Genomic DNA, 144,179 nt, shown 5'->3' on the forward strand with positions numbered 1-144,179 from the left:
TGGTTGGAAAAATCTGTGTTCATCTGTTGTAAGGTGATCCTTTCTAAACTTAAATGAATGTTTAAACCACCTTTTCCTGACAACCTAGTTGCCTGCTGGCAAGTGAATGATGGGTTTTGCCTGGGAAAACATTGGTTTATGCATGTTATGTCCAGAGGAAAACACAGTTAAGCCCTACCATATCATTAGCAATTTAAGGAGTACTGGCATGGGGCAGGGGAGGTTGGAGGACTGAAAAATCCTACAGAGAAAAACTGAACAGGTTGTTCCAGGTCAAATCTATTGACAAGTCAGGGCATTGCAAGAATACTGTTTACAATCTTCCTGAATACCTTTGATTTGGCTCTATTAAGCCTCCCTTGCATTACAGTTTCTACATAGCCTAGATAGCCTACATAGTTTCTACATATTTGTAGTAGATAAAATATGCTGTAGCAAAATGGATGTGCTGGTTAGAAATATCCAAGGCTGGTGTTAAAGAGAACTGCACGCTTTGAGCCTAACTCACTGAGAGTTTGTTGAGGAAGAGATGTTTGCTTTTTCTTGCATTTGAGTTTTTGGGATTGGTTTCACATGGGTGTGACTGACCAGTAAGCCCCTAAAATGGAATAAGACTGAGAGGAGATGGGCAAGGGTGATGTGCTTGTGAAGCTCAGGGAATGATGCAGGGTGTGATGGACCACAGCTGCTGCAAAGAAGATGACTTCATCACAATACCAAGGGGATCAGAGGGTGGCCTTTGTTTTAGATAAGCAGCTATCAACAGTTGAGTGGACTGTGTCCAGTTCTGGGCCGGGCACTTCAAGAAAGATGTTGAGGTGTTGGAGCGAGTCCAGAGGAGGGCGACCAAGCTGGTGAAGGGTCTGGAGGGTCTGACCTACAAGGTATGGCTGAGGGAGCTGGGGTTGTTTAGCCTGGAGAAGAGAAGGCTCAGAGGTGACCTTATTGCAGTCTACAACTACCTGAAGGGAGGTTTTAGTGAAGTGGGAGTCGGCCTCTTCTCCCGGGGAAATAGTGATAGGACAAGAGGACACAGCCTCAAGCTTCACCAGGGGAGGTTCAGGTTGGACATTAGGAAGAATTTCTTTTCAGAAAGGGTTATTAGACATTGGAATGGGCTGCCCAGGGAGGTGGTGGAGTCACCATCTCTGGATGTGTTTAAGAAAAGACTGGACATGGCACTTAGTGCCATGATCTAGTTGACAGGGTGGTGTCAGGGCAATGGCTGGACTCGATGATCCCTGAGGTCTCTTCCAACCTGGTTGATTCTGTGATTCTGTGTATCAACTGGTGGTGTAAATGAGTTCTTTAGAGTAACTGTCTGCCTGAGCTGGCCAGACCAGCGTGGGGAGAGTGAATACATGGGGACAACCGTGTATGGTGATGGTGAGGGATGCAACTGGGGACACTGTGCATGGTGATGGTGAGGATACGATAGGGACCGGTAATGTAAACCACACTGGTATTGTGATTGAACTGCGTATTGCAATTGCTATATTTTGCAAAGTGTGACTTACAATCATGTTGTGTTTTCAGTATACTTTATATCACTCGAAATCCGAAATGCCATGTGACATCAACCATCTTCAGGTAAGTAAATTTGGTATTAAGCATGACACTCTCCATCCATGGGATAGCTCCAAGGACCTGTTCCAAGTGTTGGACTGTGAGAAGGGGAACTGGGGGAGGGCATCTAGAAAGTCTGTCCTTCAAACAGCTCCACTCCTGGTCTGCGTCCTCCCTATCAAACTCTGTCCCAGTCCACAAGGCTGCTAAAGAATGTGTGGCAAAACCAGACAGCCCAGGCAGCAGCAGCTGCTGGTTTTCATCCCCCAGCTGAGCATGCAGTGGCCCTGCTGCACAGCAGCAGGTACAAAGCACTTCTGTGTCACCAACTCCCAGCTTTTCCAACTATGCTAGTTGCTGCAGACCAGTTACACACAAACAGGATAAAGTGGTAAACCCCTAACTCCTTGTGCCCTGACAGGACAGAGGGAGCAGAGAGGAGGTTACCCTGGCCCTTGGCAGCAGCTATTATTAATGCAAGAAAATCCAAAGTGATTGCTGCTGATAGCAGGAAGATACGCTCTATGCAGATGCTGAAGCAGACCAGTTCTCACCATTGTGAGCTTGCTTTTACCTCCATCAGTGCTTTGATGCCATTCTCTTAAGATGACAAGGCAGTTCCTTTATTTTCTACTCAGTGGAACAGCTCAGCCTCCTCATTACCTCTCCCCTCATTACCTCTCCTTCAAACAGTTTCTCTCTAGACCCACTTGTGTTTCTTCCCAAGTTTGAGTTCTGCTGTTACCAGATTCATCTTTCTCTGTTCTTCCCAAAATGTCATACTCCTAGGACTGAATCTCTACTCAGTACTCACAACAGGTGACATTCGTCCTGGTGTCATGCTTCTGGGTGCTTTTTGTCCATCTCTTCCACACCAACATAATCTCTAAGTGAACTATTTAATGTTTCTTTGTTGGGTTTTCTTTCCTCTTACTTGAAAGGTTACATCCTTTCCTCCCACTGGTCAGACCTTTTCCAGCCTTGGAAAATGGCCTTCCTTCACTTCAGTCAAAGCTTCATTGAAAAGGTTACTAGGTCCTAGTTTTCCCACAATAGTTTCCAAAGTCCAGAGCCTTTGCTAGAGACAGGAAAACCTCTGAAAACAGCATTCAATCCATATGTAGCAAATATAACCAAACCACTAACAAGCACAGAATTCCTGGATTATAGTATGTCAACTTTTTTCTCTTGACAGAAGAGAGTAAATCTGTACCTTGTTGCTGCTATTTTTACCTTTTGGCAAAGCTATCCTGTTAATTCAATAACATGCAAAACTCAGTATCTGTCATTCAAATAGTAACTAACTACTGTACAAACCTAGACAGAGGACCTCCCATTGCTAAAAGCAACAGGACTCAATAAGCTGCTGTCTAACTAGCTGTGAAACATTGTAGAGACAACAAAACACAGAATATGGACATTCACACTGGCTACCCAAGCAGCGAGAGCAAAAACTTTATTCATAAGTGGTAGTTTGTCTCAAACATAACACTGCCATTAAATGTGATGCCGTATCTAAAGCTGCTCCGAAGACGCAGCTATCCACACCACTTGTTGCATCACATCTTCAAAAAGGCATTTGTTTCCAGACAAGTAAAACCCAGCTGAAGATTTAATGTAATGTATTTCACATTAAATTCTAAGTAATAGAGCCAAAGTGTAAGGTTTTCCCCCTCCAAGCACAAACTGTTCAGTACTTGCCCAGCTTATGTTACTGAAAGAAAACTCCAATCCCATGCCTGTTACTCAGTGACTGAAATATAGTTTTTCTGCAAAGGTAACCATGTTTCACATTCAGTTCTTGATCAAGTGACAATGACCCAGTGTTTCCTTACTTTCAACACTGTATATATATGTGTGAGATATATATATGGGGGTCCATCTGACAGAGAAGGGGAAGACCATCTTGGGTCATAGGCTTGCCAAGATGGTGAAAAGGGCTTTAAACTAGAGTTGCCGAGTGAGAGGAACCTCGGTCCATCCCACTCCTACCAGTTTGATGTCAGGGCCAGCAACACATGCCCAGAGCCTGGAGAAGGGTGGCAGGTCAGCAGGAGAGCACCTGAAGAGCAGCACAAAGGAATTCCAGCCAGTAAGTCAGCTTCATTGGGGGCCCAACTGAAATGCCTCTATGCAAATGCAAGGAGCGTGGGGAACAAACAAGAGGAACTAGAGATGTGCGCATACCTGCAGGGCTATGATCTTATCGGCATCACTGAGAAGTGGTGGGACAGCTCCTATGACTGCAGTGTTGGAATGAAAGGATACAAGCTCTTCAGGAAGGACAGGCAGGGGAGATGATGAGGGGGTGTTGTGCTCTATGTCAATGAGCAGTCAGAGTGTATGGAGCTCTGCCTGGGACTGGAGGAGGAGCTGATGGATAGCTTATGGGTCAGGATTAAAGGGAAGGCAGGGACATATAGTGGGGGTCTGCTACACGCCACGTGACTAGGAAGACCAAGCAGATGAGGCCCTCTATAGACAGATAGGTGTAGCCTCACGTTCACAGGCCCTGGTCCTCCTGGGGGACTTCAACCACCCTGGTATCCCTTGGAAGAACAACACAGCAGGGCACAAGCAGTCCAGGAGGTTCCTGGAATACATGGATGATAACTTCCTTCTCCAAGTGACACAGGAGCCGAGGAGGAGAGGTGCCATGCTGCACCTTGTTCTCACCAACCAGGAGGGGCTGGTGGGGGATGTGAAGCTCAAGGACAGCCTTGGCTGCAGCGACCATGAAATGGTGGAGTTCAAGATCCATAGAGCACCAAGGAGGGCATGCAGCCAGCTCACCACCCTGGACTTCAGGAGAGTAGACTTTGGCCTCTTCAGGGACCTGCTTGGTAGAGTCCGTTGGGATAAAGCCCTGGAGGGAAGAGGGGCCGAAGAAAGCTGGTTAGTACTCAAGGACCACCTCCTCCAGGCTCAGGAGCAATGCATCCCGACAAAGAGGAAGGCAGGCAAAAATGCCAGGAGGCCTGCACAGATGAACAAGGAGCTTCTGGATAAACTCAGGCACAAGAAGGAAGCCTACAGAGGGTAGAAGCAAGGGCAGATGGCCTTAGAGGAATACAGGGAAATTGTCCAAGCAGCCAGGGACCAGGTTAGGAAAGCTAAAGCCCTGATAGAATTAAATCCAGCCGGAGACATCACAGGCAACATGAAAAGCTTCTATAGGGAAAATGTGGGCCCTCTTTGGAAGGAAACCTGGTACCTGGGATATGGAGAAGGCTGAGATACTCAATGTCTTTTTGTCTCAGTCTTCCCTAGCATGTGCTCTAGCCTCACCACCCAAGTTGCAGAAGGCAGAGGCAGGGACTGGAAGGATGAAGAACTGCCCACTGTAGGAGAAGATCAGGTCTGAGACCATCTAAGGAACCTCAAGGTACACAAGTCCAAGGGACCTGATGAGGTGCATCCACGGGTCCTGAGGGAACTGGTGAAGTTTCTAAGCCACTATCCACCATTTTTGAGAAGTTGTGGCAGTCTGGTGAAGTCCCCACTGACTGGAAAAGGGGAAACATAACCCCCATTTTTAAAAAGGGAAAAAAAAGGAAGACGCAGGGAACTACATGCCAGTCAGCCTCACCTCTGTGCCTGGCCAGATCATGGAGCAGATCCTCCTGGAAACTATGCTAAGGCTTATGGAAAACAAGGAGGGGATTGGTGACAGCCAGCATGACTTCACTCAGGGCAGATCATGCCTGACTGATTTGGTGGCCTTCTACAACAGGGTTACAGCGCTGGTGGATACAGAAAGAGCAACTGGTGTCATCTACCTGGATTTGTGCAAAGCATTTGATACTGTCCCACATGAAATCCTTGTCTCTAAATTGGTGAGAGATGGACTTGACAGATGGACCACTCGGTGGATAAGGAATTGGCTGGATGGTCGCACTCAAAGAGTTACGGTCTACAGCTTGATGTCCAAGTGGACACCAGTGACAAGTGGTGTTCCTCAGGGGTCGGTGTTGGGACTGGTCCCATTTAACATCTTTGTTGGCAACATGGACAATGGGATTGAGTGCACCCTCAGCAAGTTTGCCGATGACACCAAGCTGTGCAATGCAGTCGACATGCTGGAGGGCAGGGATGCCATCCAGAGGGACCTTCACAGACTTGAGAAGTGAGCCCGTGAGAACCGCATGAAGGTCAACAAGGCCAAGTGCAAGGTCCTGCATGTGGGTTGGGGCAATCCCAAGCACTGTGGGGAGAACAGATTGAGAGCAGCCCTGAGGAGAAGGACTTGGCCGTGATGGTTAACAAGAAGCTCAACATGAGTTGGCAATGTGAACTTGCAGCCCAGAAGGCCAACTGTATGCTGGGCTGCATCAAAAGCAGCGTGGCCAGCAGGTCAAGGGAGGTGATTCTGCCCCTTTGCTCTGCTCTCGTGAGACCCCACCTGGAGTACTGCATCCAGCTCTGGGGCGCCCAACGTAAGAAGGACATGGAGCTGTTGGAATGAGTCCAGAGGAGGGCCACAAAGATGATCAGAGGGCTGGAGCACCTCTCCTATGAAAACAAGCTGAGAGAGTTGGGGCTGTTCAGCCTGGAGAAGAGAAGGCTCCAGGGAGACTTTCTAGCAGCCTTCCAGTACCTGAAGGCGGCGTACAGGAAAGCAGGAGAGGGACTTTTTACAAGGGCATGTATGACAGGATGACAGGTGACGGTTTTAAACTGGAAGAGGGTAGATTTAGATTAGGTATTAGGAAGAAATTCTTTCCTGTGAGGGTGGTGAGACAGTGGCACAGGTTGCCCAGAGAAGTTGTGGCTGCCCCCTCCCTGGCCGTGTTTAAGGCCAGGTTGGATGAGGCTTTGAGCAACCTGGTCTAGTGGAAGGTGTCTCTACCCCTTGCAGGAGGGTTGGATCTAGATGATCTTTAAGGTCCCTTCCAACCCAAACCATTCTATGATTCTGTATTTTTTTTTATGCAGATGTGTGTGTATGCGCACAAATGCCTGGGACAGCTCTGAAGGAAAAAAAAAAAAAGGCTTGAACATTATGTAAGAATAATCTTAGCAACATAGGTGTAGTAGGGCTACAGTTTCTGGTTTTGGGCCCACAGGCTACGCATACTCTCAGCATACTAAGTGTAACCAGAGTTGAAAGCTCAATTCCTATGGGCTCAGTTGCCTAATGTTTCTATTTATCAGCTAAAGTTTTTTTTACCAGGGCTTTTTACTTTTGAGTTATTCTTTAGTATTCTTATATTAAGCACAGACATTCCTCTCCTCTTCCCTTTAAAGGCACTTTCATAGTAATATACTTCTGCCAATCCTATACCAGAGTACTACATATGATTCAAGTGGACTACACAGTTATCAACACTATCATATGTAAGTTACAGTTGTGGCAAGGTGAATTCCTTTCTTTCAAACTTACTGTGATTTACATTAATCTAAAACTCAAAGCTGAAATGCAGCAGTTTTTTCTTAGGCCACTCACTACAGTAATCCTAACAGCAGAGTGCATTGTAGTAGTGAATTACAGAGTAACATGACTAATATCTGCAACAGAATTTAATCTCTTCCTGAGATGCATGCCATGTTTTACCAGTGTTTCTGTATTTATTTACACCTGCTACCATTTGCTTTACATGAAGGAGTAAAGCTAAACCAGGACTGACTGTTAGCAGCAGACATGTGCTTAATGGATACAGCTATTTTGGTATCTTAAATAAGACAGATGACTGAGATTTAATAAGTTCTCTTTTCACAGCTAGGCAAAGGAATCTTATCACTGTCATCACTTACAATTAATAATTTCTTCTCTATGCTTAGGTACTATAAACTAGAGAAACTGTTAAGCCATACTCAAGTCTGACAGACTGAAAAAGAAAATTGTCACAGCTAGCTGCTCTAAGACACTTTTGGTTTAATGAGCTGTAACCAACTACACTAAACCTCATTCTCACAAAGTTCTGGGTTGGGTGGGTTGTCGTTTTTTTGGGGGGTTTGTTTGTTTGTTTTGACTTGGGTTTGTATTTTTTTTTTAATTAAACCATCTTAAAACAGTAAGTTTTTAAACAATCTGCTGACCAAATGCTGATAATACAGATATACTTTGACAAATCCTTTAACGCATTCCCCAAAGAACCTATTTGTCATTCTGTTTTGAAAAACAGATAAAAGAGCAGTAAACAGTAACTTTGCAGCAGCAGCAACCAGACTGAAAAATAAAACAATCCTTTCAGCCTTCCCAGAGAACAGTCAGAACTGAACCAACTGCATTACACCAGATTCAGCCCAGTAGCATAACAAGGTTTCAAATTTTTAGTAGAAAAAGGAAGGGTTGCTTTTAAGTATTTCACTGCTTTCCTTAGCAAAAATAGGTGTTAGTAAAAGAAGCTAAACCTTTAAGATACAACAGAAAACAGAGATGAGCCTTGCAAAGAAGCTCTCCACACCTATACATACACTCACCTTTACAAGCAAAAGCATAAATAAAATTTCAGACACATTCTTCCCTGTCCAATGGCATAAGGGGAACACGAAGGGAAGAACAAGCAAAAAAATTCCAAGATCCCATAGACAAAAATAACTTCTGTTCTACAGTCATGAAATTGCCATTTTTAGCAGAAACACCCGAACACCTATTAAAATAGCGCAGCAGTGATTTAAAGTAGTAGCTTGCTCCTACAAGGCAAGAGAGTAATTTATGTTATTTGATCCAGTTCAATTACTCAAAAAGCAGCAGCATGGCTTCCTCTAACACCAGCACTTCGTTTGCTTTTGCCCGTTCTTTCTACTACAGGCTGTCAGAGTATCTCCATGCCACAAAAATGAGCTCCTTGTGGAATCGTAAATCTCACGTTATAGCAAATTGTCATATAAGTAATTTAACAATGTAAGAAAAGTCCTTCGGGCAGCACTACTTTGCAGACTGTTTGGAGCATATAGAAAAGAGTCAGTAGTCTTCCTAGGATTATTACATCCTACTTGCGTAAAGCCTTACCACTGAGATAAGAGTTTCTTTAAGTTTCTGAATACTCTTAGAATACTCTTACAGCTTACTCCAAAGCAAAAGTTTTTTTGTTCAGGTCTCATCCACTATTTGCTCTCAAAGGAGACTGCTAAGAAGTAATTCAAAACAAAGTGAGGCAGACAACTGGGAAAAAAAGTAAGGTTTATATTCATCTGCTTTCCCAGTAAATTGAAAGAATGAGTTCAAGTTGAGCAGGAATTTGAAGACTCCTCTGAGGCTAACAGCTACTTCCAAAATGTCCAGTGTAGTTGTTCTCTCATTTCTTTCCCTCATCACTTCTGGCACCATTTCCTCGTTTCTCTCAGATACCCAAGAATGGCTCTGAGTGTCCCCTTTGATAGGGAACAAGTTAGGGTATGTGGCTCAAGTGAGGAAGTATGTTAAAGGTGCAAGGAAAGGACACCCCACCTCATCCCCACTGTCACACAAACGTCTTGCTAAGGCATGAAACATTTCAGTTTGTAGTTGCTCCTGCTAAAATGAAAAGCTTCCTTAACAGTTTAGTTGTGTCTTTAGCTCAAAATTCCTACTTTACTTCATCTTCACCATCTTCAAAGTAGTTGCAGATTATATCTTGTTACTGAAGCAAGACCTATGGTTAGCTACCAAAATCATCTGTACTACCTTAATTTTAAAGATCACTTCTGTTTAGAGAGATGTTCACTGTTTTGGGTGAGTAAGGTCTGCTGTTCAGGTTTGTGATTTCTTTTCAAACTACATCCAAATAGGAAAAACTTCAGTCTGGTACTCTGACTTGTGAAAATAATACCTCAAACCCAAACCAATGAGCACTTTCCTTTATTTGCCAAACTCTGAAGAACTGCAACTTGTGACTGTGTGAAATACACACTTCACTCAAAGAAACAGTGAAAGCAGCTTTCAGATGTACAGTGAAATAGAGTCTCAATTGCAGACCATGTTGTACACTTTACATTTCACCATGGTGTCATGGAGAACTTGATATAATCTTTATATACACATTTTTAAACACTGTACTCTTGAACTTCATTTGAAGCCTTGTAAGTGAAGTACTGTAAGCCTTCACACAGTTTTCACAAATGGAGGCAGACACTGGAACCTGTGACAGGATCCCAGTCCACCGGTATCTCCAGAACCCAACTCCATTAGCAGAGGGCGGCAATTATTCCACACCAAACACACAAACAGCTTTTCCAGTTGAAACAGACTTTCTTTATCCCCACCAGCATAAAACTGGTCTCTTCACAGCTACAGCAAAGCTACTTTGAGATACCACCATTCATGATGGTTCTTCAAGCTAAAGCTGGAAAATCCTCAGGATCATCAGGATTTGGAGCAACAACCTGCACCTATAAAGTAAGAAAGGCAACTTTATAAAAGTGAATGCATTTCAAAAGCATCTGACAGCTATGTATATGTATTTTACCCTGAAAAGGGTTCACTCTTCTATTCAAGTTAAATGCTTTGTACACATCACTATCACAGAAATGCTAAGCATTCATCTCAGAAATTACGACTACTATGATTTCTTCAGTGTGAACATATTTATAATGCTGATCTACTGCCTGGGGAGGACCAGAAGGTCACAAGTTCTGCAGCACTAAGTGAAGAAAAAAAAAAATTAAAGCCATCTCATCCAAAATACTGTCTGTTCTTAGAAGCAGCATTATCATCTTTTTACATTCTAAGGCTACGGCATGTGTACTGGATTGTAGTTTTAAACTGTATGCTCTGTTACAAAGAGCCTTTTTCATTCAGATGAAAGAAATGCATCAAATCACTTCCATATCATTCTATAAGTTCCCAACCTTAAAGCATTTTACTCATACTAGACAGAAGTAAACAGAGACCTTCAGTTAGTATGAAAAATGAAGACGTTATTTTTCAGTGCACAAATGCTTTTTTTTTTTAAAAAAAAAAAACAGTCAGTGGAAGGTTTTTTAATGGTTATATTGAACACTTATGTCATTCTGTAGGATGCTACAGAAGATTCTGTCTTCATCTGTACGATCCCAGATCTACTCATCTCACTCTCAATAATCAAAGTACTACTACTGTACTATACTGAAATTTTTTGTAAGGGACACAAGCCTTTCCTCATTTTAATTACTTCACAATTCATATCAAAACTCACTGCAGAAATAAATCTTCATTGCATCCTTTCCTCTAGTTACCACTACAGCAACTAGTAACCAGACCTTTTTAAATTTGTGTGTTGAGTTGCGAGCCTCAACTGGTACTTAGTTTTAAGTAGCACGATATGGGTCAGGAATGCAAAATAATCAGGCCAACATACTACAAGGCAGGAATTAGAAAAAAGTCTGTCACTACAGAAATCAATAATTCCACACAAAAGGGGGCGGGACACACACACCCCCTAACAACAACAACAACAAATCTCCAAGCAAACAACGACAAAAACCATGAAAACCATTACCACTACTTCTGGTTGAGGTCCTGTCTCCTCAACTCGTCTACCACGACCACGACCACCTCGTGCTCCTCTTGATCCACGGCCAGGGCGAGGAAGACTCCCAAAATTAATATCCAGCTGAGATGTTATGTCATTCACTGGTCTTCGAAAGATGTGAGAGTCATCTTCAAAGTCATCTTTTTGCAACTAAAAAGAAGATCTGGTTAAAGCCTATAGGTTCCATGTACAACCTTCTCCCCTCCCCAACACATACACACACGCACACTTGTATTACAGACTAAGCAGCAGATAAATCAAGATGACATCCGGAACAGAAGACAAGCCTTAACTTGCACAGCTTTTAACAGAGGCGAGGCAATTGTACCTTCCCAGATGCCTGGGATAGTTCTTTGTTGGCTCAGTGAGTCCTGGCAACAAAATCTTCTGTACCAGCTCCATAACACAAAAGAGGTTTTTCAGAAATATCATCTATAAGGTTTTCTAAGGGACTAGAGAATCAGGCTTAAGCTACTTACTCCTACAATTACCTTCAAGTAATGGTTAAAAGGCCATGGTAAAGCACAGTATTTGGCTATTAACCGATCCATTAATCTTTTTGTCTGCCGCTATGAGATTACTGTTAACTCTGTGTATTCCTCGTAGCTAGTGGACATAAGACTATTTCCCATCATAATTTTAATGTGCACTGTAGTAATGATAACATACATGTAAATTCACCCCATACAGGGATAAATCACTTATTTTATTCAATGGCTAATATAGGGATTTGACTTGTCCATGTTATGCAATTCCTGTACCTCCTATTCTGTGTTCATTTTGACAAGGTCCCTTGATACTGCCAGCCAAGAAACTTTACAGGAAAAAAAGAACAGAAACTTGCATGCACTCTTCACACACTTGCATCCTCTCTTCATCTTGTGAAAGCTATTATCCCCACTCCTACCACCACCTCCCTCAGAGAAGAAGGAGGGGATAAAGGCAACTGTGACCACCAAAAGCCATGCTGAAAAGGACACAGGCCACTTCAGTATTAGTGTCTGTCCCTGGAAGCGCTCAATGACCTAAAGTGATTAAGGCTTAAAAAGCTGCAAGTTTTGATGTTACTATTGTAACTAGACAAAGGATAATATGTGTATTCACATGTACATGCAGACATTAAGGATTACAATTCCATCATGCTAGACTACAACTACATGCACATACTTCTGTGACCCCCAAAATCTGAAATCTAAGTAAGCAAGAATCTGTGAAAGAAGCCTCCCCTCTCTCCCCAATCATATCAATAAACTAGAAGTTCTCCCTGAAATGTCAATCCCAGTAATATGGTGGAATAAAAGTTAGGGAAAAGGCTGGGGGGAAAGCACATTACTACAGAACAAGCTCTCCAGAGTTACTCCTAAGAAGCAGGACCTTAACACTGGAAAAAAATAAATTCATATATTCCAAGTGCAAAATGAAAGCTGGGATCCAGCACAGATGAGAAATAGGACACTTAGCATCCAGACTAACAGATGCCAAAACTTGAGTTTAATATATACATGCAAGTGTATACTGGCAAGTAAGCTGAACAGGACTCAAAGTTAGGATAACAAGTGTTTAGTAAACCAAGTTTCTCTAGCAGTATTACCACAAATCTACATAGGTGGCAGTGGCAAGGACACAGGTTTTATATTGTTAAGACTGAGCCATAAGGTACAACAACTTATTATGTGTTTGCATACAAAATAGGGGTGATGATCTGAGATAAGAAAATGAAGAGATGGTAAGTTTAAAGCAAGTTTCGGGGCACATATGTGATTACAGTAACAAAGCTTAGATACTGATTTCTAGTCTGTTCAGATTATATTAAAACTAGTCGAAAAAGAATAGAGACAGTTTCCTAACCATGGGCATAAAGCAGAGTTTACAGAATTCCTGAGGCAATGCTTACATCATCACTATATTTTGACTTGTGAATCACCACTGCTTTGGAAGGAACAGTGGATTCTGGCTTCCGGATGTTGAATTCAGGCTTTGGTCGATTCTGTTGCTGAAGATTTTTCCACTCATCTAACGTCATTTCTTGAACTACTTCTTCCATTGGCTCTCCTTCAGCAATTCTAAAGGTTTATAGTTGTAAAGTAAAAACCATTAGCTTGCAACATGCCAGGATGAACAAGAACACTGATCTCTAAAGTAAGGGTACTAAACAAAACATTTGGAATGTTTCTCATCAAATTACTATCCTCAATTTCCCTTACACATCAAGTTACTGTGGGAAGTAAGTTTTACATTAATGTAAGTTGGAAAACATACTTATCGCCTGTTTGAATTTAGTCATATGAACAAATGCTGTCTGCAGCCTCCTGTAGTAAGTTCTGGTATTTATCCAGTCTCATCCTAAGTTCAAGCACTTCAGATTCTAGACAAAACCAGTCTGTCTTTTGATCTGGCATATTCTCAGCACTACTGTTTAATAGTGAATCTACTCTTAGCAAATATAGCCATAGCAAATAAAATATACCGAACAGTTTTAAAACACCCCAATTGCATGGCTTTATTGACTTGTACTGCAGGATGACAATATTAGGTGGATTCACGTTTCAGTGCAGCTTTCAGTCATCAAAAAGACATGATGATCACACCATGGGATCTTCCAGGTAATTATTAACATTTCCTTTGCTAATTTCCCAAGTTGCTGCTTTGATTTCTTTTATCAGATGTAATGGCACACAAGCAGGAAGTCCTTATCACCTAGCAAAACCAGATTAATCCTAGTCCAGTTTTAATTTGTCACAAAATTCATAATGACGATACGCTCAAGGAAAACATATGGAGTACATCGGAGTCTGCCTTGCACATTTTTGAACTGTGAAGACATAAGTCCAAGGCTTTAACTGTATTCCCAAGACAAGATATATAAGACAAAGCTAAAGATTCTTCTCCACTCATCACTGTCTGACTACTCTTCTGCCACTTTTCTGATGCTGACCAAGACTGACTTGCCCAGGACCAGCAGCTATTACAGTACACTACAGGTGTACCTTTTAATGGTACTTGCAGAAAGCTATTCCCTACTAAGCAGCATCACGTGCAGGGAGCACAACCCGCTTCACCACCATAATTGTCTGCTGCAGAAACAAGCCAAATACTATGAACTACAGGAAAACCTGCACTGATTACTCCCAGACACTTGAGAAACGATTTCTCCCTTCTCCCACACAAAACTGCTATGCATTGCAATGGCAGTCAAAGTTGCTTAAGTATTTCCCTAACGTTGATTTTTCCAGAAAACCCTTTCATTAGGTCCCTTCTCGTAGGAGAACTATGGATTTGGTTTTCCTCACTCAATCAGTTTCAAGTCTTTCTCTACCAAACGCTGATGATTTTTCCAATGTAAATATACAATTAATTAGATGCAAGTGGGAAATTTATTTTATCATGGAAAGATGCAAAGTCAAACAGTCAGTGAATTGGGTTTTTTTGGGAGTGTTCTGTACATTTAGAACTAGCCTCTATGGGAACAGTTAGAACTAGCCTCTATGGGAACAGTTAGAACTAGCCTCTATGGGAACAGTTAGAACTAGCCTCTATGGGAACAGTTAGAACTAGCCTCTATGGGAACAGGCCTGCCCCCTCTTCCTACTTGATCTTGCAGAGAACCATTCTGTTTCTTGACAGTCAAAACTGTATCATATTTTCCTGAAGCACCCAGCATACGACAGGTAGAAGCAGAACTGAACAGTAAGAGAGGTCTTATTTTGGTTCTAGGATGAACACAGCTTTAAACACACTTCACAGAAAAAGTAAATAAAAAATATTTACTGTCCTATACTACATGCCTACCCTCTGACATGCCTTCATGCCCTGTTATTTTGAAAATTCCAGCTATATCAACCACAAGTTAAAGGCTGAAAGACTGTTAAGTAGTTTGTAGTTCCATACTGATTAAGAAAATCTGAAAGTATATTAGGAGGTCTGTTAAAAAAAGGTTAACTGGTTTACGGAGTTAAATAAAAAGGATACTGGTGAAAGATGCAGCTACTTCTGGAAAAACACCAACAGATACCATTCCATGTGTAAAAGCATTAAGAACCAACTGCACCCCAAACACTTCAATTTGTTGTCTTCAAGAGTAAGAAGCCAGATAATTGATCAAAAATTATCTGAAGCTTCAGTTTTGGGAATAGGTATTGGAAAAACAAAGACTAGTTGCAAGCACCCAGAGGAAGAAAACAAGAGAAAGTAAACTGATACAAAGTGGCTCTATTAAATTGGTTTAATTTCTTCCTAAGCCACTACTTCAGGACAGAATCAGTAAATCCTGTATCTGAACTTTAGGAAGTCTTTTGTCCTCCTCTCCCATTAAGTTTTCACCATGTTAGGTAGACATTGTTTCAGTCCTTGGCAAGAGCTGTAGAAAGACACAGAACTGGTTGCAACAAGTACTTGAGAAGCTGCTATCAATATTTTAATTTGCAAAAGCAAAACAAGCATTTAAGTGGAGCTCTAAGGCCAGCTCTGTGCAGTTATCTTCAGTGTAATACATAATACATTTACTGCATTTTCTATGGCACAAAGCTTGCCAAAGAACAGGGAAATAGCACAAGTTTTCAAGAATACTGAAGGACTGACCAGTGGTATGAGATGCTAAAGAGACCAAGTAAGTGACTTGAAAACAAACAACCAAAACAACCACCACCAGAAGTCCCAAGGACAAACAGAAATATGTCTCTCAGGCAAAAATACCAGTCTCCTAAACACAGAAAGAACCACTAGCAAGGCAGAAGTTCTGAAGGAGGGACCCCAACCTCCCAAACCGTGCAAGAGTATTGCGGGTAACACAGTCAAGCTGAACTTTAAATCCATGGCATTTGTCCTTTCTGCAATAGCACACTATTATAAGGAGACATGTCAACAGTTTTGTTTGGAACATATGTCGCTGCTGGTAGGGTGGAAAAAGGCCTGAACCAAGTAATGTCTTCCATGTGGGAACAGGTAGAAAGTCGAGAATAGAAATGCTAGAGAGATATGAGGTCTAGAATACATGATCTACATGGGAAGCCTTTAAACCGATGCTGAGGACAAAACATACATAACAGTAAAAAAGCCAGAAAACTTTGCATATCCATGATGTTCAGGCAGGACACTCAGGAGGAAAAAAAAAAAATACAGTAGTTTCATTCAGAGTATTAGAAAGACCATCAAGGGACACTGAAATCTCTATCAGTAGAGGACATTAAAACCAACTAAACAGGTATGAGAAGCGGCACAGCTATGGTTGGTTATAGCTTGGGTCAGCAAGACCCCTTTCAGATCTAAATTTCTATGATTGTAAGACAACACGAGGCCATGTCACTACACAGCAACTTGACCTCTCAAAAAAGCAGTCACTGGTATTGCTTTGAAAAGTACACATCTACGAAAAACAACCCCTTGCCTGTTCTGAAGGAAATATCGGCAGATTTACACTGCAAATGTTTATTTTTTCAATTGCAAAGTACAGTCTGATTTTTACTCCAAAGGACGGTTTCAGCTGCTATGTTATTAGCAGTACAAATTTGTTTTAGGATGCCGAGACTCCCACGGGGGACCTCCCCTTAATGAAGCACAGCAACAGGAACCTGCATATCACATTCTGGACAAAGACTTGATTGTAGGAGGTTATTCTGGGCACCAGCCCTGCATGGAAGTGCACTCTGTGCATTACTTTCTACCTTCTAACCTTATGCATTTTTAGTAACTGCTTCATGTGCATTTTCATTAATCAAGTTAACAAGCTCTTTGGCATATCCACAATCAATTACAAAATACTGCCAGACACCCGGGCACAGCCTCTGGACATGAACAAACTGAATTCACAATGCAAGTAGATACCAAAACACCAAATGGGAGCCTCCAGTAACGCTTCCTACTGCTTCAGTGTTTTTTCATGGATGACCATAACCCTTTAGCTACACCTTGTTTACTGTGTGTACCTTTCTTGCAGGAACTGCTTTACATGAACACATTAATATGCAGAAGAAACGCGAATGGAAAAGAATGGCATTCACCACAGTTGTTTAGCTGATAATTCTATCATTAACAATAATGGCTCTTTTTCAGATCAGTTTTTGTATTATTCAGCTGCACAAAGCAAATTTTTATTCAGCTTTATCAGCTGAATCTTTATCAGCTTCAGATTTATCAAGAAACCAATGACATGAATCTTTCCCGTTAAACATCATTTACAGGAGCATTACCACCAGTTACAGAAAAATTTAAAGTCAAACAAGGTAAGACAAAGCAACAACTGTACAAGTTAACCATCGAAGAAAAACACTGAATCGAATACTTATGAAGATCTGTCCTGGTCTACAGATAGCTTTATGTCATGATTAAAAACAAACAAAAAAACCCCAAAGAAGAGAGGTGAATAGCTCAGCAAACTCAAAGACAAATTTTGAAAGCTTCCTACTAAATGACCAGAAGAATACATAGCTCCACCAAAAAGGAAGAAACTCCTGTGTGAAGAAGTGGAAGCAAACCCCACAGAATAAATACTAACTCTGCGAATAGCTTTGATAGGAACTGATTAGACTATGTGTCATACTGACTAAAAATCTATTCATTTGAATCACCAGTCAACACCAGTGTGTCACATTGTTCAGACTGTGAAGACAAGTTCAACAGAAAGCAACTGTGAGGAAAGCTTATGCTGCTGTACTACTTCAATATTTTATACTTACTACTTGCAGCAAAAACCCCACAATTATTAGCCTGCAGTTTGGAATGCTATAAACAGAGACAGATATGGTTGATACACTCAAGGAAATTTGAAGATATGGAAAGAAATAACTTGATTTGTATTACAGAAGTATTAAAGAAACTGTTGTCCTGCAGTATTTTGCAAATGGAAGCTCCAGAACAGCAATGTGGACAGAGTCCTGAAGGCAAGACCCCTTAAGTTACAGAAGCCCATAGAAGTCTTTCCAGAGTTGCACTGAAATTAGCCAGTACCACATCAGGAAGCTATACAGTATCTCCACACAGATTATTCCCAGTTTCCAGGACTACTATTTTTTTTTTTTTTTCCACATGGAAACAGCTACAACAGAAAAGAGAATGAGAGAAGAAACAAACCCAAGTTTTCTATCTCTTCCTCAATACAAGCATACAACTGCAATAAAGCAGTAGAAGTGGATTCCTTGGAGTTGCTGCATTTAAGAGTCAAAACGAGAACCATCCTAGCAGTAGCTTAAGTGAACACACACCCCTGCACCCTCAATATTGAGGCTGTAGCAAAAGGAGAAGGTAGCCTAGCTAGAATCTTTTGCGGGTGTATGTTACCTGACAGAAGACAGCAACTCTGGAGAGCAGGAGCAACCTAAGCATACAAGACCTAAAAATACATCCTGAAGTCTGAAAACCACATCCCACCAGCTTTTGCTTTTAAGTAATAGAAGAACAACAAAAATCATTCCACCTTGTTAAGGTGTATGCAATACAACCATGCCTAATTACTTAGACACTATTCACACAATGTCTCCTCTTCTATTTTAAAATACATAAGAGTCACCAATCTGACAGTACCCCCAAAGTTAAGTGCAATGAGGTATATGTAATTCGCATTTTGTGTACAGATTTGTGAGTCTTCAGGACAATATTTACCGCACTGAAAAGAGTACATGATACAGAATTTTGTACTTGTAGGTTACTTGCATTTTTGAATCTTACAGATTTCAGTGGACTACTCCTAAACGAAGCTTTTTTTAAAAACATGAAGGGGACTGAAATCTCCAGAAAGGTTCACAGTCTGACTGAATACCTAGTGATCTCTGAGAAAGGGAAAAGAATTAAAAAGACAACTGGCAGATTCTGTCAGATGACTTTGTCGCTACATATGCTTCTCATGCCTTACGCTCTACAAGGAACTGATGCCAGGACACATCTACAAAGAGCTAGAATTTGAGTAAAAATAAATACAAGTCTGAAACAAGTAAAGGTACAAGCAGTTGACGAAAAAATCTGAATAATGTTCTCATATTTAGCTAACACAGTGCATTTTTGACAGTTTATCTACCCTTCCCATCTGATTTAGGTTAGTCTAGAAACAGTTTTCAAGAAATCCAATCACAGACATTCAATTTCAGAGACAGATTTCCCTATGTATACACACCTCTAGCTACATATTAAAAGCTAGTTTAAAATTAAAAGAATCAAAGCTATGTCAACTCAACTTCTTACAGGGTTATACAACCTGAACATATAAAACGGGTTTTGTAGTCTAGTCAGTTTCATAATTAAGAAATGAACCAACGCCAATAATAATTGGAGCTGCACCATTAGGTAAACATGGCTTTGTAGCAAGCTAATTTCTCATCAAAGCAGAAGAGAAGGCTGACGTATTGCACTGACCCTTTTCACTCATAGGAGATATTCACCATATGCTACTTCATTATTCTTTAAAGTTTCTTACTTCAACAAGATTGTCTGGTTACTTTTTCTTAAGCCAATGTTCATTTCCTGTAAAGTAAATTCTCACTGAACACTAATAAGAATGAAAGCCAGAGACAAGGGACAGATGTCTCTCTGAATTTCCCTACTTCTAAGTCTCACTGCAAGACCATTTCCAGCAAGTTTTTCAAGTTCTACAGAGGCCCTTCATGAATAGAAGACAACTGCATGGTATTAGTGATTGATGAATACTGACTTAAGAGAATTTTATCTCAGTGTATTTTAATTGTGTTTGTACAATTGCATAGGCACCCTGAATACCTTTTTCTCATAGAGAACTTCAAAAAGCAGGGTAATCTTTACAAATTAGCCGAGTTAAAAAGGTAACAGACAATATGTAGCTCCTCCTTAAATTATCACCAAATCTTAGGAACTTAAGCATCACTGGGCAATTAAATGCAATCTGCAGCTGTATAAACCAAGCTTTAGGCAGAATTGGGGATGCATTTTCTTAACTCACAAATACAGACAAAGCTTTTCTATTTTTAAATATGTGTACTAGCAAAACTTCAAAGTTCATATTTCAAGTGTGCCTCCCAACACAAGTATATCAGTAACAGTCAATTGTTTTCTTTGCATTTAGAAAGAAAATATTTTAGTCAGACTATACTTGTTTAGAGGCTCTCCTTCAGATGCCCCTGGCTGCTCAGCTGTTTCTGCAGTCTCTTCCACAGGAGCAGTCTGTTCCATCGCACTAAAAACAGTAAACAAAAAAAAAAAACAGTCTTCATGGGTCACACTGGAAAAAAACCTTACGGATCAATACACTTTTTTCCAGAATTCCTTGGGAGGGGAAAAAATAGACAAGAAAAACTATAAGCAGAAAGTGGACTTAAGAAGTGACTAATTGAGCTACTAACAAAATGAGAAGTACTAGGAAAATCCAACTTCCATGTACTTTTAATCAAAAAAGCAAAAACCATGCATGAAGACAAAATAATTCAGTCATAAATACTAATATCAGTACATCACTGATGTTTGGGTTTGCCTTTTTATTTCTTTGCAGCTATTAAAATGGTAAAATTCATACTCCAAGTCTGTATTTTCTGTAACATGGACATTAGTTCACTGTTAAACAACAGTGGTAGCATACTTACTTTCATTCCACTGATAGACATACATATTTAACATTAACACCGTCTAGCTTCGACTCATTATTAAGCACAATTAAGGCACAGACATGCTTTTAGAATTGTTTAGACAACTCCAATTTAATGTCACTTCTACCACATGCATCACATCACAAGAAAGCATTGATATCTCAAGTTTGTATCGTAAGTTCTGATGCTACTGAACTAAAAAATACTTAACTAGCAATAATGAATATAAGGTATCTTAAATTCCTCGTACTTATGAAGTTCACACAACCTCCCTGACATCCTACAGAAGCTAGTTTTGTGCTTTTGGTCAGCTAGTTTTGTGCTATCTGCTCAGAACTATGTTAACCTAGCTGATCCTTTGTTTTGAAAAGCCAGAGTACCTAACAGATCTTTTACTTTTAGTATGAAATATTATCGAGGAGAGAGAAGTTAGTACAACCTTTCAGAAAAACTTGGAATGCCAAGCTCCAAAATTATTACACATCAAGGCTGTATTTTTCAACCTTTTAGCCAGATTGCCTGAATTCACAATCTAAGTTTTAAACATAAAATTTTATTTTTAAAACAATTTTGTGAATGAATGTATACGTGGCCAAAGATGTTTGCTATATGTTCAAAGCACTGCCTTTTCTCTGTCCTTTATCAGACTTCAATTAAAGAGTTCTAGATGCATATGAGAACAAGAGCTACTGGAAAGAGTAGCATATTGCTAGGTGCAAAGAATGGACAAAAGCCGGTATTTCCAGTGTGCTTTTTGCAAATCTGAACAGAAACCAGAGAGAGGAACACAGAAGTGAACTGAAAATTTCCAGGGGTTTTTTTTTTTTTTAAATCTAACTGACTATTAATAAGCCATCACATTCTGTTACTGATCCTCCTATGCACTTTAAGATGTATTTCAGTGGTGGAGTCAGCTTAAATATTATTTACCTCCAGAGCCACAGTGAATTGTATTACAGCTTTGCAATTTAGACATGATACATAAAACGTGAGAAAAAAGAGACGTCACTTTAAGCCCACTAACAGAGTTTCAATTTTATCGGCATTTTGTAGCAATGCCATTAAATACCATTACGTGATTATTGAAGAAAGTCCTAACTCACTTCAGTTAAAAGACAACTTGGCCCCAGTCAAAAGATTTTGGCATTTTTAACTGAAGCAACATCACCAGGCCTTTGCTACAATTTAATCCCACCAACATGAAGGAGACAAGTTCAGAAAACTGTAGAACTATGTTCATCACAACAATTAATAGAAAGCAAGGCTTATAAAGCTCAAATTGGACATTAAACTCATGAACAGAAAATGATGCTCTAAGGCAGGCCATGGAAAATTATGATCTATGGTGGGCACAAGTATATGCTGTACCTTATATCATCTTTAACTGTTCCCCAGTTGCGAGCTCCACTTCCACCCTTCTTGTCAGCTGCTTTCACTACTCCCCTAGAGAGAGAAACAGAGTTCTGTGAGTTTAAGAGCTTTTTCTAATTAGGACCTCAAACTAAAACCAGTATTGACTTTTTTGCCAGCCATACTGGATATAGAAGAAGGGAACAGAATATCTGAGAGATATTTACAGTGCTTACTATTGTTTAGTCGTACACCAAGTAAGAAGCAGAATACTTACACTTTATCATTCCCACTTTGCCTTTCAAATTCCCGTTTTCCTGTTTGGTCAAAGCCATCAAAATTTCTATTTATTCCACCACCTCTTCCTCTACCTCGCATTCCACCTCTTCCTCTGCCACGACCTCTTATTGGCCTTTCACAGTCTAATCTTTCAAGTGGTCTAAAAAGAAGATTTCTAGTCAGATTTTTGTTCCTACAGAAGTTAACAAGGAGAAAAAAATTCATATGGTTGCATTTGTGCAGCTGTGAGAGACATCAGTATATGACAGCTACTGTAAAATTTTTAGAGTGCATCTTTACACAGCACAGTTGTATTAGTTTTGTCATTAAAAATGGACATAAACTGAACTCAGGGGGAATTATTACAGATAAGAGGAACAGAAAGTTCAGCTGTTTATTGATAACATTGAAAACATCAGAGAAGTTAAATAAAACACTAAAACTGTCAAATCTTCAGCAACCTTATCAGGCAATAGCTCTACTGTCTAAACCCAGATTTATATGCAACTGCTAAAAATTTCAGGGAACTTGTTAAATACTGACTATTGTGATGTAAATTAAGAACAGCCATGCTCTCGGTGTTAAAGGTTTAAGTGGAACTTTCTAGTACTTGCCAAGAAAGCAAAATTGATATGCATTCACTATCCAAGCAGTAAATAGTATGACAAAGGTTTATTTTCAGTTTGAACAGTAAGATTCATTCAACTTGGAACCTGCACCACATGTTCTGCAAAGCTTGGTACATGAGCTCAGAAATTAACATTTATGTTGCAGACTAGAGGTTACGTTTTCACACCTTTATACTTTTCAGTGTCACCTTATATTTCTAGCATTTAACAAAACCTCTCCAAATCAGTCTGCGAGGAAGCTGAAATTACAGCTCTGACAGGCATCAACTAAGTCATCTTGAAACAAATCTACACACTAATAATGCAACCATGTCTTCAGGTCACATCTGGCTACTAAGTCTGTTTTAAGGAGGTTAAGTCTTTCCCTTCCCACCCCTGTGCAGATCCTCCGTGAGGCACCTTACTTCTCCCTGGATGATACGTACCTTTCCACTGTGAATTCTGCTTGTCTTTCTGTTTCATAGGAACGGTATTCTCTGAAAGACTGTCTCCATTCAGTTCTGTCTTGTTTCACCTCTGCTCCTCTGTTATTGACTCCTTGCTGTTCCACCCGCTTAGGTGCTCGCTTCTGGCCTACACACACATATATAGATTAGTAACAGTCCAATAATAACCAAATTGCAGTTACCGAACTACCAACTGAGAGAAGTTGATTACACCTTACAGTCTTCTGCTTTACCCTCTCCAATCCCAAGTTCACCAAAATACTAAAATGTTGCCAGACACTGTTTTAAAGACATCTACTTACTTTCCCTTCTGTACTGATGAACCTGCCTCAGGCAAAACTACTCCAGGTGTTGACACAGCTCAGACATTTCCAGAAAAGACAGCCTAAAGAAAAATCTCATTTTGCTTACATTAAGTCACCGAAATGGAGAACAAAAACTGTTTCTCTCATGTTCTCTCAAACATTTTGGTAGTGTGCTACAGAAAAAGGCAGAGAAGCTTCAATGGAAGACATGAATTGCTGCAGGAGCAATGACGGTGAGGGCAAGAGGAGGACCGTTTAGAGACAGGCATTAGTTGTTGATCATGAGACAACACATCTCCTGCCAGATGAGCTGAATGTAGAAGTCTGAGCCTGCACCTCTACTTTAAGCTCATGGCTATGGTACCCAACAACCAGAAGAGAAGCACCTCCTTCTATTTCTGTTCTAGGCAGGAGAGGACAGTTCACCAACACTACAATTCACTGAGTTTAAGTAGCAGAAACCCAAGCAGTAAGTACAAAGGCTCCAACACCACTCAGATTCTAGAATGTCAACATATTCCAAGATAAAATGTATTTAAGCTTTGAGGTTTTGATTGGCCATTGTCAGGGCTAAGGTGGAGCAGGCTGAACAGGGTGAATGCAGAGAAACTGTGTATTAGAAGAGAGAATAAATTAAGGTTATCCACTTAACCCATATACATCTAGCAAAAGACTGAAGTTCATTATGTGCTTCTTTCCCCATTTTCTCAAATTCTGTGCTCTATTTAGGACAAAGTCCTCCAGAACCAAGCAAGCCTTCTGTCTGCTAGGCCCTTATACTTACACTACTGGCTGAAAAAGGCATTGGTTTAAGTCAATCAAGCAAGGAACTACAGAAACTCGGACCAACGGCTCTCAGGCCAACAAAACTGAGCTATTCCTTCCACAAGAAGCACCTGTGCAATGCTGTGCAAGTTACTGAACTCAGGTTAGTGGATGAGTGACAGTCCTGGCTACTGTGCCTCTGTTGCACATAAAAAGAAAAAAGCCTATTCTATGTCACAATATTAAGACACAAATTAATTCATAGTTCCACAGAAATGCCTGTATAAGATCTCTAATCAAAGCTTAGGTGGCAAGCATGAAGTCTGTAACATCATCTTTAAAAAGAAAACTTCAAAGAACTATCCATTCGGTGAATAAGGTAGAAGAGTGGTAAATAAAGCTTTTTGTTATGCAGTAAGGACAGTCGTATCTGTACACAAAAGACAGCTTTATTTGTACTGCAGAAGCAACCCTAGCTTTGGTTTTCTTTTAAACTACAACCACTTGACGTAACATATTCCAGTAATTCTCTCAAGATTTGCAGCTGCTCAATCTTTAGAGCAGCAATCATATTTGCATCCCAAAAATTACAATGTAATCTCTGGATAAAGGACAACTTATTTTAAAAGTTTGATTAAGCTTTTCAAATGAGGATGCTTTAATAAAAACCAAATTATAAATACAGAATTGTACATGCTGTTGGGAAACATGTCTGCTCTATGCACATCTCAACCACCAACTACACAAGTGTTAATTCCGAACTGGAATCTTGCTGTGGAAAAAGTGACTACTCATTTCTGACCTCATTTTTACTTATTTTGTTTGGATCTGAATGCACATCTGCAATACAAGAGTGCATTTTTATTTATTTTTGAGCCTCTCACTAGCTATCAGAAACATCAGTTATTCTGAACAAAATACAGCAAGACAAGAATGCAGTAGTCAGAGACCACCTTCCCTACGTACTTAGTGTTAACCTCAACTTCACCTTCAGATTCAGAGAGCTCCTCAAAACTAGTAAAGCAATGTCAAAAAAAAAAAAAAGAAGATGCAAAAGTTATTTTAAAAAGATGGTCTCTGGTCCTGTTACCCAATACCACTTAAAAGTACTTCAAAACAAGTCTTCTTGCCAGATATGTCAGTGTATTTATTACATGCCACTAGCACTGACCGTACTAGACAAAGCAGGCAGCTCTACTCTGATTTCAGGGCAAGGCTATGTCACTTTGATTCTAACAGGTGGCTATAATTACTGCAGATGGATTTTAAACACTAGAAATATTTGTGGCACTTATTACCTGTATAAAATCATTTTCAACTAGTTCGACAGACATGCAGCAGTGGATTAAAACAGTTTGCAGCAACTACACCTCTCTAATAAGCTAAGTGACCCTCAGGGCAGAAGCCTGTGACCTGCTTGCAAATCAGCACACCAGAACACCAGTACAACTTTCAGCTCTACATATAAGGGCAAACTGAACTGGATCTTGGCAGCAGTGATAGCATCAGCTATCCAATTTTAATCCTCTGCCATATGTCTGTCCCAATGCAGACTCATTTTTATTTAAGGAGCTGAAGGGCCACCTACCCTTTGGGGAAGGGAAAAAAAAAACAAAACAGAACATGAGCAATCTTGGGTAGCACTGCCATAATAGCTTTCACTTGAAAAGAACCGAGCTACGCTTTGAATGCTCATTAACCACCTCTCCCAGTACACCCCGATTTTGTCTGCACATATAGACTGGTGCACAGGTTTTCTTTAAAATCACGAAAAAAAGCTCTGGAGTTCTGTGGATCATCTACATGAGGTCTTACAAACATTGTGCTGAAAACTGAAGATAGCTCTTCCCAGTTGCCAAGTTTAGCCTATTTTTAAGGTTGCCTTCCTGAGTCTTACAGTTACATCTGCAACCTGTCTTCAGCTGAAGATGTTGCCCACTGTTCCCCACCTCACCACCGCTTCCCCAGGAGGTTATTGCAGCAGCTCAGTCTGTTGGCTGAGTTGCCTGTCACTTTACTTTCTAAATCGAGGAATCAGAAAAGAAATCTGATACTTAAACTGTTCCAACAGACCCAGCTTTTTTTTTTTTCCCAGAAGAAGCAGCTGAGCTACTATTAAAGAAAAAGACATCTGTAATACTAAGATTACCAGGTACTAGAACTAGATATTGCTCAAGAAAAAAAGCATAGTTTTACGAGCCATTGTTAAAACTCTAAATCATAGACAGCTAATGCAGTCAAGTAGTTTTCACTTCCCCTTCCCCCACAATAATACTCAACTATCAGTATTAGTTTTGTTTATACCGCAGCATTTAGATAGGAAGACTTTCTAGAAAAGTGTTTTTAACAAGCATGTATCACAGAACTAGCAACTGGGAAAGCAGAGATTTTATTTTTAAGACCTGCATTGCCTCGTTTCCCAGACACTGGTTATCTATGTATTAACAGACGGATTTAAAACAACGCAGCAAAATCTTGCTGCCTTTGCAGTGGTGTTGTCTAGTTCTCACCAAATTTCTATATCCATATCATCTGTCTCCAAGCAAGTGGGAAGAGATTGTTTTCTAGGTTTTGTGGGCTCTTCACTGGCCTCCCCTGAGACAGACTGCTCTCACCTTGTTTTTAGTTTTAAGGGAAAAAAAGTTTTTTGTACAGCAAACCTTGACTTTAGACAAAACATGACAATGAGCCCAGTTTGCAGCTGCTATCAGTGACGACAAGCTAGAGCAGAAATCTTGCTGTTTCCCCTATTTCCTTATGTGAGGAGCATGGTAGGTGAGGGTGGCAGCTGGCATGCAATTCCAAAGCCCAGGGAGGTTACCCCTGCAAAAAGCACCAAAACCTTGCACTCCGACCTAAAATCCAGCTGACAACACCGCATCATAGTGTTTTATGAATTCTCACAAGCCTGAGACCAACTCATCTCACCAAAATAGGTGACACCCAAACCCAGCGAGACAATTCCATCAATACTCTATTTCCACAAATGCAGCCTGGGATGAAGTGCCAAATGAAGAGTTATTTCTATTTTGCCCAAGTAGCACACACAGAACAGAGCAAAGTTTTGATTCAGTTATGATGAACATTAGAGCAACCATAGCAGCCAGATGAAAGACTTGTGTATCTTACAGTATGTATTTGAAGAAAGAAAAAAGCAACAGCAAAACACTTTCCACCTGGCAATCTACCCTTAAAGTTTTTCTGAATCAAAGACGGTAAGCATTGATTTATGGAGGACAGATCCACAGATGGGCTGCCATGTCTTTACCCAGACCGCTGTCCGAATAGATACATGCTTTGATATATCAATGTCACCCTACAGCAAGAAATGTGACAGGTCAATTACAGTCTCTGTAGAAAAAGCATTCTTTCTCCTTATTTCATGAAATCTGTCTGAAATTATATCCCCTTATTTCTGTAAAATAGGAAACAATAAATATTCTTTGCCTTTTCCAAGTCTCACCTGCAGTTCTAAATACACTCCTTTTGCATCCTCAGACACATCCCCTCAAAACAAAAACCTTAATTTAAATTTCTCCCAATATATAAATCATTCTGTAAGTTTCATCATGCATGTCACTCTAGTGTGCTTTTTCTACTTTTAACATCTGAGGTGACCAAAAGAGCAGACACACTTCAAGACATGGGAAGGTGAGATTCCTTCAAAGGCATAACAATTCCTTTTCTATTTTCCTTGCTACTGCTACTTCAGTGATTCCCAACACTGCTTCTCTCCTAGATAGCAACAGGAAATAGACCTGCTGTTCTACCCTTAACAGTCCCAAAGACTCCAAGCTCTCTTTCCTAAACTACAATAGTTTGAATTAGAAAAATCTTTCACATTGCAGTATAGCTTGCAACACTGCTCCCCACCTCAATCCATGTTCTCCCATATGTATTACTTTACACTTACTGATAATGAACTTCCTCTGTCATTTTATAGCTCATTTACAGTATGTAATTTCTGTCATTGCCTTGCAAGTCTTCTTTTACTGGGCTAAATAACCTTGTACCAGCAAACTTCAGTTATTTATCCCTCTCACAGCTCTGTTAGCACAGACTTCCCACCCACCTACAAACACACAAAATAAAAAATTTAAACTGTGCTTAAAATTTTTCATTTCAGACAAGTTTCAACTGCCTTGTAGATGTTAAAACAAAGCTAACAGCAGCACAATCACTGGTCCTAAATTCAAATCTCTCTTTCCCCTTATTCCAAGAGACCCTTCTTTCCTCTGCTTTCAGCTGAACAGCTCATTTTTAAATGAAAAAATCTGAGCATCAAGAAACAATTTAATGGGAGTTCAGAGGAGATGAAGTACAAAAACCAAACAGCAATACCGGTCCGGTTGGTCTGGAATGAAGGCAAGTGGAGAAATCACGCAGTAGTTCAAGATCTCTGTCATTAATTACGGCTGCATGCAAAGACAGTACTTCATTACCATCTCAGTAACACAATAATACCTATACATGGACAACTGATCTTCCTTTACAATAAAGCTGCATAACTGGAAATAGTAAGAGACAATTCACACTCTCAGGGACTTATTTTGCTATATTTCAGAGTATAGCAGATTTAAGACTGCAGAAAAAAATCTTACTTCCTCCCCTTTGCATGTGTGTGTCCATGTGATTTTAATTCCAAACTTCAAGCAACTAATTTTGTGAACTAAAGCATGGCTAATTACACGATTTGCAGAACAATACCACAGTATCCCAAAACACAAAAAAAGGCTTCAGCTATTGCATGCAACACATCAAAGAAAGACACATGGAGTTAGACTCTGTTCTGTGGTATTTTGTTTTCATGTGTGCCAGTACTCAACTACAGAATTGCCTACTGCAGCTTGCCTCTGGACAATCCTTGTGACTATGTAGCTGAAACAATGATATCAGAATAAATGATTTAAAAATAAGAAAATTGCAGTCGGTACAAGATAAAATTCCCCAGAAACTTCACGTGCCATATTAACACAGTAGCTAAAAACTCAAACATGCAGTATTCAGGAACTACATCTAAATGTTACACAAGTCATCAAATGTACACGAAAGAAGAAAACCTTTTAGAGGCATTAGCAACAAAGGTTTAGAGATTTCAACAGAACAGAGCTTATTACTGCATGATCAACAAATTTAATTTGCCTGGACCGGTAAAGAATGCAAGCTCTGCAACTGGGCCTTTTGAATAAAGAGCTGGCAAATGCAGTTTGGCCACTGTGCTAAGAATGAACTGAGTTAACATTAAGTGGTGCAATTGTAAGAGCTGCAATACGTACACAGTCTTTACCCAAATCCTCAGCATACAGTCTAAAAATCACAAAACAACACAGTCAGTAAAAGAGAAAAACAAATCATCATTAAGGTCAAAACTGTAGGTTTTGGTAGGCTATGAAATAGGAGTCCATTTTCTCCGCAAAGATTAAAAAATAGTCTCCTTACAGTTGTGTCAATTCATCATAAATAGTTTGGATTCTAAAGGTCAAAGCAGTGGATTATCTGGCAAAGTCCTCTCAGGAGGTTTGTTTCAAATTGAAGACATCTCCAGAAATTAAGTAAAAACTCCTCTGGAAAAGGCAGTGAAGAACTAAATAAAAAAAAAGTCAACTTACAGAGCTTTGTGAGGAAACCTTCCACTCTAACATCAAAATGTAAAACCAAAAGAAGCCTCTCAGACTTCTGTAAAACTTTTTATATATTGCAAGATCAAATACTAGGCTTGCTTCAAGTCCTTCTAAAGGTAAAGATTATTTTGCTCAGATTTAATATGCTCAAGAAATAAAACAATAATAAAACAAACAAGACTTTTTTGTAACCCAAACAAGCAAAAGACCCCAGTAATTAGATAAAACAGTTCACAGGAGGTCCAAAGGAGAGCCGTGAGGATGATCAAAGGGCTGGAAAGCCTGCCCTGTGAGGAAAGACTGAAGGAGCTAGGTCTCTTCTCCCTGGAGAAGAGAAGGCTCGGTGAGGGCCACATCACAGTATCTAGTACTTGAAGGGCAGCTACAAAGAGGATGGAGGCTCTCTCTTCACAAGGAGCTACATGAAGACGACATGGGGCAGCAGGTACAAGTCGCAGAAGGAGAGATTTCATCTCAGTATCAGAAAGAAACTAGTAACAATCATTCACTGGAACAACCTCCCCAGGGATGTGGTGGAGTCCCCATCACTGGAAGTTTTCAAGATGCAACTGGACAGAGTGCTAGATGATCTCTTCCAGGCTGCCTTTCCCAGGAAAGGCTGGACGAGACAGTCCTTCAAGATCCCTTCTAACCTGGGCTGTTCTGTGATGATTCAATGAACACTAGTACAATACAGGCTGAACTCTGTCGTTTCAACCATAATACCAGAATCTGATTCAGCTGTTCAGATGAGTCTAGATGCTTCTCTATGGTGTTTAATTCCTAATCAGTGAAATGAAATTAGAGGGAGTTATGCCAAAAATCTGTGGGGAAAAAAAGACTCATTAAGAAAGAGTGGAAACAACATTTTTAAGGTGTTTTTTTTTTTTCTCCAAGGAAAAGTTTAGTCATTAGTGTCATAATTTAGTAATTTTAGTTTCACAATTTAGTAATTTTAATCAATACTATTTGTTTCCCCAAACAGAGGTGCACTCTTCCAGCCATGTCTCCATCATTAGAAGCTTTACGCCAAATTGACCTGGTACAAGGACCTTCCTGAGTGGTTACTCATTCTCAACTGTTAAGCTGATAGTCCCCCGATTCTTTTACTGTATCCAGAAGTTTTCTGGCTGAATCCTGTATAACAAATCAACTTTGTAAGGCCCAAATAAAAAGCTGCTCTCCCCTTCAAAAAAAACCTAGATATTTTTCTCAATGCAGCACTTGCTTTATATTTGTGAGCTACACGATTGCTGTATTTGCCCTAACTCAGAGGGTGATCTCTGTCCTTCAGAGCAGCTTGCTAAAACAGCAAATCCAAAGGAGGAGCACACAGACAAGACCAAGTCTCAACTCTCTGCCCTGGTTTGGCATCCTGAGCACTATACATTTACAGCCCTTACTTCACAACAAGCCCAAGACATAAACATACAGCACACACAAAATCCAGCATAGCCACCTTCCTTGAAGAAGAAAGTATGCCATTTTTCAGAGCAAATAACTCTTAAGATACGTGTTAATTCACTTTCACAAAGGCTACTATAAGCCAGCAGTCTTTTCTCCATTTTAAATTAGCAGGAAATTATAACAAGGTGCACATGCCTGATGTCTCTATGAGAAACTAGGTTTCTTAATATCACGAAAACACAGAAAATAGTCAAAGACACTCCACAGGGTCACTGTATTACCACAGAACTACACTCAGAACCTGTATGCTTAAGATACCTATAGACAAGCAGGAGGTAAAGAAAGCTCTTCATGTACTTCCATGCTCCTGGCAGGTTACTGATAACCACCAGTTCTTGTTCAAGAACTTTTTAATCAAAACTTGAGATCCTGCTGTTCACTTATAATAGGCTCCTTTGCCTTCTGTTGATAACCACAGCAAAGTACCCTTTAAATAAAATAAGCCTGTTACTAGTGTGAATGTTGGTCTTACAGGCAGAGATCTGACAAAGTCACATAACAACCACAGAGGAACCTCAAAAGAAGAGTTTCACACAACTGTCCAAAGGGACAGTGTCACCTTGTTAAGATCATCCTCTACAAAGATGCTCATTAACTAGTGCATATGTGGCATTGAAAGAGTCTCTGCTCCACAAATTCAAATAATCACTTGTGGAACAGTGTAAGACTGGAAGTCTAAGCAATAGAATTGGTAGCACTGGCAACAATCTGATGGAGCAACAACCCCAATTCAAATGCCACACCTTCTTCTGGGGCATTAAAATACACAGTTCAATTACTGTGAATTTAACAGGAGCTTTTACTACAGGAAGAAATTAATATCTTAAGAATAGTTAATGTGTTAAACTTCATTGCCCACTGCAGGAGAATGGGAACTTAAAACAACTGAAGAGGGTAAAACCAGAGTCTTCTGTGCAGAGATTCTCAATATTTGGAAACCATCAGCCAGCTTTCATATACTTTAGATACTGAATCCTGCAACCTGATGCTCAATACCAGGTAAGTAGTAACAATCACACTCACAAAAACATCTTCAAATGCAAGGAGATATAGCTCAGCAAAGCCTTCAGCTACAAAGGACTGTGCCAGATTTTCGGATATAAAAGCCGACTGGCTCCCTATTCCCTCAAGCAACATTCAGTATCAAAACCAGCAGCTGACAAACAACCTAGACCATGCCTGAACTCCGTGCTAACGAGTTCACACAGAAAATAAGTTTTCATTCAAAGGTCTGGGCATCAATACAAGCTTAAGGCAAACTAAGAACAGATCCCCACACACGTTATAACCCTGAAGAAGGTGAAGTGCCAGAAAACTTACAGGTACCAAGAAAACAAGCCTGGAAGCATCAAGCACTGAAGGAAAATGGGCAGGGTGACAAGCAACAAAACGCAACAGGGATGCTAAACCAGCATGAAAACTACAGATGGAAGAAAAAAAAATACAGTGGAAGAGTTAATGCTCTTCCATTTGTCTCTTGGGACTATTTCTAAGTTTTCATTTACACGTTCAAAGGCGCGTTTCCCTTCCGAAGCCTCCGGCGTAGGCTGGGAGAGCTCCGCAAGACCGCGTCGGCAGCGCGCCCGAGCTCGGGCACCCGGAGCGCTGCTCCGGCTGTCACTTCTTTCCCCGAGGGGACTCTCAGGTACGCATTCACAGCGACAAAAACACCATAAACTGGGCTTTCTCCGCCCCGCTTTGACCCCGCTACCGAGCAGCGGCTGCCCGCCACAGCACGGCTGCCAAAAGGCAGGGCAGGCGCGGCGCCAGCGGCGAGCCACGCAGCGCCGCAGGGCCCAGGATGCCCGCACCGGCACCTCACTCCTCAGAGGCGCCGGCTGCCGGGCCGCTCACCCCGCGGGCCCGCCTCGAGCCGCCCCCCCACACCTCTCCCCGCTGAGGAGGCGCCGCCGACGTACCGGGTGGCAGCAGCCCGCCGGGCGCGGGGGGACTCCCGGGCTGCTTGCGCTCCCGCTGCGACTCCCTCTTGCCGACGCCCGCCCTGCCGCCGGGACCGGCTCTCCTGGCGGCTGCCGCCGCCTCGTCGCGCTTCTTGCGCTGCTGCTGGCGGCGCTCGGCCTCGCGCAGAATGTCGAAGGGGTCCGACTCGTCGTCCAGGAGCTGGTAGAAGCGGTTGGCGACGGCACAACCGAAGCTCTCCTGCATGATGGCAGCCACCTGGCTGCCCACCGTCCCCTTCATCATCGCCGCGGACGATCTCCGCCCCCGCGCTCCCGGGGCTGCCGCTGCTCAGGGCTGAACCACCGCGAACGGCGGCAGACAGAGGCAGCAACGGAGGCAGCGACAGCGCAGCGGCCGCCGCGCCGGCCCGGCTCGGCTCAGCTCAGCGCTGCCCAGACCGCCGCATCATTGCCGTTCCCCCATCCTTCGCCGAGCCGCCGGAGCCAACCAACCTTCGGAGACCCCAGCAACCCCCGGCACCGCCACCTATTAACGCCGCGTGACTAAATAATAGTGAGGGCGACCAACCAACTCCGGCTTTAGGGTCCGCCCCGCCCCTGACGTGCGGCTACGGCCAATCAGCGTGCAGCGCCAGCACACGCAATTATGTCAGTTCGACCTGTTTAATTATTCATGAGCTATGCATTATTGCAGAGCCGCGCGGCTGGCGGGGGCTGCGGGCGGCGCAGCAGCCCGGGCATCTGCGCTGTACTCGCCCGTGGGCTCTGTGGGCACAGTGGTGGCGACCGGCCGGCACACGCCCTATCTGTGTGCGTGTCTGGGCAGACTATTTAGTTACAGCTCGTGATCAGATGTCATCACACAACGGTGTCACCACGGGCCGCCTGATATAATCCACGTCCGCTAGCCAGTGACTTTAATGAAAGACGGAGTGTGCTGGCCTGGGAGCTCGCAGTGCAGCCCCGCTTTGGGTAGCCAGCACGCTTGCATAAACCAGCCTGGTATTCCCACAAAGTTTCCGAATTGCCCCTTTCTGCTGGCAGCTGCGGTGGCAGTATGTCGGCAGACCTCGGCCAGCACGCCCAGCAACGCTTCCAACCGCTGACAAACGCAACACCACAGGGAGACGTGTGGGTTCCACAGTCCAACTTGGAGAGCGGCTCTGTTCAGCAAAACCAGTGAACGAGGCTCCCGGGCCATGGCTGAGCCTCCACGACGCGAGGCTGCGTGTGCAGGCACCCCTCTGACTGTAGGAGCCGTGTCAGTCACGGCCGGCGATGACCAGAGCGAGCTGCAAGTCCTTTTACTATCTCTCAGGTTTATAAATATGACCAACAGTGCAAATGCTCCTGGAGACTCAACCAGGGGCCATTCACAGGGGACAGGCAGCTGCGCAGACAAAACATCCCTGCCCCCTCTATCAGCTACAGTAACCCCAAACACGTGCTCTAAAAACATCAGCCCAAAGAATGCAAATTGCAGTTGTGATTGCTGTGAGGCTACGTTTTTATCCTGATTGTTCATGGGAACCTAATTTCACTGTACATCCCACCTTGCTTTGAAATTGACGTTATCCCCAGTACAGGACCTTGAAACTAAATCAGGCTCCCGGGTGTGCTTCAAAAGCCAGAATTAGAGACAGCACTGGCAGCATAACAACCATCTCCTCCCTCTGTCCTGGAGTGCAGATGGGTCTGGGCACACCATCGTAAAACAAAATATGGCTCATCCTCTACACGTTAGTCCAAGCCCTGAACATAACCACTGCATCTCCCCTACTTTCACGTAGACCCACTTATGCATGGCATGCTTGGTACAGAATAAAACTAATGTCATTAGACTGTGCCCTTTCTAGCTTCATCCTCCTTCAAGACATCACAAAGTTTTGCAGCAATGGAAATAATGACAGCAACTAAGGGCTATTACCTGCTCACAAACAGCTTTACAAAATCCTGTCTGTCAAGTCAGATTTCTTAGGCTCTGACATGCTTTAAATTGAAGCAGGAAATTCAAACTCAGCAAAGAGACTATATTATCATTACTTCTGCACAGTTCTTAAATTGTAAAAAATAGCTGGCCATAATTAACAACAAAATAAAAATTCCTGAAGATATTTCCATGAACATGATACAGTAATAAAATACTGTACAAGAAATGTTTAGATCAACTGTGCCTACCACTGAATAGTTGCTTTATTTTGTAGAAAGATGAAACTACATGTATTTCCAGTGAAAAGAAGGAACTGGAAAGCTACTTTGTCCTGTTGTAGTCTGGAGAAACACATTACCACCACCACGTTACCACAACACGTCAACAATAAAACCACCAAATCTTTTGCAGGCCTTTGTGGAGCCTTTTGGTATCAATCGAAGCATCCACACCAGATTTCCTCAACAAACACTGTCTCCAGAAAGCTTTCTAGAAATTTTTGAAACAGGATTTTTATTTAAAACATTCTCAAGCTCGAATCAAAGCCTCCTGAAGTTATGCTGTATATTGAAGACAGCAGACAAAAAGGTGTCATTATTGACTGTAAAGACAAGGCGCTTGCATCTTTAAGAGGCATTTTGAAGGTCATAATATCTTTGGAAAGGGATGAATACGAGGAATTCAGAATTATTCAGTAAGATTAGATATTTGGTGTTTTGTGGAATCTGGCTTTGTTTTCCTGAAGTTTCAAAAGAGACAAAAAAAAGGTGTAACTTCTTGGAGAGATTTCAGTCATAGGCAAAAATAGCACTAGTTATATCTTGTCTTTGTCTGTATAATTCTGTTTTCTGAAATGAATGTAAACCTTTACAAAAAGTTCTTAGTTTTCTGATGCTCTGAGTTATCAATCAAAACAAAATTTCTGTAATATAGATTTCAAACCCCAAACTGATTAAAAGTCTTGCATGGCAGATTAATCTGTAATCTCTTCATTTGCAGCTTTTCACTATGTGCAGTCAGTGCATGATTGCCAAGTTACATACTTACACAAACAACGAGATGGACAAAGAAAACCTGACTTTTACAGTTGACATGAAACCAAACATTCGGCCTAGATTTTTACACTGACTAAGTAACAGTGATGGATTCGGTATGATTACGTGTTTGCATGCAAAGCCTGAATCTGACGTTTGCAGTGCTGAGCATGGGTGCCTAACCTGACACCAGATTACTCATCTTTCAGTCCAGATGACGGCTGCCTGCCAAAGGTGCTCCTCCATCCAGGTTCTCTCCACAAGTGGATTTTTCACACGCGCAGAACAGCAGCCCTACACAAGCTTCCCAAGCAGGTATAGATATGGAATATGGCATCTTTACCAAAAGACCCCTTGCTTCATTGGTTTTTAAAGGGCAAAGGTGTCTAATTACAGGAGACAGAGAATTGTGAATGGAGGCTGGTGTTCCTCTGACCTTTACGGGTAAGCTTTAATCACCAGCAAGGGGCATACTGTCCTTGACCTTTCCTACAGCCACTCTCTCATCCTCAGACATGAATCTCATCCTCTAGTGCCTAAATCTCCCCTACCTGGAGTAGAATAATCCCAAACCCACCACAGGGTTCAAGGTCCCACTCAGGGGGCAGGGCACCCAAACAGGTAGAGAGGGTAACACTGTGTCACATGGTGGATCTAGCCGTGACGTATGTTTTCCAGCAGTGTAATTCTACTGAATTCAATTGACTACATGAAGTTTTAAGATGAACATTGAAGAGCTATGCCACCGAAGATGGACCTGCTTATGGTGACTACTATTCTTCCATCACCTTCACAGGAAGACATGATAATTTATCTTTGTTATGGGCATGCTTACCTCATTCTGTTTCCTTCCCTCTGGAACATTCAGTAGCTCGCCTCAAGTGAGCTATTAACATGAGCAAGTTTATTGTCTTGATATATTGATTTGATATAAAACAAAACTTGGAAAATGTAATAATATAGATAAAGATATTATGACTATTGCTAAGTTATTATATAAATCCATATTACAACATATAATAAAGTTACTTGCAGTGTGGTTAAGTATTTGCTACTGTCTACCTAAAGGCCTTCACTGTCTCAAAGTTTTCTGGTTTGAACTTTGGAATCTCACTAGAAATGGTTGAAGCGTGCTTCAGAGAGACAACAGTACTTTCTTTTCTCTTCGTTTATCATGTATTTGTGTTCTGTTTCAGTTTGAGAAATATAGCATTTACCCACTTCAGAGAGTTAGTTCTTCTACTTTTTGTTTCTGGAAGAGTTCATTATCCTCAAGCTCCTGAATTGTGATGTCCTTCTTGAGTCTTAACTGGCCGGACAGAACACAGGTACTTTTTCCTGGTTTTCTGCTGAATTTGTGCTCCCTATCATTTCACTATTTATATATTATGTTGTGTGTAACAAAAGGTATGCTTTGTTGTAACAATAAGTAGGATTTGATCTGATTGTAGGTTGCATAATGTCTGTCTTGATCCTTTGCTTCTCAGAGAGAACTTTTTCTTGTTTCTATGCTAACACTAAAATATTAATGCTTTTATATATTGAGCTAGTAGCATAGCATAAAATACTATGAAGAGCAAACATATTTAATATTGTTAAGATACTATGGCTCAGATGATTACTTAAAACTGTTTTTACATAACATTACATGAACTATTAGCTTAATACACATGACTCTGTGTACTGAAAAGCCGTGTGTTTTAAGCCTTTTAGGCCACGTGCATTCTGTGTGCATTTCCTCTTCCAGCAGCAGCATCAGGACAGAGAGGTCACTTCTTTCTTTTTGGTCATTGTTATTACTGCATGAAACACTATTGTTCAGAGCAGCTAAAATATCAGAAGTGGCATCAGCTTACCTCTTCCTTCTCTTGTGGTGCCTCTATTAACAAAGATCTGTTATTTGGCATTAGAAAAATTTACAAGATGCATGCAAAGAAGTTAACCTGCTGTCAGGTCCTTGAATGTCATTACAAAATTTAATGTGTACACTGAGGTGATACAGGGTAAGTATGCAGATAGTCAGTTACTCGCAAGGCATTGCACAATTCACAGTGTCTACAATTTTATGTACCAAATCATAACATTAATTCCATTGGTCACTGGAGTTCCTCAGCAGCTACATGTACTACTTGAAGCATCAGCCGTGTAGTTTTGGAAAGTTATGAAGGCTATTCACAGTTTGGTTTTGGGATGCAATTGTTTTAATATGAGTAATTTTTTTGCCAAATAGATTTTAACATATCTTTCTGTATTTCCTCGCCTCTACGACATTGTTCTCTTACTGGAGCTTTCTTCCCCGGGGTATTTGAGGGCTGAAGGTTTTTAAGTGGGTGAGATCTAAGCAATGTGGAAACCTGTTTGCTCATTTTGGAAACAAAAGTCACAGACTGTAGTGTTTTCTTTCTGGCCTGGTAAGCATGGCCTGACCTGGCATAGTGGTGGTAGGACTTCAACATGTAGCACCGAGTTTGAGAAGCTGGAGTGTCATTACTATGAACAAGAATTTACCTGAGCAAAAATTAGTTTTTTTTTTAGTTAGTTTAAAAGGATAGTTGTGACAAACTGAACTGTAATTCATAATGAAAGGGCTGCCTGTCTCTGGATGGATACTTAATACTGCAGTCCAGTACTACAGTCTCTACATTGGAACAACTGATAGGAGTTTCCCATTATCCAGAGCAGGGTGAGTTAGTAGTCATACACTGCAAATTTGCTCTCCCCTGCACTTTCCTGTTCCCGTCAGCAGTGGTGGTTGCTAACGCTCCTACAAGGCAGCAGTCTGCAGCGTACAAACTGCAGTGAACAAAGCAGAACAGGGGAAAAAGCCTTCACCGTTTTTACAGCTTCATGGCTTCTCTGTGCTCGTGGGCTGCAGAACCAGACCGGGTCTCCGTTTCAAAGGATGTAGGCTGGAAATCTAGATTTTAAGGCACCGTTTAAGTAATCACAGTATAAATACCTGAACAGCTATACTAGATTGGGGGGCGGGGGGAAGGGTACGACCCACCCCTCAAACTGTAATATACCAAACTTTCTAACCTGCACAAACTTTTAATACCACGTGCCTAAAAAATCTCGTGAAACTCCCGACTCGCGGCCCGTGGGACACGGTAAGGCGGCGGCAGCGGCCCGGGGCAGCCCCCGCAGCCACCCGGCACATCTCCTATCCGCTTCTTACGCGATGCCGGCCGGGCGGCGGGGCCGGACAGCCCGCCAGGACAGCCCCGCGAGCCGCAGGGGCCCCGCCAGGCCGGGCTGCCGGCTGCGGAGCCCTGCCGGGGGTGGGGCACAGCCCCGGCACCGCGCCGCTGGCCACCGCGAGGGGGCGCTGCTGGAAGGGGCGTCTCTCCGCGCGCCCCCGCCGGCGCAACCGCCATAACGGCCGCGCCGCCGGCTCCACCCGCGTCCTCCCGCCTTACGAGTGCCGCGGTGACGGCGGCAGCACGTCACGGGGAGCCCCTCGCTGCCGCCAAGTGCGCTCCCAGCTCTGCCCGTCGCTGAGGGCAGAACCACGGTTGGGGAAGTGCGTTCCCCGCCGCAGGCAAGCGAAGCCGCCGCCGGCGGGCCCCGCGTCAGGGGGCGCCCCACCGCCGTGGCGGGCAGCGCTGTCCCGCGGGGCGGCCCCTTTAAACCGCGCACACGACGCGCCGCGAGCCGGGCGCGCCAAGTCCCCTGTGCTGCCGCGGCGATTGGCCCAGGCAGCCCGCCCACAGCCAGCGCGCGCCAAGCCTGCCCGGGCGCGCCAGTCCCGCCCCCCCCGCTGCGGCGGGCCAATCAGCGTCTCCTCCGAGGCAGGGAGCCGCGGCGGGGCGGGGCGGCCCCAGCGGCCCGCGAGCCCACTCAGTTTCGAATTCCGCCGGTGAGCCGGGCGCCTGTCCAATAGGGCGGCAGAAGCGAAGCCGCGTCCCTCTCGGACCCCGCCTCCGGGGGCGTGGCCGCTGGCTTCCCCGCCTCGTGGTTGGTCGGCGGGAACCGCCGCTCCGTGACGCTAGCGCCGGGTTGACGATTGGTTACGCCCAGGCGCGAAATGTAACGCGGGAAAAGCTGGGGCTCGGCCTGGGCTGTGGGTCCGGAGGGGTCGCGGCGGCAGCGGCTTCTCCTCAGGCATCGCCGGGATCGGGGCTGCCAGCGGGGCCGGCGCCGCTTCGGAAAGGTTCGGGGAGGCTGCGGTTGCTTCACCCCGGCCGTTGCTATGGCCGGGGGCCGCCGCTGACTTTGCGGATCCCCTTGGGGGTGGCCGCGGAGGGGGGGAGGCACCGAGACCCCGCCGGCAGCCGCCGTCTCCGGCGATGAGCGGCTGAGGCGGGCCCGGGCGGCGACAGGTGGCGGCGGCCGCGGGACCTCCGTGCCGCTCTACACCCCCCCGCCCCCATCCCGGGACGCGGGCTCGGACAGCGGGGCTGAGCCGCCGCGGAGCGCGCCCGCTCCCTCGCTCCCCTTCCCGCGCCAGCGCCCGCGAGGGATCGGTGATGGCGGAGCGGTTGCCGTCGGGCCCCCCAGTGATTTTTTGCCAGGACTCCCCGAAGCGCGTCCTGGTTTCAGTTATCAAAACCACCCCGCTCAAACCCTCCTTGAGGGGGGGTGGCGAAGATCCGGCGCCCGCCCCGCCCGTCCCCACTAGCCCCGGCTTCAGCGACTTCATGGTCTACCCCTGGCGCTGGGGCGAGAACGCCCACAACGTGACCCTCAGCCCCGGCGGCACCGCCGCGCCCTCGGGCCTCCCGCCGCCCCGCGGGGGAACGGGCAGAACCCCCGCTGGGGACGAGGAGGAAGCAAGGAGCCCGAGCAGCAGCGGCGGCAGGCACCGACACCTGAAGGTGAGTGCGGGGCCGGGGCGGGTGGCGCTGCAGTAGGGCAAGCGTGCGGGAGGGCGGCGGAGCTGTTAAAGGGTGACTCCGCGCCGCGCGCCCCTCCCTCGCCTCCGCCCGGAGATTTAAAGTGAAGTCACTTCCGGCAGCGGCGCGCGCGCCCAGGTGCCGGGCGGGGGAGGGCGCGGGGGGAGAGGCGGCAGCCGCCAGCTAGGGGGAGCGGCGCGGCGCCGGCGGGGCTCCTGCCCCTCCTCTCTCCCTCCTTCCCTCTCTCCCTTTAAAGTTTAAAAAAAAAAAAAAGTTGTCTTGTATTTTGCCAGTTCCTCCCCATTTCGCGGAGCGCACGTTAGAGCCTGAGGTTTCCCCACCCGCACCTGCCGGCCGCAGCCTGGCCGGTCAGAGGGAGCGAAGCAGCGGCTCGGCACGCCCGGTTCGGTGAACGCCTGAATGGCTCACGCCGTCCCGGCGCCGGCCCTCGGTCGCAGCCGTCACTTAAGCCCCCTCAGGGAAAGCTGCGGGGTTTAGATAAAGCGCGGAGGTGGGAACGTGGGGATCTCAGTTCCGTGATTACTTCAATGCAGGATGGGATAAGGCGCGGCCGGCCGAGAGCTGACACCGTCCGCGACCTGATCAATGAAGGAGAGCACTCTTCCAGCAGGATACGTTGCAATATCTGCAACAGGGTCTTTCCGCGAGAGAAATCGCTGCAGGCCCACAAACGAACTCATACCGGTGAGTAAAGGGAAGGGAGGAATAGCTGGTGTGAGCGGCTTAGGAAGCAGCGGGGAAGGAATTAAAAAAAACACAAACAAATACGGAAAAAAACAACAAACTCAACCTGTTAGTATTTTATTCCAACTGTTAAATTAAGTATTTCTTCCAACGCTTGTTAGTGCAATCAAAGCCTTTGTAACTGTGTTTGTCATGGGAAAGTGTAGCAGCAATTTGGGCTATATTAGTATAGGCAAATTGCATAAATATTTTACCGGCTGCTGTCACAGGCTTTGTAAGAGGGAGAACTTTTCTTGAGCTTGGTGCTCTGTACGTGCTAGCCCTTTTTATTCTGACTGCCTCTTCTCTGTGATGTTCCCTTCTTGCTGGTGTGTTTTTCACACAACAATTGAAGTTCAGCTATAAGAGGAGACAATGCCTTAAAAAGTGGCTGGAACTTGGGCAGTGTAACACCCTAGAAGTGTAGCTTCAATGCTGAGAAAAAGACTTCAAATACTTAAAATGTCTATCTAGTTATCTCTCCTAGAATTCGTGTTCTGGAGCAGAGGTGGTCACTCTAATTTACTGAACTGTATATAGAAGGCAACTCGCAGTTATGTCAAAATGTGGGATCAGCTCACTCAATACCCAGCTGAGCTTGAACTGAACAGGAGATGCTGTTTTTTTACATCAAGCAAATACCTTTTTTTTTTCCTTCATGTTCCAACAGGACTCTGTATTTGCAATAAAGTGTGAACTAATGTAGCTCGCAGTATGGACACAACCACCAATGCTCCCCCCCCAAACGCCCAAACCAACCAGACAAAACCCCAGAAAAACCTCGACTCCCATGGTCTCTTTTTCTGACTTAAGTCGCTACGACTAATCTAGATGCTAATATTAAACAACAGTTTCCTTGTGTTCTTCAGTCAAAAGATGCTTTTATTTCACTTGGTTATATTTAGTTGTTGAACTTGTATGAACTACTTAACTGAGCAGAGCTTACCCTCGTTGTTGTTCCTCTGACTTAGTAAGTCAGCATCATCCTTGTTTCGTCATCGTTCCTGAGGAGTGGTGGCATGCCTTTGCATAGTTGCATGCAGTAAGCTCCTGTTGAGGGAGGAGACATCTGCTATCTCTGTTCTTCTCATTGCAGTGTGCATGGGGAAGTCTTCCTTGATGACCGGCCTAAGAAAACTTTCTTAGCTTAAGTCTGGAATAGGTTTCTCTTGCGACCTGCATTTATCCATTACAACTTTTCTCAAATAGTCCTCCCTAATGAGATATTTATACAACTTTGTATGTTACTATACTGTTGACCTCAGTTATTTTACCCTAGTTCAGGCTATGTTAAGGATAAAATTTGTCTGGTTACAACTTGAATTATATTACTTGTCCATTTACTCATTTCACTTCATGTATTTCTTGCTCTGTAGATGCATAGTTTCATGGGACAAAGCTTATGTAGTGCTGTGCAAGAGGCTTACATCAGAAAATATGACAAGAAAAGATATAATTTTGATGTTTTTTTTTCCCTCTGAAAATAATCGTATTACCCAGTCACATTGAACATGTACTTCAAAATAAAGATCTGTTTGGGGTAAAAGTGGATCTCTGCAATTTGGTACACCAGGGGTTTTTTTAAGTAGGTGCAATCATCTGAGTGGGTAAAAGGAGAGCTTGCCTGTGTATGTCTCAAGCCAGGGATGACCACTGGATACTATAGTTCTTTTATATTCAGATTCATAAATCTGTTCTGTTGTTATTTTTAAGGTGAAAGGCCTTATTTGTGTGACTACCCAGATTGCGGGAAAGCCTTTGTTCAGAGTGGGCAGCTCAAAACTCACCAGCGTCTCCACACAGGGGAGAAACCTTTCGTCTGTTCAGAGAATGGTGAGCCATCAGAGAACAATTTGCAGTTTTCAGAACTAGGGTCAGTCTAGTACTGGAAATGTATGCATGTTCACATGGCAAAGATCCATAAAAGCTTCAGATTTTAATTTTGGAGGAGCTTCTAGGGAAAGGAGGAGCCATGCAGAATCTGCATAATCATGCGAATACTTATCTAAGGGTTGCATATGTTAGTATGTAAGTTAGCAGTAATTCTGTCAGTTGGTACTAATGTATAAAATGATGGGGCATGTTACGAACCTTGCAACTAGACCTTGCTGTTTTCAACCAAAGCTAGGGTTTTATGAGTGAGGAAGGTTGGATTCAGCAGCATCTTCATCCCACAGATGTGACGCTTACTCGTTGGTTGTTTTCCGTAATCTTCATTGTCCCTTTGTGTTTTTTAAGGCTGTTTAAGCAGATTCACGCATGCAAACCGTCATTGCCCCAAACATCCATATGCCCGACTGAAGAGGGAAGAGCTCACAGACAGGCTGAGTAAGAAGCAGACGGCTGACAATAAGGCTGTGGCTGAGTGGCTAGCAAAGTAAGTTCCCTCATGGTGTCTTTCTCTAAATACTTATCAGGGTGGTCTGAGAAAGCATTTTATTCCCAGGGGGGAAAAAAGCCCCAACAAAGCAAAACCAGATGTTCCTCCAGTACAAATCAGCCCGGCCTTGCCCTTACTTAAAGAAGTACAAACTCCTGGTCAGGACAAAACTTCTCATGAGACTTCTTTTTTTTTTTTTTTTTTTTTTTTTTGTGTTCCCCCCCAGCCCCCAGTTAAATGCTTCTCTTTGCTTGATCAACACCTGCTACCTTGTTAGCTGGTGCTACAGTCTTGCTGAATTTGCATCTGTATGAGAGGGAACAATTGTGTATGCCTACTGAGAAACACCTGCTAGTAACACCATGTGGAGGAGAAATCTGTTGCAGGTGTTCACTTGGGCACTTTACACTTACGATACTGAATAAAGGAGGTTTCTGACAGCTTGAATACTATCATATAAGGGCTGAAATATAAAGCCAAATGCAGTGCTTAGTTGGATGCAAGAAAGTACTTGGGAAGTTTTTGCCAGCTTTGAATTGTTGGTGTGCGAGTCAGTTTATTACTTTTTAAAAGCATTCCCCACATTTGATTTTTGTAGGTACTGGGAGACTAGAGAGCAGCGTGCTCCTGCTTTGAAAACTAAAACAATCCAGAAGACCGATCAGGAGCAGCAGGACCCAATGGAGTATCTTCAGTCTGATGAAGAGGAGGATGAAGAGAAAAACAGTGCTCACTCAGCTGCTCGCCGCCGCCGCCTCCAGGAACAGCGTGAACGCATGCATGGCGCGCTGGCTCTCATTGAGCTCGCAAACCTAGCTGTGGCACCGATGCGACAGTAGATAGGATCAGAGTCTGCCTTTAGAAAATGTACTTCTTGGTGGTACTTAACAAGTTAGATCCTGGGCATAAGCTAAGCACCTTATTTGCTTATCATAGGCTGCTATTCTGTAGAATTTATGAAGAATGTTGTTGCCTCATAACATGGGGTAAGAGAATTGCACTTTTTGTAAGGAAAAAGACAGATGTAAAGTTTCTAAGTATTTTGTAAATATAGGACTGCATAATGCAGGGTTGACAAATTTATGTGTTGTGGGGAGCTAGATTTTGCAAGGTTAACTCATTTATTTGAAGCAGTTTTCACAGGAAGCACTTTCTGAACAAAGTGTGATTAGCAGAATGGTACACGTGGCCAGAGAAGGCTGGCAAAAAGAAAAGTATTTATCTGACTATTTAAGCAAATTTATATTAAGTGGTAGCTCTGAAGATACTGTTAAGCAGCAATGAAACCGTGTTTTTCTAAGGTAACTGTATCTTTACCTAGTATCACTGAAGCAGAAGGCAAAGCTTAATTATCTCACCTTGCTGGGGGGGAAGAAACCGCTTCGTGCAGGAAACTTAAGATCGTTCAGGATCTTCACTGTGACTGCTCAAGGTATGACGCTTGACTTTGCTCTTTTACGTTTTCTGATTTGATTTTAGCAGAATCTCTTGGTAGCACTTGTTATTTCTAACGTGATGTTAGGAACTTTTGCACATTGTTGGGTTTATCTGAAAATGATTAGTCTTGCAAAGTCTAGACAAAGGTAAACAATTGGTAATATTTTTTTCAGATATTTTTGAACCCTGTAGTGATTTGGCACTTGATTTTGTTAATAAAGGGGGTATTTACAGGGTGGTATGGATTTGTAGTAAACTATTCTAGATCTCCTATTAGCAAACACTAAGTTTTAAAGTATTGCTTTTATATGATTATTAGCAAATAGAAGCCTCCGTACTTTCTGTGCATAAAGCCACCTTATTGCTTTACTTCAGGATAACATGCCAATTTTGTGTTCACTAACTGTAGGACAGCTATCAATTAAATACCGCAGAAAAGTATTCACTATACAACTAGAAAATAGGCTTCCAAAGATAGTTACAAGTGTGTTAACAGTGTGATTTCATGTATTTCCCAAATAAATGAAGTTACGGAATGCTGCCTAGTACTCAGATGCTGATATAAAATGTTTAGCAGGATATCTTGTCACTTCCTGAATGTTGTATACTTTCAAATAGCATTGTCTCATGGTGATCTTTTTCCATATTTTGCTTTGAAGGCAACCAGAGATTCCTAATATGCTAATGAAACTTTGTTTTCAGATTGGACTTTTTGTTGTGTGATTTTTTTTTTTTTTTTTTTTTTTGTTAAGCTACTGCTTGAGGGGATATTAATAATTCATATTTACTGACCTGCTTGCTTTAACTCCTTCTTGTTGAAGGTCAGGAAATTCAGATGAGAAGGGAAGCCACTTTCCCTCTCGCTTAAACAAGAGGTAGAAATCGTGTTTTTTTTCATTAAGCTACTGCTTTAGGGGATATTAATTCATATTTACTGATCTGCTTGCTTTAACTCCTTCCTCTTGTTGAAGGTCAGGAAATTCATCTGAGAAGGGAACCCACTTTCCCTCTCATTTAAAAAAGAGGAAGAAATCGTTTTTGTCAATCACTTGATATAGACTGACCAGATGTCTACAGCTGTTTCAGAAAAGTAGTGTGATTTTCCACCAGAAACTGCAACTGTTGGATTATGTTCTCTGATAATTGATAACCTGTTGTGGTTGAAAATCTCATTAACCCAGTTTGTTTAAATAATGTATTGATGCACTTAACTAAAGAGTAATTGAATAATTAAAAGTCTCTTTCATTGAATGTAAATAATTTTGCACCAGTGATACGGTTTAACTTGTGCTTTCAGCTACTAAATTTAGCTGACATCAGGCTCATTTGTTTTAAGTCTTTTAGGCTTAAAAATATGAAACATTGTACTTGTTCTAGGCTTCTTAGCCTGTGTGAAACTTGTCATTGGCATGTGTAGGTTTGGAGTTTCTCAAGTCAGTTACATGCTTTTGATTGTTCAGTTGGCTGCATGCAAATAGTCTGATCCCAAAATGAGCCCTGAGTGTAAATCTGTTGTACTTCTGAGTTATAGCTCAGAATTCCTCCCAAGTAGTATTTCATAGGGCACAATGCTGTAATTAGCAGCCAGTTGCAGATTACTTCATTAGGACTGATTTTTTTTTTTCCCTCCCCCCAGTCAGCTGTAATGCTTCAGGCAACTTGCAGAATATTTCTTAAAGTATGATAAGTACACTGAATTATACTTGGCTGTAGACAAAATTCAGACAGCTGAACCAGTTTTGTGTCATGACAACTTTTGGGTTTAATATCAAGTAAAAAAAAAAATTGAGGTGTGGAAGACTGCTTTTTGTTTTATTAAGAAGTGGTTACATACAAGAAATCGTAAAGCGTTCAATGCTTTGTAAAATTAAGTTGTAGGTTGGCATGATTGAACAGGAGAAGAGGGGATGTGCTGTCATTTTAATAGACGCTTTGAATAAAAACTTGGTTTAATTTTCGAGTCTGGTGTGTGCTGTTTGGCGTTTGTTCCATACTTGGGTTCCTCCTTGTTTCTGTAATCCCATCAGCCTGACGTGCAGCAGAGCACGAAAGTGTTTCTTTTCCCCGCCTGTTGAAATTTGACACACATTAACCACACAAAGCCAATTATTTAGCGCTTTTTTAGTCCGACACACCCGACAGAGCTCTTCTGAAGCCAAGGCCGGGCCTGTGGCAGCCGCTGCGGCTCTGGGCCGGCCGCTGCCTTCGGCTGCCCGGAGCCTCTCCCTTCCCTGAGGGCGAGTGCTCAGGGACGCTGAGCTCCCTTCCCCTGAGACACGCTGGTGCCGGGTGGCGGCAGAGGGTACCGGTGAGCCTCACGAGCGGCCCTGCTGGCGCGGCGGTCCCCGCAGGCGGCACGAGTCGTACCCCAAGCCCCGGCCGGCCGCGGTGAAGCGGGGCTGGCACGGCCGGTGTCTCAGGCCCTCGGGGGCCGGGCGGCAGCGCCCCCCGGCGGCGAGGCGTGGCGCGGCTGCGGGACCTCGCAGGCAGGGCCGCCGCGCCCGAGGTCCGCACAGCCGCCCGGCCCGCCCCGCCAGGGGGCGCCCTGCGGCCGCCGGCGGCCCCCGCCGCTCGGGGCCGCGGCGGGTCAGGCCGGGCCGAGCTGGGCCGGGGAGGTGGGACGGCGGCCCGGCCGGCCGCACTCGCGCAGCCCGGGGTGGGGCCCTGCCCGCCGCCGCTCCTCGCCGCCATGAGCGCGGGGGAGGCGGCGGGCGCCGCCGTGCCCTCGGTGCTGCCCAGGGTGCTCTCGGCCCTCTTCTACGGGACGTGCTCCTTCCTCATCGTGCTGGTCAACAAGGCGCTGCTCAGCGCCTACAGGTGAGGGCCGGTGGCGCGGGCCGGGCCGCGGCAGCGCGGGGCGGCGGGGCCTGTCCCGGCCCGACCCTGCGCTTTCCCCGGCGGGGGCGGGTTGTGCTTCGCTGCCGAAGCGGAGCGGGGCCGCACCGCCCGTCGCGGAAGCGTTTTCGCTAGGCTTAGCACAACGCAGGGGCGTCCCTGCAGCTGGGGCCCCACGGCAGTCAGCTGGCGCCTTTTAACACCGGAGATGTCGGGGGAAGTGCTGAGGCTGGGGTGCGCCTCTGTAGTTTCAGCCCAGCGCGTATCGCTTCTGCAGCACCACCCGACGGCAGAGTCCTTTGCAGGCGTATTTTTGAAGCACCCCTGTCTTTTCCTCGAAGGTCTTCCGTTATTCCCGGCATCGAGGCTGGCGTTTCGCGGGTCACACCAGCTCAGACCCTTCAGAGAAGCATCGTTTCCCATAACTGTTAGTGCCAAACAATCATGTTACCTTCCTGCCAGCACCTTTCTTTTCTGAGGTAGCCAAAACCAAAACGTGAACCTCAGAAAACCTCTTAATCAGAAAAACACTGAAGAACTACGTCTGTTGACCTGACGTGGGGGTGCCGTATGGAGTCATTGTCTTGTAGCTGTGGTCTTCTCACCGTTAATATTCTTTACTTAAAAGGTTTGCTCTGTTTTTGCTGTTTTTTAGTTCGTTAGGAACTAATAACAGAAAAGGAAACAAACCCAACAAAATGAAAGGAAAAAAGTAAAAAAAGGCAAAACTTGCTGCTATTTTCCAATGTTCAGTGCTATTTGAACACATCAGAGCTGTATATAACACCTCCCAGAAATGATACATGAGGCAAGTTGTGATTTTGTTTTATAGAGCTTTTCATCGTACAATCTGCAGCTCCCTGTAAGTCCCCAGCGTTATGTCTAGCACAACCATGAAAGACAGTCAAGGACAGCATGCCCATCAGTAAGCCTGCATTTTGTATAAAAGGTTTACAGCATTGCTGGGACTGTTTAGGGCTCTGCAAATCGAAAAAGTCTGGAGAAATCTGTGTAGTACAGATGAATGAAGTCTCCATATTTGTATTGTGTAGCTGTAAGTACAACACAGTTTAGGTGTCACATGATTATAAATGGAAGTCCTCTTTCTTCACCTCTTTTTTTTTCTTATTTTCCCGTTAATACCTCCGTTTCCCAGAATGACTTTTGCTACTGGCCGCTGCTAACCATTTGGCTATGTTAGGACTCCAGAGTCCTTATGGCCTTCCTGCTGCAGTTCAGAGCATTTCTTTCTTTTGCTAATACTGTGTTCCTGTCCCAGTGGTGCTCGTTTGAGATGTACATTTCTCAGCACACCGAGTAGTAGCATAGCAATTCTTGGTGGCTTCTGTGAGAAGCAGCCACAACTTCAAGGAGCCTTGATAATGGAAAATCACAAAGCTTGTTGAGAACATGGATCCTCCTTAGGCATTTGTTAGTGCAGGTATGCACAGAGAATGAAGTGGGGCTTATTTAGATTCCTTGGATGCAGGTTTGTGTGTGACCATCCCTGGCAGTGCAGTCCAGTCCAGCAAAATGCTGAGCGACTCCTGGGAAGCAGCAGGAGCTGTCACGTTCAAGGAGCTCCTAGACACCTAAGGCTTTTGGGCAGAGAGGATCCAGAGACTACTGGTAATGGCATAAAGCAGGCATTCATCGTAAATAACTTCTTTGCTTGTATTTTAATATGCATACAGAGAATTAGCAGTTACTGCCACACCTTTATTGGTTTAAACTTGATATAGATTTGGGGGAAAAAATGGAGGGGCTCAGGCTCTTCAGGTGTCCTGCTAAAGTTTCTACTTCCTTAACATTAAAGTATCCATGCTTTCAGCTAAAGCTAACTGAAAGGGTATGGTAGGAACGTGGCTGTTTTAGCAGACAATAGAAGTTTCTACAACATTTACCTAGGTACTTTAATTTCACAAAAACATATTGCTAGTGTGTTTGGGCTGTGGAGATAAGCTTCCAAGTTAGGGCAAGTACAAGAGATTCAACTTACTGTACCATCTCAGGAAGTGTAGTGTATGTGTGAGGCCACTCAAAAAATTATGCATTGTTAAGAGCTCTCCAAGTGTGTTACTTTCACCTACAAATATACCCAAAACAATTAGCTTATTAGAATTGATCGGCTGTGCAAATGTTCTATTTTTTGGACACATTTTATGTTTTGCAGCAGAAATAAGGTGTTAGGACTCCAATAACTGTAGCAGTTCCTGAGCTCTTCTGAAAGACTGGCCAGTCATTCACAATCCACATGCCTAGTTGTTGACTTTGATGCTAAATTTAAACTCTTCTTTTTTGTTGTTTTCTTTTCCTTGTTTGGTTGGTTTTCTTCTTTTCCCCCTTTCCTCGGTATTAAATATCTGTTTATGTGTTTCAGCTTCCCATCACCAGTGTTTCTTGGAATTGGACAGGTATGTTCAGAAGTAAAGCACACTAATATACTCATTATTTTGTAAGTTAAAATAATGTTAGCATAGAGATATATTTTAGGGGGCAAGTCTCTGTTAGACTGTACTGCTCGTCTTCTGGATTAGCTACACCATAAGGAAGAGTGATTTGTTTTAGTGAGATCAAGGAAATTTCAGCTCAAGTCAAAACTATTGCCTGGGAAGAGTCACACAAAGGACTGGAAATGGCATTTATTTCCCCTAGTAGAGTTTGGTAATTAAGAGATCTGGCCTTAAAAACTGCCAAGATTTGTTCTAACAAATGCATGGATCCTGTGAGAGTCCTTGAGTATTTGTGGATTATGTGCAGAGACATTGCCTCTATTTGTAGACAAACAGTGTATTTCCTCATAAATCTCTCCCTCCTTTCCCAGCAGTTTTCCAGTAGGACTGCCATGCAATTTTGGTTCTTTGTTGCCTTATTTGCCTGTGGGCAGTCTGCAGTACTGCAGCAGAAATATGGTTTTTGTTGTTGTTTTCTTCGTTAGTAGGCATCATAGTAAAAGAAAGTTCAAATGGTTGTGTATGTGGTCTGTAAAGAAGAACATGTGACTCTGCAGAGGGATGGTTGGGAAAGATGGAGCCTTGAAGCAAGTGTTGTTTAGGCAAATTCATTTAAAAGAGAGGATGTATTTTCTGCCAAGGTTACAAGCTAAGGGGTAGTGAGGAAGACGTGAAAACAGGGTACTGCAGGTCTGGTATCTGCTGTTTGCTGCTGAAGAGAGTAGAATGTCTAGTAAAGTCTGCTGTATGAGAGGGGGAGAGAAAGTGTTTCACACATCCAAACAGCTCAAGGAGACACACGTCATGTTTCAGTGGAAGCCAAAGACTAGAAAATGTGGCAATACTTCATGTTAAGGGCAGTTATATGGCCTTGTTTCTTTGCAGAACCTAAGACTAACTGGCATTTCCGTTTTTTTGTTGATGGATCCTTCCAAGATTTCCCTGAATGGTTTGTGAAGTGCATATAATACAGTATAATGCTTTAGTGTGTAGAACATTACTCCACTTGATTTTCTAGATGGACAATTAATGGATTTTTGTATAAGGAAAATTTAACATTTGTTTTTCCCTCCTGGGGCCAGCATTAACTCTTATGATGTCTGATTGCTTAGATAGTCTCCTTCATTCTGTCCCTATCTTTATTATTCATTCCTCATGTTGTCAACAGACTGATCAATACACAACCCCCGCCTCACATTACCAAAAACGCTGTAGGAGTGATTCTGCAGACTAAACGCTCTGAGTGAAAATAGCATGATTATTCTGGGATTGTCTCCTGTTTTATTTTTCCAGCTCCTTCTCAGCATGCATTGTTTCACAGAGTGCCACTACTTTTCTCTATAGCCAGTAAAACATATGTCTATATTGTACTTTTAAATCAATAGCAGGCAAAATTGGTAAGAATAAAGTTATTCCAGTTTATTCTTTGCATGCTGTGTTGTTCTTTTAAAAAGAATATGTAATACCTAGCATTTGTCAAATGCATATAAAGATTTTGTCTTTGAAGCAGTTCTTTCATTCATACATTACACTTTTGCTCTTACATGACTTCTTGTTTTTTCTTTTTGTTTAGATGGCAACCACTATACTTATCTTGTATGTGTCAAAATTAAATAAGATTGTTCACTTCCCTGATTTTGACAAAAGTATACCTGTGAAGGTAAGGATTAATATTAATAAGAAAATGTTATCTCTTGTAATGGCATTCTTTCTTATGGAGACAAGAAATGAAAGGAGAACAGAAAACAACTTTGCATTTGTTTGTCCAATGTGTTTATTTGTATCTTTGTTTCATTTAGTATTGGATTGGATCATTTTAATTTCACTGTGGTATTCTTGCTTTTTGTTTGCTGAGAAATCTGGTGCCATTTGGTTATGTATGGGAAAGCGTACTGTACAGCTGGATGAACTCTTTCAGATTCCTGAAGTATTTTTCTGGATGTATACAGCTCCCTGCGGGATCAATGGGAGATCTGCGTTTAAGAAAGAATTTTGATCACAGCGTGAAAGGCCGTTTGGAAATTTGAATGGGACATGTGATAAAACAATAGAAAAAGAATATGTGATAGACGGTAAACCCTAACAGCAATTGATTCCAAATGTAAGATTTATGCTCCATAGGAGGGGCTAAGATAATGCGCACCAAAGATAGTGTAGATAGGGGCTAGCTGCACCGTACAGGCCTTAAGTGTGTACGGTCTAAAGAGGCAAGATAGAGGGAATAGGAGAGAGGATCTTTTATTATCTCAGATTGGGAACTAGGATCTGAAGTGATTGTAGCAATGGTCCTTGTAGATTTTTGCATCCATGTGCAGTGTTGCTGGAGCTTTACTTTGATGCATAAACCTGCATATTTATGTCTTGTTGCAAGGTATTGGTCAGCGTTTGCTCAGAGATACAGACAAAGTTAACTCCCAGCTCTGCTGCAGAGCTCAGATATCATAGCGTTTCAGGCCAGCATCTTCATTGCAGAATCTTGTCTTAACTATCAGTATGAGATTTACTATGAATGTCTCACAGACCATTGGTGAATGCTGTTATTTTCTTAATACATGCTGAAATCATTGGCATTTCTGCATGCAGAAGTCTTGTAGGAATATCTATGGCATTGAGTATAAAATGGACAATCCTTATTTTTTCCAAAACATGAATGAAGAAGGTTTCCCAGTGGGTAGTTTTGAGTTCAGCATATAAACAGCTTGTTGAGACCTCAAAAGGTTTCTTCCCTTTGCACCCCTCCAGTCCCACTACACTCCTTCTCTGATGTGGCGTTCACTTTAAAATCAGCACAAGGGCATTAAAGAGTAGAGCACCCATTTTCTTTGTCCTAATAATGTCTATCCTTTGGAAGACTTTCCTGGATATGCTGGGAGCAGTCAACACTGCAGCATCCAGGACTTGCGTGTTGTTTGTAGTGCTGAATTTGACTAGTCACAGTGAATCAGCTGGATTGCTCATTGTTGATTTCTTTAATTTTTAAAGCACCCTTTGACTGACTATCCTTTTGACAACTTTTACTTTCATTGACACTAAGGTTATTGTTGCTTTTCACTCCTGGACTGGTTTATGTCCTCAGTGCTTTCAACTAGAGTTTTAAAGTAGCAAAGTGCTTATTTTAATGAGGAAGCTTTGGAGTTCCTGACCCTTTTTAAGTAAATGTTCCATTGATCTCTGATTTTGTGCTGGATGTTGTGATTTTGCCTTTACAATGGATGAAGTTCAGCGGAAAGGGAATGTAATGTCAGCTCTTTTTTCATGCTATGAATGAAGATAGTTTTCTAAATAAAAATCTGCAGAAGAGAGAGTGTATTACAAAATTTTTGCAGGCTTGTGTTGACAGGCTGAATATTTATTCTTACTTATACTCCTCTTACTTTATACTCCAGTTTACTTTTACTGTTACCTTCACTTAAAAGTTAACTTTAGTTAACTTTAGTTAACTTTCACTGTCCTGTTCTCTCTCCTCTGTGCTGTAAAAGAAAGACAGAATTTTTAACATTGATAAAATGCAGCCCATTCCTCTGTATGGTTTTCCAGCACATAGTGATTTGAGAAGACATAGCCTGTAACAAACACAGGGTCTCCTGAAGCGTGTATAGGCACAACAACAGCAGATACTACACACGTTAAGATCTGTTTTGTCTTTCTGCCATTTCAGCTCTGCTTGACTGATAGTGAATAGATGTACACACCACCTTTGTCCTCAGTGATTACTTTGGCTGGGTTTAATCTTCTGCAACTTTTCCCTAGTGGGAGAATAACAGTTTTGAACTGCAGCTGAATATTCTGTAGGGATCCCTGTCTTCTGGTACATTTTCTTAAGGCACTGTAGTTCTCTTATTGCTTCTCTGTATTGTGTTAGGGCCCATACGTTTCTGTGGGAGTCAGTCTCATTATGCTAGAAGCTGGAAATGGTAAAGTTTAATTTACCTCTAAATATATATCTTTCCTTCGTAGTATCTCGCATAGCATAATTTGTTAGGTAGATCTAAAATGATGTATCTTCCAGGCATACTACTGTATGTGGAATACCTAGAGAAGCATAGCATACTTACAGCATATTCATTCTTTTATTCCACCTGTTCTCTTGCTTATTTGATTACTGTTATTAGTATTACTTTTATACCTAAAATTCAAGTGTTATTATGACTATTAATCTAAGGATTACAGTACATAAAATAAGATTGATTAACATTTACACTAAATGGAGTCTGAGTCTCACTAGAGGTAGGTTGTGACTCTTCTAATGAAATCAGTGAGGCTGTGGTCATGAACGGTCACATGAATGAGAGCTGCAGATAGGTTTGCAGCATAGTTAACATTTTTTTTTCTTAAAAAAACCCTCTGCCTTGCTAAAAGTACCTCTGATATCATAGTTATTAAATTCTATCAAATAAAGTTTCTCAACTTCAAAACATAATAATCTGAGTTGTGCTTTCAATTTTATCACAGTTGTTTCCTCTGCCTCTGATTTATGTTGGAAACCACATAAGTGGATTATCAAGTACCAGCAAACTCAGGTACAGTAAATGGAAGTTATAAGTAGACTGGATTTTACCCTTTTCTTTTGTGGGGGTAAAACATAAACACATAAAAAAAGCATTAAGTAGGGACTTAAATGCATATGATGTCTGTCTGTCTGTCTAAACCTCTGATACTATTATGAAATTCTTACGGAAACATTTGATCTGCTTACATGTTGTCTGCTTCTTTTAAGGGGGGCTTAGCTAGGCATGTACTGACAGAAAATCACAATACTCCTTGTGACAATGAAAGTGCTTTCACTTTCCCATCATACCCAAGCATCCAGCTTTTCTTGTGTGTTATAACCCAGCTAGCTTGAAAGCTGTAAGAAAGGTGTTTTTGAAGGAAGAAGAATATGAAAAAGATTTGTACCATGATGTCGGTGCAGGTTACTCAGGACACACCAAGATATGGAAAAACTGCTGTGTAGTGGGGTGGTGGCAGTGGCGTAGCCCTGCTGAACACCAAGGGCAGGTTGTGGAGAGACTACTAAAGGGCTCACTGGCTCCTATATGCCCGTAAGCATAGATCCATGAAAGTTGTTTCCGTGCTAGTGACAAAAAGGTGTAAGCTATGTAGAGGACCTGCTGTAATGGATTGAATTTTCTGGTCAAATTTTCTATGGAAGAGGAGTGCGGAAGCATGATGGCTGCACCAGTATTGGAGGATACAGCACTACCATCGTGGTGGTTTTTTGTGTGTTATTACAGGCTCCTGAGGATTTGATAGTAAACTAAACCAAAACACAGAATTTTGCAGGTTTTCAGAATTTCATAACTTTGAAATGTTAAGCTCCTGATTCTGCAGCTGTTTGTTGTACACATTCAGAAGTTGTTCCACTGAAGTGACTGTTCAGGTAGACATAAGGACTTCAGCAGTACTGTCCCTAGTACCACTTCAGTCAATGTGAACATAGAAGTAATTTCAATCCTGTAAAAGTTTGATTCATGGGTTCTTCTTTGCCCCATTTCCCTAACTGTAATTTTAAAATAAAAAGTTTATTAGGTTATTTTAAGCATAAGTGCACCATCTCCTCCTCCTATGACTAACATACTTCTTTTAGATTTACCATTCATAACTGATTTTTATAACAGAAAAGTAAGAATGGCTGCAGTGTTTCTACCATTAACATTTTGTTACATTGCATTTTGTTACATTATGTGACATTTGTTTACCTTATGGAATTTTCCACCTTGTTTGAATTGTCTGTAAGGTGTAGGTGATCCCATGCATAACTGCAAAATGTCTGTTGTAAGTGATTAAACTCTGTGTTAAGATTTGTGTCATTTATTAATGCAGTTGCTAATAGTTATATTAAACAGAGGACTAATTGGTCCATATGGCTGTGCTGCCAGATTTCCAAAGTGTCAGATGCAAGTGTTTTCTCAAATTAATCAAAAACGTTTCCAACTGCATCACTCCCTGTAGACCAACAATATGTTGTTCAAAAGTAGCTGTTTGTTTAGTAGTTGCACCTGGTCCCACCTTTGATGTTTCTTGTACTTCCTCTGTTTCTTTGTCTTGTGGATTTATTTTAGGTTTTGAAAGTACAGCTTGTTTACTAAGCATGTTTGCTTTGTATTTTATTTCTGTTATATTTTTTCAGAGACAGGTTTATTTTGTGTCCTTTAAGTTTACAATAGAAATAGTTTTTACTTACCCTGCCTGTGGATTCTACAGGAAGAATTATTTAATAGGGGCTATGCTAGGTAAAAAATAGCTTTTATATTTCATTTCACTGATGCAGACGAGCCTTTTAGAAGGTAACCAGTTGCATTGTTTTACAAACTGGCAGATCTTGTTATTTTTCAATGATTTGATTGTCTAATCTGCCTCTAGTGTCAGACTGACTTTTTTTTGTGTATGCTGAGTGGCTGGGGATTTGGTTTGGTTGCTTATTGCTGGACTAATGGTTTCATCCTCTGCTTAGTAAAATTAGGTAAGAATTAGAACATTAAAATGCTATTAATCTGATGCCGTGCTTGGATTTTTTTTTTTTTTTTTTACAGTTTGCCAATGTTCACAGTGCTCAGGAAGTTTACCATTCCACTTACTTTACTGCTGGAAATCATCATACTTGGGTGATCTTTTTTTTTTTCATTTAAGATACCTTTATTTTAGATTGTATCAAATGGATTACTTGTGGCATCTCATCAGAATATTGAATGAGTGCTTTTTACTGAGAAATAGAGAAAACCAAAAAAAGTGGTTTTATGTGCCTTTTTTTTTGAAGACATGGGTACATGCGCTTTAGTGAATATAGGAAAAAAATTCAGCTTGCTCTCATTTACACAACTCATTCTCTTGACTTGCACAGGAATCAGGTAAGCAGAGCATGACTCAGACACGTCTTTTAGCGATTATGGTTTGTGTCTCATTTTGGAGGCCCCTAAGCTGCAAACTACTTCAAACAGACAGATCCTTACGTTTCAAAACAGTAAGCATAGTATGGCAGTCTGCTTATGTAGAGTAGCTTTCTGGGTCAAGTCTAAAAACATACCAGTTTAATGAAGCAAAATGGTATCTAGCAGTGTGCTGTCAGATCAGAAAACCCCTTAATTATAGATGCATCAGTTATTTTTAATGAGAAATTAAGAAGCGTATGCTCTTGCAGCTTGGGATCACTAGTTTCAGTTGTACCAATTTGGAAGAACAAGAATATAAATACGTCATACTTTGCCACCATCATAGTTCTATCCAGATGACTTGCACTTGGTTAAGGCGAGGTCGTAAGGGGAAGAGCGGCTTGCTGAAGCTGAACCCAGGCAACGTGAGAGTGATGGTCAGGGGAAAAGCTTTTCAAAAAGCCTCCAGGTAGACTGGCATCTCCTTTTGGCTGAAGCAGCAGTTGATCAATGTCATTCATATTTGGAGATGCTCCAGGATTCTTTTCTAGTTACAAGTTCTCACAGGGAAAGCAGAACTTGCTGTCTTCTCCGGTTGGCCTGAGGCCTCCCGCAAGCAAGTGAGGAAAATGTGAGTCAGTGAGATTGTCATCAGTTCTCAGCTGGACTACAGCAATGTTGTGTATGAGTGCAAGCAACATCCTAACCTAAGGGAAGCTTAAGAGCACAACGCTGTATTTGTACAGACTGCTGCAGTCTGTTTCCTCAGGGCTGAAAATGAAAGGACTTCAGAGAGTCTATGCTGGCTTACCTCAGGATTTGAAAAGTAGTCAAGGTTTAGGTTGTTACTGTTGAGATTCGTTATGATCAAAGCCTAACATATCTAGAGACTGCACACAGCTTTGTTGTTGGGACAGTTGTCCTCATCTGCTCTCCTTTGACACACAGGATTTCTCCGAGAGCATTGCACATTTTGCTTTGATGGACCTTTTCTCACAGGCCAGCTCAGAGCTAAGGGCTGGCCTGAGAGAATGACTAGGGGAATGTCTGTAAGGCACATTGCAGTATGGTGCAAAAATACTTAAGACATTTCTAAATAAAGTAATACAGGTATAAGAAGCAGGATAGTTTTACGGTATGCTTTTCCCTACTCTGTGGCAGTGCTGATGTAGATGTGCTGAAGAATATAATATGCTTCTGTGCTTTCCCCTCCAAGTACAAGGTTTCAGTTTGACTTGAAAATAAGTATCTATTTGAAAAATAGCCCAGATAGTGTGCTGTACAGCATCTTCCCCAAGAAAGATGAGATGAAAAACTACAGAGAGATCTGTAGCGATTTTCCTTTATTGAATTACTGGAAGACACTGAAATATGTCCATTATTAGTACCAATACACAGTAAATTACAGTTTGTTCCAGCACTGTTGCTTCAAACCTTTAATCTTTACTCTTAAAATTATCTAGTAGCAAAATGCTCACCATGCTTTTTCAATCTCTGTTCTCAGGGCCAAAGTCTGACACCGTGGCACATAGTCAATGACATTGCTTCTGTAAGGTTATGAAGGCTGCGCCCTGTTGTTAAATGTTCTGTGATTACTAATTGCTTTGAAACTTTTCAGGCGGACAGCCATTTAATCTCCGCTTCAAATAATGAAAATGTGAACTGTCTAATTTTTGTCTACAGGAAACGATACCCACTGAGTATTATAGTCAGCGTATCTGCCATCATTCTTGGGGCTTTCATAGCAGCTGGGTAAGATTTTAATTTGTTATACAAAGTCATGAGGGACAACAGGAAGACTTTCTTCCGGTTAAGTGCCAAGTAAACCTAAGTTGAGATCAGTTACTCTGAATTAAGTTGATTTGGAAAATCTCTCTACTGACATCATTGGGAGATGCAGGAATACAAAAGGAAAAATTTAACTCCAGCTGGAAGTATTTGGGTGTTTCTTTTTTTCCCCCTGGGTTTTCCATGTTTGCAGGATTGTAAATGAAGCAAGTTAAAACTGTGTGAGGAATGCTGCTTTTATTTCATAGTATCAGTATATTTTAATAATCTTAGGAAATAGGTTCTTGTTCTGGGTAGAAAGACTGATCTTTTGGTTGTCAAATATTGTTTTGAGTTACGCAACATTATTTTTTTAATCACTTTTAACAAGTTCAAATGTGAGATTAAGTTCACAAAGCACTCTTATGTTAATCTCCGCTGTTTTTTTTCTGTTTGGATATTCTTTTACTTAACTGGAAAGGTAATGTTATTTTTTGTTTCTTGGCTTTGATGTGTATAAAGGTAAATAATTTCCATGTGATGTGACTTGGACAGAGCCATGTCCTGTTAAATGAATTACCCTATATCCATGAGGTAACTCGTCAAAACAGAAAGGATGACAATATGTCTGGTCTGACTGTAAAAAACAAGTTGTTATACTTTATTCCCTAGCTACGTTCTGTGTTAAAAGAAATAGATAAGTATACTCAGTAATAATTGGACAGGTTGTCAGAATTGAGACAGATGGAATTTTTCACAGAATGAAAACTGAACATTTCCTGCCACTTCCACACTGACTTCTGGGAACTCTGATGACTCACTCATTTGTGAGGGTCCTGCTACTGGAGAAATGTAAAGTACCTTGACTTATAAAGAAGGCTTAAAGCAAAACCTGTGACTTGCTGGAGTTCTCAGGATTTGTATTTCCTCATTTATGATACTGCAGGTACTATGTAGGTAAACAAGGTAGTGCGATGCATTGTATACTGTTTGCTTATTTACAATATAATATTTCTTTCCCAGGTCTGATCTGTCTTTTAATCTGGAGGGCTACACATTTGTATTGCTAAATGATATCTTCACAGCAGCAAATGGAGTTTACACAAAGCAGAAAATTGATCCAAAGGTAACTGTGGGGTGATTAGGTTGAATTTAACATAATGACAATGTGGTAACAGGGGCTTACTTCTTATATGACATTATGAACATACAGTTATGAACTAATAAATAGTTTAATTTGCTTTCGTATTTCAGTTGATATATGTATCCTTAATACAGAACACCCTGGGAAAAACTTGTTAGTAATATCTCAGGCCAGGCTTAGATAAACTGTATTTTATTTTTTCCCAGGTCTTTTAGGCAGAGTTTGTAGTGGCTTTAAAATGTTGGTTTTGGCTAAAAAATAAAATAAATCAAACCCAAAAGCAAATTGTTTACCTGTAAACTTGATATATGTATCTAAGGAAGATGACTTTTTGACTAGGAACACACTTTAAGTGAGATTTATGTAAAATAAACTTGTGGGTAGGAACAGAGACTTCACCAGTTTGAGTCAATAACAACTGATATATTTTTTGGCTATCTAAAAGCAGGTCCACAGGAAACCCAAGTACACCAAAGAATGAGGCCATACCTTGATACATTATACTTTGTGTAAACATAAAACAGACTGCCCTTCAAATACAGTGCCATGAAAACATACCAAGCCATAGCAAAGAGCGGTCTTGGAGATGCTGGACAGAGGTTTTGTCACTGACTTTTGTTGGTCAGTCTGTACAGTGGAAATATATATTTTTTTAATAATCTCCAGAGTCACATCAAATCCAGACTCCATATTTTGCTTTATGAGCAGCACTTAACAGCCTCACAGGTTTCTGCAGAATACGGAGTTTCATTTTAAAGCAAGAGACAAGCTGGAGAGATTTGCTACATAGCATGGCTGAATCTGGAGGAGGGGAAGGCAGCTTTTTCACTGCCCTAATCTTCTGCCTTTGTGTCAAGCAAGTTAACCAACAGGATATATGGCATCCCTCGAGTTTCTTGAAGTTACATCAGTTACCAGTGATCACAGATGCCCCATCTAGGAGTCAGGCTTCATTAGTTTTCCTGCTGTGCTGGCCCCAGGGATCCACCCTGCCCTGTGCTTTTGTGGTTGATTTGCAGTGGATGGAAGGGTAATCCCTTGACCAGGCAGAGACTTATCTGCAGTCTAAGACAAAAACAGTTCTGGACCAGTGCCTTGGGAATTTTCTGACTAGCTAGTGTTGTATAGAAACTTTTCAAGGTATAGCAGAGCAGTAATATTCTGCTGAACATACAAAGTGACTGAAATGGAAACAGTTCAGTACTAAACACTGAATCCAATGATCGCAAGCTTGTATTTTAAATGGAAGTGTATTACGTTTTGTCTGCTCATTGACAATAATGTCAGAAGTTTTGCCAGAGTAATATTCAGTATTCTGCTCCCAAATGGCTTGTAATTCCAAACACCGTGTTTCATTTTTCACAGGAGTTGGGAAAATATGGTGTCCTCTTCTATAATGCTTGTTTCATGGTGGTTCCAACACTTATTATTAGCTTTTCTACTGGAGACTTTCAGCAGGTAAGGAGCAATATTCCATATCTCAGGCTGGTAACTGTATTTTGTTCAATTTTTTCAGTTGGGGGGTGGGTAGGGGTTTTTGTTTGTTCTTTTTTTTTTAAAGAGGTAATCCTACTTCCATGTTAGTGACTAGTATCTGAAATACGTGACTTGAACTTCCCTTCACAGGTAAGAACCTGTAATTATTCACTCTGAGGAGAAGCTGAAGCTATATGATAGCCCTTGTATGAGTCTGTTTAAAAACTAATGTGTGACTAGGACTCTCAGCTAGAGCAATTTGTTGGGAATCCAGCCGCACTGTGTGATTTACCACATGCTCTGAAATGAGATTGCGAATACCAAAACCAGACAATTTCCAGTCCTTCTCTCATTCTGATGCACAGAACAGATTCCTGTTTAGTCTCAGTCTAGTTTAGTAACCTGTATTTTACATTCTTGTAGAATGATAGGCAGACTCTCCATAGCTAATAGTAATACAGTATAATACTGTAGGCAGTATGTCCTGGCATGTAAAGTATCAGACCAGGAGGTTTGTGTTGTTTTTCTGTCTGCCTCACAGACTTGCTGAGTTGCCTTTTTGTTACTAGTAAAATGAGTCTAGAGACTCTTATTCCCTTTTGGAAATATTTGAGATATGCCACTGAAAATTGTTACAGAACTTGTGGGTGTCATAAATCATTCCAGTGTCCTTTGTTGTATGTTGTTGTGCCCTGGACTCACATGATTCTGTCATTGTGTTCTTACAAGTCTGCTTTAAGTGGAAAAATTGTCATTCCCTGAAAAATGATGGCTTTAGATCCGCTCTGAGTGTGAAATCTCTTCTTGTGATGTCAGTCCAATATGACCTTGTACCCATTTAGGAAAATGCTACTGATGTCCTTCTTGGCAGACTTACTGGTGGCCAAGTTTGTGTAGCTGTAAGGTTTCAACTGCTTTCCCAGCAGTCATGGCTGGAGGCTGGAAGAACTGGGCAGGGGAGTTTGTCTTGTTGCTAGATCTGTTCCTTGGCAAAAATAAAGAGCACATTGTGCCCACATGTTGATTTGGCACAAACAATTTAATGCTCAAATTACCTGAAAAAAAAAAAATATCAGAGAAATGCATAGTGCCTATTTTGCATATGCATCAGCTTGGTCACTTAATATTAAAAGTCCCATTAAATGATGTGGATAGCTAGTGTCAACATGATGCACAGAGATTAAATCTCAGAAAAAATGTAGAAAATGGAAAAATACTGGTGAAAAGTCAACAAATCGTTGTAGATAACACCTGTATTTAGCAGATTTTCAGGCCACAGAAGTTGGCTTGCTTTTACCCTAGCAGAGATTTTTGCCTTGATCCATCACAGACAATGCACAGCATGTACCTTTTGCCAGTCAAAATATCAGTACCCTGTCTATGTGATAGGGAGATTGCTTCTGCTCCTCTAGCTTTTTCCAGAGCGGTAGCTGCCACATCTTGTAGAGACTACAGTGTGCGAGTGTCCCAGTTATTCATCTCTCCTTCACCAGCTGGATGAGTAGGACAGGAAAGCATAATGCAGTGGAAGAGAAATGAAGCCCCAGAGTGTGTCTTCGTAACGCTTCACAATTTGTTGTTGCACACCAGCACAATTCTAGCAGGGCAGAGCTGCCCAAGATCCCTCTAATTTATTACCTGAGGTGCTGGAAGCTCAGCTAGACACAGCTCAGCATGGACTAACAGCCTTTGCCCTGTTTCTCAGGGGTGTGTTCAGCCTTTGCTGAGTTTTGTGCTGATACTTTAAACTAGGTGACTTTAAACTGACCAGATTAAAATGAGTTGTATCGTGGAGTTACTAGAGATGGAAATGTTTCATGTGACATGTTTCTTAGTGACTGCTGTGTGGCACTGAGTGCTTGTTTGTTCCACATCACTAAAGAGCAGACTTCAAAGTGATGATTTAGCCTTTTCATTTACCTTCATTGATGGGAGACCTTAGTAATGCTTATTTAATCTACTTTTGAGCTCAAAAATGCAGGCTTAGACCTTGAAAGCTGTTCATGAATGAATCTATGGTATAAAATAGATTTCAAGGAGATTATTTATTTATTTGCTTTTCTCTCTGTCTGATATAAATACTATTTATTGTATAATATTAATCACAATGTTGGTATCTGTATCAATAAATGTAAAAATACAGATTCTCTGTGTCGTGTTTGTATTCATTGCTTTCAGTGTGTAATTTTTTATCTGCACTACTATATATGTTACAAGAATGTGTCTAGGTATCTTGGGTGCTGTCATCCTGTTGTCTCTGAAGTTAAATGCATCACTGTTTCCTGTAGTAATATAAAAATTTTGTAGTTATAATATAAATCAAATATATTTTGTGATTTTGTACATTTGTGTATTAACTGTATTTTATGTGTTTATAGTTGATTATATAGCACATAGTTCTCCCTCTCTTTTTTTTTTTTTTATAGGCAACACATTTCCAGCACTGGACAAATTTTTTATTTGTCTTTCAATTTCTTCTTTCCTGCTTGTTGGGGTAAGGACACAGGGCAATCAAGTAAGACGTTTTAATGACAGTTTTTCAAATTGCAAATCTCAAATGTAAGACTCAGTAATAAGTTATTTTAAAATTCAAAGAAAAAATATTTTTCCCCTAGGCTTCTGTCTTGTCTTTTAATTATTTCTAATAGTGTAAATAACTGTTTCAGTACTATGTTGTTGACTTCACAAGTACAGTGGACAACAACATGACATTTAACTTTTTACTTTCTTTACTCAGTATCTCTCTGCTGGCCGTCTCTTCTGATTATCTAGCTTCTTTCCAGTTAATAGAAAGTAAGCTGTTTAGTATAGGAACCATTTCAGTGTGTTTGTTCTTTCATGTACCTGGAAAAGTATGGGAGACTCAAAAGTAATGAAACAATGGTTTGTTCCTGTTGGAACTGCAGAGTCAAAGCGAGAATAAAAAAGTGAGTTGGATCTTGTTCTGCTCTTTCACACGTCACCAACCAAGGGGTCAAGCTAACTTCAAATACTGACGTTTAAAAAGCGCAGAAAATAAGGATGACTCTGCTAGAGCTCAAGTGGCACATTTTAACACGTATTTTGAGTGCTCTGTATATGCACATTGTTAACTTAAAACACAGATCCACAGTATCTTTTTTTAGGGTTTGTAACAGGTAGAATTGAAGATCCTAGCAAAATACTGATCCAGAAAATGTTGAACATTTCAAAGTGTTGCTAAACTTCTGAGCTCCCTGGAAGGAATTTATAACATTTTCTCCTTTGCTTTATTTAGGTTTCTCTTGATGTATTCTACTGTCCTATGCAGTCATTACAATTCTGCGCTTACAACAACAGTAGTTGGTGCCATCAAGGTGAGTTATGGAGAAGAGGGAGAAGAGGGAGATGAGAATGCTCAAATAGACAGGGAAGAGCATTGACTCAGCAGTGATCCTGATTATGCTTTGAGCTTGGAACTCAAAATGATGGCTAATACTGAGACACTGTTTGTGCCATACATTTTGGAGATCCACACAACAAAGTGACCTTGTTTTCTTCCACTGAAGCTTAGGTATACTCTAGAAAGCAATGTGAGTATTGATTTATTTTTATTTTTCCTACATCAGAAACTTGAACCACTTTTAATTAAAAGAGGTACATTTAACCACATCTCATCAGGCACTGTCACCTGCGTCTGTTCCTTATCAAGTTACTGCGAGTTAGTGAAGGTAGCCTGGTGCAAATCCGTTGCAAACTGGTACAGACCAACCCACTTTCACTTTGGGTTGAACAAGTTTCTGTTGCTGCTAATAGACAGGGCATTAATAGGTATAGAATAATGGCTAAGCTGTAGTAAGTAGTTTATTGCTTTATGGTTAACTGCTTCTGTCTCTGTGTGAGAACTTGTATTCTAGCTGAATGGACTATTTCATATTGGTTTGTATAAATTCTGGTCAATTTGATCAACATCAAAACATGCCTATCTTAAAAACTGAACTTGGTGTCCTTACAGTACATTTTGTCTAACCCAGTTTAATTTAAAACCAGTGCAACTTCCTTTGTGTTGATAAGGCCAGCATGTCTGAGCAGGGAAGATCACTGTCTGAATAAGCACCTTTTTGTAGGCCAGCTTGGAGAGAAGCATGGAGCTGTAAGCTGGAAGAGTTTTAACAAAAGATAAATCTTGTGCAATTGTGAGCCACACAACTCTCAGGATCCAAACTAGCTTAGGCACAGGAATAACAGTCCTCAGGGTGCTCCCTTTCATGGGTGACTAAGGAAAACAATACCTCCTCCATAGCAAAATCTGCAAAAAGAAGATGGTATTTCTTTTTCTACAATTTTTTTTTCTGAAAGCTGGCAAGATTAGTCTTGTAGTTTTCATTCTGTTGTTCTGAAAGTGTTCTTTTAAATTTTATGTGTCTGCATTGAACCATTAAAATGGAGCAACACTATTTCTATTTTCTGAGTAATAATTAGTCTTTGAGACATTTTGAGCAGCTCTAAAGTTGAGAAGCACTTTATGGTGCAGTAGTCCCCAGTAGAAATTTGTAGAAATGATGTCATTGTCCAGGCTAACTGCTAAAACATTTGAAACCAACAAAGTGTTCGTAAAATGATCACACGGTTCTATAGCTTTCCTTCTGTCTATAGGGGACAATTTTCCCCAAACTTGATGGGGGCAGGGTGAGGGGTAGAATCTTTAACTTTAAGGTGTGCCTGCCTTGAACTTGAGCCAGCTGCTTTCAATGCACATTTAGTTGGCAAAGTAGGGAGTTAACCCTTTTAAAGCAATAGTAAAGAGCTTTTGGTGTAACTTTAAAGCATATTTTTTATGCTAGAGAACCCAAAACCTGCTTTGAAGAAATAGGATTTGAAATGAGCCTTCCAAAGATTAAAAAGAAGTATATTTTCAGAAGGTGGCCATAGCTCCATTTTACTTAACATCAAATAGCTATTTTTATTTTCTTCTTTTTCCTTTTTTGTCCCAGAAAGTCACGGTGCATTGCATGCATTTAGAAAACATATTGATTTTGTTGTTCTGTTTCGCTGTTGCATTACTGATAAGGTTGACATCCCATGAAACTAATTTAAACGCTGATTTTAGAGTGGCCAGCAACAGAGTAGAGCTTTTCCTTAGAAAAATAAATTAATTGATATCATTTATGTTGGCGATGAAAACTGACTTCAATAAATGTATGACTTTTGTTTCCTTTCAGAATATATCCATTGCTTACATCGGAATGTTGATTGGTGGAGATTACATATTCTCTGTGTTAAACTTTATAGGGCTAAATATTTGGTGAGTGGAGCTTGAATAGCATTTATTTGTTAAAGCTGAAGATTTCTCAGTGAGATACAGTTTTATGTTTTGTTTAATTTGGCCCACTTGGGTGATGCAGTTTTGAAACTCCTGGCCTGAGGATGCACTGCCTCAGGATGTAAAGTTCATTACAATTAGTTATGTCTTTTCATGTCTGTTTTCAGATACTGAATCTTACTATGGTAACATCTTAACTATGGAAACATACCTGCAGTTTTACTATGCGGGGTTGAGTCCATTCTTTTTTTATCAGCAACAGTTCTGAGCTGCGAGGCTTCCAAGTGAAAGCCAAGTGGTGTGGGAAGTGAGAACACTGACTGAATGAGTTGGGCCTGTTGGATATGAGCTATGACTTGTGAGTTGTTACTTCTTGTGTTTGGATGAACTGTTACATCTGTTTGTATGAATCTGTTGGAGGAACTGATAATTTATCTTTGTCTACTTAGGGTTCATTTCTCAGATAGCTTGCATAACTCTGAGGCACTCCTAATTTAGGCTAGCTGGCATTCTTTAATCCTTTGGAAGGAAAGGTACATACCAATAAAATGTTATATACGCATCAGGTATCTCTGACACCTCTGTTCATTCTCTTTTCTTTAGTATGGCAGGAGGACTGAGATACTCATTTTTAACCTTAAGAGGAAACAGCAAGCCTACACAGCCTGGGGATGAAGAGAACACACTTCCTGAGTCAAAGAGTTAGCGAAAATGCCTGCCTTGAAAGAGAGTGAAGATGCAAGTTTGTTTAGCATTGCTGAGAACTTAAATAAGTACATACTGTCACATATTTGAAACAAGAAAGAAAAATCTACCTCAGTTGCCACAGATGTGCACGAAACTAATTGGTTCAGAAATATTCTTGCACACCATGTTTTTTACTAGTTTAATTTTAGCTTTTTTTTCAGCAGAAGCTGATTTATTAGAAGGAATGCCACGAGCAAATCTCAAATTGAAAATTTCTTCCTTTACCTGTACTTCGGTGCTATTTGTTCTGTTTCAGTGTCTGCGAGTGCTCTCTGAGGCAAAACTGTCTGTAAAGATCATGAGCCTTGATTCACCATTGCCTTATACCATATGCAATCTTTGATATCTGTGAAGAGATGAAGGTTGCTAGTGATTCAGGATGATTTCATGTACACATTTGCTTTTGTGTAAGTGACTGTAGAACGTGTGGGGCAAAGAGGAGAAATGTCCCAAGATTGTTCCCCGTGTAAGCGTTGACTGAAGAATTCAGGATATGGCCTAGTGTGTTAGGTATACATTGTGTACACATTCTGTCTCAGTCTTTTCCTCATCCTCAATAACATCATGGTGTTCTGCTGCAATTGTCACTGTTGTTATAAGTGTACCCTCACAACTTTGCTGCAGGATCAAGGAGAGAAGGAAATGGAAAGAAGATTTTTTATATTCAAAAAGTTTTTTTGTGTGTGAGCCAGTACCGAACAGGTAATTAGGAGAGATAACAAAGGTATTTTTGTTTAGGTACATTTGTCTTTTTATATCACAGTCCCCTCCTCTGATGTGTTGTCTATAATTACCTTTTAATGCTGCAGAGAAGTGATAAACTACAAGAGGGGAAACTGATTGATATGTGGAAGACTAACTTGTGTTTAAATGAAGAGAAAATATCAGTGTCTTTTTGTGTCTTACATATGCAGTGAAAGCCTGCCTGGTACTAGTTTACGCTTAAAATTCAGAATAAGGAATCATAACAAGCCCAAGGGGTTACTACAGTGGGCACGGCTGGTCCAGTGCTTAAAAAAAAAGGTCTGAAATCTGATTGATTGTGTTATTATCTGGGACAATAATGGCACCTTTCTGTATCTTTATTTCCTTCCCTGAAAATACAGTTGATAATGCTTACCTGTGTCTCTGAGGTTATAATAGAGTTAATATTTGAAAACGCCGTAGAAGCATTGCAGCACTGGAGGACAGCAGAGTAATTAATGTTGTTGAAGTTTTCAACTCCCTGCAAGCATGAGCCAAGATTTTTTAAAATAATCAAATCAAAAGAAGCTTTTGGAAGACCATGACATGGAACCAGGGTGATCTAATGACGTTTTATCCCTGCTTGAATTAAAATACAGCTAAATCTGTAAAGCATTACTGTTGTGTGTAACATGTGAATGACCAGACTAGATTAGATCTAAGAAACATGTGAGTAGGTCACACCAGAAGCTTCGGGGAATGACTGGGCTGCCTACTGCCTGCGTGGATTTGAATGGCAAGGGGAGTAGTGACTGCAGGTACTAGAAGTGAAATTTAAGGGCACAGTCAAAGTGGAAACAGAAGTCTGGGCTATCCAGTTTCTGACAGCTGGCTAAGACATGTGAATTTCATTTTCTGCCTATTGAAGAACTGGGAAGGGAAGAGGTTGCTGCAAATATTATAGGGAGATCTTCCGGTTTTTAAAGATTTCTTTTATCCTTAAAAAGCCTTCGATATTTTTGGGTGTGTGCTTTTATAGGACTCCTTTTTCTCCAGATATCTCTGCCTCCAGAATCCTAATTGTTGAACCTCATCTCTCTGGAGTGGGATAAGGCATTGGAAGATTTTCATTAATTACGACAAGATTGTGAGAGCCATTTGATTGCAATATGAATGGACATATAATAATGGCACCTGCAAAATATGATGTAGTTCCTACAAAGGAACAGCTAGTGTATGCATTTAATTCATTAATATTTTGCTATACCTTTTATAAATAAAGAGATGCAGATTATAGTTTTAACAAGTTTTTCATTTTTTGTGTGGATGGACATGTAAAATGCTTTTAAGCATACATGGATAGCATGAATATTTGCTTTCTGTATGATCACCTGCTATACTGTACTTGAAGTAGTTTCATTAGTTCATTCTGTACTGTAGTGGAAGTGATTTTATTTAATTAATTGTTCATGTCATGTTTTTGAAGTATTTCAGACTTAGACTTCTCACCTACAATACAGATGTGATTCCCAAAGTCTTTGTGATAGTATTACTCAGAATAATTTAAAATATAAATTTAGGGATAACCAAAAGTAAGTATTATCTAGAAGAACTTGCAAGTGCTTGCATCCTTTCACAAAGCAACTCAGCTTCAGTCACTTAGTATTTTCCTCTGTATCTTCACAGATAACGTTGATTTCAGTAAATTTGCTGGTCGAAACTCTGAGAATATGGGCTCAACCAGGCACAACTCTCATGTTATGGAAATGGCTATTTCATTCAGAACCTCAGTAATTGTGTCTTTCAGTTAATAAAGTAATTTTAAACTCATTTCTCTTAGGGTACATCTGTAGATAGTCCTAACCTTACTTTTGAAATATTAAAACAGTTGTAAAACTAGATGACTTAATTGCTGTGTGAAGCTTCATTTTCTTTTCTTTTGGAAAAATAGTGAATATTGTTAGAGGAAATATTAGTCTTCAGAATACATATTGAAAAGAATTATTAAGTAGGCTAGTTTTGAGAAATACTGGATTGACTTCTGAAAGTCACATTCCTTCACAGAAGTGCCTTGTGGTTACATGCTGCTACATGAACATGCTGCTCTGAAGCTGTGCTTCAGTACCAATTACCTCTGAGGCAGCTCTAACTCCTTCATATGCTGCCAGTATCTCTTTTTCAGTTGGGGTGTAATTGGCCTCAGAGCCCTTGTATCCTCGACTCCAAAATCCTAGGGGTCGACCTCGAGTCTCCCCTGGCACTTTCTGCCAGAGGCTCCAGGTAGGACCATTGTCCCCAGCTGAGGTGTAGAGCACATTTTTAACATCTTGTCCCATACGGACTGGTCCTATGCTGCTACATGAACATGCTGCTACAAGCTACAGAACTTGATTTTTAGAAGTCAGTCCAATATTTTTAAAACTTTTTTAAGTTCTACAGGTGGCAAAGTGTATCTGCAAAGGAACATACAAAGAAACTTAAAAATGGTAACTATTAGAAAGGAATATTGTACTGTACATTGATCTGTTCATACTTTTAATTTTATAGGGATTGCTTAGCAGCGGGCTAGCTGTAATGCAATGAGATAAAGAGTGAAAAAGTACAATGGTCACCCAAAGAAGCTTTCTACCTGTACAATGTGTAAGGTTCTTGCAATGATTCCTGTGAAAGTCAGAGAAGCAATGCCTCAGGATAAAAACAGACTGGGCTGGATGAACAGTTCCCCACATTCATAAGAATTTATTATTTTTCCTCTCAGTATCTCGGCCTGATTTACAAGTATTAGGTCCATGAAGTACTGTAACCATATCTCAGACTCATTACCAGCCTCCAGAAAAGAAAATGTCAAGGGAGCATGGGCAGAACTGGAAGTACAAAAGAAAAGACTGGCAGCTATGGAAGTCTGCATTATTACTCCATAGTCGAATAGAAGTGTGTTTGTTTCTTTTTCATTTCAAGGAGGTATTCAGCATCATTCTTGCATATGAAGAACACAATGCAACTTGTTCATATTTAAAGCATTCCTTGAATAGTGAGTGATTCTTTGTGGAATTTGTGATGGTATGAAAATATTTTTTGAAATTTAATATTCAGATCTTTTTTTATCTGACTGGCCTTACTTATGGGGTAAAACGAGGTGTTATGGTATAGAAGACAGTAATTACACTGAAATTTTAAGAGGAAACTGGGTTGTTAAGCTGAGACAGTAATGATTTTTATATCTTCTTGTAACAGATGCACTTAGTGTTACATTCCTTGTGATTCAGACATTATCTTACTCTGTAATATGTCTGCATATTGTCATTTTCTGACTGAAGGTGTCAGAACCCTTAAGGTTTTGATACATGTCCTCAACTTTAATACTAGTTCAGACATACTTTGTTCAGAAAAGCTGAAAGTCCTATTCCCTTGTTAATAGATCACTGCACTTGTTCATGCCATAATTACACCATTTGTAAAATAGGCATAATGATATTAATCTCATTTCAGAAAGCTCTTTGAAAAATTACGTAATATTGCTTTCTCTGTATGGAAATAATCAGGTGACTGTAGTAACCTTTCATTATTTTGTCTTCTAATTTGTAGATAAATCTGTTTTTCTGGCCTCCACAGAAGTTCGGTGTGAACTTGCCCTGGAAGCGTCTGGGCTAGAGTTTAACTCTTCAGCACCCTGAGAAGTAGTGCTGATGTGTGTTATCCCCAAGGTTTGGAGTATTCTTATCCAGGGTTTTGTTTTAGACTCATCTTTAGTCTCTAGGAATCCCAAACAATGACAATAATTTTTTTTTTTTTCTTTTTGTTCTTGGGTGGTTTCCAGAAAAGGAGTGAAACCTTTTCTCTAAAGCAAGCACGGGAAATCATTGTTTCGTTCGGATTTTTTCAGTAGTTTACAAATCTGGGTGTAATGTAGAGATGTTATTCTAATCTAAACCTTGGACATTCCTTGGAAAAAGAAAATCACGTGATTTGATTAGGCTTCTCACTTCTCTGCCAGTGCTCAGAGACTAGCAGCGTGCTGGAAAGAGGCATTTTCCAGGGAGAGAGCAACTGATTCATAGTAGCTCACTGCCTTCGCTTGCTATGGAAGCGTTCCAGCATCAGCTACTCACTGTTATTGGGGGTCTGATCTGTTTCTGTACTCTGGTAAAATGCATCAGATTTATGAAATATGTTTTCCCACATATCTGGAGTGCTTTGCCTCAGACGTTCTTTCGGTCGCTGGGAGAATGGGCAGGTAAAGGAAACTTCCTCACCTCCTTCTTGTTGTAATTGCGTGATGGATTGTTACATTGCTAATCATGAGAGGCTTTCCTTGCATTTCCTTACCCTGTCCCTTCAGAACAAAACACAGGCTCCACTAGGTGTGGTTTGCTTAATCTCTTTTTGTTTTCTCCTAGTAACTTTGGTTTTATGAGCCTGAAGGTTTTGTGTACTTGGGGGGAACAGAAAATAGTCAAACTGGTAACAGCTCATGCACCTGGTGTATAGATGTGAAGTCTCTCTCCATTCCTACTGCTGATGCGTTTTCTCTACTACAAATGCTTTAGTTTTAACAGGATTTCCTATATCCTCAGTTTCCTGATAATGTGAAGCAACTAGTTTATGTCTAGCATATGGTCTCCACTCTTCAAAGCAACTTTTCTTTGTTCCTGGTGACTTAGCTGCATTCTGGTGTTTCTGAATTGGTGAGCTATCCTTAATGGCATAATTAACAAGCCAAATCTACTGTAGCCTAAAAACTTCAAAGGCTGCAACTTGGCAGTACTTTTTTAAAGATACTACATGTTCTCATAAAAAACCAGAAATGTTTAATAAACACCTTCTTCCTACTGATCGTTGTTTTTCTTAAGCTCCTTATATTATCAGTTTTAAGCAAGAATGAACAGGTACTACAGTGTCTGAGTTCCTCAGCCACAGATGTCACTGATGGTAGCAACTTGTTAAGAAGTGATCCCAACAGTAGTCTTGTGCTTCATTCCTTTCCCCCACATTGAAGACTTGATGTGTCTGCATTGAGTACATGTTTAATAAGCACATCTCACAGTGGATTAACAAGAAATGAAATCCCCCTTTGCAGAAGACCTGCCTGACTACCAGCTGCTTCTAAAGCAATACGTAGGTCTCACTTTGATTTAAGTGAGGCAAGGACGTAGGTTCTGTTCCTGAGGCGAGGAGCAGCATGTGGAACTTTCTGTGTGAAATCCTTGTTTCCACTGAGGGCTGAGAGACTTGTTTCCTTCAGTGGACCTCTTATGCCTTTTATCAATATAAAGTGTTCGGGGCCCACTAAAATCCATAAGGCTTGGATGATTTGCTGTATCATATGGCACATGAGATCCTGAAAATCATGAAAATTGAAGTTGGGAGTTGGAAGCTTGTTTTCCAGCAGACTCTTGCTTTTCATCTGCAGGTCTGCTAGAGAGCTAAAGATTCCCTGCTGCTTCACTGAGGGGTCTCTCTTCTCTGTGCAATGAGAGACTAGTTGCTCTTCTGTTGGCAATGAACCTAACCAATCAAAATCACCTTGCTTCCCCAGTGTCTCTTGCAATTTAGAACTCCTTAATCCACATTTTTTAGATCCTGACTAACTTTCAACTTTGCTCCGACAACTAACCAGGTTTACATTGGAATTGCTTTAATGCTTTCTTACTTTACTTATTTCTTCTTTATTTCTAAGGTGATAAGGATTTTTTTTTCTATAATTCCTCTTTAGTATTTGTTTCTGTAACATTTACAGTTCAGGGTGCTTTACAAATGCTGAAGCTTGTTTACTTTCCCAGAGACACTACATCTAAAGGTAAAATGAATAGAACACCTCTGAAGGAAGAATGTTTTACAGGTGGTGATAAGTTTGCTGTGATGTTTCCTTACAGATTTCATGTGTGAGAAAGTGTTATATCAGCTTCAGTCACCAGTTTGTCCTTATCGCTTACCGTTCTGCCACCAGCATATAAGTGAAAGACTTGCAAAGCAAAACTTGTAAAAATATATATATGGAAGAAGATTCTACCACGTCTTAGGCAATTGACTTGTTGCTGAGTGTCTTCCCACTGAAAATGAGAGTAATAACTACCTACTGCATCAGATAGATAGGTTACTGTGTGGAGGGATTTGCTTTAAAGACAAAATGTGCTAAATGAAGTAACAAAAATATGAAAAAGGCAGAAGGAAATAAATTTTTAAAAATATTGATTCTGTGCTTTAATAGAAGCATTTAGGCTGCAATGTTGAGGAAACACGGATGATGAAGGTTAAAGAATTTGAGAAAGAACAAGCTAAAGCAGAGCTACAAATGTAATCCCGATTCTTTTTTTTACTTCCTCCAGTGGTCACGGGAGCAGGAGATGGGCTTGGAAAAGCATATTCCTTTGAGGTAAGATAGATGACTTACCCTTAAGTTTATTTTAACAAAATGGCAATTGCTACCCCTTCATCAGTCTCTGCAAGTTAGTAAAATTATTCTAGGATTCAAAGCCACTGTGATAACAATGGTACTAATCCTTCTCCTCTGTATGTACAGAATAACATTAATCAAGTTTTGAAAGAAAACTCGTACTGCATTTCAGAGCAAAGTCATTCATGCTTCAGTGGTCTTGTTAGTCCAAGGACATAAAATGGAAACACTGAGTAATCCAGAAGATTTCATATTGTCTGTCCAGGGTAGGAAGTCACCTATGTTGTCCCTTTTCACCCAGTTTCACAGCTAATCTGCTTTTTGCCTTTCAGTGAGGTGGTCCAGCATAAACCATACAAAATGTAATTTTCGACCCTTTACACTTGCAAACACATTTTAAAAGATGTATCTCAAACAACAAATAAAGGAGAAATCTGTGTAAATGAATATAAATTACAAGTTATAGAAATTATAAGGAAACCTAATGGTTTAATTAAGAATTGGTAGCTCTAGAGTCTGCAGGAGGAGAGAGGAGCTCTGTGCTGGCCCTGTAGTGCTGCTGTGCAGAGTCACTACAGAAGTCCCTCTCTATTTGCCTGTGCTAATGAGCACTGAAGGCAAGGTGGCCTTGTACTGTCTTGTACCAGCCTTGCTATTGGTGATAGTGACTGAACAGTAGATTTCCTCTTTGATGTCTTCATTCAAAACTGGCTCCCTTTCTAGAAGCTAAACAGCAATGGAACATGAGTTGTTGGCTTCAGAGCTGAAGTGACTAGGTGAAAATTAGCAGCCTGTAATATACAAGAGTTTAGATGTGATGCCTTCTGCTCATAAATTATAAAATATATCTCACAGAAAAGGAAAATGAGTTTGCTTTTGAATTAATTTACAGGATTTTTAAGCTAGTCTTTTTAAGTTTATGCATTGTTTTAAGCACCTACCTGATGATTTTCATTACTGGGAGTGGCAATGCAATAACTACTTTTGAAAGTGCATTGAATGTAGGAAGCCCAAAGACAAATACCTGCTATTATAGTTTAACATTTGGCATAGTTGTGGTAAAGACCACAAGCCCTTCTGTGGGAAAGAAGGGAAAACGTTGCCTTCTGTCTGCTTACTGGGTTGCTGTAGTAAGCAGACGGGAAAGCAAAGGGGAAAGGTCTGATGAATACTTAGATCAGGAGGGAATGGGACAGGATCAAGACAGGGAGAGGAAACATCAGAAATGCTTAAACATTTATTTAACACCACACCTCTAGGTGTAGTCATGTGCACCTGCAGCTTGCTGAACTAACTTCGTGTGTGAGCACCTGGTGATGTTTTATCCATGTGAAAGCTGCAGGCACCTGCGAATGTCTAGATCAGAGCCTCTGTCATTGTTCTGCTTCCTTTGTGCTATATGGGTTATGCAAGGGTAAATACCCTTTAAAGGGCCAGTTATAGCATGCAAATGGCTGCTCTACATCATGAGAAAAAATAAAACAGCTACTGTGTTTATGTTTTTTTTTAACTTGGCTGGAACTGTCTAGATTGTGTGGGACATTTGTTCATTATTTTTGGCTTTTGTGGGATGACTGAGAGCCATCTTTATCCATTCTTAGATGTACCTTCCTCCCCAGGTGGTCCCTTTGATCAAAGCTGTGCTCAGCTACTGCTCTGTGGGGCAGATCCCAAGCGCACACCACATGAGCTCATAGCTTGGCATGTCATCTTGCTGGCTGAGGTCGAAGCACACGCTTGTGTGTGGCTTGTGGATAAATAAATCTGACCCTGCTGTTTTAATGTCTGTGTACCTTTGGAGTTTCTGGCTCAGCACTATTGTCTTGCTCGTCTGGCGTTAGGGTACAAAATTCTCTGATGTTCTTCTGGCATATGTACTGCTAGTCTTATAGGCTGATGTGAAGGCAAGCCTTGCTTGATGGCCACAGTGTCTCTTCTTCTAGGGTTTGAGCTCTGGTATTAGGTGATGAATCTGACATCCTGAGCTCAGGCACGGGCTGGTAATGAATCACTAACTAATGTAAGTTCTTCACACATATTGGTAGTATATGGTATAGGAGATTAAGGAGAACAATTCTTCTGTTTTGGAAAGCTAGTGTGATGTGGCTTTCCCTGTTTGGTGTTTTATGTGGAAATCCCAGTAGGTGGTTCATTGGGTAAAACCCAGCAAACTGAGGTCCAGGGAAAGATTACAATGTTTACTGGTTCAGTACTCTTGTTTCCAAGATTTATGGCTAAATACAGGTCCCTGCAAAGTCTGTTAAGTTCAAAAGCAGACTGGGGCTGCGTGAAGAGCCTGGCAGCTGTGAGGTCTCAGAATACTTCTTTGTTGATGCCAGGACACAGATTTTTCAGAGCAAATTATTTTCCCTTTTGTTTTCTGAGCTTGTGTTGAGAGGCAAGCACACACACAGCTTGTCCTCTTCTGCATGAAAGTCCAGGCTTCCATGAAGTGTCTGTATTTCTAGCACATCAGGGTGATTTTGAACAACTGACCTTCTTGAGCATAAAGACCCCAACCTTTGAACTGACTGCTATGATATCCGAGTACTGGGATTTTGGATCTCGTTTGCTATACTTATTTCAAAAGCCAGGTTTCTGTTAGATTTGGTCCATTAGTTCTTGGGCTGATGGGGTGTAGACTTACCAGACTTAAAACAAAGAAAAAAAAGTCATCTGTGAGTGTGCTGCTAGGCTGTCACGTCTCTACTCATCGGTTAGCATTTCAGGTACTGGGGCAGTCTCATTTTTTCTGTTTTTCTGATGTAATAACTATGGATGTGCTTTAGCATCTGTTACTGGCTTACCACCTCAGTCATTCTGGGTTTGTGGACGAGGCCATGCCATACTCTGAGACTTACGGTTTAGCCTCTGCACACTTCCCATCTGATGCCAGGGCACAAGCAGGATGTTGGTAGCTCACATAGTCACCATTTTTGTTATTCTTAATAGTTCATAACTCTCTTATAAGTCAGGCCAGTGCCTGTGTCTAAATCAATGTTTTAGCAGACCATTTTGAGACACACACTGCATTCATTTATTAATACAACATTTTCTCAAATCTTAAACCTTTGTTTCATTTCCTGAAATTGTGCATAGTATTACCACCAATATAATACAAGCTAAATATGATCTGAGTTTTCCTGCTCCAGTTACTTATGTAGTTTAATTTCTCCACTTGGTCCTGGATTTATTCGTGGAAATACTGCTATTCTACTTGAGTTGCATAGGTGCAGAGCTAGCAGAAAGCTTGCAGAATCCCTCTGCCCTGTTGTCTCAGTCCTGGTCTGCTGGACCAAAAAGGGTTGAAAGATTTGAATCATAGAGACCTTACAGGTCCGAAGCCAGGCAAGGAAAGAAAAGGTGTGAAACATTAAGGCCATATCAGCACAATCCTGGAGAAGAGAGAAGAATCTCTTTTGTAATAGGTGGATTACAGATTCCATGAAGCATTGTTAGGCATTTTTAATTATTATATCTAATGTTCTGTGTAAAGTATAACCAATTTGTCAGTGTAACTGTAGTAGTTACATGCGTGGTTTGAATCTAACACCTGTGTCTTGCCTTTCGTGAAGCTTTATTTTTTAAAAATTCACCTCAGACTGAGCTGCAAAAATGTGCTAGAAAATGCAGAGTGACTCTATACTAATATAATGTTGGTTTAAACTTTTTAACAACAAGTTTGTGAGATTCCAGAGTGCAGATCCTGCTTGATCTTTCTTCTTTATTAGCTTCATTTCTAAATGCTAGGTTGTCGTAATTCGTTATGCTCAGAGTCGATGCTAATCTTACATTTTAGCAGTTTGAGAAGTTCAGGAGCATTTTAGTCCTTTGCCACTGGGAGTCAGGATTTGCTAACACAAGGAGCTTCAGATTACAGTGCTGGGAGCCAGTGCTTATTCTTAACCGTGAGGGGAACTACCATCCTCTAACGTCAAAGCCTTTTTATTTTAGGAGAATGCTTTGTGCTTCATTAGGAAAATGAAGACGTCTACACTAAAATTTGCCTTTATTTGGAATGCAATAGTGTTAAAATTGATTTAAACTTTGCTGTGGATGGCCAGTGAATTCTTTTCTAAGCACAGTTCCTTCTGTTTGCTTGAGGGTGCATTTGAACCTGATGATAGTTACAATGTCCTATGAAAACTATTTCTGAAAAGGAGGCATGCTTTCTGTGTGGGTGAGGAAACAAAAAAGTGTAGTCGGGTGTGTAGGCTCTTTTGCCTTGTGAAATGGCTGCTACAGCCTTATACTTCTGGTTAGTCTGGTATGCAGCTGCAAGGGAGAGTCATCTCACCTGATGGTTAATAATTTTATAATATTGCCACAAACGTGCTTTTAGCTGAAATACAATGCGATCTTAGCAATAGGAATAATTTTTTTCTTAGGTTTTAGGAGGGATTTTTCTACCAAATGAAATGCAGAGGTACAGCTGAGATGATATTGAGATTCCTAGTAAAGCAGAACTTTGTTTTTATTCTGTATATGACATGGCTGATATTTGGGTTTAGTCTGAAGGCACAAAAAATAAAATAATCCCCATCTGAACACCTCCAAATGGCAGAAAGGAGCAAATGACCATGGAAACGGAGACCATGTCTCCGATTGGAAACAGCTTGAGTCGAGCTCATTGTGGACAAAGGGAAATCTGCCAGTGTGTAGGCAATTAGAGTTCTCTTCCTGAGAACTTAAAATGAAGCCTTAAAATAGGCTTTCAAAACTCACAAGTGTCTAAGTCTGTGCAGATCTCTTTGGAGCACCTGTCAATTACGTGAGAAGGTCTCCAAAAGAACAGGATTGTGAGCATGGTCTTTGTGTGGAAAATGCAAATGGTTGTGCCTGATACATCTAATAGACGGTCTGCCCCTGATACTCTTGATGCAGCTAATTTTTGAACAAAGGTCCTTATTCCTTAACATTCTCTGCATTGTTTCAGAAGAGCCCAACAGGACAAACTGTTTCCCTCAAATAAGTTTAAGGAGAAAGCATTGCAGGGAGTCAGCTATGGAAATGAATGGGTCTTCAGTGTGTAGTCTTCACCTGTTAGTTTCTTCTTCTAAGCAAACCTGGTACTTTCAGATAACGTTGGCTTTATCTTCTGTGCTGACTAATTTAGCTCTCTTTCTCCTTGCTCTCATGGGCATTTTTCTAGTTTCAGCTTTATCTTTCCTTTCTTTATGCACACAACTCCGTTCATCTTCCACTTGTTAATAACTTAATTTCACAAGCTGGAGCCATGTTTCTCTCTCAGGCTTTGCCTAAAGCTCTTTAACTAATGGGAATGGGAGGCCTTGGGAAAACAGGAGAAAACCATTCTCTCTTTGTTCTGCATTTGTTCTGCACGTGGTAATACCAAACTGCCTATAAATGGACTGCTGCGTTAAATAGTGTTCGCAGCTATAAACTTCAACTGTTGCCAACATCTTTGTGGATGTACATTTTTGTAACTGCATTTGAATTTATATGCATGGACTTCACTTTTTTCCTTGGGTTTTGTTTGGTTTTTTTTTTTTAGTTTGTCTCTAATGAAAAAAACACAATTTATCCATCTGACTTGCATTAGATTTTATTTCTATTAAAAAAATAAGAATAAAGTCCAAATCCTTTCAAACTCTTGAAACTTCAATTCAATATGCTTAATCTACTTCCTCAGGATAAAAAAATGTAAGGGTGGAAGGTGATATTGTGAAATGACCAGGAAGACATCAACATATTTGGCCTCCCAAATCAAAGTCGGAAAAAAAATGTGTTTCTGGGTAATGTCACGTTGCTTTCACTCCCTACAGACTTTTGTTTGTTTGAAATTGGCTCAGATTATTTGTTTTTGTTCATATTATTGGGGTTTGATTTTTGTCCAGTATATTTTTTTTGTAAGGGTCCAAGATTATACGGCGAAGGAGATGTTTTGGAAGACTGTTAGAAGCCTGAGTATTGTTTGGCCTGGTTTTAGTACGTGTTGTTTTCCCATTAGGTGGCAGGTGAATGAAAGCAATTTTAAAAAATCCATGATTGTTTTTATTGCAAAAATGGAAAAATTGTAAAGATTCTTGTCACCTTTTTTCTAACAACTTTTATATTCCTCTTGTAGCTGGCAAAACGTGGATTAAATGTAGTTATGATAAGCAGAACTCTTGAAAAACTGCAGAGAGTAGCCTCTGAAGTTGGTAAGTGTTTGTCTTAAACTTATCTTCCTGTTTAGCAGGCTGGCTTTACAGGGATCTGGAGGTCTGTTTCCTTGGTATAGTATCTAGTACAGTAGGGCCTCAGATATTGCAACAGATATAGCCCCAGGTATTGCACTACAAATAATTTCTGGTATTACTATGGTGCTTGAACACTTCTGGTCACGGATCACTTTAAAAATACATGCTATAATTCAAACAGTGCAATAGGCTGGATTAAAAAAGTGAGTGCGTGTTTTTACTGGCTTCAGCTGCTGTTAAAATCCGTAAATACAGGCAAAGGAGATATAATTCTAGAGTTGTCAGAGGAATCTATGAAACAGTTTATGCTTGGGATAGAAAGGTTACCTTTAGGCTAGTTCTTGGAACATAGCAGAGGAGTGAAAATGAAATCAATGTACCTTTTTTTAAGGTTTTCAAGTTAAATTTGGCTTTTGATAAAGCAGTTAAATAGCATGACTTTAGAATTAATGTTCTCTTTCTTTTCTTCAAAGGAAATTAGCCATTTGCTGTGGGGAATGGCTTGTTAAATATGTTAAGAATGACAGGTTCTCTTTAGGAGTCAAATGGGTTTATATCCTCCATTTACTTTAAAAATTGCTGTAAACAAGGTTATTCTTCCCACTGTCTCTTTTTCTACTCATGGCTTCTATCCACCAGATTACTTGACTCACAGGTTCCTGTGTTAAGCATGTGTCCCTCCAAGACTACACCTCTGTCATAAAGACTTGCCTTTAAGCAGGCTTGGCATCTGGCTCCAACAGAGTATCGGGCCCAGGAACCTTATCTGCAGGGAGAGCAGTGCATCTCTCAAGGATGTGGCAGAGTTGAAGTGGGTGAAAAAGCCTGTGACTTCTGAAGCTGCAGCTACTGGAATTGAGGATTAGACTCTGAAATTTTCTGTTCAATTTCCCTCACTTTTTTTCCAGGGATAGGCTTGTTTTCCCTTGGGAAGCAGAGGGTATCAGAGGAGGAAAGCACCAACTCCCTGAATAGTCTCTATAAACAGCAGTATCCATGAGGCCAATGTGACTATGGCCTATACTAGCCCCTCATAAGCAAACAGCCATAAAAAATTAACTTCTGTGGGAATTAGGCCAGCTCTGGTGTCATTGTTGCATTTCTTTGCAGCTAAATGTTAATGAGTTAAAACAATAGAAAGCTGGGGAAAAAAAAGGCTAAGGAGTTTTTATCATTTCTTTGCATTGTAAATTATAATCAGAAGGAATCAGAATCAGCGGTGGATTGAGAACTGGCTGAATGTCAGAGCTCAGAGGGTTGTGATCAGCAGTGCAGAGTCTAGTTGGAGGCCTGTAGCTAGCAGTGTTCCCAAGGGTCAGCACTGGGTCCAGTCTTGTTTAACTTATTCATCAATGACCTGGATGAAGGGACAGAGTGTACCCTCAGCAAGTTTGCTGACGACACAGAACTGGGAGGAGTGACCAGTACACCAGAAGGCTGTACTGCCATTCAGTGGGACCTGGACAGGCTGGAGAGTTGGGTGGAGAGGAACCTCATGAAGTTCAACAAAGGCAAGTGTAGGGTCCTGCACCTAGGGAGGAATAACCCTATGCACCGGTACAGGTTGGGGGTTGACCTGCTGGGAAGAAGCTCTGCAGAGAAGGACCTGGGAGTTCTGGTAGACAACGAGTTCACCATGAGCCAGCAACGTGCCCATGTGGCCAAGATGGCCAATGGTATCCTGGAGTGCATGAGGGAGAGTGTGGCCAGCAGGTCAAGGGAGGTTATCCTCCCCCTCTACACTGCCCTAGTGAGGCCACACCTTGAGTCCTGTGTCCAGTTCGGGGCCTTCCAGTTCAAGAAAGACAAGGAACTATTGGAAGAGAGTCCAGAGGAGGGCTACGAAGATGATCAGAGGACGGGAGCATCTCTCTTACGAGGAAAGGCTGAGGGAGCTGGGTCTGTTTAGCCTGGAGAAGAGTGAGGGGGGATCTTATCAATACTTACAAATACCTTAGGGGAGGGTGTCAAGAGGATGGGGCCAGAGTCTTCTCAGTGGTGCCCAGTGACAGGACAAGGGGCAATGGACACAAACTGAAACATGGGAGGTTCCATGTAAATATGAGAAAAAACTTCTTTCCTTTGAGGGTGCCAGAGCACTGGAACAGGCTGCCCAGGGAGGTTGTGGAGTCTCCTTCTCTGGAGATATTCAAACCCCGCCTGGACGCAACCCTGTGCAACGTGCTCTAGCGGAACCTGCTTTGGCAGGGGGTTGGACTAGATGATCTCCAGAGGTGCCTTCCAACCCCAAACATTCTGTGATTCATTCTGTGATTCTGTGAAAGAATGAAAACAGTAAGATTCCGGAGACTAACATAGCTAAGTAAAGAAGTGATAGAGCCCAGAAACATAACATAGTGTAGATTCCTTTGCACTATAATTAGGCCATTAACAGGCCCCCTTCCTAATTGAGGCTGTACTGTGCTGAGTTATGTAGCAATGTGTAAAGAAGGACTTGCCCTGTCCTGAAAGGTACTGCTGAGGTAGCCTACAAAGACTCTTATGCCTTGTGCAAAAGCGACCTGTGACTTTTCGCAGGTCAGGAAGGCTCCCTCGCTGCAGCAGCACTATCCATGTAATCCAAGGTGCAGGGAGGTGGATGGTGTGAGCCCAGGAGCTCAGCCTACGCCCATCAGGTTTTCGTGCCATGTTCAGCTGGGTTGTGGTCATAAAGAGGTTTCCCAAAGCTTGCTGAAATTGGTGGCAAATCCCAGTGAGATCTTTCCATTGGTTTTAGTGGATTTTGGCTGAAGCCCAGAGTGACTCCTGTGTTACTTGCTGTGTCAGGTTGGAAATGACTACATAAAAACAAGTAGATGGCACAAACAAAAGGAAGGAGAGGAAGATACAGTGATGAAAAGCATGGAGTATCTGATCTGGAGACCACGAAAATCATCAGGGAGTTCTGGATGTGGGCTTATGTTAAAGCTTAGGAAATGTTCCACTGATTCCAATTTGCAGACTCAGGCTTTACTGTAATTAAGCTAAGCTGTCATTGGGAAGGAAGAAAAGTTAAACTTACTGTGATTTTATGTGAGTAAATAAAGAACAGGAACTAAAAATGATGCAGAAACTTAACCAGAATGTTTTTACTGTTTTCTAGATTTTATAATTCTCACTGACTTTTTCTTTCTAAACTGCTTGAACAAGCAGTGTCTCGCTCCAAGCAGTTATCATTACCCTGACCTAACATGCAAGGAGATTAAGGCACAGAAAGATAGACAAAAAGTTTGTTGTAAACTGCATAAATTCGTTGTAGGACTGGACACATTACTCACGTTTCCTTTTTCTTAACAGCTACACCATATACCTTTTTCCAATCTGTTGGGACACCATAATTAGAAGACTTACCTTCCTTTTCAAGCTGACAATATTATTTGCCTAATCTTACTGTCACATTCAGTTTGGATACTGAATAATGTAAATGAAAGGAGCCTGAAGTGTGGATAATTCCACAGACCTCAGTGTCTGGCTTTCAAACAGTCCCATGGGCCACAGGTATGTCTGTGAACAGCTCTCAGAGCTGTAGCAGGCAGAAATCCACCATAAGAAAAACATTTATCTAAAGAAGCACTGGAATTGAAAGCCAGATTTCTGTCCACTTGGACAGGAAATCTCTTTTGGAATGAGATAAAAGATAATAAAGTAAGCCTTGTGGACAGCAGACAGAGAGGACCATTACACCAGGTATACTGTTCATTTAACACATTTAATACTGTGGTTGTGAAACATTGATCAAACCATAAAACCAGGAGATTAGAAATGATGGAATGCTACTAACTGCACTCCTTTTTTATTTCTTCTGCCTCCACTTCCTAAGTAAGCTGTACAGACAGAGCTAGGTCCTGACTGAAAAGTTATACTTTAGGATCTATTTCTATGACCAAGGTCTGTACTGTTTAGGTGTACAAACAAAAGCCACTTCTGTAAGACATAATAATGATTCACAACAAGGGTGTGGTTTTTTGGGTTTTAGTTGTTTTGGGTTTTTGGGCTTTTTTTGAGAAGAAACAAATCTGTATTTAAGGAAAGATAAGGTGTGTGATCCTCGGAAAGCACTAGAAAATACAGCCACACCAGTTTAGACTAGCTGAGCATGCAGTTCATGAATTTGGGTTTGGTGAAATCATGCCTGTTAGTACAGAATAAAGCAGTGAACATAAAAATCACCCCACAGAACTGGCAAGAACCAAATGTGTCTTGCTCCCACTAAGACCTTTAAAGGTGCTAATTCATTTAGCTGTCCCCCCTGCTGCAGGTTCAGTTTCTAGTCTGGTCTACTGTGTCCTCTGCCCCTTGTACTTCCAGAGGACAGCTCTCCCTCTGAGAGCTAAGCAAGTAACAAGCTGAGATCACTGACTAGCATAAACCAACTTACTTGGCACACCCTTCCTTCATCCTCAAAGGCTGTTAAAAATGCCTGTTGTATCTTATTGATCACTGGAGGTAAAGCATTCTTGCTCAGGGCTGTTTTCCCCAATATGTGCTACGACACAACAGAGCACTTCAGGGCCTTGACTGGTGTTCTGAGTGCTCTGCTAACTAGTAGCAATTGCCATGCTTTTTTTAGTTCACTGAGTTTCTGTTCTCTGGTATCATCTTTTGCAGTTCTGCTCTTACACACGTTCTTTTTGTTTCTTCTCTATTTTCCTGTCTTTTCTGAAACTGAGTTATATTTCTGAGGAGATACGTTTTGCCAAAAGACTTCCAAAATGTAGCCAGAACTTGTGCTTTATAATCTAACAGAATTTTTTATATTTCTCCCCAGTCCTAAATCTTTTCAAAATCTCTTTCTGTTGTTAAAATAACTTCTCATTTTGCTCTCCTCTCTGCAAATTTCCACTGAATATGAATGCCGTCTTAGCCTGAGTGCTTCTCTCTTCATATTCAAATGTTGCTATAGTACTTCCAGAGAGTCTCCTCTTTCTACAAAGATCAGTTCTTGTGTCAGGCATTCATTTTGCTACCTCAGGTTTTCAGAAGATCTTCATAACTCTCTAGACAGAAAAGGAGAGTTTCTGACAGACTGCATGTCCTAACCAACTTCGTGCTTTGTCCTGATTTATTCTCCTCTTGGTAAATTTCAAAAGGCAGCAATTATCCTATCTGACAAGTGGGATTCCCATGTGATCTGAAGTCAGAAGGAGTTAGAAGTATCCTTCTTAATGATAAATTTTATAACACATCAGATTAAACAACTCTGCTCAAGTTCTTAATTTTCCTTAAATTAGTTTTCTCTTTATTTTTAAAAAAGACAATAACCTGTCCTGATGTTTGAAAACCTAAGCTTTTTGCTTCTGGCATACTTAGGACTTTTAAAAAGAGTTGGAATGGCTTGTGTCTTCAAAGACTGTCATAAATCTTTGTCACAGAGAGGGAGAGCCATAAGAAACATTGGAAATTATTTTTTGGCTCTCTCCTTTGCAGAATTGTTGCTTTTTCTGAAGAGCTATCCCTGGACAATTCATTTAACAGCATGATAGTTTTATTGGTTTTTAATATATTGTTTTATTCTCAAATGAGACAGAGGAAAGCCATCTGGAGTACTTGCTTGTTGGCTGACAGTACTGATTGCAGCAGTACAGTTCTGTACAGACAAGGGGATGCAGAGAAAGTCCAAATGGTTTTGTTTGATCCTCATTTTTATTTTGCTCTAGTTTTTGCTGCCCTTCTCATTGCCCACAAGAAAGATGGCCACAACATCACTACAGTTTTTAAGACCATCTCATTTTGTTTATAGAGCTCTTCAATCAGAAGGTCACTGTAGGTGTCTGCTCCAGCTGTTGCTCTGTTCTTTCCCTTCACTGCATTTACACTCACAATGTCCTTTTCTTTATAGTTGTACCACTCCCCCAGCCGGGGATCACTGGGGGGTCATTTGCCACTAGAGTTGCTTTTATAGGTTGAAGGTTCAAAGGGTGTTTCGTCCCTTTCATACACACAACTGCAGCTTGGAAAGAGGGCAAGAAAAAAGGCACTCCTTCCTCCTTTCTTATGTCATGGAGACAGATGTCCTCTAAAATTGCACACAAGGCACAGCCTGCGTGTCAGATCTGGAGTCAGAGCATCTGCTGTTTCCTCAGACCACTTGTGTTACTTGCGTAGCGTGAAGTGGTTGAGACTTGTGGTGTGGTGAAAGGCAAGAAGGCAACAACTGGGAACAACTTCCTCTCACCTCCAATGCAGGCCCTGTTTGCTGAAAACTGGCCTGCTGGACCCAGAGCCAGATCTCTGCCAGCCTTGCGCTCCTGCAGGAGCTGGTGCAAGGCCTCCTCCTAAATTCTGAATGTACACAAGGGGCGAGGCAAGGTTTCTGGTAGAAATTAGTGAGTCTGATTCCTATTCAAGGCAATGCTCCCTGGTGCCCGTATGATAAAATCAGGCTCCAAAGAACCAGAGACAGTTTCCCAAACACAACCAAAATCAGACTTTCTGCCGTCCGTGTGCACCTGAATTCCTGCCACTTGCAGAGAGTCTGCAATCCAGTCGTCTACTGACATTTCCAAGCTTTGCTTGTCACTTTTTGAGCAAACTTCATCTGGATTTCAGGTTGCCCATAAAACTTGAAAGCAGGTTTAGTAGCAAGAATTTACAATGTGAACATCTAGTTAGAAGAAACCTTACTGGGCCCCTTTGAAGGAGAACCTTGCCTTTAAAATGAGTAAATAAGAGCCTCTACCTCTTTTCCTCATGAAACTTCATTGAAAATATGAACAGCAATAAATCAACTGCTGAGAAAAATGGTAATGTACAGCTGGGCTCCACTCCTGCAAAGCAATGACACTGGAAAAATCATACCCATTTCCCTTTCCCTTCTGTGTAAATTGACCTTGTAAAATTTAAGCTATACCCTCCCTTAAATGCCTTTTAGTCCTGCAAAATCCCGGGGAAGGTTCAGTCTACGGGAGTGCAACTGTCAAAACAGGAGAGGAATTGTTTGAAAATAATGCAGAAAATACTGCATCACATCCAGCCCTGTTTTCCCCTCCTCTTACATAAAAAGATAAGCTCTGCTTATTAAAATGTTCATCTTGTACATGAAAACACTTTAAAACAATTCTGCAAAACTATGCTTATGTAGAGGACCTGGCACTCATATTCACTTGTCTAATGTATGCTGACAGTGTTCATTTATAAATATTACGATAACCACTGGAAGAAGTCCTTTGTTGTTTATTTATGCGGTATTTTTCTTACTGAAGGACAAAAAGGTGTTTAGATTTTTTGAGGGAACTTCCATTGATTTCAGGGCATAAATTCATCCTGTATTTGCCAGGCAATTTCCTTGCAGACAATGGGTACAGTGAGAGTGTTTTACTTGTGTTTTGATCTTTCTTAAAGCAAGAAAGCTGAAACAATTGCTCACTGTACAGCAGACATTACTAAATGAGACATCTTATTGTTTCTCTTATTACTTACTTACAGCTCTCCCTCTCTCTGAGTATATGCAAAGGGGCTTTCTATTTTTTTTCTTTTCTTAATTACAGAGCAGGCCACAGGGCAAAAGGTGAAGGTTATACAAGCTGATTTCACCAAAAATTCAGTATACGAGAACATAGAAAAAAGTCTGCAAGGCTTGGATATTGGTGTTCTGGGTGAGTCACTGAGGTCTGTTAATTGAAGAGTATTTTATGGCTGCAATGTATTAGACAGAGAATTGTATAAATGATGTGTCATAACATGTTGTTAGCCAACACTTAAAACCAAGCATACAGCTGCCTAATGCATTTGAGCATTAGTTATCATGAAGAAGTTTTAAAAGTGAATTAGATTCTCCAAAGGCTTCCTGTTTCTCTGTACAGTGGCTTCTTTACTGTAAAACCTCTTCTGCCGCTTTATAAGCAGCATCCAGCTTGTGGGGTGATGTTTTCCCTGTTTGGCCTCAAGGAATTAATTTTCACTATTGGTTGTTTTACAGCTGTGTGCAATTCTTATATTCAATCTGAAATGAGCCTGTGGCTAACACTAATTGGTACAATCCACACAGCAACAATGAAAACGTAGGTTTTGGGAAAGTTTTGTTTTTAAAAAAAAAGAAAACCATCCTTTTAATAGTGAAACAAATGAAACAACAAAACACAAGCAAAGAAACAAAACCCCAAAGTGTAGCAACAGCTGGTTTTCTGTAAGTCAGTACTGTATCAGTACCAATGACTTCAGTGAGAACAAGACTCGGTGCTAAACAGCGTTTCTCTTCACATAGAGCTCAAAAGCTTCTGAGTCTCAAGGAGAAGCCGTTTGTTTAACTAGCTGAACTATGCACTTTGTCTAGATTTGGTTGTTATCATTATGTTTCCTTTGATTAGTTAACAATGTTGGAATGCTTCATAATCCTCTTCCGTGCCGTTTCCTTAATGGACCAGACGTAGATGAGGTAGGATTACTCTGTGGGTTTCTACTGCCAATATAACAATGAGGAACTGTAATTCCACTTAACAAGGGACAGATTCTGCCTCTGCTACAATCAGCATGTATTGAACTGTTCAGTTGAGTGGGAAAAGAACTGGGCCTGAAGGAGCATATTTTGATTCATTTTTAATGCTCAGAAGAGCTTGCAAAAGAAAAAGAATGGTAGATTTCAGCTAAATTGCATCAAGCACTCAGCAGTAGAGGGGAGAGCGCAGCTGGTCTGGTTGTGGCAGGGATCAGCAGCCCTCGCTGCTCACATATAATGTAATGGGGTCCAGTCTGGGCACAGCCACAGCTGGAGTGTTGGGTTCTTGTTAGTGTTATGAAAACTTTTCTTTGGAACACCGTTGCTTAAGTATATGAAAAAAATGAAAACATAATCCTCATTTAAACACAGTTTACTTTTTGGGGAGAATTAACTTACACATGTAGAATAGTTTGACAGGATTAAGGATGTGATCAACGTTTTCATTGCCTTTTTTTTATTTACCTCTGATGTATTAGCCATGAAAAAAACCTGAGTTTCTAAATTTATTTCTTGTTAGCACCTGTCTCAGGAACAATTCAGTCTATATATCATCATCTACTACAAATCAGAGATCCCCACGCAGGCTGCTTCCCTCAGAGCTGCAGCCGCATGATGGCACCTCTGCTGCTGCTACTACTTGTGTTTGCTTCCTGGTCGTGGGAGGATATCTCTCCATGGCAGTGCTTTTGCTGCACAGACAGCCTACCCTTGTTACTGACAGCCACTTGGTCTCAGCCTGACACCTCTGTAATTTGCCGTCTGTTTGCACCCCGCCTGGTTTGGGGGTGCCCTCTCTGCCTGGACAGCAGCCTGCCGGGTTTCACCACGTGCAAAGACAGGGCTGGGCAAAACAGAGGGCACAGAGTCAAAGGGCTGCAAAGCAGGTTTGAACGCCATGTTTAAAGTAAAAGGAATCAGGGTTCACCTGCCTTTGAGTACCTCAACTCATAGGCACAGTCAGTGACAACCGGACGCAAGCAAAGCAGCTCTAGAAGCAACTGCCATGCTAGAAAGCTTTTCAGTTGGAATTGCTAGCTTTGTCACCTAGATAAGCTACAAACTCTCTGAAGTTAACTATGAACTTACTGCTTTCTTGCTTCCTGCAGAACCTCGTCAACTGCAACATTATTTCTGTTACAAAGGTATGTGACATACTCGCATCTATGTTACATTTGTAATTAATTTATTGGCAAAAAATCAGTCCCAAACAAGAGCAACAAACTAGTTTTCCTGTGTATTTTCATTTAATTTATCTGCAGACAGTAATTTTCAGCAGGAACGCCAGCATTATTTTAAGGACCCCATCTGTTTCTGCTGCCTATGAAATATTTTGATCAGAGCTGGCTGGAAATGTTTTAACACACTTGCTTGGTTGAGACCCATTGTTACACTGCAGCTGAAACATTTTGCAAAAACATGTTGGTTTTGGTAAACGGATTTGTTTCAGAATTAAAATCTTCAGGATAGGAAGATCTGCAGTTTTGACTTTTTGTACTGTATGTGCATTTTTGACACAATTCTGTTCTGTAAAAACATTTTTGTATCAGTGCAGGACAGAAACTTAAGGAGTTGACTCCCAGTTCTGTACTGTTACCTCTTGGTGTTAACTTTGGTTGGCTCCTTCCCTTACAAGAACAGTTAGTATTTCATGCTTTCCGCCTCTGATCAAGATTTGTATTGCTCTGCTGTTTGCAAGCAGCATGTTAGCATGAACAAGAGCAGAACAAGTGATTTGTAGTTCATCTCAACCTTGGCTAATGTCTCTCTAAAGATGACCTGAAAATTATCAACACGTGTTTGTCTTTCTTTGGCTAGCAAACTCCATCCCAAATTTGTACTGCTGCTTAACGACTTCAAATTTGACAGGCTTGAGAGCTGGGCCTGTGCAAAACGCATGAAGTTCAACAAGGCTAACTGCAAGGTCCTGCATGTGGGTCAGGGCAATCCCAAGCACAAATACAGGCTGGGTGGAGAATGGATTGAGAGCATCCCTGAGGAGAAGGACTTGGCGGTGGTGGTTGATGAGAAGCTCAACATGAGCCAGCAGTGTGCGCTTGCAGCCCAGAAGGCCAACTGTATGCTGGGCTGCATCAAAAGCAGCATGGCCAACAGGTCGAGGGAGGTGATTCTGCCCCTTTACTCTGCTCTCGTGAGACCCCACCTGGAGTACTGCATTCAGCTCTGGGGCCCCCAACATAAGAAGGACATGGAGCTGTTGGAGTGAGTCCAGAGGAGGGCCAGGAAGATGATCAGAGGGCTGGAGCACCTCTCCTATGAAGACAGGCTGAGAGAGCTGGGGCTGTTCAGCCTGGAGAAGAGAAGGCTCCGGGGAGACCTCATACAGCCTTACAGTACCTGAAGGGGGTCTACAGGAAAGTGGGAGAGGGGCTTTTTACAAGGGCAAGTAGTGACAGGACGAGGGGGAATGGTTTCAAACTGAAAGAAGGTAGATTTAGATTAGATATTAGGAAGAAATTCTTGACTGTGAGGGTGGTGAGACACTGGAACAGGTTTCCCAGAGAAGTTGTGGCTGCCCCCTCCCTGGCAGTGTTCAAGGCCAGGTTGGATGAGGCTTTGAGCAACCTGGTCTAGAGGAAAGGTGTCCCTGCCTGTGGCAGGGGGGTTGGAACTAGATGATCTTTAAGGTCCCTTCCAACCCAAACCATTCTATGATTCTATGATTCTATAAATAATAAATCATGTAATATCAGTCAATTGAAAAAATTCTTCCATGAAGTAGTTTGGTGAACGTTCTGCTCCTAGGTTTTATTCTATTTACACACCAAAAGAAGAGAAATATCTGAATGCTGTATGTTAGATGCCTTAAAAAAACCAGGCAAACACTTGTACCCTCTCAGTATGTATGCAAAAGGGTTCTTCCTTGATCATTTCTCACCTTACGCATACCTCGGAATCAACTTCTTCTGTTTCACCAAGGCCTGGGGATTCCTCTCCCCCACTGCTACACCCACATCCTTTTCAGTCTTTCATAAACATTCACCTTCCTCCAAAATACAAAGAAGAAATCATGCTCCTAACCAGCATTCCTCATGGTTAAGTCCAAATAATCTTTAAATCTATTTGAGTTTCCTCCCCCACCCCGCCTTGATTCCTGCTAGGATCCTGCTCACCACTTCTTGCAGCGGAATGCCTGAGCTCCAGGTATTCCTGGCTCCCACGGATGCCAGTGGGATTTTCAGCACTGCAAAAGCAGGACCTTTTCCCGTGGTTTCCAATTTACTTCAAAATTTCCCTTCTCCCAACCTGATGTGAGCCACCTGCATTGTCATCCTTTCTGAAAATGAAGCTTGTGAACCCCACCCTACTCCTACTGTCCTGCTGTACACAATGACACTACTGAAAACGTAAAGAATTAACAGGGACTGAATTAAGCTGCACCAGTCTTTTGCACTACTTTTCATTACTGCCCTTTACAAGTTAAGTCACACTCTTACCCTGAGAAGATTCACACATTATGTGTGTTTTTATAAAGTCAATCGTATGAGTATGAATTCCCTGGGGACTTAGACTTACTATCAGTAATACTTTTCAAATACAAACAGAAGAAGATTTTTTGCCTAAGAATGGATTTAATTGCACATTAAAAATCACAAGCATGATTAAGTTTATTGTTAAAATAAGAATGGATGATTAAATAATTAGCATCAAAAGTTATCTTAAAGCTCTCTTTGGTAGGAGGAAAAAAGTTTTCCTTCCCTGATCTTCTGCTATTTCTGATCCAGGTAGGGCCAAAAGCAAAAATGCAAAAACACTATGAAGTTGACTTTCTCCTTACATTTATGATTCAGTATTGAAGAATGTTGAAATTCAGATACTGTTGAAAAGCTTTGGAAAAGCATAAGACTTTCACTACTCAGAAGACTATCCTTCGGAATTTTTTGGCAATTCAGATGATTTACAGGCCATTAACATTTCTAAAATGTTTTCCAAAACTTTGAATGTGCCACATTTTAGCTATATGAACCGTACACATATGGCTGGGGCTTGAGCAAGTGGGAATCTTATGAATGAAGCAAGATCAGTTGAAAAATGCAATCAGAAAGAGGGAGAATGAATATAATTTTTAACATATTTTTCTTACAGATGACAAAAATAATTTTGAAACAAATGGAGCCAAGGTAAAAATAATTTTTTCTAGAATTTTCAAGAGGTTTTAGCTGCTACCTCCAGTTTATTTGGTGGTAGCTATGCTTTTTCATTAACTTCTGCACTTTACAGTATGTCAATCAGTAAGATTTTCTTCTACTGCTGTTAGTCCCGTGTGAATGAATGACAGGAACTGTCACAAATTGTCAGTCAGCTGTAGAACAAGACAGAAAATATAAAATATAGGTCTGTGTCCAGTAAAAACATGCAGGTGTTGCAGAAATAAAATGGCATGTGATGTGTCTAATAAGGCAAGAAATGGCATTTGAATATATTGTGACATTATTCTAAGGGTGGTAGCTGTACTTGGAATAATAGTTTTGAAGCTCTGGAAATACCTGTGCTACATTGGAGAGATTAATTCAGCTATGCAATTAAGGATCGCTTTTCTCCTTTTAATACAATGTGCATTTTAGTCATGGGGGTCCTTAAAACAGAAGTTAAGGTCTTCAGATGGAGTTTCTAGGAAACATTGTTAACTACTGCATTTTAGAGGACAGTGCATGCTTTTTGTTTTGGCAACAAAATAAGCTCTTACTGTTTAATTGTTTTGGTTTGTTTTTTTCCCTGGTTGTTGCTGAATTATTGTTTTTAGTGATTTGTACAAGGAGTTGTGAATAGGGAAGCTAAAACAACAGATGCATGGAGCAGGAAAAAGAATGTGCTGGCTAATGAGCAAAGGGGACCTACCAATTACTTAGAGGCATAAAATCTTTCCTCTGATGGCAGTTTTTGCTCTGTTAGATGTACAATAGCATGTACAATGTTCCCATGGTTCTGATTGTGCTAGGCATTTAAATTTCACTTATGACATTATTCCTAGCTGTTTTAGACTTAATTGCACCTAACTAAACCATAAAAATTAGGTCTTTTGAAAGTGTAGTCCACAGTATAATAGGAGAGCTATACTTGTGGGGGAAAAAAGTTGTTTTCAACTTGTGCAGGTTTTTACTATTATACTGTCAAATGTAAACTGAATGTAACTGTTTAAATTAAATTTCAGACAAAAAGGTCTTATTCTGAATCTGTCCTCTGGTCTGGGTACTTTCCCTTGTCCATTATACACAATGTACTCAGCTTCTAAGGTAAGTCATTCGCATTGCTTTATAAAGAAATCCCCATCAAGTGTTTATCAAAGTGTTTGTATCAGCAATAAAGCGCCAGGTTTTCAGGACATACATAAATTAGTGTTACTCCACAGAAATAATGAAGTGATGTAAATGAGCACTAGCTGAGAACTAAGAATCAGTGAAGCTATATAAATGAAATCAGCTGAAGGTATGTCTGATCATTGGAATATTTTTGCCTTTGATTAAATAGTAGTATACTATTATAATCTGTCCTTGTTCTGAGAAGGGATGATTTTTACCAGGCTGGCTTAGCTAGTTTACTCAAAACTGTAGATGCACAAAAGTGCTAGATTTTGCTTATGAAACCAAGAATAAAATTCCTGGTAGGTGGGTGATGTGTTGCCTGACTTCATAGATTTCACTTTGAAATTTTGCTCTGAATTAAAACCCCAGAGCTCATAAAAATGAGGAGTGAATGATTTTTATTGAAACTCCACAAGCAACTTGCTCAGCTCAGGTTTGCTCCAAATTAAAAATTCTAACAATATGCTTGAACATACCTAAAGTTCAGCTTAGTAAGAAAAAGCTAGTTATTCTTGGTAATAAATTCTAGTTTTCCATTTCCTTTTTCTCTTTTTAACGTAAGTTTCTCATTACTCAAAACTTGAACTACATTCAAACAAAAAAATTTTAGTTCCTTAAAAAAGTTTAGTTAATGATTTTTCAAAGTTATATGGTACATCAGTTGTATTGTTTTGACTTATTTCATTCTTGGGTATCTTTTACCTTTGTTTCTTTTTAAATGGACCTTTTTTGCAATGCCCTGAAAGGAAACTATTTTACTTGTTAGCATATTGATGTTTCATGCAATATCACGACACTACTGGTGTTTAAATTGTAAGACCTGTCAAATGATGACTTTGAAATACTGTAGTTTTTTCTCTTTAGTAGGACTTCTATGTTTCTAATTACAGAGAAGTGATCCAATGTTGTCAAGTTTCTGAGTATGTCTCAAAGATCTAGCTCCTAACATCAGTCTTAAAAGAAACTCAACTTTTACACACAGAAGTTAGTATATGTGCACTCTTCATGGTGTGGAAAAAGACTTTACAAAATAAAGCCTAAAGGTTGAAGCTACAAACCCCCCCAAATTCCCAAATACATAACTTTAAAAAATCATATTTTTAGGCTATGCTAATAGCTATACACTGAAGGCATGACCTGTATTTCACTCCCCTTCTTATTGCAAGAGAAACAGCAGTGTAAGCCTTGAACTGGGAGGGTAGGTGTTAGCCAGAGGTGAGAGACACATGAAACAATAGCTAGAATAAATGGGACTCGGGCATTTGTATCCCTGCATTTTCGTAAATGTGACAAAGCTTTCAGTCCAGTCTGCAGCAGGACTTGCTTTATGTCTGACTTGGGCCAATGCCAGGTTCCATCTTTCCTGGTGCAGATAAGCAGTCAATCTTGCCATTGGTTATGCACACCAGCAGAAAAAGTGTCTTGAAAAGTTCATTTCTATGTTTTTCACCACTGCACTGTGCCTTAGGTTGTGTTGGTGCTTGGCCATTTTTGTTAAGGACCTGTTTGCATATATTTGTGAGCTTATGTGCAAGTACTTAGTTTCCTATGCTAATGTTGTTTTGCTTTATTTTATTCTAGGCTTTTATAAGCACTTTCTCCAAAGCACTACAAGCAGAGTATAAGGCAAAGGGAATTATCATACAGGTGATGCTATATCTTGCCATATTTGCCTTTGTTTTAACAAATTCTTCAAGAATATTTGAGATGCCTAAATCTGTATAGTGTAGCTGTCCTTGGTGAAGTGCTGGGTGACCCTGTCAAAGCTTTCTCTCTTTCTTGTATGCAGCTATAGGCTTTTTTCCTTATTCCACCATAGTACCATTACTTATTCCACATAGTGCCTTAATCCATTGCAGATATCTGTTATAATTTGTCAGATGCTGTAGGATTCTGCAGAGTGAATGGTCTTATCTAAATATTAGATGACATTACACTGTTGTTATGATTTCTTATTTTAGGCAGTGGCTCCTTACGGTGTTTCTACTCCAATGACAATGTACCAAAAACCCAGTCTTATTACAAAGACGGCAGAAGAGTTTGTTCATGAATCACTGGCTTATGTCACCTTTGGGGATGAGACTTTTGGATGTTTAGCCCATGAAATGCTGGTAATTGAATTTGATAGTGTGTAAATGGGTCTCAAAGGCTGAACCAAGGCTTTCTGGGCTCAGCAGGTCCTTTTGACTGATTTCAGAGACCTTAAGGTTGGACATCAAATGAGAAACCATGAATAGGTTATTAAGGCTAATATGGCACCAGTAAACTATGAAGGGAGGAATACACAAGTAAAGCAGAGTGGTATCAGCACAGTGTGGCTTTCTCCACTTTTACGTCTTGAGCTGAGCTCAGTTTGATATCTGGTTAGTCTTTATCCTTTATCCAGCTGCCTGTTTTCATGACTCTATCGGGAATATTTCTGAGACCCCTACTACTTTACAGAAATTGGCCAACAGATTCAAAAGTTAGTGGAGCAGGGAAAGGACATAAATACAAACTGTGCGATCGCATAAACATAATTTCCTTAGGATACCAAGCTAACAAAATAGAATAAATATTTATACATGGCAGCTGTTAACGACGAACATTTAATGAAAGTATAAGGATGAGAACAGATTTGCTGAAAACTGGGAGGAATGAACATTTCCCTCTAAGAGAAACATATATACTTAAAGTATAAAGTAAAAGCTTTTGCATTTACTGTTTTCTATGACCTTTCTGAACACTCAGTTAATTTCTTCCAAGAGGTTGCTATAACCCTTTGCCTTTGTATTGTTTTTTCTTGATTATTCTGAAGGCATGTGTCCTGCAGTTCGTCCCTTTATGGGTATTCCACAGCGACAGACTTCAAGAAGCAGTCCTGCATGCATTTACCAGTTATCTGAAGAAGAGGTGGAGGAACCCCTAACAGAGTCTTTTTTTTTCAGAAGATGTACAATGGGAAACCCCAGCAAGATGCATTTTACTGTGTCTGTGTGTGTGTGAATGTGGAAGGAATGAAATCAGTTTGAGCTATAGCTCCACCCAAATCACCTATGAAGTGATAAGTGATTTGATTCAATGAATCTATTAAGCAATTTCATTCCTGTCCCTTTCCAAAGATGGTACAATTTGCTAGAGGTGTTCCAGTGAATTCTGTGGGCCTTAGATAGGTTCTAGGAAATTAATGTTACTATTTTAGCATAAGCTTGGAGGCCACAAATATTTATGCTTATTTGATGTTCATGAATAAAACAATAATTTGCTTTATTTCCAAACTTGTTCACAGTGTGTTTTGATGCTTTCAGTGAGTGTTTTGGGTCTTTGTTTTCTTCTGAAAAGTCAAGAAAATATGCAAGAAGAAAAAAAGAAAGCTTTTGGGGTATAAAGTACACACTGGACCTTTGGAAGTCTGCAAACATAAAAAATGCATTTCTCTCCAGAGCCTGTGAATGACTTCATCCTCTGCAATATCTGATACGGGCTGGAGGAGGCAGGAGCACAGGCAAAAGATAGGCAGTAAATCTGCATTCCTGGATGAATCCAGAAGGCAAATCTTTTGATTGTAGATACCTATGGAGATCATACTGGGTGCTATTGAAAGGCGTTTCAAGGACAATGCAATCATTAGGCACAGTCAACATGGGTTCACAAAGGGAAAGTCCTGTTTAACCAATCTGAGATCCTTCCACAATAAGGTCACCCACCTAGTGGATGAAGGGAAGGTACTGGATGTAGTTTTTCTGCATTTTAGTAAAGGTTTTGATACTGTCCCTCACAGTATCTTTCTGGACAAGTTGTCCAACTGTGAGATGAGCAGGTACATGGTGCACTGGGTGAAGAACTGGCTGGGTGGCAGGGCTCCAGGGGTTGTAGTGAACAGGGCTACATCTGGCTGGCAACTAGTCACTAGCAGTGTTCCTCAGGGCTCAATTCTAGGGCCAGTTCTGTTCAACATGTTTATAAATAATCTGAATGCAGGAGTTGAATGCACCATTAGCAAGCTTGCTGACAATGCCAAACTGGAAGGTGCAGGTGCTGTTGGCTCTCTTGACGGACAAGAGGTCTTGCAGAGGGATCTAGATAGACTGGAGCATTGGTCAATCGTCAATGGCACAAAATTTAACAAGAACAAATGCGGGATTCTGCACCTAGGACAGAGTAACACTCTAAATTGGGAGAGGAGTGGCTGGAGAGCAGCCCTGCAGAAAGGGATCTGGGGGTGCTGGTTGACAGCAGGCTCAATATGAGTTAGCAGTGTGCCCTGGCAGTCAAGAGGGCAAACCACATCTTGGGGTTCATCAAACACAGCATAACCAGCCAGTCAAGAGGGGTGATTATCCCGCTATATTTAGCATTGGTGGGCCTCATCTTGAGTACTGTGTGCAGTTCTGGGCCCCCCAATTTAAGAAGGGTGTTAAGGTCCTTGAATGTATCCAGAGGAGGGCAACAAAGCTGGTGACAGGGCTGGAAGGCATGTCCTGTGAGGAGTAGCTGAGGTCTCTGGGTTTGTCTAGCTTGGAGAGAAGGAGGCTGAGGGGCAACCTCATGGCTCTCTACAGCAACACCACATAGAATTATAACACAGCACCACAGGGTCCCAACTTTCTGCACTTGCCTCCTATACTTGTTGCTATAATTCTCAAAAAGAACAGCTAAGTATTGCACTGAGATCTCTAAATTGAAATAATGAAAATTGTCATAGGCAAAATTGTATGTATCTTTCCTGCAGTAAAATTAGATTTGATTCAGATCTTCAGTCATAAAAAAATCACCTTATTCACATGGGTTCCCAGATCCTTCCATCAAATCCAATGAATCTGCTGATATACTTACATTCTTTCATATCAGAATTGGCAATGGAGAAGTAGGTCCCTTAGAGATAAGTATTGCTAAATCCCAGCATTAAAAAAGTCTTGACTCACACCTAAAATGGTGAAATTTTACTATACGGTAAGTATTTTATATTTCTGGTTTGGATTTTTTTTTTAACCTTTGAAATTCACATTTTCAATGCTTTTTCTGTGCCCCCTCCACTCACCCCCCCCAAAAAAAAACCACATGTGCTTGGGTGGTTGTCCCTGCGTGGAGCCTTCTCCAGAATTCCCCTGAGACAAAAGAGCTGCAATTACATCTGCAGGGGATAAAGCTTAATAAATATCACCTCCAGCCCCCAGAAGAAATTTTACCTACTACTTTTAACGATCTGCAAGCAGAAGTTTTAGTTTCCACTTTGTGCATGTGTAAGTGTATATTTCAAGATAGGTTTGCTGGTTTTTAAGGAAGGACTAAAGGAGATATTTATTTCTGATGCTCTTAATCATTAGAAATAAAAGCAGTGGATAAAGTCTTTTTAAAATGAATTCTGCGGTTCAGGAGCAAAAGTATCACTGATTCTTAGAGTATGAAATCAGTTCAATATTTTCAGAATGTTTTCTGATTTCTCTTAGGTTTTGTCTCATCATCAAATGATGACACATTCTGTTCTTTGGAACAGGAAGCCATTCCCATCTGTGACTGTAGAAAATTTTTTAAAAATCCTCTTGTACTATACGCCCATCGCATCTCATAGCCTTTTTAATTAAATGGTTTCCATATTTCTCTATGGCCTTTTGTATTTCATGCCTTAATATAAAATCATTCTTCAAATAAAACTACTGCTGAATATTACCACCCAATACAGAAAACATCTGGAAGTGAAAATGAGATATCTGTGCTGGACATTTCAGTGTTGTTGGTTTGAAAAGCAAGGAATAAGAATGGTTTGTTCATCACTTCATAAAGACTGTGTTTTCAAGTGATTAGACTATATTCTTCTGTGTGTGATATTTGTGCAGCTGCACAGCAAATAAGTATGGAATATAATATATGATAAATATTACGTGTGGGCCAAAAGTCCCTGGGGGAAATGCACATTCAATAGGAGGCCTAAGTGTGGAATCCAGCGTTTGTGTTTGCCATTGGTAAAGTGCTCATTTCTCCATGGATGCATATTTTCAAGCAGTATGTTCTCAGATCCAGCATGAAATGCAGCACAGGTCTCCTTCTCTTGCTTCTCCATTCCAAACACATACCGAGGCCTTGCCCACAGGCAGCTCTTTACATGTTTGGTTTACACATGGGTGAAGCAGCTCCTATGGAGCAGTGACTGCTGCTGCTCTGCTCCAGTCAGTAGGGGTCACTTAGGGGATTCAGTGGCAGCAGCAGCAAACCCTGAGGACTCCTTTGCCTGCAGCTCGTCATGATACCACATAATATAGCTACACATTCTCTCATTTTCTCTCTGATTTTTGCAGGAGTTACCTACCTCGGATTAGAGAACACCCTTTCACACTCCCCACAATGACGAAAGATCTGTATGTTTGCCACTGGAGACAAATACCCACTTATCTGACATAGAGGGACCCCCCAGTAACACAGAATTAGCATTGGCATAGGCAAGGGTTAGTGAGTGGTGGAGACTTGGTTTTCAAGGTTTACAAGTCCTGTAATCTGTAACAAGTGACATTTCCATATTTCTTGTTTCACGTTTGTTTATGGTTGTGAATGCCTTGTGAGTCTTGCAGGCTGTTACTGAAGTTGAGAAATCAGCTCAGCACAGATTTGTTTCTCTTGAAGAACAGAAGGATGTTGTTACTCACTGCACTTGCATGGTCGCACTGTTAAAGTAGCCATGTTTTGACCTTTTCACTCGTTATTTGCACAATATTAGGCTGAGATTTTGCTGACTTGCAATCTTCGGAGTGCTCTCCTTGACAGTGCGTTAACATAAGGCTGAAGACGGAGGTTTGTCCTCCTTTGGCCCTTCAGAGAAGTCCGTGGGTGGATCAGCCATCTGTGTGTAAGCCCAGAGGAGAAGTGATTGTGCCTTCCCCTTCGTTTTGTAGACCATATATCTCCTCTGAGTACTGAACAAATGGCTCAAAAGTTGTATCATCTGCTCTTGCTGCTAACCTTGGACCTGCTTGGTGGGGAAATAGAAATAGAGGGGAAAAATGGCAGAGTTTTTCCCAGCACTCCCTGCCTGGGGAGAAGGTGGAAGAGCAGACCAGCAGGTCGGGCCTTCTGCTTCCCCCCAGCACCTGTCGCATGGGGTTCACTGTTTTATGATAAAACATTACTAATAACAATGAAAATGCCTGCACATTGGAGCAGTGGCCCACCATGGACTTTGTGAAAAGACTCAGCATTACCTCTGATTTACAGAGTGGGAAGGAGAGGTGCAGAGAGGCAAAGCACCTGCCCCAAGCTGCCAAGAGGAAGGAGGATCATCTCTGGACAAGCACTATCCAACTCTCCTCAGCCCCAGCCTCACACCTTATCCACCAGGGAGCCCCAGGGCTGGGAAAGTCAAGTATCATCAAATTAGTTAACCAAAATAAGGCCTAACCACCTAAAGCCAAACCCTGCTATGCATATGTGCTTATGACTCCAACAGGGAGTCTGAGGAAAAACTTCCCTCCGGGCCCTAAATGCAGGGTTATGCCTCCATTCCCCAGGGTCACAGAATCACAAAATGGTTTGGGTTGGAAGGGACCTACAAAGATCATTTAGTCCAACCCCAGCTGCCACGGGCAGGGACATCTTTCACTAGATCAGGTTGCTCAAAGCCCATCCAACCTGACCTTGAACACTTCCAGGGAGGGGGCATCCACAACTTCTCTGGGCAACCTGTTCCATTATCTCACCACTCGCACAACAAAGAATGTCTTCCTTATACCTAATCTAAATCTACCCTCTTTCAGTTTTAGAACTATTGCCCCTAGTCCTGTCACTACAGACCCTAGTAAAAAGTCTCTCACCATCTTTCTTATAAGCCCCCTTTATGTATTGAAAGGTGGCAATAAGGTCTCCCCAGAGCCTTCTCTTCTCCAGGCTGAACAACCCCAATTCCCTCAGCCTTTCTTCATAGAAGAGGTGCTCCAGCCCTCTGATCGTCTTCATGGCCCTCCTCTGGACCTGCTTTAACAGGTTGATGTCTTTCCTGTACTGAGGACCCCAGAGCTGGATGCAATACTCCACATGGGGTCTCACAAGGGCAAATTAGAGGGGGACAATCCCTTCCCTTGAACTGCTGGTCATGCTTCTTTTTATACAGCTCAGGATATGGCTGGTTTTCTGAGCTGCAAGTGTGCATTGCCAGCTCATGTAATTTTTTCATCTACTAGTATCCCCAAGTCCTTCTCCTCAGGGCTGCTCTCAATCCATTCATCCCCTAGTCTGTATTGATATTGGAGATTGCCCCAACCCAGGTGCAGGACCTTGCACTTGGCCTTGTTGAACTTAATGAGGTTCTCATGGGCCCACCTCTCAAGCCTGTCAAGGTCCCTCTGGATGGCATCCCTTCCCTCAAGTGTGCCAACTGCAGCACTCAGCTTGGTGTTGTTGGCAAACTTGCTGAGAGTGCACTCAATCCCACTGCCTATGTTATTGATGAAGATATTGAACAGTACCAGTTCCAAGAGACAGGGCAACTCAACATTTCATGGTCCCTTCAGCTGGAAGAAGAGGTCCATGTAGTGAGGCCCATGCTTCTTTGGGCCACTTCAGCAACCGTCTATCCATGGGATGCTAATTTTGGCCCCAACCAGGGCCATGCAGTGGAAAAAAATCCCAAAAGCTGCCTGCAGACCCCATTGCCATGGGGCCAGGCAGCAGGGAAGGCCACCATCAGTTCCAGTTCCCCTCAGCTCTGGTGCCTTTGCAGCACAAGACTTGGCCATGGCCACCTTCCTCACAGGCCGGGTGCAGGGAGGCTGAGGAACTGCCATTTTGAGGACCTGAGACAGTCACTGAACTGATGGCAATGCAAAAGCGTGAAGTGAAGGGCATAGGATAGCACGTCCTTCAGGAGTGTGTTGTACTTGCAGTTGTTCCCAAAAAGGTCTCATTTGGGGATTTTACTGCAGGGAGCTAAACAGCAGCTGCTTTTCTGAGTGACCAGTGAGCAGAAGGAAGCTAGAAAAAAAAGTGCGGAACATATGGAAAGAAGCAAATAGGGTCTGAAAGTACAGTATAGCACACAAAGCAACACATTTTAAAAGTCTCATATTCTGTCTTACATATGCTCGTCCTGATTACATTCCCCTGCTTAGAACCTGTGTGTATGCAAGCGTGTGGTCATGCAGGCATGACGCCTAAGTGTTAGCGGCTTGGGTTCCCTTGAAGTTGGGGTTAAATAAGGGTCCCATTTTGCAGAAAATCAGATATTTTTGAACTTCAGGCTCCTTTAAGTAGCACAGTGCAAGTGTGCACTAATGATTTTTAATGCATAAGCCAGTACAGAGTTGTGGGGTTTTTTTTAAAATTTTGGCTCTTCTTTTTTTTCCCTGAAAATCAGTGCATGTTGAGTACCGAGGTTCCAAGCTAAAACAATTTACCGTTGTGGGATACAAACAACAAATCTTTGACTCACACAGATTCAGTTATTGAACTAGTCCCATGTTCAGGTAAAAGAGACAGTCACTAAAGAAGAAAAATTAATTAGTCTGCAACCCTACTAGATTAAGCAAAATGGGAACTACGCAGTGCAAGATTGCTTTTAACAATACGATGTGCTCCATCAGTAGATTACATCAGTAACTGAGTCAAAGCCTTACTTTCAGTCAGTCCTCCTAAAACACAGCAGAAAGACGGAGAGGCTGCAAATGGTCTTCTTGGCTATTCTGCTGTATCCGCTCATCTTTCCATCACAATGGCATTTTAAGAATCATTAATTCATCATAACCTGTGTGTAAAGGGCCAGTTGTCCTTTCTTTTTTCTTTCTTTCTTTCTTTTTAAAGAGCTTTCTTGGATAAGAGCATACTTGCAGACCCTATACAAGCCATGGTAGCATGTATTTTGGTACATTTGGGTTTCTGGGGGTAGAGGCAGAGCTCAACATTACAAATAAGAGTTTTCCAAAGTGAGACAGACTATCAGTCACTGAGGCTGCAGCAGAAGCAAGGCAGACATCTGGCATAAACCGCCCCTTGACATACCCCTGCATCTCCTGGGATAGCCGTGAGACAATGAGAGCTTTCTAAACCACATTTTCAGTCTTGAATGTAAAGCTAGGTACCTAGATCCATGCTTACACAATTAGGTCCTCATTTTGGAACACTATGTATGATTTACATTCAAATTGCTGGCCAGCTTACTCAGCAAATTGAGAAAATAGAGTGATAATAAAATATACTTCTGACCACAGTCTCCTATGTTGATTTTGGTGTATTTTAACCTTTCAGAAATGATTAAAAACAAAGGTAACTGAAATGTTTATATAAAGTATGTTTCAAACTAAAACTATCTAAACTTCTCCTGATGTTTCAAATCTAAGTGAGTCTGGGCATTTGTCATGAAAAACTGTAGCAAATGGACCAAAAAAGAAACAACCTGTGAAACAGTTCTGCCTCTGCATTTTTTTTTTTTTGTTGCCAAGAAAGAAAGCTGAATGAAAAAAGTGTAGCTAGTGTTACTGGCTCCTTGTGCAGTGAAGAAAAGCACAGGAAAGGCAGCCTGCCCAAGAGGGCTATTACATTCCTCTCTCCCCTTCTCTTTCCTCCGCCACTCTGCAAACTTCAGAGCTGAATGGTACAGAGAGAAGGAGCGGGGAGCAAGTTCAAACACAGCTTTACATGCCGAAGTCCCAACTTAGCTTTGTTAGCACAAGGGGAGAGTGTAAAATCTACTGGAGGTAGACCTACTGCAGTTTGTACCTCCCTGAATCATCGAGGCAACTAGGATTGTTACTCCCTGTGAACAGATTAAAAATCTATTGGGCTTTTCCAGGGAAGCTTTTGGAAATGTCAAGGATGGCAAAATTCTGTGTGGCCAAATAATGACACTTGCTACTGTCTGAGATTATAAAGGCAGGCCTGTTTCAGCACAAAGAGAGACTTTGCTGAAATGCTGTGACCTAGAAGGAGATGTCCTCCTGATGCAAGAGCTTGCTACATTGTGAGCACAGTGGGAGTTTGTTCTGGGGGAATGTCTTCAGTGAACAGCTCCATGAAAATTAAATAAACGGAAGTCGAAGTTCTGCTCACTGTCTTTGAACAGACAGGTGACCTAGAATTTACAATATAAATAACTAGTGGAAAGAAATAATGGTAAAAACATATTCATGCAAAAATACTTGGCAAAGGAAAGGAAGAAATCTAAGGAAATTTTTTTGCTTTGACATAGACTAAAGCATACTTGGGGGAGTGGGGAAGAGGGGAGAGAGGGGTGACTCAGGTGCCTGAGCTGGAGCAATAGGAGGGAAGTGATCTAGGCTGAGGACTGATGCTAGCACAAACTCAGTATGTGGTTAGAGATGATCGTTGTGGTCTCTGGGGCTAAGTGTCCCTCCATGGAGATGAGAACATCCATCCCACATCAGAAGTGAAGCCACTTTCTTGAAAGACTTATTAACACAAGTGTAGGGATGGCTGGTTAATATTACTGCTGTTTAATGACTTAGAATATCATAGCACTGCAAGTGCTGGAAAATTTAATTCTTGCCCTAAAGAATGTACAGCCTAAAATAACTTCTTGAAGAAAAAAACATGCAGCATATAGTAGTATTATAGGTGCTTGAATTCCCCTGAGCGGGCTAGGCCAACTTCTACAAGTGTGCTTTAGAAAGTATTGATCTACCAGCATGGAAGGCAAGGCGGAAGAAAGATTTCCAGTGACCTCAGTGGGCTTTGGCTTGATCCGTAGTGAGACAGAATGACTCTTTGCAGAAAAAAAGACATCTGCCAAGTCTGGATATTGTATTTCAAGCAGAAGTATAGTGTTGTAATTCAGTTTACTTAGTTACTCAGTCCTAACAGAGCATTTGAGGTAGCACAAATTTCTTTGCAGGGAAGTGACTGATAGTGTTAATCAGATCAATTGATGCCTCTTACTGAGCATTGAACTGCTGTTATTGAAACCAAGAGAACAAAACATCAGATCCTAAGTGCTAATGTAGGCTGGGACCACTGATGCACTTTCTGGGAAGGAGGTGTGGGTTGGCCTCACCCCTGGGCAGACCCAGGCAGGCAAGGATGCGTCCTGTGGGAAGGTGAGCAGGGTGAAGCAGGAGAGTGCTGCCGAGATGCCTTTGTGCCGCTGGCTGAAGGCACGCTCCTTCTTCTTCTTCTTCTGTCATACTGAAACATAGAAATACTGCCTGGTGACTGAGACTGAAGCAGTGAATGCAGGGGTGGCCTGGCCACCGAAGGGTGCTGCGGGAGCGTGTCCCCGCACTGCGCCGGGAGCGGCGGATGCGCCTCGCTGGAAGCTGCCGAGGCTGAGGGTGTTCGGGGCACACCGAGTCGCACAAGAAGCAGAACAAGTCAGGGTTAGGAGAGCAAGTTAGATCTTTAGGTTTTATGTGCACTGCTGTATAAATAAACGAGCTCAGAAGTTACCAGGAGCCACGCAGCGCTCCGGACACACGTACTACCGCGGGTGGGGGGCACCACGAACTCGAAATAAAACCCCGCCGGCTTTCTCCTTGCTTTATTATCCCCTTACTTGGCTTCTTCTAATGCCGTTGTAAGCTTACTACATTCATTCAACTTCTCTCTCCGAGAGTATATAATCTTTTTTTATTATTTTTTAAGAAAAGGAAAAAAATCGAAAAACAAATCAAATTATGATTTCAAGAGTTTTTCTTGAGCCAGAAGTCGGTGAAACCCAGGTAAAAACATCAGAGCTTGTGATCTTTGTTCTGACCCCAGCCATACGTAAACCACAGCACATTTCAGCTCCACGCTGAGCTCGAAAGTCTGACAATCCAGCAGAAAGTCCTGCCTTTCATACACCTCTCAACAGCATGCCGTCACGTTAATAACTTCCGAAAGAGCCAGCCGGGCGTGCTCACACCAAAAGCCCACTGATGTCGATACAATATTGAAGAAGGATCAACATTACAGGAGATCAGCCCATAGGGGCACACCTGGTTCTGGTTTATGTCTGCTCTGCTTGCAGACTTTGGTCTAAATCCTCTATATTGTTCTGCTCCTATCCGCAGGCTAACATATGGCTAGGAGTCAGATCATCTGACTGCTTTATTGGCTCTTACCTTTCACTGTGCTCCACACAAGCAGAAATACTTTCAGACCTTGCTCTGGGAGAGCAAACAATGATATAAGTGACATTAGGTAAACAAAATACTGTTTTGCCTTTGAAGAACATGAAAGAATGTTGTATACCTTTCCGATGATCAAAGGTGGTTGTATTGCACTTTTTGTTACAGATACAGATTTACTGTTGTATTCATCTAATATATACAGCATATAAGACTGCTTTAACCTGTCACTAAAATTTCCTACTTTGTCTGGCTTTGGTTTTATCTCTGCTTTGACCAGTAACGTTTACTGTGAAAGTATAACTGAGTATTTTTTCTTTCTTTTTATTTTAGCCTGGATTTCCGCCTGCATCTTCTTTCTAATCCACTCCACCCCCTACTCTCCAGCCTATGTGTATCAGCTGAGCAGCACTGGTAAACATTTCACTTGAAACAGAATGGAAATCTCTCAGATATGACCAGAATGGTATTCTCTCTCATGTGCAGGGGGACAGTGACAGAAGGACCTGAATATGTATAGGATAGTAGTAGAAAGAAAAGTAGAGAGAAAAAGTAGGCTGGAAAAGGAACTGAAATTCAGCATTAGCAGCTAGAGAGAGGTTGGAATTCCCTGGGCAGACCAGCAGCTGCCAGTTGCTTGGAGGCTTTTTGGGCACAGTTAGGGACCGCAAACCATGGAGTAAGTCTTCGTGCTGCCCTCATCAGCACAGCCGAACAGTCACACACAGGCTTCTCAGCAGCATTTTTTAAGCATGCTCCAACCTAAATCACCTTGAACTGAAGAGTCCATGTCTGACTTTTTAAAAATGTAAATGGAGTTCTGAGTCCACATGAGAGTTAGAAGAAAAGCAAAGCTTGTAACTTGAGTCATTTTAAGTCATCTGAGGGCATAATGTCTGTTTTAAACATGTAAGTCCTGATTCTTTAATATTTTAGTGTTAAGAATCCAAGTCAGTTTATTCAACTGAAGGAGCTCATCCCAGTGGTCCTCCAGGGTTTGCTGCAGCTTGGGCTATACCTACTTCTTTTCTTGTGTTTCCTTGATCTCAGGTACACAGGTAGATCATTCTGGGAAATGGCTTCTTGACTTCCTTAATCATTTTTGGTCTTTGGATGGGAAAATTAAAGCCCCTTTAAGATGAAGATAAATGAGATCTTTTTTTCCTAGCATGAGTACAACACTTTGTAACTTCAAACAAGGACCTGTCTTTACCTAGTTTCTCTCTTCTCTTCTGTATTTTCTAGCACCAATATGTCTGGGTCACCTGGAAAGAGAGCCTCCTACTGAGAAAGGGTATGGACAATGGGATGGCATCTCATGGAGAAGAAGGGAATCTGGAGACAAGAGGTAGCTGGGAAGAGACTTACAGGAGAAGTGGACCTGGTTGCAAAAGAGGCCTGGAAAAAATGCCTGGAAGATGTGAGCTCTGGAAATAACCTCCAGTGGGACATCCTAAGGATGTGGACTGCAAGCAGAAAGATGAGGAATGTGTCACAGTTGAGGGACTAGAACAAGGACCTAGGAAAGCAAAAAAAAATAGGCATGAAGATGGAAATCAGCTTGTGAGCTGAGTGAGCAAATGTGAGTAAATGCCTAGTGCGAAAGGACAAGTGGATAGAGTTTCTGTAAAGGGGAAATTGAAGAAGCAGGAACAGGCAAGATAATTTTTTTCTGGCCCCTGTGATTTAAGAGCAATCAAAACCTATAAACATTTTAGTTATTACTGCCTGTCCCATTTCTTCTCTACAAGGCTGCAGGCTTGTGGAGTTGCTCTAGCAGCTTACTCCTGGCCACTCATATTCCTAGAGAGAATGTGACTCCTCTGTGTTACATGGCTTGAAGCATGTGCCCATCAGTGGCCAAAACCCAGGCCCATCCCATTTCTTCTTTCTCTTTCTCTGGTTTTGGTGTATGTCGCAAACACGACTTCAGTCACACAATAGGAAAGAGTTGGAGGGACATCAGGAAGAATTTCTTTACAGAAAGGGTTGTTAGACATTGGGATGGGCTGCCCAGGGAGGTGGTGGAGTCACCATCTCTGGATGTGTTTAAGAAAAGACTGGACATGGCACTTAGTGCCATGGTCTAGTTGACAGGGTGTTGTCAGGGCAACGGTTGGACTCGATGATCCCTGAGGTCTGTTCCAACCTGGTTGATTCTGTGATTCTGTGATTCTGTGTTATGTGGCCCTTGCTGCTCTCTGCAATGAGCTGTGTGGACTGCCCCCCTCATCAGGTTCTCCCATGGCATGATAACTGTTGCAATTCTGCATTTTTGAGAAATACTACTTCGAAATGTGAGCCACTGAAATGCACTGTTTGGGTGTATGGCTGTGATAAAATTAGGGCACTTTCAGGTTTAACTGTGTCTCTTAATTTTGGTAGTTTACAGTAACTCCACCTTGGTTCTAAAAGTATTTATTCCAGTCAGTCTGCTGGGGCTGTTTTCCTTCAAGACAATGTAGTATGCCCTCAGTTTTAATTAAAACTTGAGATTTTTTTGGTAAGGAAGTTCTCCAGACTGTAATGACTAAAAGCTTTCAAAGATGTTTTATGTATATCACACTTAACCACTTGCACCCAAATACAATATGTGAATTGCTCAGAATGGATAAACAAAGCACATTCTGCTTTATTTCCAGAACAGCAACAGTTTTGAAAAGGAGGTTGTTTAATGATGTATTCTGTACAAAAAACCAGCAGAAGCTCTTGGTGTCTGATACAAATGTTCGCAGAACAGTGTCTAACTATCCTCACATGCTGATTTTATAGATCCAGGCTTTAAAAGGCAGCTTTTTTCCCCCAAAGCTCCACCCACATCATAAATCAATAAATAGATCAATAAATAAAGTGACAAAATCTCTGCTGCTAATACACAGTAGATGCCAGTTTCTCTTCCTGTTCTGTTTGTCAGATCCCCATGAATGGCACAGAGTGGGTGGCCCATACGTTGATAATCACCTTGATTTCCAGAGCTGCCTGTGTTATTAAGCCATGTCACTGATCCCATCTGTATTACAGAAACCCATCTTACTGATGAAATCACAGAGGATTTCAGTAAAAGTTGAATAATATTCTTTCAATATTGAATAACAGTGTGTGGACCTGGCAGTGCTTGCAACATAGGCATATGGCAAGCACATGAACAACATGTTGTACTCTGAATCTATTGTTTTAGTTTGTTTCCAGCAGTTTCAGTCCAGACAAATCCATTGCTAATAAATGACTTGTGATGGTTTGTTGGGAGAGAAAGATGTTACAGCAGAGGAACATACTCCGTTCCTCGCCCCTTGCCCGTTTTTGGGATAATATTAAAGAAATTTTAAATAAATGTTGTACACAAACAACTTCTTTTTAAGTATAAGCAAGTCTGTCAGAAAGAAAGAAAACTGCATAGTGTAATAAGAATGAGGCAAAGTTTGTCAGGAGAGAAAATGTCCTTTATTAAATTGATTGTTATACTTGGAAAAAACAGGCAATCTTACAGGCACATACGCCCTTCTTCATGTCCTAATCTAATAAAATACATTGCCTCTCCTGAGAAACCTTGATTGCTTTTATCCTTGTATCATCACAGCTACACTACTAACATAACTTAGTATAATGGATTCATATGCTTGTGAACAACTGGAACAGATACTCCTTTGCTTTTGGTATTGCTTGTGGTGTTTCTAAAGATACACTCTCAGCCATGTCTTTTTTTTTTGTATCCTGCAGTGTTACAGTCTTTGTGGTAAAAATGAAAATCAATATATTTTCAATTTTTTTTTTATATATTTAGACTTTTGGATATTCTCCACTGTAGATGCAGACCTTTGCTTAATGTCAGTAACAGGTTTGCCTTCCTTAGCTGCTTCTTAATGACTGTTTAGACAGCCTCTGGCTCTCCCAGGGTGCCGTGTAGTTCTTGCAGTGGTCATATTATTAATCCCATTTAAATGAAGTAATTTACTACCTTTTCTCTGAAAGAAGAGCCACCCAGCACTGTCTGATATGGTGAGGGTGCTCACAAACACAGCAAGAAGGTGATAACTGCTTATTCAGTGCATTTTCACATCCTACAGTCACTGCAGACATTCAGCTGGTGCATCCATGCCTATGCTGAAGGCAGCTGACTCCCGCTTTAAACTTAGTCCTGTGTGTGGATTTGGCCTTCTCCTTTTTCATCATCAACCACCTTCTTACAAAACCTTTGTTTCTGTTGTGGAATGCCTCTTCCCTCCCCAAGGAGGCAGTACAAAGAGCAGGTCCAGCCTCTCACAGGACATGAGGTGCTGCCCTCCTGGCCTGGGCAACATTGCCTGCCTCCCTGCTGCACCCAGGGCTGGCACCCACCCAGGACACCCCTCCTCCTCTGCCTCACAAGACTGCTCTTGGGCCCTGGTGCTCAGGAACTGTTCTGCTGACCCAGGCCCTGAGCAATGTAAGACTGAGCCATGTAATTCGATGTAAGGTGATGGCCAGCCCCTCTGGGGACGAGGAGTTCCCCCTAGCTCCAGCACTGATCAAGCTATTGTGGATGGGCCTGGCCAGCGAGAGAGATACAGCCTGTGTACGCAAAACTGGAATTCAGCTTATTTCACTTTTATGGACTACATTGTGGTGGTGTAATTCAGGAGGGATGCAGAGTGCCTCCAGGCACCAGTGCACCAGGGGCAAGCTGCTTTCACCCAGCTGGGGTGACGGTCCTGACCGCCCAGCAGCACCACCTGTAGCACTGAGGTAGGTAGGGAAAGCTACACCTCAGCTTGGAGGTCAGGGTAACACCTGGCTAAGCCCAAGCAGTCTCAGGGCCGTGTTAAGTCCTTTTCCGCTTCTGAATATACACGTGGGTACACGTGCTGGGGGACTAGAACTTGTAGCATTCACAGGAATAAAGTATGTGTGAAAATCATGTCATATCTCCCCCCCACACACACATGCATGACGTGAATGCTATGAGACTGTCAGGTCATTTATAATGCTGTTTGGTTTTTATTACCAAGCAGACACAAAATTATTCATGTACATATCTTGCATATTCACAAATTATTTTCAGCTGTTATAAAGTAATAAATATTCTCATGCACCTGGGCATAATGATGCTGCAATTCTTATATATCCCATTTGCCTTTCTCCCATCATTTCCTTTAAAAGTGCAGTATTGATCTGTAAGGTTTCGGAAGTGTGACAATTATTTTACTCTGATGGAAGAAAGCAAAGAGTTGTTGCTGGGTGAAATACTTGCTTATCAAAAGTGTCGAGCTCAGAGATAACAATATTAAAGAAAGGCTGGGCTGCTAATCTTTGGAATTCAGCTCTCTGCTCTTCCTGATGTAATCATACCTTTGCTTTGATAATAAACTGCAGGGACCATATACCTCTTTTATATTTGTGGCATCATTCACATTCCTGGCACTCTGTAAGTCATAGAACTCATACCCACTCTAAGGCTGTCAGAGCACGGACTGTATAAGGGGAGGAAGCATCTTAAAGTAAAATTCTGACAAAAATAAAGACAGAAGTAACCCAAATAAGTCAGCTTCCCCTCATATACAAAAGTGAGATGACACTACGGCAGGCCCATGCTGTCTTGCTTGAAGTGTGCAGCGCTTGTGCTGCTGTCTCCCAAGGAAGAGCCTCATCCCTTCCAGACCACACATCAAGCACAGTAACCACGGCAGCGCTTATCAAATCCAGAGTTCAAAATTACTCGAGCTGCAGCTGCAGATCTGGTGCAAGCGTACGGGGAAGCTGCTGCAGCTGCCACTGCTCCCCGCGCAAAGGTATTAGGGAGCCCCTCCACGTAGCAGGGAATTTCAGGTGGATTCCTCTGAGATTTCCACTCTGCTGGTAGAGCCCAGAGCTTCAAACGCCAGAGAAAGAAAATAAGTTTGTGGCATTTTCAGATATTTTCCATGGTGCTACTCTAAATACGTGTGTGATTTGCAAAAAAAAAAGAGAGTGCCAGTGGACCTGCCGTTTCACTGCTTGGTCAAGGCAAGGTCCTGCGTGGTGCTTCACCAAGGAAATGACAGATAAATGCCATTTGTCCCTGAGGTATGTTTCTAGCTGCCCTCCCCCCCACAGCTGGCTGCACCGTGCACTGACATCAATTTGTAGTTGTGGGAGTTCAATACCACATAGGGAGCAATTGTTGCCTTTCAAGTTCCAGCTTTTTTTCTTTTGAGACCATTAGGCTTCCCTATCAAGTCCAAACACTGGAAAAAATGGGGAGAATAAATCCTACAACGATGCAATTTACAAAGCGTGAAGCTTTAGGATATTAAGATACATTGAAAAGGGTCTTCACTTTGTTAGGCTCACTCATGTCCTCTGCTTTGACCTTGGCTTATGCTAATTAACATGAAGTTTCCTTGAGTTGGGGAGAAAAAAACAGAGTGAAGCATATAGACACATGATCAGGAAAATGTCTCTGGTATAGGGGAAGAAGGACAGCACTAAGAAAAATACGTCCCATTGAAACATGGTATGTCAGAACATTTTTATGCTTGTAGAAGCACAAAAGTCTTTTGGCCTCCATTTAGATATATTTTGAAAGTATAACAAAAAGTTACACTTTCTTTTCTCATCAGATAGTGTCCTGGTTGTGTCGTGACACAGAACAGCATTTTAGAAATGGCATTTAAAATCTAATGTGAGATAAAACATAACTTTTCAGGTTTATGAGTATAGGTTGTAAAGACCATGAATGATAGTCTGGCAGAAAGGTCCTGGCAAGGAGGGTTACAGTGGATTTTAATAAGACTTTGGAATGTAATGAGGGTACTTTTGATGTCTACATATTTTTGTATCTGCTTCTCCTTCCATGTGCTCCAGGACTAATGCTGAAGCATTAGAAATACTGAACAATGCTACTATGCACATTATACTGTGCTCTATTTACTGCTGGATTGCCCCCCGGGGACAAGACTCTGAAGAAAGCCCTGCCACAGAGTATAACCTCCTCGCAGCAATGGGATGAGTCAAGAGAAAGCACACATGCACCCAGAGTATATTTCATGGTGTGTTTTGGTAGCCCAAGTCTTCTCACCATTTTGCATCTGGTGAAAGATGCTTTACCACTGGATCATTGAATGCTATGCAGCACAAGCCCCCAGGTGACATGGTAGTGAAAGCATTAGTTGCTCCTTCTGCCTCCCTGTTGGAATGACACTGCGGTGAAGAGAAACTTGAAGCCTTTCTTGCTGGCAAAAGTCCTGGCCAACAGGGAGGGGATTCCTGACAATGTAACTGTTAGCCAAAGGAGATACCTTGGTCGCCACCAGCAGCTCCTCTAAAAACCATCACAACTTTAATAATAATTATGCTGGAAATTCTTTTTCCTCTTTTCAGATGGGTGGGATTGATTCATGATGAGGGTCTTGCACTGCTAAACCCAGGCTATGCTTTTTGTTTTTTTCCAGTAGATGAAAGATAAGAAAGCTGCTTAGAACAGAGCTTTATGTGTGGAGAAACAGGGAACTCAGCTCACCCACTTCATAAAGAAACCTCGAAGGAAACTTTCGTTGTTAAAATTCCTCTTGTTAAAAAGCTGTGAAGTCATAAAATTTTACCGAACAATGGTTTTCCATGCAAAAGGGCTCTTCAGTCAATAGTTGCTTTCTAAGCTGTTCCAAATCACCCTGGTTTCAATAAGCTCAGATCCTCAAACAATCAGTGCAGGAAACAGTGTGACTTCTACAGGTTTAGCAGCTGTTCAACATGCTCTGTTCTGGGTCTGTCTATCTGTGTGCAATTTTGTCATGTTTTTCACAGTCTTCCATTATTGTGTCTATCAGATGGGACACAGAAGAGATCAATTTTTAAAATAACTTACATGGGAGGCATTGCCTATATCTTTTTCTTTTTTCATTGGGATGTAGAGAGGAGTCCCACTTACTAAGGCTGTAAATGGTTTTGCAGTAGGGTGGCAATTTACAAGAGGACTACCTGAGCTTCCTGAACCAGACAAGTGGTTTGCAGTCCCATGTGATGATTAATGTTGGTATTATTTATTTATTTAATAAACACCATGATGAATTCAAAAAGTATAACCGAAGATTTTCTATAGAAGTTGAAGCTCTTGTGTTTGTTTCAACAGAAAATGAGTGTAAATGCTTATAGCCTCAATCCTGTTCTCCTTTATCTGAGGGTCAGTAAAGTAGAAATACTGTGGAGATGAAATGTATTTCCATTTCACACAGTCTAAGCTCATCAGTCACCTTGCATTCTCAAACTGAAAGGGCATGTGCAGTGGATTGGGTACAACACATTCCTGTTGTCTCTTGCTGAGAGTGCAATCAGAGGTTCAACGGCATGCTGCTGTGCATGCATTTGTTGCTACTGCTGTGCTCTAGCAGGATGTGTTCCTGAGAATAAATTTCAGATTCCACTAAAAAACTGCATCTTCCTATAGTCCACCTGTAGGATCAGCTGGGTTTTCAACCACAGGCAAACCAGGAAGCTGGAGAAGTGTTGTTGGAGAGAATGGACAAGGCATTTTGTTTAACCCCAAAAAGCAGAATTCCATTCAGACATTTTTCTCTCTCGTAAAATAAAGCTGGATAAATTTCTAAACAGAATGTCACTTCAAAATGCCAAAGCAAACTTCTCGAATTTTGATTTAGGATGTCTAAAAGGACTTCTGCTTTTCTCTGTGGCTAAAACTACTTGATGAGTTCAATGTGAATTCCAGCTTACTTGTTACAAAGTAAACATCAGCAAAAAATAACTTCACTGAAAATATGGTTCATCTCCTCTCTCCAATTGCACTTATTTCTAGATTTATTTAGAATTAATAAATTTTAAGGCCATGGGAGACTCTTATTATCATTTATTTTGACCTTCTGTGTAACTGAGGCAATAGAATTCCCTGGAAAAACTCCTGCATGTTCCTAAAATACTCCAGTTCCCCACTTGGAGAATTTTCATATGTGTGGCAGAATTGCTCTGAGAATTTTAGTGAAGATAATGATGGCCAGTCACTGCCAAAAACTTGCAATCCAGAATGGTAAAATCAATATATGTGGCAGGTCTCCTAGCAGAAAACAGCTGCTTTCTCTTCTGGTAGATAGCTGGGGTGGATGGATGGTCTCTCTGATTGTAAGAGCCTGAATTTGATAATACTGTAGATCCATAATCACAGAATCACAGAATCACAGAATCAACCAGGTTGGAAGAGACCTCTGGGATCATCGAGTCCAACCGTTGCCCTGGCACCACCCTGTCAACTAGATCATGGCACTAAGTGCCATGTCCAGTCTTTTCTTAAACACATCCAGAGATGGTGACTCTACCACCTCCCTGGGCAGCCCATTCCAATGTCTAATAACCCTTTCTGAAAAGAAATTCTTCCTAATGTCCAACCTGAACCTCCCTCGGCGAAGCTTGAGGCTGTGTCCTCTTGTCCTATCGCTAGTTGCCTGCGAGAAGAGGCCGACTCCCACTTCACTACAACCTCCCTTCAGGTAGTTGTAGACTGCAATAAGGTCACCTCTGAGCCTCCTCTTCTCCAGGCTAAACAACCCCAGCTCCCTCAGCCATTCCTCATAGGTCAGACCCTCCAGACCCTTCACCAGCTTGGTCGCCCTCCTCTGGACTCGCTCCAACACCTCAAAGTCTTTCTTGACGTGCGGGGCCCAGAACTGGACACAGTATTCAAGGTGCGGCCTCACCAGTGCCGAGTACAGAGGGACGATCACTTCCCTAGACTGGCTGGCTACACTGTTCTTAATAGTGGCCAGGATGCCATTGGCCTTCTTGGCCACCTGGGCACACTGCTGGCTCATGTTTAGCTGGCTGTTGATCAGCACCCCCAGGTCTCTTTCTGCCAGGCCGCTTTCTAACCACTCTTCCCCCAGCCTGTAGCGCTGCATGGGGTTGTTGTGGCCGAAGTGTAAGACCCGGCACTTGTTCTTGTTGAACCTCATGCCGTTGGTCTCTGCCCATCTATCTAACCTGTCCAGATCCCTCTGTAGGGCCTTCCTACCCTCCAGCAGATCAACACTCCCACCCAGCTTGGTGTCATCTGCAAATTTATTGAGGGTGCACTCAATCCCTACGTCTAGATCACCTATAAAGATATTGAACAGCACCGGCCCCAGAACTGAGCCCTGGGGAACACCGCTAGTGACCGGCCGCCAGTTGGACTTTGCCCCATTCACCACCACTCTCTGGGCTCGGCCATCCAGCTGGTTTTTAACCCATTGAAGAGTCCACCCATCCAAGCCCCAGGCAGCCAGTTTGTCTAGGAGGATGCTGTGGGAGACTGTCGAATGCCTTACTGAAGTCTAGATAATAGAGACATTGGTAATGCAGCACTGTGGTAATCTCAGATGGTTCAGATTTAGTGTAAACAAATTTCAGATTACCCAGATGTCAGACATATCCTTCAGTTCCAAAACTCATGGGTTATTTGAATTTATTCGAAATCATGACTCTTGGATTGTCACAGAGCTACTTGGACAATTGTAATTTATCTGCATTCCACATAGATTTCACCAGACTTTCCACTACATTAAAATCTTCAGAATGAGAGCTGACTGGTCATTTTTACAATTATATATTCACATACTTGAGTGGCAGTCTGTGTATTAATATGAAGTTGATTCATTTTGTTCTAAATATTTTAGGATTAAGGAATTAAGGGTGTTCTTATTACTTGGGAGAGCTGTTCATCATCTGTGTCTGTATCTACTCTACTCGTTTTCAGTCAGATTTTCCACTCTAGCTCCAAAACAAGTCATCTGGTTTAGATACTTTAGGCTGCATGCAATCTCACAAAGTCAGAGAAGCAGTGCAGTCCAAACACTGTCTACAGAGGTGGAGCTGCAACAAGAAGCACGCAGAAATATTTTGGAGACAAACGCTTGTTCCCAAAACATACTTTCCATAAAGCTCTGTCACTCCTGGCTGGTGCAGGCAGAAGGCAATAGTTTATTGAAGTGCAAACAGATTTTGAGTGTCGGTTGCCCACCTCTTTCCTCCTTCAGGACAGGTGTTGATAAAGGGTTCATACTGCTACTGGTGGAAACGCCTGCCACTGGTGGTATTAATTTAGAGGTTTGTTATTCACTTGAGGCTTGTGAACAAACAGGGTTCCTACTGCTTCTCATGTGATCACTTTGAAATGGGCCAAAATTTGCCAGTTAAAACATGTGCCTAAAGGCATGCCTCTACTATTAGTAGAGGTTTCATCTCTCAATACATAGGGCTATACACTATGTGCAGGGAGGGGTGCAGGGTTACATCTCTCAGGCAGGCACTTCACTTATGCATATGATCAGCATGTAGACTACAGAATAGGAAAGTTGATTGATGGTAAAACCAGGCACCAGTTGTCAACTCTAGGATAGGTAACAATCTAGGAAATGGTGTTCAGTGACACGGCCAAGAGAGATTGTGCCTGCTGATAAATCTCAGTTTTGACAAAAGAGGCAAGCTCTCTTTATGGTGCACATGAAATGTAAGGACACTTTATTTCAAGACCTCTTCTGGAAGAGCCAGATGCAAGAAATAGTAGAGTGATCATTTTCATTCAGCCAATATACTTCTGTGAATGTGTGGTTAATCTGGGTGTGTAGGTAGGCATTTGTATAGATTTTAAATTTATAGCGGGCTTATCCTTAGAGGTGTCAGAGTAGCTGTGTCTTCCTTATGTCATGGGTCCCTGTGGAGAAGGGAGTCCTCACGGCATCTAGGGATGATTCATATGGATTCATCTCCTTCTGTTTGATACAGTGAAACAGTAGAAGTGAACCACTGTCAGACAGACAGCAATATCTATGAAGTAGATAGGTATGCCTTTATGATTTCATGACCTGGGCAGAGTGCAGAGAATCAGCTCTGCCTGTCCCTAGTTCTGGAGCATAGCTTTTCCATTCATCCAAATAGTTCAATTTATTCCATTTAGAGCTGTGGTTCTCACCGGTAAAAAATAGGTGCACAACTGCAGGCGCACATACATGCACAGAAGTCTGGCCTTCCTTGCCTCAAAATACAACGTTCTCTGTATTTTAGGATATCCCTGTTAAACTGGGAGCATTACATGAATAATCTGTGAAGCTTGCTGTGGATGTACCAAGTATTTACTAGCTTGCTGCAGTGTTTTGTGGGAAAAGCAAGGAGAGAAGTGCCCTTCTCAAAGGCTGGTGAGCTGTGCTCTGATGCCACTTTCAGAACTTGCTTTCACTGGTCCCCTAAAACCATGGGGGGCAAGCAGCGGCTGGCTCTGTTCTAGTAGATTTCAAAACTGCCCAAGAATGAGCACTTTGAGAAAGAGGCTTAGTTTGTCTACTTCTCACAAGAATAAGGAACAGAAAGGGATGTCTGCACATGGTTTTGTGTAACGCCAAGCCTGACCAGGCAAGAGCGGATTAGTAAATTGTGCCTAGGGTAGTAAAGTCCAGATCCAGAAAGCTGTCTAGGTTCCCTGTGGGCAGAAAACAGCTAACTACTGCTGTTGATCTCAATATAAGAGTTAAGGATGGAAAGAGCACAGTGTTAGCAAGCAGTTATAAACATTTTGGGAAAGAACATGCACCACAGAAAGTTTTTAGTTAAAAGTGAATAGCAAAAAAAATCATGTTTATGTGACCTACTGTCTGAGATTTATTTGTTTACATTTATTTAGATAATTGAATTTCAGATGCATATGAATATTCACTGACACTTTCTTTAATCAGTGAAGAGAAAGGGGAAGTTCTAGGGCATGGCTCCTCTCATCCTATGGCAGGTGTCTAGATAGGTCACAAAAATTCCTTCCCGTTGACTGCAGGTGAAGTCCAGTCTAATAGTTCATCTCAACTAATGTCTAGATGCAGCAGTATTAAATGATAAGTACTCATTAATTAGATAATAAATGTTGATGTCTAAATTTTACGTGCTTGAACCTAGATGAAATTAATTTCATTCCCTGTGACTGAGAAAATAAGTCTCCCAAATGCTGCTGAAGCAGAATTGCAGTTGGTACTTCATTACCAGTACCCAAGTAGTTAAAAACCCCTCTAACAGAGCTGCTGAGTTGGTGTTCAGAAGACCCAAGACTAAACTTCTTCATTCCCTGGTCCTCTTTCAAAGGTGCCTCAGGCTTGTGACAGGACCCAGAGGAAATGGCTTGCTCTTTCATAAGCTTTTCACATGCTCAGGGTTCAGGAGAATATTTTGGAGTGGGTATGGAGGAGCTTATGCCATCCATCAGGCACCCTTAATGAGAAACTGCTCTCACCGCTCCCTCGTAAACTTAACATCAGGGGCACTTGTGCTGATCACAACTGGCAGAAGGAGAAAATCAAGTAGGAAAGTCCAAAGCCATTTAGGGCTTTGTAGGTCAAAGTCAACACCTTTGCTGCAATCTGGAAAAGCAGCAGGCGAGCAGCAGAGATCACAGAGCACTGGTGTCACACGTTGCCATGCTGGGGAGCTGTCAGCAGAAATCCAAGTCAAGGCTTGCTAGAAAAACAACAGATAGCAAAAGGTTTGTTTTGCTTCATTTCAGCTGAGTTCTGAGGTTACCAGCCTTTACAGAATGACAATGACATTGTACATTTTTATAGTCCAGCAGAGTTCAGAGCCCTGGTAAGAAAGCAAAGCACTGCTTGGTCAGCTCCACACAGGCACAACAGTTCAAGGGTTCGTGTTTATTCCGCTCTCAGCTAAGCTGTTTTCCCAAGAACATCTTTGTTACTTTTTGCCATAAAACAAAAGGTCAGGTTTGATGTTACTCCTAGAAATGTTCTTGTTGTTCTGTTTGTTTATATAACCCCCTTCTCCCTCCATCTGATGGAGAGTGAGCTCTGCTGCTTAATGCCAGCTGCACACAGGATGGTGAGAAGAATGACAGCCCCCAATAGGGGGCCGGGGGAGGGGGACACAGAGGGATGAAGGAAATAAAGGGAAAATAAGCAGAGTTTTGCCTCTGGCCATTTACAAACAGCTTGTGAGATCCTCACATCACACACATTGCTGGGTAGCCTGTGACGTTTCTGAACACACAAGCTGTCATTTCTTCACAAGGAGTCAGCACCACTAAACCCTTTCAGGCAACGTGGGTGGGCGCTTTAGAAGACATACTGTCTCATCCCATTCAGGAACTGCCCTCTGTCACTGCTCTCCTGGCATGCTGGATGTTTGTTGTTTAAGTAAATAAACTGGCCGGTGTTTCAGCCTAGTTGTGAATGCTGTGTCCTTCCACCACCACCCTTTCCTGGCCATCCAGGGAACAAGGAGGAAAAAAAAAAAAAGAAAACAGCCAAAAGCAACAAGAAGATGAAAAAGTTCAGAGAGAGCTCCAATGCCACCCACTAAGCCCCAGCCTACACATAATCAGTGACCAAATGGTGTCATTAGAGGCCCCAACATCCTGTCAGCACTCAGCCTTCTGATGGGAAGTCCATGGTGGAGGTGATTTCAAAACCATCCTTCCTGTCTCTTTCAGAAAGAAGATTCTCAGAAACGGCTGTCACAGGATACTTTGGTTTTCCTTGTTTCTTCCAAATGAACCTTTCAAGTTCCAAGTCAGTGGTCAGCTTCACCAAAACTGAATGAATGTTGTTTAGAGCCCTGCCATCAGGTTGCCACATTTCTAGGCTAGTGGATGTATTTGGTGTAGAAGGGAGATGCAAGATCATGAGTCTGCACCTGTTTTGTCAAGAGGCACAAGCAAGATTGCAAACCGGTTTAATTTGTGTTTTACTGTATCCTCACTGCCTCTTTCTCCTATCTCAATGTCAAGCTACACCAGGGAAAACAAATGTCTGCTACAACAGAGATTCTCTCTAGAGTTAATATGAACTTTTCATATTGGCTGGCACAGCATACAGTTTGCCATATGCTTCTGTTGGTAAATCCATGGGTATTCACATCACCCAAATGTAGACAACTCGTTAACTAAACCAGCCAGCTAGCCACCCTTAACTCCAGATGTAGTCAGTGAGAAAAAATCAGAGCAAATCAGAATAATTCTAGCAACTCCTCTCTGAAATCACCACCTGCATGATTTTCTTCCTCTCTCCCCTCTCTCCTCATTTCCCAATTTCCACGGCCTATACTGGGAGCCTGGGAAAGCTAGCTGGATCTACAAAATGCCAGTGATTTAATAAATTAAATTACTTCTTTGCACATTAGTCTTTATGCCTCTCTGCTTCCTGGGAACAGAGTTTCTCAGCGAAACACTGCTTCTGAAGAAATCCCTTGTGTATTCATTGCGCAGACAAAGTTAATTAAGGCAAAAATACTGAAAAGTGACAGATCGCAAGGGTTTGCTCTATTGGTTCTGCTTCTCTCCCCAAACATGCTCACCTGTTTTGAGAGTGGATTGATGAACCTCGGCCGCAATAGGAGGTAAGGCATAGACAAACACTGTCGCTAGATGCATCCTGCAGATTCAGGATGGCTAAACTGAATGTTTTTGTAGGATACCTAGCAAAACTGGCTTCAGAAGTGCTTGATTCAGTGAAGATGTCAAAAATCATGAGTTAGCCACAGGGAGCTGTGGTGACGGTTCATTGATTTCCCTAGTCTCTCAATACAGATTGTTCAGATTGTTCATAAACAATCTGAAAAAGACACTTCTCACAGTTATCAGCACCTCTCAATTAGACAAGCAGGGCAACAAGGCTAAGCCCACAGGCTGGGAGGGCTCAGCCCCTGGAATTTGTCAAGAGAGGCAGTGGTGAGCACAAACAGGTTTCTGGAAATCTCCTCTTTGAACCTTAGGCGCATGCAAATCACAGTCTCTCATCATACTGCTTGTATCTCCTGTTCCCAAAAGGACCAAGATTCAAAACATAGAGGCAGATTCTTAGATCTGTTTCTCCTGAATCCAGCAGTGTTTGCCACCATATGAACTCCATCAATTTGCATCTGAAACTCATATAAAAAGTAAAAATCTCCAAACCCTGAAAACCCAGCTCTTAGGAGTAAGACCCATTTCTATCCTTCCGTCCAACTTCTTTACTTTCCCACAATCTCCCCCCCTACCTCAATAGGGGGTCTTGTCACCGCAGAGGTGTTTTTCACTTCTACAAATAGACTATATAAAGGAAAATCAGTTTAATGCTAAATTTAGGACATACCATGGGTAAGCACAGAAAGTGACAACAGAGTCACGAGTGCTTGATATCAGCATTTTTAGCAGTTCCTGGGGGCCTGCTTTGAAGTTCTCAAGATCCTAGCTGCATATTTCATTATGAAACCAAAGCATATCCTACATTTGCTCAAGATTTCAGCAAATTTTAGGAAAGCTTTGAAATCACAGGAAAGAAAGGTCTGTTGCTCTCAAGGAGAAATTAAATGATTTAATGAGATCACATTTCTCCTTCCTCCTTCCCTTCAAATCAAGCAAAGTTTAGTATTTCGGTTGCATTCACTTTGACTGAAACAAAAATTCAAAGCAAAAAGGGCTCCACAAAAAAAAAGGTTTCATTTAATACAGAACTTCAAAACTCTAATAAAAGGCACAAAGAAAATCTTAGCTCTCAGATTCCCTCATGCAGAAAAAATCCTCAGGTGGCAGGTTAAGCCACTACTGGCACAATTAAAGGAGTGTAAATAAGTGAAAGCATACCAAATAATATGGCCCAAAACACTTTAAAGCCTTTTGGAATCATACTAGCTATGGGAGTCAGGCTTCCACAGCTGTGATTACAAATAACTGGATTCAACATCCCTCCTGATGAAATAGGCAACAAGTTTGTTTGATTTCAAGGCAGTTACTATCCTCCCTTTTAAGAAATCATCCATATATGTCATGAACCAAACTCTGAATTCTCAGTGTCTTTAGCAAGAGACCGTAGGTACATAGATATGTGTCCGTAAGAGATTGAGCAAAATGTCATTTCAGATCAAGCATGTCACTTTTTGCAGCCAGGTTTTGTGCTGCATTTTGTACTGAGCTTCAGCTGACACTCTGCCTGGGAATGGCAGAGTACAGAGTACAGGTCATTCACCCACCCATTCCTCAGCCCCTTCAGTGTCGGGACACACTGCTGTTCCCTGTGGCAAGGTCCTTACTATGGAAATGGCGAGTGCTTCTGGTCCCTGGCCTTGGCCAAGTTCCTGTTTTGATGGCACTGGGGACTTCCTCTCCTGATCAAGCATGGAAATATCTCTTCTCTTCTCCACCTGATTTGAAGACCCAGCAGAAGGCAGAAGCCCTTGCCCATTCCCGGAGGCCAGATCCTGCACCACCTGCCAGCTCCTCCTGGCTTTGGGGTACAGTCAGAGCTACAGAGTGACCTAGCTGGTCCGTAGTATCCTGCTTTAGTGATAGGCAGGACAGTGGCTCTGGGGTGCCACTCTTTTCTAGACTGCTGTGCGAGCCCGGCTTTGGCTGCAAACACTTCAGAGCAGTGTAAGTCCCATGACACACCATGTAGCCCTCTTCACAGCCAAACCAGACATGAATGGAGCTATAAACGCAGCAGTGCTAGATGTCTCACAACCTATCTAAATGTCATCTTTCTCCCTACTTGAGCAACATTTTTCTTTTTCTTTTTCTTTTTCTTTTTCTTTTCTTTTTCTTTTTCTTTTTCTTTTTCTTTTTCTTTTTCTTTTTCTTTTTCTTTTTCTTTTTCTTTTTCTTTTTCTTTTTCTTTTTCTTTTTCTTTTTCTTTTTCTTTTTCTTTTTCTTTTTCTTTTTCTTTTCCTTTTCCTTTTCCTTTTCCTTTTCCTTTTCCTTTTTCTTTTCCTTTTCCTTTTCCTTTTTCTTTTCCTTTTCCTTTTTCTTTTTCTTTTTCTTTTATTACTTTTTCAGTAAGTATAGGGCTTTTTTATCAGCTTCAGCTCTGCTCTGGAGAATGACTTTAAAATGGAAACATGCTTATGGTGTTTCACAGATTGAAGGCAAATGTGCTGTGTATATCCCTGGGCCTTGCAAGCACAGACTGGTAGCAGAGCTACAGGCAGAAAGCCTGTTCGGTATGTGTATCACTGAACTAACTTGATATAGACTGATTTAGAAACACAGAACCTGTTCGATGTTGTGTTCACACAGACACTTTGTAGGGCAGAGCTGCAACTGAAGGCTGTAGTGATGGTGTTGAATACTAATGAGATAACATGTAATTCAATCCCAGTCACAATTTAGAGCTGCTATTCATTCGAATCATACATTTTAATTTAGCTAAATCCCAAGTTTTACTGACAATTTTACTCCTTGGACAATTTCTGGTGAAAAAGCAAAGCTAAAGTATGGTTACTGTGAGAACTATTATAATATTCTGGACTGTCAATTGTCTTTTTGTGATTTGCACCGGGCATGCAGAGAAGGCTGGAGTGTTAAATAACTGTGCTTAAATTGTCACACACATGCACAAAAGGAATGTCCCTCCTCTTTCCCTCCTATCCCTGAAACAAAGTTTTATAGGAAAACAAACCAGCACAGAAAATATGCCTGTGAATCCATTTCAATTTAATTAAGACTATGCTAGTTACAAATGCAAACAGGTTCCCAAGCAAGCAGTTTGGCTGCCCCTCTGCTCTGTGGATTCAAATTTGACTCCTTGCTTTGTTCTAGCAGAACAAAGAGAGCAAAGAACAATGTGACCCTGACCCTTCTCTACCCCTTCACACACAAATGATCCCTTTTAATATTCAGACGAGCTGTGGCATGAAGAGGTCCCATGAGAACAAACACCTGCCATTTCTCCGGACAGCGTTTTGACCAGTCATTGCCTATCTAGTTTTTTTAACAACTTTTACATTCCTGTGGCTGTTTTGTAAAGAAGATGGCAATACTTGCATTCTCAGGACATAGTCTGTGTTTCAATGCGGAAGCATGCAATGCAGAGTCCCTTCCCACCGTACCACACAAACATGCTCCACCTGCAACCTCACAGCAATTTTCTTGCCTGGAGGACCAACAAGATAGCCCTGAAGGCAGGGATAGTCTAATGTCCCAGCTGCAAACTTTCCTTGGACATGTGTGTGTACATGTGTTTGGACTGAGATAGGCATCTGCAAGCTCTCCACACATTCAGAGTAAGCCCAGACCCAGCAGAGAAGGAGGATGTTAGGAAGGTGCAGGGACCATCTAGACTGAAGATACCTTTTTATTCCTTAAATGTATGTATGTGCATTAAGGATAACACAAGGGGAGTCACTGGGGTTTTCCCTGGTGAAACCTGTGGCAGTGGCGCTGCAGACACTTGTGGGCTATGCTGGGGGCTGATGCCTGTGCTCTCTGCACAAACTGCAGCAGTCCAGCTTCTGTATCTGCTCCAGCAGCACAGTGAGCTGGGGGTCTGATGGTGCTGGAAGTTGGCACAAGGCTGACAGGATTTGTTGTCTGGTGATTAGAGGATAACAGAGAGCATCTGCCGCAGGTTTAATAGCCGGCCCATCTTTAAACTGTGACAGAAGAATATCCTCTAGACCCCCCTTCGGCTCTTCACTTGTAAGCAGTGAGGAATTCAGCAGTGACCTTGGTTTCTCTAAGAACAAGTACAGCAAGAGCCTTTCTGCACAACATCCCTACCGGTGCCTCAGTGATAACTACAAACTTTGAGCGTTATCAGTCCTGGAAGCAGACACTGTCTGCAAAACATGCAGTTAGTTTCAGAAAGTGCAGTCACTTAGAGGAGACTTAGCTGAAAGTAAAAATCACTGAAAGGAAAATCGGCCTGGTTTAGGCCAAACCAGGACATCTTCCTCCCCCGAAGCCTTAGTCCTTCCCTGCCTAGTTGTACAGGGTAAAGGAGATTCTTACTTGGCTTACCTCTGAAAAGCTCAGTAATAGGCAGAGAATGCTGGTAAGACCCAAATATGTCACAGAATTATGTTATTGCTGACTGACATTTGCCAAACCCATTCTTAAAACCCTTAAGTGCTGGGAATTCCCACGCCGCCATGATCCATGCCAGTACTTCACCAGCTCTACCATTAGAAACGCTTTCTTAAAATCAGGTATGAATCTCTCTTGCTAGGATTTGTACCCAGTTGTGTCCTATCTGCCATGGACACTGACAGTGATTTATTTAGAATAAAGATGCCACAATGAATGGAAACCTTGCCCTGCTAAATGCTGCAGCGCTGTCTGCTGTGTAACTGTTGCATCCAGTGATCACCAAGATCTTTTTTCGCCACTCTGGAGTTCAGAGTAAAAGTTGGGTTTATGTTCAGAATTTCTTCCAAAAAAGGAGCTGTGCTGTTAAATCTTTTACTGACAGAAGGCATGCAAAACAGGGTCAAAGAAAAAAGGAAGCAAGGAAAGCCTAAATGAGACAGTAGTGAGCATTGAGCTTGATGTGGTCTGAACAAGATAGTTTCCTCCACAGTTCTCATCCATCTGATGGATAGCAATGGTCCAGGCTGAGCAGGGCAGGCTGAGCATGTGGGCTGCTGTTTGCTCTGGGAAGCAATGAGAACTACGCACTGACGTATCATTGAGACTTGTCAGCCAGTCGCAGCTCTGGATTTTGACTAACAGTAGCAGAAACACTCCCGGTCCTTGCTGAGGGGGCATCAGCAAAAAGCCAAACCAAAGTGCTTATGTCAAAACAGTTTTTGATGCCTTATATTCTGCCAAAGGCTTAGGCTACAAGAAAGATAGGATAGCTCCTCAAAAAAATTCAAGAATCTAATTCCCACAGGAAACAGTCACATCATTGAAATCAGTGGGTGTTTGGTACTAAGTACTTACGAGTAGTTGAGCACCAGTTAATATTCTTCCCAGCCACAATCTGTGAGAAGGTTTTCACTGTGTTTTCCTACTTGAAACAATGAATTTTTGACATTTTTCCCATTGCCGTGGTTCCCAGCAAGAGACACAGACTTTTCCAGGTTAGGTAATGTGACAGCCAAACATTTATCACATTGCATAAGCCGAGTCAGAGATTTCAAGTAAACGAATGCATTTTCAGAATATTTAGACACAGCTTATTGCTTGCCCTCACATCAGAAATGAGCTCTCACCCACAATCTAACACTGAAAAAGATTGCTGTTCTGGTTTAAAGCAACAGCCTCATTGTTTTTCCCACCACGAATGAGCAAGTTGCTAGCATCCCGTGGACTGGCTGTGGCTCCGTATCAGTGTGAGCTGCCCAGCCACATCCGAGAGCAGAGGCGATCAAACGTCCAACCAAGTGCTGTACCTGTGACCACACAGGAAATGTGTGGGCAAGGCTGTTTGCTCAGAGGTGGAAGAGACAGCTCTTGACGAGCTCCCTCCCCTGCAGGCACCCGGAGCCAAATATTTTGTGATGTTTGACGTGCACGTTGCATGTGGCATACCCGTACGTCTCCAGTGAGGGTTAGTGCCCCTTTGACAAGGGGCTTCCTGCGGAGAACAGTCACATACATTCACAAATCAAATTGTGTCATTTGTCTATACTTGTTGCTCTAGTCAGATTTTCACTAACAAACACATTCTCCAGAATATTTATTGCAAGTCATTAACGAGTGCACCACCAGTTGTTTATACATTCAAAGGAAGGGTGGCAGTTCTGCTAGTCTTTACTCCAGTTCTGTTTGAGCTTCATATTTTCTGCTTTCAGGGAAATATGAAGCCACACAGAAGAATGCTTATGCTTCAACCAAGTTCTCTAAGCCTCAGCACACATATCAATAACACTACACACAGAATCACAGAGTGGTTGGGGTTGGAAGGCACCTCTGGAGATCATCTAGTCCAACCCCCTGCCAAAGCAGGTTCCCCTAGAGCATGTTGTACAGGATTGCGTTCAGGTGGGTTTTGAGCATCTCCAGAGAAGGAAACTCCACAACCTCCCTTCATAGCTACTGCAAGATTCAGGTTTCTCTAAGGCTAGAGGCCACAGTCATCATGACCGTTGCATCTTAGCACCAAGCTCAAGAAGAGATCCAAATTGTCTGCAGATAGACCATTGGTCACTATACCACTAACGGAGAGGGACAGGCTTGACAACTAATGAGCATTAAGCTATGCCTTATGTTAATGTTGCCATGTAATTCATAGGCCCATATCAGTGGGAGTTAATAGAACCCTTTTCTCCGTTTGACAGATCAGAGAGCTGACAGGAGGAAAAATGGGTGGCACTGGTGACTGTGTCTTCAAGAGCTGAGCTTCTGAGTCTGAGAAGATGTGAGCATCTCCAGCTATGTGGAGATGTGCAAAAAAATGGTGTGCAAAAAAAACAGCTCCCTAGCTGGTTTCTAACATGTTGCTTGACCACTGAATGTCACAAAGTGAAGTATGCAGCTAAAACAGTTGTGATAGAGGCTAAGTTAGAATTAGGAGTGTCTGGTTCTCATTCTTACTCACTCAAAAAAGAATTGGATTAAGACTTTTGCTGAGCTTTGAACAGAGGTTGAGACCTGACAGTTTTACTCTCTTTGAGGGGAGATGGTGCTCTAAGCATTAAAAGGCAGGCATCAAGGAGCTTGGGACTGAAAAGACACCACAGATACTCCTGGCCTGTGTTTTCAGATGTCCACTAAAATATGGCTGAGTGACATTTGATGTTCCTGGGGATAACAGATCCTGGGTGGCAGTAAGAGCAATATATACGTTCCATCAGAAATCTAAAACATGTAAACAGACAGAAATTTTCAGAGGGATGTGAGAAACTTGTAAATTAACAACAAATGCAGGGAGAGGAAGTCCAGAACAAATACACTGATGTTTTTCACAACCATGGAGGAGTTTAATCCACTGGTTTAAAAAACATATGGTACACTAAACATTAGATGGGTAACAGGCGGAGAGATACTTGGCAGTGGCCCATGGAAATATAAACACAAGGCATTTTTTCATTGTGTTTCTTTTTCTTTAAATATTTACTTTCTGTGTTTTTCCAGGATACAGTTTTTCATCCCATATGCATAACAAGCTACCTTTCCAAAAGCAGACTTGGGAGGTATCACACTCAGGGTCACTGGTTTGGGTCCAGTGGCTCTTCACTGGGATTTAGCCTATTTCCTGAAGGAAAAATAGCCATACCTGACTTTCCTCCCCCACTCCCAGTTCCCCATGCCCCTGTGTTTGATAGCCTTTTTGGCAAAGACTGTCAAGAATAAGGACTGAATAGGTTTGGAAAGCAGCAACTCCTTGCTTCTCCTCTTTTTCATGGGCTAGAGCATCTGGATAGCAGGTAGGCTTGAACTCTGTGGCTGCCTGGAGTGGGAAAGTAGATGGGTGTCCTTTGATCACTTCACTGTGATACTGACCATTAGGCCTTGGAGGCAGCTTGGATGGTGCTCTGTCCTGTGAAACTTCATGGCATGGAACAGAACTGAGAAATTGGAAAAGGTGCCTTCACTAGCATATTAATTTCCAGTGTTGGCACACACTGTAATTTTTAAGTCCTGCTTCGCGGATTTTCAGTGCCACACAAGACAACTGGATTGATGCCTGTATGTTTGCAGGGATGTCATTCATGGTTCTGGATATGTCATGAAGCATGGAATTTGGAGGACAGATGAGGGAACCATAAGAGGTAGCAACATTACCTAGAACATTAGGAATCCATACAAGGTCCTCCTTTGTAGTTCTGACTCTCCATAGCTTCTGTTACCCCTTAGCTTTTCTGAAATGCTTCATGCTGGGCGGCATTCATCACTTGGTGTTTGAGGGCCAGCCCTAACTTTGGCTCCTCACAGAAATCTCAAGCAGCCATTGGAGCATTTACTTTTAGGATGTTCTTACATTGAGGGGAGTTGCCATGAGTCAGAATTAAGGCAAGAATAAGTCAGAATTAAGGCAAGAGGCAGAATTAAGAGCAGACAAGGGGAAATATTTTGCTGTGCTTCCTGTGTGTTTTTGTATAGTTCTTCATTTTCTCTCTATCGTAAGAAAGTGCCCTGTGACTGCACTGATGTACTTGTGTGTACGCCAGTAGAGAGACTCTGTGTATGGCCTTGCAAGGAGGTATTTCTAACAGACCAGCAGACCAGAAATGTTTGGGAGGGGAGGATGAGAGGGATTGTGAACTGGCTGTTTTTTGTCAACATTTATCTGGTTTACGATCCTTGCATTTTCTTTGAGATTGATCTGTGCTATAACCAGAAAAATATTTGAACATCATGAGACATACCTGAGTCATGGTTAGACCAGCTAGCTTTGATAGTGTTGACTGTGTAACACCACCAGAACCACGTTCAGTGATGCTGAATTCTTCCAGCAGAAAACTGGAGCTCCCCCAGGAAAGGACCAGGTTTTTGCTGCTTTTACATAGCCTTCCATGGAGCAATGTAAATGTGCCTCTGCAGATTCTGGACCTGCCTGCAAAAGCATCAAATTCGAGATATGCTGTGAGTGTCTGTGAACATAATGGACAATTTAATGACCTTTTAAAGACCCCTTAATGTAACAGAGTGGTAAATCTGGGGCAAGAGTAGGTGTTGGGAATGGAGAGAGGAAGAACATTCATTATGTTTGTCAAACGATTCCTTACATATCAGCCAATCTTCTTGGATTAGCGCTTTCTTCCACAGGGCTAGTTGACATTTTTCAGTGCAACAAAAGCTTCCTTTGTATATATATTTTATTTTGTTTTTTACTTTTAGGGAGGTTCAAACAACAGTTAACAATGTAGATATTTCTCAGTTAGTTGAGCAACAAGATACTGCTTGTGCCGAGACTGGAGAACAAGTGAATGACAAATAAACACAGGAGAAGTACATTTGTTAATATTTATTCCAGCATTCTTCATCCATCTCTCATCTTGCAGAGGGAAAAAAAATAGTTAAAAGAGAGGACTACAGAACCTATTTAACTCCGCAGGGGGGATTTCTTCTTCCCTGTTGTCCGTTTCATCTGCATCTCATAAAAGTTGCAAGATAATATAGTCCTTTCTTCCATAAAGTTTATGGACAATTGCAGAAGCCATAGCAAAAGCAGTTTAGCTGATGGAAAGCTAAACACTGTAATGTTCAGAGACAGAAGAAGCAGGCAGTTCCCCAGCAACACCCATGAACACTCATTCACCAGCACTTCAATAACTCACTCCATCTTTCTGACTCATCCTCCTTTTAGATCCTTTCTTGATTTGTGAAGTATGTCTTCCATCACAAAAAATGTCTGTGTCAGGAAGAACAAAATTACATTGTAACATTTTGCTTTTAAAATTGCATTTGAGATAAATATTCTGGCATCAAATAAAAAATTTTTAAGACAAATAATGAAAAAGGAAAAACAAGTATGTCTCTATTATTTATATGTAGCAATTATCTTGCTTCTCACCAGGATACCTACCGTATCATAAATTTTAGGCATGCTGTAAGAATATATTTTATTATAGCTTTAACTTTTGTGTCTACATTTTTACTAATAAGATCCTCAAAATTTTATATATATTATAACCTATTATGCAATATTATTTTAATATGAAGTATTTTTAAAATGTTATTTTAGTATTGTTTAAATAGCATGAGAAGCTTTAACCAAAATTGTCCAGATGAATTCTCCAAAGCTCCACTCTTTCACTAGTAATACATATGGCAATTTTGATATAGGATCTGATCCTAATACCATTTATATGTGTGACACGTGTACCTTCCAGTAAAACTGCAAAGGAGAATGGCTGGTTTAGGGCAAGTTCAAGTTTAGGTCTTCTCAAATACTTTTTCCCTAAGATAATCCCTAAGGTAATTTTCCCTAGAGTAATTTTACCAAGTGGCAGCAGGAAGCAGCATGCTGGCTCTGTCTCCCCCAGACCACTTATTGATTTGTGATGCTTAGGGATATGGTTTAGTGATGGACTTGGCAGTGCTAGGTTAATGGTTGGACTTGATGATCTTAAAGGTCCTTTCCAACCAAAACGATTCTATGATTCCATGATTGTATGCAATGTTCAGAGCAGAGGTGTGGGAAGATGAGGTCAGGCTTCCCAAACACATTAGGAGAAAGGTTAGAGCCATGAAAGAGACCTCACATGTTTGGGATCTTAGCAAGGCGTGGGCAAAACTGCTGTGGATCCAGACACACATCAGAGTCTACCATTTAATCAGAGACATGACAAATTGCCTGCCTTGTGCCAGCCCTTCCTAGTGAGATGCTGTAATCTCCAGCTGGCATGATCTGCTGCCACCCCAAATGGACAGACACCCCAACAGTGTGGTGGGGCATACTGAATGTGCAGAGGAATAAGTGACTCTCTCATCTCTCACAATTATGCCTTCAGAAGAGGGCCAAGGCATTCTGGTTGCTGATGTGGGGTATTGGGCAACCACCTAAATTCACAGGCTGATCATTTGCTGAAACATTTATCCATAATAGATAAATCTCTTGTTCTGTAGTTGTTACCGGAGAAATATAAAGAAGTTTGATGCTTCAGTGTCTAGGCCCACCATACGCTGTCATGCTGCCAAATGACAAATTTTTTCTTTCATTATACTGTGCTCATGCAAATGACACCAGATCAATAACCTGGTAACACAGGCAGTATGAAACTGTGTTGGAGAAAAAAATTCAAATATAGGTTAAAATTTGGCTGCCACGTGGATAGGACACTAAATAAATAATTCTAAATTCCCTCTTCTTAAAAAAGTGTGAACTCTACTCAGAGCTTATTTTGAGCTACTTGCTGGGTACACATTAAAACATCCCTACAGGACTAACTGAATCTTTTATTATACGTCTATGGAAGTTGGAACTGTAAATCCAAACCAAAACTCAGTTTTATTTTGTGTGGAAATTATGCAACTTTTAGCATAAATTAAATGCTATATTTTTTTTTATTGTTTCTGAGATGTATTTGGACCATATGTAGGGAGCCTACTACATCCTAAATATAAATGCTATAGACAGTGAAAAGAAAGATTGAAGAATGTGCCAATAGGCATGAGAAGACTAATCACTGTCAGAAGGACTAGGAATAACAGAAAAGTTTACGGAACCAGTTTCATCTACTTTTTCCCATAATAAACTGAGTCAGTCTCCCAGGCTGCCATCCACTTCTCCCATCTTCCTCCATGGGAAATTGTCTCTGGGAAAAGGTTTTTTCTTAAAGCAAGTTATAAAAGCCATCAAGAAAATAATTTCACTCTTAGAAATCATTGACAGGCAGTTGCTTTTCTGGGGACTGCTCATGCAGCATTTGTAGATGCTGTTTGCATGCTGGTGTTGCCAAACCATCTGCATTCTGATACGGGCAGCTTGTGAATGTCAAGCTAATTAGCCAAGGCTAATGTCTGGTTTCCTGTAGAGAGCTTTTGTGGAGTAATTACCTTCCTCGAGGTCAAACTGCTGTAATTACAGGTCTTTAACTAATCGAGATAAACAGCCTTTGAATTCTTGCAGTGAGTCAGCCAATCACTCTAATGGACTTCTATCTCAACCTACAACAATGTAGGGTATTATGACAGGTGATAGCAATGCTTTTTATTTGTGTGGGATCTAAACAATAACAGCTTTCACTAAAGCCATATAAATTATTAACATCTATTAAAGTCTTTGCTTAGGCTTAAGAGCAAAGTCATTGTTACATGCTTTTCAGGGTAGACATTCATATTTAAATAAACCAGAAAGTAGGTATTTTCACAGAAGTAGATGACACATGAGTAAGAGCAAGAAGAAACTATTCCCGCCCTAATTTCTCACTCTTTGCCTGTTTCATTCCTTGCTTTTAATAGTAACACTGTATTGTTCTTTGAAGCATAGTATTGAGGCTATTTTAAAATCACAACCTTCCGAACAGCCTGGTTTTCCCCTGCTTGTGTGTTTTCCTTCCTCTGTGTCCCCTTTGCTCCTCACACCTCTCCTCGAGGCTCAGATGTTTTGGGCTACTATGGGAATGTTGGCAAATCTTTCTCCACATAAATTCATCATTTCTAAGGTTGATTCTCTGTAGGATTTCCTCTTGAGAAACTGTTATTTGACTTACTCCCTTTCTGCCTCCATTTGGGTGAATAAAAATTCTAATATAACTTTCCCTTTTATTAAAAAAAAACCCCACCACCCTACTTCTTGTATACTGAGGGTCTGCCTTAAATAAGAAAATGAAACTGAGTGTGAAAGGAAATTAATGGAGGCTTGACCCTCATCATCTTCAGAAGGGTTCAGCTCACCTTCAGAGTGCGTAACAAGTTTAGGTAACCTATTTCCTTTGAGTAATCACTGTACTACTACATTACTAGAAACACATGTAAGTTTAGTTTGGATTCCTGCCACAGATCAAAACCAATATTTGGGAACAACCTTCAGAGCAATCCAATCTATTAGCCAACTGCCCAGCAAGGAAGAAAAGAATATCCATAGTCCTGCTACCACTGAATTGATTTTTTAGATCAAATCAGCTAAATTTGCACATTTCTGGGGATTTTGAGGGGGGGGGGGGGGTGTTTTGGGTTTGTTTTTGTTTTTGTTTTTTTCAAATAAACTATGAGTATAACATAATAAAAGCTTTACTGGAAATTAACAAGTGCCTAAAATACAGCACGATGAACTCTAGAATGGTAACTCATGACCAGAACATATTCAGTGTCACAAAAGAATATGCCATGCATAAGGAACTAGTTTAGCAGAAATTTAGAGTCATGTATGTAAAGTGACAAGAAACAGCTCTTCAGTTTTATTAATTTTACATGCATGACACTGAGTGTGAATCCTCTCTTCTTGCTTTTTGTAACCCGTCTCACACTGGGTCCATGAGTAATCATGCAGTGCTAACACTGTGCCACCTTCCCAATGTAATGACACCAGTAAGGGCTAGTAAGGGATAAATGAGCTCTTATTAATCAAGTACCTACACATTTACAACCCTTTTTCCAAACTCAGGACAAAAATCCAACTTTAATCTCCATATCTGTACATATAGATATTTGTATGTATTTTATAAAAATGTGGGTATATGTGTATTTTTTCATTCAATCTCTGCCACAGGAGTATCTGTTCATGAAGACCTATGGAAAGGCTGCAGAGCCCAGTCCAAAGACCTCAAGCAATACAAAACACTATTTCCCATGCTGTCATCAAAGGCCCACCCTAAGAAAAACTTGATGTGGTCAAGGGGTATATGAAGCAATTCCAGAAGATGCCCTTGCAGTGCTGAGTTATTTTGGGTGGGATTTTATCTGACTAACTACAGTCAGATAAAGTTTACAATGTAGACATCTGCCTATGAGCTAGTCACTCCAGAGTCTTTTCATAGTCAGTAGCTATCAAGTCAATATACAGTGTGGGGGTAGGGAACGTTTTATTCCTTTTAAAAGTAAGTTCTGAAATAGTCTGGTATTTCCCACAGAGGGCTGATTTCTCTCCATTATCTGCAAAAGGACCATAGAGACAACACTGTCACATATATCGGGGCAGGGTGGTAGAAGAGAGTAATTCCCTCCCTTTATCAGCCCTGCCCCTCCTGTATTTGCAACAACAAAGCATCCACTATGACTGCTTTTCATAGTTCCCATGTTCAATGAAATACTGGGAACTTTTCTGCATTTACCCTTTGGCAGTACTTCTCCATTGCAGCACTCTGTCAGAATAATGCAGCCTCACGCTGGGGACATATTATATCCACATCACTTTAAAGCTCCCTAAAGTTGCCAGCACAGGCTCTGTGCCTTTCTAAATGTGCATTGTTCTACAGCAGCCATCCTGTTCCAGCCTTTCACAAGCTATGTAATGTGGTGACTCTTCTGCTGTCTTTCCCCTTCCCACCCTGTATAGGCTTTCAATCACTGACAATATATCCAAAACAAAAGTATTCAAGAAATTAAAACCAGAATAAGATCCTCAAGGCCAGGATTCAGAACCCAGTTGTAAATGAAACATCTAGTTGCCTCTATACCATTAAAGTGGTACAATGGTAAATAAGACTTCTCATTTAAAGGGTGATTCATGTGCCAGGGCAGACCGGAGGCACATGCACAATGATCCAATTTAAGTAGGCTGTAAAGTGCTAAAATGTTCCAGTCTTAGACACGTGCAGGAGATTGGGCCTCTGCAAGAAGTTAGTTGGGACCTTTAAAGAGGCAGGGATCTGAGGCAGCTGGCAAAGCAGAGGAAACAATACTGCAGCGTCCATGCTAATGAGAAATGGGCTTGATTATGAAGATCTGCCAGGAGGAAGATTTTTGCACATGACAAATTTGACTCATCCATGGCAGAAAATTTCTCTTGTCCTTCAGTGACAGGGGATGAAGCACTGACCATGGTTAGTGCAATTGTAAAAGCAAAATTAATTCCAGCATTTTCCAGTATAAAGGCAAATTCCCAGAGTATTTCATCCAGAAGCAGCCACAAAGCTCATACAGTGACTGAATACAGTCTTTGATTTCTACCCATCTGCCTGCTGGCAAAACCAAGAGCCCTGCCAAATGTATAGACCCACAAATATCACACAGTATTTGAGGTTTCTTCTTTTAATCTGCCTGTGCCAATTCCAGAGAAAACCTATGAGTCTATTGTTCTCCAGAGAAGCCTGGGAAAACACAGAAAAAGCATATTTCCAAGTAGATCCATGACCTGGGTGGGTAGCTCTCCACTGACTTCCTGTTATTAATATGAGGAGGGTAAGGTTTAATAATTACAGCAACACGTTAGCAGAGGGATGAACTGGAATCGATTTTTTACATCTGCTCTGACTTTCCCTAGGTCGCTGGGAACCTAACACCTTCTCTCTTTCTCACTTCACACCTTCCGGCCTCCCAAAGGTATAGGGAGACTTTTCCCACTTCTAGAAATCTCGGTGGAAGGTGTTGTATGTGCAAAGTATTATTTATAAAAGAAAAAAGACGGTGATTCACTTTCTGGAAGCAAAAGGAAGTGCTTTTGTTTGACATTGAAACAGGTGTCTGGGCAGTGCATTTATAGGCTGATACACACTTTTAGTCATCATTCGCAGTAGAAGAAAACACTAGAAAAACAAGTCTTTCTAATTTATGGACATCAAAATTGGGAGTTCAATTTAAAATGTGTGCATAGTTATTTGACCTTTCCATTTACACAGTGTATTTGAAATTGTCAAATTTAGTCACATTTGCATTTAGTTTTTTATTGTATCAAATTTTTGTCTTGTATCAACAATGAATATAAGGCTGTTTCTCTTCAAATTTGGGACTTTTAAAAAGCCATTTGAAGTTACAGTTTTTCTTCTCAGTGAAAAGATAGCTGTGTCACAAGCCTCTTCCTGATGATAAGCCAGTCCTTGAAGATATTTTTGAGTAAATAGGATATTTTCCTGGATATGAGACTAAAATTTTACTTTGAATATATGGTTTGTTTTTTTTGTTTTGGGGTCTTTTCTTTTGTTTTTTAAAGCCACAGAATAAAAACATACATTCACAGTTTTGGGTATATAGCATATATTTGTTGGCAAAAGTAATAAATGACTAACTTAATGCTCAGTGCCTAGTGAACTGTAAACTTCTCAGAGTCTTTCCTGAATATCCGTAAGCTCTAAGACAATTTGCTTTGCTCATAGGTAGTGACTTGTGAAAATTGTGCTTGTTATCTTCCTGGAGTCAGTACTTATTTGGGGAGCTAACACTTAATTTGCATATAGTCACACCTGCCAGAATGACCTTCTGAAACTCACACCACCCCAGAACAAGAGTGTGTGTGAAAGCCTTCCAGAGTTTGGCCAAGGACCCTATCAATCATGTGAATGACAGTGTGTTTGGATAAGAGAGCTGACGGGCTTGCTCACACCTTCTGGTGTTCCCTTCCCTTCGCTCATCTTAAACCGAAGTCCTTGAAAATGCAGCAGCTGTTGTTGGGGTGAGGGACCTGAAAAGTATTTTCCAACAGTTGTTTTGAGAATGGGCTAGAGATTTAAAAGGCACCGTCACTAACGAAACACAGGGAACACAGCCCCTTTTCTCTCATAACCAAAGAAAAGGGAAAAAGGCCAGCTATTGAGAATGCTGCAATTAGAAACAAAGGCTGAAACAATAGCTTTGGGCAAACGTGATGTAGTCATTGAATATCCTGCTTTGCAAGCAAGCCAAAGGGAGTGGGACGGTAATGAAGGTCCCAAATCGGACACAATACTGAGCAAAGGGTGCTGCTCTGTCTGGAATAGTCCCAGCCTGCCTCCAGCGGGCAGGCTGGAGCGAGGAGGGGAGGCAGAAGCAGTTTTGACACAGAGAGCCTACCATAGCGTTTTCACAGTAGCTTGCCATAGGGAAGTGGAAGCCAGCTTTCAAGAAATATCTCGCTCTCTGGGTGGGCCAGCCCAGCACCACACATAACTTTATTGCGTAGGGCTGCAAAGTTCAAAGGAAGCTCTGGGAAAGGGGAACTGTGGCTCACAGTGCTGAGCCCAATCTGCTGCACCACACATGGCTAAAGTACACACTATCAGCAATCAAGGGAAGGACCTCCCTGAAGCACAAATGGCAGTGGGGGTACCCTTCTATAAATATCCTGAGAAACAGCAGAGTTTCCCTTTCCAGTTGCCTGAGTGACTCCACCTCCTTTGATAGCTTGCAAATGTTCCCTTGGTTTTACTATTTACCACCGTCGCGTGTGCTGTAGATCAAAAACAAGTGCATGGGAAAAGGCAGCTAAGCACAATAGGCATGGGTTGAATTGGATGCAGTAGGAACTGTTTTGGGGTTGTGGTTGTGTCCCTTCCCTTTTTTCCATCCTTCTATTCCCTTTCCTGTTTCAGTTACGTTCTGATTTCCTACACTCAGTCAGAGCAACCTAATGTCAACTACAGCTCTCATCCCCAAGGAATTAAAACCATACCCACAAATGGGTAAAAGACAGTTTCAGCCTGGCCCTTTTTCTCCTGCTGCAGGAATCCAACAGAATCACAGAATCAATCAGGTTGGAAGAGACCTCTGGGATCATCGAGTCCAACCATTGCCCTGACACCGCCATGTCAACTAGACCATGGCACTAAGTGCCATGTCCAGTCTTTTCTTAAACACATCCAGAGATGGTGACTCCACCACCTCCCTGGGCAGCCCATTCCAAAGTCTAATAACCCTTTCTGTAAAGAAATGCTTCCTAATGTCCAACCTGAACCTACCCTGGCTGTTGAGAGGGCACGGAGTAAATGCACGCAGACCAATATGATCGTTAAGCAGATCTCGTTTATTTACGTATCTGAGGGTACATTTATACTATTCTATTGAGGGTACACACTCTGTGTACATGTCATTTCTATTATGATTGGTTAGTATGCTTTGTTCACACACCTCTATATTAGTTCTGATTGGTTTATGCTAAAAAGCTATATCTTGCAGGTGTAGCATTCTTTCTTATTTTTCAACTTCCCCATATCTTATTTTTCTCATAGCCAAAGTCCTTGTTCTTTATTATGATTGGCTAGTTCATTACCACCCCATTACCACCCCCTGGACATGCCTGGACATAGCTCGTTCAGTACCTCGTTCCCACCATTGTCCCGTGGGAACCCCACAAATCCCCCTTTTTGTTTTTGAACGAGCTATGTCCTGTCCTGTCCTTTTTGTCTTTGTTTCTTACTTCAACCTGGTTCCCTGCGTCTCGCAGAGCCCGGTCAGAGAATCCCAGCCTTGGTTACCCATAAACCCTGCTCTCTGTTGTAGTGCCAAAAAGGCTGTATTGACCACTCGTTGTACAGTTCTCTGCAAACATGCAAACAAACAGGGTAACACAAGTAGGATAATGCCTATGATAAACATTCTCATAAGCAGACTCTATCTACAAAACATGCAGTTTACTTCAGAACATACTGTTATTCTCTATTATTCTAGCTGAAAGGAAAGTTACTGACAGGAAAGCTGATTCTGTATAAAGGTAACACAGAGCAGGCCTTTTAGAGCCTACTCTGAGGCCTACTCTTGCTAAACCGTTGCTAAACCATCCGGTATCAATTTCCCCCTTTGGAAGTAGTTAGATTTATTATCTCACTACTTCCATATACTATTCTCAATGATTGCCTCAACACAACCCACGCAGATCCCTATGATAATTATAATCACAACTATATAAACTATTCCCTCTAATAATGTGGCTAACCATCCTTTTAGAGACAATCCACCTAATTCTTGCAGGATTTTGTTGAACCAACTATTTCCTGCTGCATCCCTGATTGCCCTGCTGTCTTCTGCTACTCTGTCGGATCTCCGGATCTGGATTCCACCTCCACATATGGTTTAATACATTTGATCGGAAACCATCATACTCCTGTGCCTGTAGAGACAGAAGCATAACCTCGACCCATTAGTAATAGTTCCCCTGGTCCTAACCACTTGTTAGTACCTGTTTCCCTATACCACACTTTGCCTTTGTTTTGCACATAGCTTGCTCCCTGTCGATCTGCCTCCCAATGTATTACAATTGGGGGTCACTCCTTATCTCCTGCTAAAGTTAAATGGTTAAGTACATAAACAGCTTTTGCAAGTCTCTCAGAAGGTTCAGTCACCTCTCCCCCTTTTTGTTTTTGCAGAAGCTGTTTCAATGTACTATGAGCACGTTCCACAATCGCCTGACTCGTAGGCGAATGAGGAATCCCAGTGACATGTGTAATACCCCATAGTTGACAAAATTGACGAAAAATCTGTGAACAATATGCTTGTCCGTTATCAGTCTTAAGTTGTTGTGGAACCCCAAGACTTGCAAAGCAAGCAAGTAAATGTCGTTTGACATGACGACCTGTTTCCCCAGTTTGTGCTGTTGCCCATATTACATGTGAAAACATATCAACAGATACATGAACATATTTGAGCCTTCCAAATTCTGCAATGTGAGTAACATCCATTTGCCACAGTTGCAACGCACACAACCCTCGAGGATTTACCCCTATTCCAATTCCCATGCCAATTTTCTGACAACTAGGACAAACACTAACTAATTCACATGCTTGTGCCATGGTGAGGTGAAATTGTTTCGCTAACATTTTCGCTGATTGATGAAAGAATTGATGGGATAGGTGTACTTGTTCAAATAAATTTGGTGATACTTGCATATAGGACATAAGTGTGTCTGCTTTATTATTTCCAATGCTCAAACCTTGATCAAATTGATGATTACGAATGTGGGTGACAAAATAAGGTATCTCTCTGAGGTTTATTGCTTGATGCAACTGTAGCAAAATGGTGTAAAGTCACATATTTCTTATTGGTCGTATAAAAGCTTTTTCAATTCGATTTACAATGCCTGCTGCATAAAGAGAGTCTGTTACAATATTGACAGGTAAATCCTTCCATTTTACAAAAACCTGATATATTGCAAAAAATTCAAGTGTCTGCAATGAGTCCTCAGTAAATTCCTGAGAATTTACAATGTTTCCATTGTCCATCCTTTTGTCAGGTAATAACTGCTGAATGTGATCGCTTTCCTGCATCAGTAAAAACAGTTAGTCCAGTCACAGGTATCTCTGATCTGATAGGTTTTTTTTCCCAATCCTGTTTGCAAATAAACTGTAGCTTTTTATCTCTTGGTAAATGTGTTACCAATTGTCCAGTAAAGTCCTGTAAGGCCATTTGAAAAAGAGTTGACTGATTTGTTAACGACTGTAGATATTCCTTTCTGATAGGTAAATAGATAGTATCTGAGTCTAGTCCGGTAATGTCTGTAATCTTTTTATGCACTTTGACAAGCAATTGTGCTATTGCTTCCACTCTGGTACAAATTGTTGTTTTAGGATGAAAAACCAAAGAGTCCACTCGAGCATTGCCTTCTGCAATAAACCCAGGCAAATTAGTATGATTTCTTACATGTAAAACATAAAACAATGCAGTTCGGATTTGAATTTCTTGCCACAGAGCTCGCAGCAATTCAAAAACACACTGATTACATATATGCTCTATAACAGATCTATCCAATTGCTTTATAATGCCAGCTACATATGCTGAATCAGTAATCAAATTAAAGGGAATGGGAAAATTCTGAAATATTTTTAATACAGCTCGTAATTCTACCACCTGAGGTGAACCCTTTTGTTGTACTACCATAGATTCCCACTTGCCATCAGAATACCAGACAAGGCCTGCCTTGCCTGTGTTCCCAGATCCATCCGTAAAAATGGT

General features: G+C 41.5%; 4 protein-coding genes across 10 annotated transcripts; 3 read left to right on the top strand and 1 right to left on the bottom strand.

Annotated features, from left to right (window-relative positions):
- Positions 1-9,344: 9,344 nt before the first annotated feature.
- HABP4 (hyaluronan binding protein 4) lies at positions 9,345-33,853 on the bottom strand. 2 transcript variants are annotated; one of them, XM_068423255.1, is made up of 8 exons: positions 33,321-33,853; positions 23,223-23,370; positions 22,167-22,328; positions 21,908-21,982; positions 20,050-20,133; positions 12,895-13,063; positions 10,968-11,150; positions 9,345-9,879 (listed from the first exon to the last, which is right to left on the bottom strand). In XM_068423255.1, exons 1-8 carry the CDS (start codon positions 33,604-33,606, stop codon positions 9,823-9,825), a joined length of 1,164 nt encoding a protein of 387 aa, XP_068279356.1. In that variant the 5' UTR covers positions 33,607-33,853; the 3' UTR covers positions 9,345-9,822. The 2 variants fall into 2 exon arrangements, with proteins under 2 accessions (XP_068279356.1, XP_068279355.1); XM_068423254.1 differs by having other exon boundaries at positions 22,167-22,361.
- A 6,812-nt stretch (positions 33,854-40,665) lies between these two features.
- On the top strand, positions 40,666-47,609 carry ZNF367 (zinc finger protein 367). Of its 2 annotated transcripts, XM_068423066.1 has the most exons (5): positions 40,666-41,104; positions 41,677-41,827; positions 43,580-43,699; positions 44,105-44,243; positions 44,845-47,609. In XM_068423066.1, the coding sequence occupies exons 1-5, from the start codon at positions 40,757-40,759 to the stop codon at positions 45,083-45,085; spliced, it is 999 nt and encodes a 332-aa protein (XP_068279167.1). In that variant the 5' UTR covers positions 40,666-40,756; the 3' UTR covers positions 45,086-47,609. The 2 variants fall into 2 exon arrangements, with proteins under 2 accessions (XP_068279167.1, XP_068279168.1); XM_068423067.1 differs by lacking the exon at positions 43,580-43,699.
- A 733-nt stretch (positions 47,610-48,342) lies between these two features.
- Positions 48,343-70,848, top strand: SLC35D2 (solute carrier family 35 member D2). Of its 5 annotated transcripts, none has more exons than XM_068423169.1 (12): positions 48,343-48,500; positions 50,899-50,932; positions 52,545-52,631; positions 55,424-55,491; positions 57,505-57,576; positions 59,524-59,592; positions 60,631-60,733; positions 62,117-62,209; positions 64,654-64,721; positions 65,484-65,562; positions 67,408-67,490; positions 68,112-70,848. In XM_068423169.1, exons 1-12 carry the CDS (start codon positions 48,373-48,375, stop codon positions 68,212-68,214), a joined length of 987 nt encoding a protein of 328 aa, XP_068279270.1. In that variant the 5' UTR covers positions 48,343-48,372; the 3' UTR covers positions 68,215-70,848. The 5 variants fall into 5 exon arrangements, with proteins under 5 accessions (XP_068279270.1, XP_068279272.1, XP_068279271.1 ...); XM_068423171.1 differs by lacking the exon at positions 68,112-70,848 and adding an exon at positions 67,676-67,711; XM_068423173.1 differs by lacking the exon at positions 48,343-48,500 and adding an exon at positions 50,085-50,147.
- Positions 70,849-72,933: 2,085 nt separating this feature from the next.
- On the top strand, positions 72,934-98,551 carry HSD17B3 (hydroxysteroid 17-beta dehydrogenase 3). Its single transcript, XM_068423174.1, has 11 exons — positions 72,934-73,173; positions 75,266-75,312; positions 81,422-81,497; positions 89,024-89,131; positions 89,843-89,910; positions 91,080-91,115; positions 94,078-94,112; positions 95,144-95,225; positions 96,876-96,941; positions 97,256-97,405; positions 98,092-98,551. Exons 1-11 carry the CDS (start codon positions 73,020-73,022, stop codon positions 98,200-98,202), a joined length of 933 nt encoding a protein of 310 aa, XP_068279275.1. The 5' UTR covers positions 72,934-73,019; the 3' UTR covers positions 98,203-98,551.
- Positions 98,552-144,179: the final 45,628 nt, after the last annotated feature.

Source organism: Nyctibius grandis, chromosome Z, assembly GCF_013368605.1.
Source record: "Nyctibius grandis isolate bNycGra1 chromosome Z, bNycGra1.pri, whole genome shotgun sequence".
Classification (NCBI taxonomy): Eukaryota; Metazoa; Chordata; class Aves; order Nyctibiiformes; family Nyctibiidae; genus Nyctibius; species Nyctibius grandis.

Bases quoted from the DNA above. Each gene is read 5' to 3' on its own strand.
- HSD17B3 (XM_068423174.1), top strand. From the start codon at position 73,020: ATGGAAGCGTTCCAGCATCAGCTACTCACTGTTATTGGGGGTCTGATC. The intron at 95,226-96,875 runs GTAAGTCATTCG...ATTTTATTCTAG, and splicing joins CAATGTACTCAGCTTCTAAG to GCTTTTATAAGCACTTTCTC. The intron at 96,942-97,255 runs GTGATGCTATAT...TTCTTATTTTAG, and splicing joins CAAAGGGAATTATCATACAG to GCAGTGGCTCCTTACGGTGT.
- ZNF367 (XM_068423066.1), top strand. From the start codon at position 40,757: ATGGCGGAGCGGTTGCCGTCGGGCCCCCCAGTGATTTTTTGCCAGGAC. The intron at 41,828-43,579 runs GTGAGTAAAGGG...GTTATTTTTAAG, and splicing joins CCACAAACGAACTCATACCG to GTGAAAGGCCTTATTTGTGT. The intron at 43,700-44,104 runs GTGAGCCATCAG...GTGTTTTTTAAG, and splicing joins TTTCGTCTGTTCAGAGAATG to GCTGTTTAAGCAGATTCACG.
- HABP4 (XM_068423254.1), bottom strand. From the start codon at position 33,606: ATGATGAAGGGGACGGTGGGCAGCCAGGTGGCTGCCATCATGCAGGAG. The intron at 22,362-23,222 runs GTACGTATCATC...TAACTTCTGTAG, and splicing joins GCAGAATTCACAGTGGAAAG to GAACAAAAATCTGACTAGAA. The intron at 21,983-22,166 runs GTAAGTATTCTG...TTCTCTCTCTAG, and splicing joins CAAAGTGGGAATGATAAAGT to GGGAGTAGTGAAAGCAGCTG.
- SLC35D2 (XM_068423169.1), top strand. From the start codon at position 48,373: ATGAGCGCGGGGGAGGCGGCGGGCGCCGCCGTGCCCTCGGTGCTGCCC. The intron at 50,933-52,544 runs GTATGTTCAGAA...CTTTTTGTTTAG, and splicing joins TGTTTCTTGGAATTGGACAG to ATGGCAACCACTATACTTAT. The intron at 59,593-60,630 runs GTAAGATTTTAA...TTTCTTTCCCAG, and splicing joins GGGGCTTTCATAGCAGCTGG to GTCTGATCTGTCTTTTAATC.